The following is a 144,179-nucleotide window of genomic DNA, read 5'->3' on the forward strand; positions in this document are numbered from 1 at the left end:
ATGGATCCGATGAAGTGAGCTGTAGCTCACGAAAGCTTATGCTCAAATAAATATGTTAGTCTCTAAGGTGCCACAAGTACTCCTTTGCTTTTGATACTGTCTCGTGTGACCTTCCCATAAACAAAGTAGGGAAATACAACCCAGATGGAGCTACTATAAGATGGGTGCATAACTGGTTGGAAACCAGTTCCCAGAGAGTAGTTATCAGTGGTTCACAGTCAAGCTGGAAGGGCATATTGAGTAGGGTCCTGCAGGGATCAGTTCAGGGTCCAGTTTTGTTCAATATCTTCATCAATGATTTAGATAATGTCATAGAGAGTAGACTTATAACGTTTGTGGATGACACCAAGCTGGGAGGAATTGCAAGTGTATTGGAGGATATGATTATAATTGAAACTGATCTGGTAAAACTGGAGACATGGTTTGAAGAAAATAGGATGAAATTCAATATGGACCAATGTCAGATGCACACATACAAAATGGGTAATGACTGCCTAGGAAGGAGTACTACGGAAAGGGATTTGGTGGTCACAGTGGATTACAAGCTAAATATGAGTCAACTGTGTAACACTTGCAAAAAAAAAAAAAAAGCCAACATGATTCTGGGATGTATGAGCAAGAGTGGTGTGAGCAAGACATGAGAAGTAATTCTTCTGCTCTTCTCCGCACTGATTTGGTCTCAACTGGAGTATTGTGTTCCACGCACCACATTTCAGGAAAGATGTGGACAAATTGGATAAAGTCCAGAGAAGAGCAATAAAAATGATTAAAGGTCTAGAAAACATGACCTGTGAGGGAAGATTGAAAAAAAAAATGGGTTTGTTTAGTCTGGAAAAGAGAAGACTGAGAGGGGACATGATAACAGTTTTCAAGTACATAAAAGGTTATTTTAAGGAGGAGGGAGAAAAAATATTCTCCTTAATCACTGAGGATAGGATAAAAACCAATGGGCTTAAATTGCAGCAAGGTTGGAAATTAGAAAAAAACTTCCTACCTGTCAGGGTGGTTAAGCACTGGAATAAATTGTCCAGGGAAGTTGTAGAATCTCCATCACTGGAGATTTTTAAGAGCAGGTTACACAAACACCTGTCAGGGATGGTCTAGATAATGCTTAGTCCTGTCATGAGAGCAGGGGACTGGACTAGATGACCTTTCAAGATCTCTTCCAGTCCTACAATTCTATGATTCTATGATTTTCAAATGAAATTCATGACGTTTCAATTCTCATTTGCTCATTTACCTGGGAAGAATCGTGCCACAGATGATACCCTCCCTAGGCCGCAAATACAAGAAACACCACAACCAGAGTGTAAACAAGAGGAGTTACTCATAGAATGTTTTGTAGAATGCAATACTTATACTTTACCAATCACAGAAAAATACCTCCAAGAATTGAAAAGGAACCGAGAAGCAGATTAATTACTGAGTCTTGTCTCACTGCAAAGAAGACTGGACAAAACAAAGTCAGAAACCTCCCTGAAATCATGTTGGTCTGTTTGTGGGAACCTTACCAAGTAACATAAATGAAGATCTATTATTGAAGGAGTTTTGTCTACATCAGTGAAACAGGAAATCCTTAACAGACTGAATGAGGGACACCAAGCATTATAAAATGCAAAGAGAGAGCTAAAGAGTCTGTTTGATGGCCTGGGCTGACCAAAAAACTATAGGGGCATGTTGAGAGACATGATTCGTGTTCACATGAGAACGCACCCACTAGAACTGTTACTAACATCTACTCTACCAGACAGGCCATGGCAGAAAGGTCAGAACTGATTTTTTCTATCTGGATAATACAACATATCTTTTGATTATTTATAATTTCTCACAATTCATTGAAGTTGCCAAGTTGCTTAAACCCCATGTCAAGTATAGTTGTGAAGAGGATAAAAAACATCTTTGTCTGTTTTGGAATTCCAGAGCAAGTCATCTCTGATAACGGTCCTCAATTTTCCTCTGAGACCTTTAAGAGGTTTGTAAATACCCATGGTTTCACTCATTTCACATCCAGACCACAGTTCCCTCTGAGTAATGGTGAAATCAGAACACGCAGTAAAGACAATAAAACAACTTCTATTTAAATCCTCAGGTCCTCATCTCACCCCATTTACACCACCAGTAAACCTCTCTAGCAAATGGATTCAGACCTGCAGAACTGTTGATGGGAAAGAAGTTGATATCCCACTATCACAACCATCCCTTCCCAGCTAGACCCTTGTCATAAATATAAAGGGAAGGGTAAACCCCTTTGAAATCCCTCCTGGCCAGGGGAAAGCTCCTCTCACCTGTAAAGGGTTAAGAAGCTAAAGGTAACCTCGCTGGCACCTGACCAAAATGACCAATGAGGAGACAAGATACTTTCAAAAGCTGGGAGGAGGGAGAGAAACAAAGGGTCTGTGTGTGTCTGTCTATATGCTGGTCTTTGTCGGGGATAGACCAGGAATGGAGTCTTAGAACTTTTAGTAAGTAATCTAGCTAGGTATGTGTTAGATTATGATTTCTTTAAATGGCTGAGAAAAGAATTGTGCTGAATAGAATAACTATTTCTGTCTGTGTATCTTTTTTGTAACTTAAGGTTTTGCCTAGAGGGGTTCTCTATGTTTTTGAATCTAATTACCCTGTAAGATATCTACCATCCTGATTTTACAGGCGGGATTTCTTTATTTCTATTTACTTCTATTTTTATTAAAAGTCTTCTTGTAAGAAAACTGAATGCTTTTTCATTGTTCTCAGATCCAAGGGTTTGGGTCTGTGCTCACCTTTGCAAATTGGTGAGGGTTTTTATCCAACATTTCCCAGGAAAGGGGGGGTGCAAGTGTTGGGAGGATTGTTCATTGTTCTTAAGATCCAAGGATCTGGGTCTGTAGTCACCTAGGCAAATTGGTGAGGCTTTTTACCAAACCTTGTCCAGGAAGTGGGGTGCAAGGTTTTGGGAAGTATTTTGGGGGGAAAGACGCGTCCAAACAGCTCTTCCCCAGTAACCAGTATTAGTTTGGTGGTGGTAGCGGCCAATCCAAGGATGACGGGTGGAATATTTTGTACCTTGGGGAAGTTTTGACCTAAGCTGGTAAAGATAAGCTTAGGAGGTTTTTCATGCAGGTCCCCACATCTGTACCCTAGAGTTCAGAGTGGGGGAGGAACCTTGACAACCCTCGATGGCCTGTATATCTGAGACTACTGAAGAAGGAAGATCAACATAAAACCTGTCCAAAGAGGGACATCAATCCTACTTTGTTAGGGTGCCAGCAGGAATCATCCATCAGAACTCCTGTCATCTGGTGGTCCTTCAATATGCCCTGAGACTGAACCTGTGAACATCACATCTGCCCACACAGAACTGTCAGCACATCATCCAGATCCTCTCCCTGCTAGAAGATACCCAGCAAGAGAAAGAAGGCCTCCTGCATTTTGGAGGATTACATAAATTCTTGAGAATTCAGGAAAGAGGACTAGCAGCAGAATACCTTAAAAAGGCAGAATAAACCCCTGACACAAGACTGAAAGTTCAGGCAGTCTACTCTGTCCTTGATAGGGCTGTTTATTACAGTTTTGTTTTGATATTTTATTCCTGTTATACATTATTATTGAATGTAAAGTTTGGATAAAGGTTTTATCACCTTTCCCTTTTCAGGAAGGGGGATGTGGTGGACATTTAGGGCTACATCTACACTTGCAGATGTAGAGTGCTGTGAGTTAAACCAGCCCTTGGAGACCGCAGTTGGGAAAGTGCTTCAGTGTGTTCACACTGTCAGCTGCAAGCGCACTGGCGTGGCCACATTTGCGGCACTTGCGGAGGCATTGGGAGCGGTTCATTATGGGCAGCTATCCCACAGAGCACCTCTTCCCATTCTGGCGCTGTGGCTTGTGGGAAGGGGCCAGGGAATGCAGGGCATTCTGGGTCCTGTCCCAGTGCCCCATGATGCATCACTTCTCCTCCCAGCAATCCCTGTGCTTCCATCCACAATCTGGAAGCTAGCAACTCCAGACAGCTACCGATCAGTCGCTAACCAATTTGGAGTGGGAAAGTCGACCATTGGAATTGTGTTGATGCAAGCTTGCAGGGCCATTAATCGCATCCTGCTCAGAAGAACTGTGACTCTGGGTAACGTGCATGACATTGTGGCTGGCTTTGCACAAATGGGTTTCCCTAAGTGCGGAGGGGCAATAGATGGGACGCATATTCCAATTCTGGCACCAGCCCACCTAGCCTCTGAGTACATAAATCGGAAGGGGTATTTCTCTATGGTTCTCCAGGCACTTGTGGATCACCGTGGGAGTGTCACTGACATTAACGCAGGCTGGTCTGGAAAGGTGCATGACACACGCACCTTTCGGAACACAGGCCTGTTCAGGAAGCTGCAAGTCAGGACTTTCTTCCCAGACCAGAAGGTCACCGTAGGGAAAGTCAAAATGCCCATTGTGATCCTTGAAGACCACTTACCCTTTAATGCTATGGCTCATGAAACCCTACACAGGGAGCCTTGACAGCATCAGGCTGTCGATGCAGAATGACTGTGGAGTGTGCTTTTGGCCATTTAAAGGTCTGGTGGAACTGTCTGTATGGGAAGCTGGACATGGCCGATGATAACATCCCCACGGTTATATCTGCATGCTGTACCTTCCGTAATATTTGTGAATGGAAGGGTGAAAGATTCACTCAGGCATAGACCTTGGAGGTTCAACATCTGGAGGCTGAATCTGAACAGCCAGACAGCAGAGCTATTAGAGGGGCCCAGCGCAGGGCTGCAAGGATTAGAGATGCCTTGAGGGAACAATTTGAGGCTGAAAGCCACCTGTAATGTTTGGTGCCCTGCATGGGAGTGAAGTGCAGTGGTTCCAATGTTAGTAGGAATCTGTGTTTGCTACATATGATGCACTGACTTGCCGTGCCTGTGCTTTCCTGGGCTATGGTATCTTTTACGTTATGCAATAATAAAGAATGTTTTCAAAGCCAAAACATTCATTTATTGAAAAGAAAATTCATTTACTGAAAGGAAACACAACTGCTTGGGAAACAGAAAGGGCACGACATCTGTGCTGTGGGGGATGGGACAAATCACAGATTTGCGTATGTCCTGTTATCAGGACTCAGCCTTCTTGTCTGAAGTGCCGTGCAATGAGTGCTGCACTTCAGGCTAGTTAAAATGCACGGTGATGGGGGTTGAGTGCAGTGGGTAAGGGTCGCAGTTTGCAGGGCTGGGTGATGAAGCTACAGGTGTTGGAGGCAGCTAGTGTGATAAGAACCCGGATGTTGGGGAAAGTGGGTTGGCGGTGACATGGGGGGCACAAGGGAAAGAGTTTTGGGACAAAGGCTGAGTGGGGGGGGCGGGCACGGAAGTGCGCCGCCTGCATTGCTATGAGTGCCTGTATTGAGTTCGCTTGGCACTCCATGATGCTTAGTAATGGCTCTGTGCTTTGGTGCCAGCAATCCGCTATTGTGTATTGTGGATACACAATAGCAGATATTGCCCATCCCAAAGCAAGTGCACATAACCTACAGAAGCCCCAAAATGGTGAGTAAGCACAGGGGCAAGGGGGACTGATTGTTTCATGGCTGTACTGTCCTCTGGGTTTCTGTGCCTCGGGGAGAGCCAACAGCTTCAGGGGGCACCTATACTGAACACTGTCCCCACATTTTCCACAGGATGAGTTCGTCCTTGAAGATATCTTGCTGCTGAGGGTGACCTGGGAGGGTCTTCTACTACAATGCAGCTTCCACCCTGGCCCATATGCAGCTTGCCTGTGTGCAGCAACGGTCCCCCCGCCTGTCACGGCACACTGGCACAGCTATGTTAGTCTTACTGGGACAAGGAGCACAGTAGCTCTGCCAAGGAACGTGTGCAAGCAGATTGCCCAGCTTCTGCATGAGACCTTTGAAGAGATCACTGAAGCCGATTACCGCGATATGACAGAGCACATCAATGCCCTATTCCGCATGTAGGCATGCATGCAGCCCTAACCCTCCTCGCCCCAAGAGCCAGCACCCAACAACTTCCTTCCCAAAATAAAAGCCGCTTACCGGGCACCTCCTCTGATGTTTGTTCTTCCCCATGCACTCTCTGCTGTGACTGGCTACCTTCCTCCTGGCTGGAGAACAGCTCCTGGCTGCATGCATCTAGGGATGCCGGGCTGTCCCCCTCCTCCTCATCACTCTCGCTCCTGCTTTCCTCCTCCTGCCTTGTTGAACTGGGCTTTGAAAGGTCCATGGTGGTCTTTGGAGTGGAGGTGGGGTCTCCAAGTATTGCGTCCAGCTCTTTGTAGAAATGTCAGGTTGCGGGGGCAGCACCAGAGCGGCAATTTGCCTCCCACTCTTTGTGGTAGGCATCCCGCAGCTCCTTCACTTTAACACTGCACTGCAGTGTGTCCTGGTCATGGCCCTTTTCCATCATGTTCCTTGATATCTGCCTGAAGGTATCATAATTCCTATGGCTGGTGCGAGCTGGGACTGGACAGCTTCATCCCCCCAAACACTGATGAGGTCCAACTCCTTGCCATTGCTCCATACTGGGGATCACCTGGCACGTGGAGTCACGGTCACCTGGAAAGATGACGCCTTGCTGAGCAAACAGGAAGGGGATTTCAAAATTCCCAGAGAATTTAAAGGATGGATCTGAATGTTGGCCACCTGAGGGCAGGGCAGTAGAGTTCAAAGTGATGACCAGAGTGGCTGGCACAGGCATTGTGGGACACTTCTGGGGGCTGATCAGAGCGCATTAATAGACCAGGGCATCCACACTGGCACCGCAGCGCTCCAGCCGGGGCGCAGCAAGCGTTGTGCTTCCCAAGGAGGTGCAGGTGTAGCGGGAGCGCTCCAGCCGCAGAGTCCGGGCGCTCAACGTGCCTTGCCAGTGTGGATGCATCAGGGGTTAGGGTGCCCGGGGCTGCTTTAACGTGCTCTAACTTGCAAGTGTAGCCAAGCCCTTAGAGTGACCGCAATGGGCATTGAGCAAGGAGGTAAGAGTCAGTGCAAACAGGGAACAAAGTCAGGCCGGCATTTACCTTAACCAAGGTGTGCTGGGTCTCTGTCATCTCTGCAGGTTCTTGGAAACATATCCTTTGACCAGGAAAAAAAATGATTTCTCACTTTCTCATAACTGTTTTTCTTAGAGATGTGTTGCTCATATCTATTTCAGTTAGGTGTGTGCGCGCTATGTGCACAGTCATGGGAAAGTTTTCCCCTAGCAGCACCCATCGGGTCAGCTGTGGAGCCTCCTGGAGTGGTGCCTTTGGGGCGCTCAATATATGACCCTGCCAACCCGGTGCCTCCTCAGTTCCTTCTCGCCGGCTAAGTCGACAGAGGGGAAGGCAGGTGGATCTGGAATGGATATGAGCAACACATCCCGAAGAACAACAATTACAAGAAGGTGAGTAACCAGTTTTTCTTCTTGACTGCTTTCTCACATCAATTCCAGATAGGTGACTCCCAAGCCCCACCTCGGAGGTGGGGTCAGAGTTAAGGAACAATAGACTGGAGCACTGCTCTGTTGAAGGCTGAATCGTCTCTAGCATGCTGGGTATAGTGTACTGAGCGGCAAATGTGTCCACCGAGGACCATGTCGCTGCCCTGCAGATTTCTTGAATTGGCACCTTGGCCAGGAACGCTACCAATGAGGCCTTCACCTTTGTGGAATGGGCTGTGAGAGCTGGGGCTGGAACGTTAGCTCATTTGGAGCTGGTGCGGATGCAGGAGGTAATGCATGATGAGATCCTCCGTGACAAGACCAGTGGCATTCATTCTTTGTGAAGTTTTATTTTTGATTACATAATGTTTTCTAATTTTTTGACGTTCTAAATGTCTGACCTATATCTATTTCTTGTTCTCTGTACTTACCATACTTCCAGAAAATAAGAGAATATATTAGAAGATAGACATGCTATGAATTTTCTAATTAAAATGAACTAATAAGGGATTAGTTTAACACAATCATTGTGACAGAGAGATATTTTGACCTTGAAGATTAATGTATTTTCAGTTCCCCTACAAATAACTTTCAGCCTAAATTTTTCACTAGGATCATTCTTTCTTCTGTGTGGATTATTTTATCTGCGTGGCTGTTTGCTTGTTTTTGTTAGTAATATGTTTAACAACTTGTGAATCTCAGGCATTTATGGCTCTGTTCCTTGAAATGAACTCTAATATAAATGTCCCCACTGTACTAGGCTGCACTTCCTTTCCAATATGACTTTTATGTTTCATTCTATTACCCACACATCTATGCTTCTTCCAAGAAAATTGCCAGAATTCTCAGATGAAATGACCCAAATCTGTAGTACAAATACACTGTGGGGAAAAACCTTGAACTAAAAGTGCTGCAGTAGGTATTCTGAAGACAAGATTTCCCAGAGTCAAGTGTTTTGTGAATGCAGTATTCCCTTTTTATGCAGCTTCAATTCTTAAAGAGGAATTAGAAAGAACATTGCTAAACTGCAGCCATCTCAACCCCTCTCCCATAGCTTTCCAATATCTGTAGGTATAATCATGATTGTTATTGTCATTACTTGTTGCACTATACTTGCTTGTTTGTGAACATACAGTATGGACTCTTCAAATTATTACAGAGCTTTGTTTAATCTGAAGTCATTTACTTTCTCACTCTCTCGCCCCATTTTCTTTTCTATTTTGGTTTCAAAAGCACTTTAGAAGTCAGGCTTTCTAAAGTCTTCTAAATTCCAGCTAAGATTCCAGTAGACAGGCCTAAGTTTTTTCCATGCCCTTAGAGACTTTGCTGCCTCCTGCAATTTTCTCTTGCTTGATGAACTTTAGCTAGACCAGCTGCACTGGACTAAATGCTGTCCTGATTTCCACTCTGCAGAACCAATTTATAGTCACTAAGGCTTCAAGGGCTGTAAGTCATGGAAGAATTTGGCCCGTAGAAAACTGAGTTTAGTCAGCCGCATTGCCCCCTCTCCTTACCCCTGCAGCACAGATTTCACCTCTTTCCCGATGGTTCTTCCCAGTCAGTGATGCCATCTCTCACCAATGTTATCATGAGTCTCATGATATTTTTTTTTTTGCTCAAAGCCTCTGTTCTTAGATGTACATGATCACAACTTTCATTTTAAAAAAATTTCTAGCCCCCAGGGTTGCAGAGCTGGAAACATGACCTGAGTGCCTGGTGGAGGCTCAGAAACCAAAAGCCAAATCAGAAGAATCCAAAAAATATTTACTTTTCAAATCTCATGATTTTTGAGACTGGACCCCTGAATTTTGAGTACTTGGGGATGGAAATACTGCTCCTTCTGCTACAGAATAAAAGCTAAAAATCCCATATTAGCTCCCTATTCCTTCGCTTCCATAGCGCCTCTGAAAATGATATAATAATGACATCCCTCAGTGAACAGAGATTCTCACAATCTCTGCCCATGTTACAGAGCTGCATGCTCATTCTCCCTATGTGGAGTTGCTCTGGGATACCAATTAGTCCTTCCCCATCCCTAGCCTGGCTTCCCCATGTAAATTTCTGACCTAGAAGAGTTGTCAGAAACAGGAAGTGGTGAGAAGTGGGCAGGGTTCCTAAAGAAGGAAGGGGTGGTCTCAAGCGTACTCCAGACTTATAATTTATACTTCCTAATACTATGAGGGTAGATGACAATTTACACAAATGACATAAAAAGACAAGGTCCTTGCCCTGGAGATATTACAGACTTCCTTAAACTTAACAAAATGCAAATATTCATGATTAGAAACAGATTTAATCGAAGATGATCACACAATAAAGGATGAAAAGGAAGGGGCTTGAAGGAGGAATTCAAAGGAGTCTTGGCCGGTGACTTGGCACACAAAGACCAAAATGCTATTTCACAGTGCAATGAGCAGGGTGAAAAGGGCACCTAGATTAGCATACAAGGAGAGGAAAGGACTGGTCCTGTGGTTATCCACACACGGAGCTCCTCTGATAGCAGCGGCAGTTCCACATGTTGAGGGTTGTACAATAAGGCCCCAAAGAAGCCCTAAGGCTCCAATTCTGCAAGCCGGTTTATGTGAGTGGATTTCTGCAATCATAAGCAGCCCCACTGACTGGGCTGCAACTTCACAACGAGCTTGCAGGATCAGGACCCAATGAGGGCTGGGTAGTATGTGCAGAGGAGGAGTAAGGGTGTAAAAGCAAATGAGTGCTGAAATGTAAACTTAGGGTGGGACAACATTAGAGCAATGCAGAGAGCTTTTGAAAAATCCCTCTAAGGCCTGGTCTACATTGAAAAGTTATATCAGCATAATTACATGTAAAAAACCACACTCCTGACCGACAGAGCTATGCCAACATAATCCCCAAATAACTGATGCCATTATGTCAATAGAAGAGTGCTTCTGTTGACATAGCTAACTTTATTCCTACACTGACAGAAAAAAAACCACCTTTTTGTTGGTGTAGGCTAAGCCTGTACTATGGGGCTATAGCTACATACCTACACCAGTTTAGTCCTCACAGTGTGGACATATCCTAAGTATTCATGGTAATTCTTATTTGTTTACATGCAGCTAACCATTTAAAGAACAACTAATTTAGTGCTGACAATGTGCCTATACAAAAACACACAGTAAAGACAACTGCCGTACCAAAAGGCTTACAGTCTAAAAATAGTTAAAATTATTAAAGGAATGTAACATATTTGTTAAGTAACCGCTATATGAGGGTGTGTCTTGTTATTGTTTAATTTTGGTAGTTGTTACTCTGTTCCAGCCAATAAATATTAAGATGATACAGAAATCTTTTAAGAAAAGGTGTCTAGAGATTAATGTTGTTTGCACACAATTTAAACAATGAGCAACTTGGTATGTCTTCAAAACAATTAAGTGAAATTGTTGAGATATCTTGTTCTAATCTGACAGTCACTTAGTTGGGGGCATGGATCAGCATTCATGTCACACTCCCCGTCAGTACCCGGCCCAAGCCAGGGAAGCTAATGATCCAACCAGCAGACGAAATCCAACCAGCAGATGAATCCTGGTCATGTGCCAACTGAGGCAGGGTTGCGCATAGACTAATAATAAGAAGAATCACTTAGTATATGTCACTTGGCTCCTTCCCATGTTTGTCTTTCTCTTTCTCTCTCAAGGTTTTTATAAGGTCACCCATACACCTGGTTGGGAATTTTTCAATGATATTTGTTGTTGGAAAATGCCAATTAATGAAAACTCTCCAGTAGCCATTACCCAATTATATTTAAAGAACAAAGTGTTCTGGCCATTATTTTTATCTTAACAAAAGAATATCTGTCTATTTATCTAAGCTGGCAGAATTTGATTTTTAAAACATGATTTTGACAGATAATAGCAATGTTCATTTTTAAAGATTTTTCAATGTTTAAACTTTTACAGTTGTGGGAAATTATGGGACGGTCAAACAATAATTATTTAGTGAAAGTGGATGGTCAGATTCAAAAAGTTAAAGCTTTAGAATTATTAAAACACAAATTGTTAACATCAGATGTCAAATATATAGCTGAATACTGAGTTATTGTAACTTAATACATTTAAATGTGGTACTTGGTGCTGGACTGCTAATTGTTGCACTATGTATATTGGTATATATATATATATATATATATGTAAGTATTTAAAATATTATTTTCAGTCTCAAAACTAAGCATGTGCTAAACAGAAATACAGTCAACCATTCCTGTTACATTAGTTTGCTAAGTTGGATCAAGATGGACCAGCTACAGATCTGATATAATCTTATATTCACCTGTTCTCTGTGACTGTTGCCATATGTTAAAACCACTCAGCATCGTGGCCTCTATTTACCTAACTCAAATGAGGTCCACAATACCTACACTGACTATTAAAGAATAAAAGTCGTGCAAGATAAAATAAAATAAACTTACCTGGTAAAAAAATGGAGTTTATCTACTTAAATTGTTCACTAAACCAAAACATGTTTCATTGATAAATTGAGCCCTTTGAAACAAATACATGATACAAGATAAACTTGTTAAAATAATGCACAGTTACTTTTGCTCCAATCAGTTAAAATATAGATAGGCAACACCATATGCATGATTTCTTTTAAAAAAAAAGGATAGGTGATGTCCTGTAACACATGCATATTACAGTATTATCTCTGTCCATGAAATAGAACTGCATTCTCTGTCAGACACAGAACAATGTTTGCTCATTGTTTTTACAAAAACCTGAATACATATTCAATTTGAAAAAAAAATACATTATTTGAGGAACAATGTTTAGCATTTAATCAGTTTTTTACTTTTATTTTCAGTTGTCAGAAAAGAATGTATAAACCAAACACCCAAATGCAATAATTTTCGGTGCCTCTACTATGAATCATTCTCAGTTGCTGATGCTGTGGTATACTCAAAGCCGCCTTCCTCTGCCCCATTGTCTTTGTTCATGAGCCACTTCACTCTAAATTAAATATAGATCAAAATATGATGTTTAACTGTAACACATTAATAATGAATCACATGTCTATTTCCTGGGATCAACAGTGCTTTCTATCAGACAGAAGTTCAAGTTTTCTTACAATTTTCTTTCCTTCTATGTCACTTTTCACCAAAAATATTTCAAACAGTCCACAAAGTTCAAACATGGACACAAGATGGTAGACCTGAGATAGCTCATCTTCTTTAGAAAGAAAGATAGTATTTCCTATAAATTTGGCAGTAGTGTCCCCAAAATTGTATCCAGGGATATTATAATGCCCACAGATACTATGGTTTATTAGCTTATAGTTTCTCCTTGCTTTCTAGCTTTAGCCCAGCAATGTATTATTAACTCTTGAAACCTAAATAATAAGAAAACAAGATGTTTTATAGAGATATGCTTTCTATGCTTATCAATCTGCGACAGTAGCCTAAAAAGATATGAGAAACTCATAACCAGTCTAGAGCGTCTAAGACATTCTGGATTCATTTTCCAATTTCTTCTTTTTCTTCCATTTTTCCAGGCTTTCCTCCATGTTCAGCAGTGTCTATTTTGCTATGCTTAAGCAGTTATTTATTTAATCAGGTTATTTATTTATTCCTGATCAACAGTTTTCCCAGATCTATTGTAGAGGTCTTTCATATAAATGTTATCATTCTATTTAATTGTTCTACAAATTTCCTTTCAAGAAAAGGAATCCGAGGAAATTCTGAGGCAAACACATATCTTAAAGTGACCTCAGAACCCAGAACAATGATATATTGGAGAAGTATATATGGCTCCCCCTCTTAAGCTGGGGGGGGGGGGGAATCCACAGGACCTTTAGCAGTGGTCAGGCTTAGTCCACCCACTTCCCGGATCCCAGTAGGATCACTCTCCTGTAGCCATCTGGCCTGACCCTGTCACAGGACAAATGTTGGAATGATAACTAAAATGTGTTCAAACTTGGTATGTCAGGGGGAGTTGTTAAACAGGACTATCCTAAACAAAGGAATGTATGTTTACCTCAGTTTACATATAAGCAATAAACAGACCCATCACGCTACCAAAGGGCAGAGGCAAGGACTACTGAATTCAAACAGGCCATTGTGGAACAAAGACTTTGTTGACTGCTTCCACCACAGCCCCGAAGAGGGCACGTCCCAAACCCTCATCCCATCATACCCTGAATGCTGGGGGAAGACAATAAAAATGCCTGTTAAGGAGAACGTATTATTCCTTTGTTGCTTGAACTCTGAGAGACAAGGATTTGTAAACATAAGCAAGGAGTTTCCAGCTGTTTAGCTTGGGTTAGGCCTAAAGGATATAGAGTCTGCTTACTATAGAAGTTGCTGTTACCTTTTGAAACCTGACTGTAACTCATTTGTGTGTGTATGCTTACCTACTTTAACCTTGTTAACTCTCTTATTTCTTTTTCCTAGTTAATAAATCTTTAGTTAATTTACTATAGGATTGACTACAAGCATTGTCTTCAGCGTGAGATCGAAGGTTCAAATAGACATGGGGTTAGTAACCGGTCCTTTGGGATGGCAGTGACCTGAATATTTTGTGCTCTTTTGTGTAAAGTGACCATCAATCATAGAGTCAAGCTTGCCTGGGGGGCAAGATAGATCAGAATGCCCAAGGAGATGTCTGTGTTACCATGTTAAAACTGTGTAGCGTCCGAGGAGTTTAACTTGTTAGTTAGATAATGAAATTTAAGTATAGAACTCACAGCTGGTCTGGAATTTGTGCCCTGCTTCTTAACAGTCTGCTATAAAGTTGGTATTGTCACTCATGAGCCACTCCAGACAGCCTGACAAGTGTATTTACCCTTATTAAGTTAATAAGTTGTAATGTAGTTGTGTATCTTTACAGGAACAAACAAACCATATTATTTCTCTGAACTGTCCAAGAGGGGGCTGGATGTTGCAGAATACATAGTTTTGGGGAAAAGTGGAACTGGGGAGCGTGTCAGGGTTACTCTGCTGGTTGTAACCAAGGCTGGTGGATGCCAGAGTGGGGTTCTGGAATCAGAGCTGTTGGAATCCAGGTTTCTGGAATCAGAGCTGCTGAACCAGGGCTGTCTAGAACACAGAACTCAGGGTGTGACCTGCATGCTGGTACACTGGTTGGGAGCTACTGCAGCAAAGCATTGTGAGGCACCCAGGGTTACCTGGCAGGCAGAGAAATAACCTCTCACTGGTCTGGATTTGCGCCCTGAATCGACTGGAACGTGACAGTCTGAATCTAAAATAATGGGAAATGCAAATTTCTGGGAGTGAACAGTTTTTTCTCAGTGATAATGACTGAACAAAATATGACTGTTCTACTTTATTTAAATATTATATTATGACTAGAGATGAGACTGAACTAAAAATCAACAGATTGAAATGCCCTAGAAATTTGGACAGTTTACAAATCCCATCTTGAGCTATGACTGAAACAGGAAAATAAATATTTTCACTGCAACCTTTGGCATCAATTAAGAAAATATTGTCCCTTACTATAAAAACCTGAATGTTCTTACATTTTATAAAATTTGCAATGGACATCTGTTGTGATAATTTATTAACATGCAAAACTTTAGATACTTACCCAATGCTATCACAAATATCTACATTGTTTCTTGCTCCCTTACTGTGTGACAAACAATCATTAGTAGATAATGCCTTGCTGTCAATCTCTTAAACTCAGTTCTCTCCTGTGGTCATTTTGGGTTTCACATCCTTAGCTCAGACTGCAGTCTGACTGAGTGCACCAATGAGATGGATCTTTTATGCCGTTACCTTCTGACAGAGATTCACAATGGGGCTGGCTCCAGATTGCCTCCTTCATTACCTCTTGTAGGGCAAAGGTTCATTTTCTTTTTGTGCCATGATGGACTGCTTAAAATGTCCAATCGTAGTCCAATAATCATATTCAAACAACTTTAGGAAAAGAAGGAAAACTAATATTAAACAAACAAACAAGCACGCACTTGCTGGAGGATTCTCTGCTCCTTCAAGTCTTTAAACCATGATTTGAGGACTTCAGTAGCACAGACATAGGGGTGAGGTTTTTCGCAAGAGTGGGTGGGTGAGATTCTGTGGTCTGCGTTGTGCAGGAGGTCGGACTAGATGATCATAATGGTCCCTTCTGACCTTAGTATCTATGAATCTATGAATCTATAAGCAAACAAAAGTATACAAAAACATACCCAAGTCTAAATCTCCCTAGACTGGTCTAGGCAGCGCCCCCCCTCCCCCCAAAACAAACAAACAAACAAACAAACCACTGAAGTTACCCCCATAGAAGGATAGCATGTCAGAGTTGCCGCATAGTGTGTCAACCATCATTCCATCCTACTGGGATCCACCCATCTCTTTCTTCAAGTCTGTATGCTTATAGTCTTTGATCCCTTGTAAGTTAAGCTTGGTCTTTGTTCATTAGCATCCAACATTGTTTTATACAGTTGCCCCTCTCTGAGAGATCAGGAGTCTGACTGTCCCTGATATGATGTCCTTTGAGTGTGTTCCTATCCTCCAATATTATATTTACTGCCTTGGACAAAAAGTGTTGGGTGGCTGTGTAACCCCAGAATTTGACCAAACTAAACTGCAGCCATTTGGGGTGCATTTAGCCACTTTTGATTAAAAGCAGAACACCATATAGATAGGAATAATTGTCAGGGCTCTCATAGGCAAGGCCAAATTGCTGCAGTTGCAGCTTTGCTAATCAGAATGGGAAGAGGAGAAAAGAGTTAACAGACCATGAGAATGGAAGAGAGTAAGTCAATAGCAACCTTGGATTTGGGTGTCCCTGACATATACGTTTATTATGTCTAGAAATACTAGGAATGTTTTGTTGATAAGAGATAATGAGTAATTTGTTAAAGCTAGGAGAATTGGTGACCCATTGGGGTTACTATGAGTTATGTGTTTTGTGAGAGTTAGTTATAAAAAGATTAAGTAAAAGTAAACACCTTGGAGCAGTCTGATGGAGCTTTTGTTCAAGCAAGGGGCTGACACCTAAACTCCCTATCAACTGGATGAAGGAGGGTCTCTGGAAGCCCAGCTGGTGATCACTCAAAACCATCTCAGACTTTGGGTTTCTATATTTGGAGTGCTCCAAACCCATTGCTATAGCATATATGTTTGTGTGCTTGATAAAAAAAGGAAGTTTTAAGTAAAAGCACTCTGGTTTGTATCAATCATTTATCAGATAGAGGAGCCATGTCCCATTGATTTATTCCTGACACTGCCTGGAGGAAAACAGTTAAGTTACCACTGCTTTGGGTTCTGAAACTCCTGGGTAACAGCTGTTTTTATTTTCTGTAAGCCAAGATGCATGTATAATCACAAACTTAAGTGGCAATAATTTGTGAACACCCACCATACGATTTATCGTCTCACACAAATAGGTTTTGTGTCTTATTCCAAATTAGCATCCTCCCTCCACATTTTCAAGGAATATTATAGCAAGTCCACTATATTGACGAAGATCAAAAGTGAAAATAAGAATAGGTGACTTCAGCTAACCACATATAAACTATAATTAAGTTCAACACCTTCCTAAACTTCAGGAAGAAGTGGGGTTTTTTTGTTTGTTTGTTTTGTTTTTTTCAGGAGGAAGTTAGTAAAAATATTTCTGAAATTTAAAAGAACAGATGAGAGAAAATTAAAATCCTTGCACATCATATGGATGCTTCATAACAGAGTCACAGAAAGTAATGCAAGCTCCTGAACAAAAATCAAAAACACAAGAATTGGAAAGGCAACAAATAGTCAAACCAAAAACTGATCAATGAGAAGGTACAAGAAGTTAGTCAACTCAAACCATTATCTTTCAAAAATGGATTCAGCCCAATTGAAGCCAAATGAATCGAACTCATCTGAATACAAAAGAACATTATGTTACCTGCAGGTAACATAGATATCAAGTTATGTGGGGATTTGAAGGACAAATAATCAAAGACATAAAAATGAATAATGAAACATAGATTCATTGGTTTGAAGACTGGAAGCTATCATTATGACCATCTAGTCTGCCCTCCTGCATAAAGCAGACTATGGAACGTCACTTAATAATTTCTGCATCGAGACCATAACTTCAGTTTGAGCTGTAGCAACTATTTTAGAAAGACACCCAACCTTGATTTAAGTATCTGAGAAGCAGGAAGCCTGAGAGAAATTTGATGAGTATGATGGATGGGCAGGGGGTAAATGGAGTAACTAGGGAGGATAAAAAATATTGCAAAGAAGTTAAATTATTTCTTCACAATATCAGTCTTCACCACAGAGGATGCTGGGGGAAAAGGCTGTGAAACATGAAGTTAAAAAATGGACAAGTAATGTACAATGGAAAGAATCATTTGAACTCATATACATTGTTGGGTTCTACATTAACTATAACCACTCCAGAAAAATTGCCCTGGTGAGCCTTCTGGACAATTCAAAAAACCTGTGCACAAAACACAGTGGGGGTCAAAAAATCAAACAAAATATTAATATGTATAAAGAATGAGATGGGAAATAATACCAAAATTATAATAATGACAGTCAATAGTACCATTTCACTTGTAATAGAGTATATCCTGAGGTGGGTGAACAAAAATTGGACATTAGAGGCAAGTTTCATAAAAGAACGTAGGTGCTTAACTGCCACTTTAGCCATCAAATTTTAGAATCACGCCCCATGGGGTTCACAAGCCCCCCTCTGCTGCCTCCGACCCCTGTAGACACGTACATTTTTGCAGAAAAAAGTACCCCAGGTGACTAGGTTTCTCCCTAGGTGTATAATGCCACTCCACTCTAGGCTAGTGTAATGCACAAATCGGGGGAAATAGGTGTTGCTCCGCCTAACTTACCTGCAGGTCCCAATCCTGTAAGTGTAGTCAGAGCTCACCTACCGGATCAGGCTTCCACAGGCAAACACGCAAAACAGTGAGGAGGGGGAAGAGTTCCCTCATAACTTTAAGCCCAGTGGTTAGGGAACTCACCTAGATGTTGGAGACCCCCAGTTCAAGTTCCTCCTTCCTTCACCTGAAGAGAAAAAGAGATTTGAATAGGGATCTTCCATCTCTCAAGTGAGTGCACTAACTCCTAAGCTAGACAATATTCTGGTGCAGGGGTCCCTCAGTCTCTCCTGTTGACCCCGAACCTTGTTTATCATTTTTCTGTTGAACAGTTACTGCATTATATTAACACCTTTAGTCTGTATATTAAACCTAAATGAATAAAATAGAAACTTAACCCCAAGCTGAGAGTGAGAAGGTGTACTGCTGAAGAACTGAGGAGTACAAGTATTATCAGACACCAGGAGGAAGGTCCTATGGTGAGGATAAAGAAGGTGTTCGGAGGAGGCCATGGGGAAGTAGCCCAGGGAATTGTAGTTGTCGCACAGCTGTTCTAGGAGGCACTCTAGACAGCTGCATTCCACAGGGCCGTGGGCTGGAACCCTGGACTAGAGGGTGGACCCTCGTTCCTCCAAACCTCCGAACTCCTGATCAGACACAGGAGGAGTTGACCTGGACTGTGGGTTCACGAAAATGGCCAAACTGAGCGTTGCCGTGAATCTCCGAGGTGAGAAAATCCGCCAATAAGACCCACCAAGGTAGAGGAGGAACTTTGTCAAACTTTGCCATTATCCAAATACTTGTGAAGAACAAGCAACCTATGTACCTATGAATTACAGTACACCAAGCTTGTGTTTATCCCCAAAAATATTATTTTTATCAGTCCTAGTCATCATAGTGTTAACTCTCAGCTGATGATTTATTTATTTATTTGTTTATTTTTAAAGAAGATAATGGAAGTGATTTTCAGAAAAAATAGCATCTTTCTCTTTCTGTTTGTTGAATAAAGCTGGGTCAGTTCATAAAGCCAAGCTACATTCTTGTCTTGGACAGGTAGCTGGCAAGGAGTTAACACATTCCTCACAGTCTGTATTCTAAATTACTTTTGGAAAGTAATATCCATATTGTACCTTGAAGGAAGGCCTAAGCAGTAAACTTTAATGGCTGCCTGAGTTGGCAATCATTTCATAGAGACAAGACACTGCACTGGAAATTGGTCTATAAATAAGATCCCTTACAGAAGAATTAAAATGGAATTCATATTATTGATGTTCACTAGCAGCCATAAAAAACATCAGACAGCCAGGAAGTGGCACTTGTTTCAAATCACTGTCTGAAGCACTTGAAGGACACCCTCAAAGTCAGCTTTGCTCAATGGTGATGAATATGTTTGTCCAGTTTTCTGAGTAACAGTAATGCATTTGGAAGCCTGGAAAAAATATGCCTGGCAAAAGGAAATAGGATAGATATTAGCTACCCCCACAGCAAAGCCGTTCCTGTCAACATTAATTCATTTTGATGGAATAAAGTGATTTTAAACTCTCCCTATCTCCCACTTTGTTGTTGGGTATGTTTGTTTTTTTCCCCCTCCTCAGGGGATAAGATCTTTGAGGAGTGACCACCTTGCCTGGCTTGATGAGAAGAGATCCACAGTCATGTTGTTGGTAACATCAGAGTTAGAATCGCCGATGCTCAACCATGTATGTTGCTAGTGGTGTCAAAAAACAAAATTGTAGTGTGGTGATTGCACTACATCTCTGACTGCAATGGCTGGCTACTAATATTCTGTAAGCATTTCCACAGAGCTGTCAGAACTGGAAAAATGTGACATAAAAGTTAAACTGTAAATCAAAGGGGGAAGGAGGGAGAGAGAGCAAAGAACATATACTATTTCTTCAAAAGAGGGCTTTTCATATATCAAGGAAGAGGCAAAGTGAAATGGAAAAGAAATCAAATTACTCTAGCAGCAGCAAAAGTTGTAAGCAAAAAAGATCCAAAATAGAAAGCAAGAAATGATATAATATCATCTACATTGAATTTGATTACTGAAGCCCTTCCATGAAAGGCCCATGGTTCATTCTTCTCTGTAAGTCAAATTTTCCTACAGACAGACATGACAAAACCTGAGCAAAACGTTCCAAAACTACTATTGCATATGGTACTTGGTGTGAAGGATGATTGATGCTCAGTATTCAGTTTGACATTCATGGGGCTCTGTACATAGCAGATTCAGCAAATGTTATAATTTTGTTTAAAATAAACCTTATTTTTATTTGCAACTTTTTAAAAATGATTTTTCGTAAACTTAGTACCTGTGAAAACTGACAGATTGACAACCCTGGCAATTTAAACCTATTATTCCCTGCAGCAGGTACAACATGGGCTGTAACAATGTAAGCTGCCCTAGTGATGTACTTCTACTAATTACTAGAGAGGTGAAAAGGCAGTGTAGTCTCCAAACCCAGTCAGATCTTTCTTTACTGCTTAACTAGCGCTCTGGGAGGTGCATTAGAAATACCACTGACTGATGAGGGAGACAGAGAACTGCACTAATTTAGGTATTTTTTGTGCGATAGACACTGTCCATTTATTTTTGATGAACTTTTAATTAAGGAAATGGAAGAGGGACAAAAATGCTTTTTTCAAAACAAATTTTCATAGAAAAAAATAATTTCATTTGAGGTTTTCTGGGCTTTCAACATTTCTGAAAAACAAAGTTTTACTGGAAACCCAACTTTTTATGGTTTTCAAGGGGTTTTTGGCAAATCTGTGGGGGGTGGGGAAATCCATGTAAAATTAAGATTTTTTTTTCTTTCAAACATTTTTTGTGGACAATAATTACTGTTTTCTGACCAGTTCCAGTATTATTAGTGGACACTCATCATTTCTTAGTTTTTCAGGTTAATCTAGCCCTCATAGAAACTGTAAAGCTCTGGAAACCAAAGGTTGGCCACAGAACTGACACAACATGGACAACAACATTGCATGAATTCCCATGGTACCCTGACAATGTGCCTCAAGTCTGACTTGAAGGGTGTGTGAGGATTACATCTCAATTCAACAAAGTACTTAAATAGACACTTTAGGCCTACTGACTTATAAATTGGTTTTAATGGATCTTAAGTATGTTCTTACATGTTTTTCTGAACTGGGGCCTCAGTCTACTCAGTACGTGGGGTCTTTCGTAAGATTGCTAACAAAGGTGCCAGTTAGTGCTGCTCTACTAATGATGTTAATGTGGTCACTGAACACTACTCTAAGACTACCAATTTCAAATCACATACTAACAAGCCACCCAATAGCCATCATGCTACAATAACTTTCAGTCACTCTTGACTTGTAGCCTGATTCTATAAATAAGTATCAGAGGGGTAGCCATGTTAGTTTGTATCCACAAAAACTAGGATTGCTGCCGCAGATGTGCACAGGCTGAAATTGTGAACAAACAGCATCACTTGCCCCATGACCTCAATTGTACAGAACACAATGCCATCCACAGCCTCAGAAACGACTCAGACATTATAATCAAAGGGGCTGACAAAGGAGGTGCTGTAATCATCATGAACAGGTGAGATTACGAACAGGAGGCTGCCAGGCAACTCTCCAACACCACATTCTACAGGCCACTATCCTCCGATCCCACTGAGGAGTACCAAAAGAAACTACACCATCTGCTCAAGAAACTCCTTACTATAGCACAGGAACAAATCTACACAGACACACCCGTAGAGCCCCGACCAGGGGTATTCTATCTGCTACCCAAGATCCATAAACATCGAAATCCTGGATGCCCTATCATCTCAGGCATTGGAATTCTTATAGCAGGATCATCTGGCTATTTGGACTCTCTCCTCAGACCCTACGCTACTAGCACTCCTAGCTATCTTCAAGACACCACCGACTTCCTGAGGAAACTACAATGCACTGATGATCTTCCTGAAAACACCGTCCTGGACACCATGGATGTAGAAGGTCTTTACACCAATATTCCACACAAGGATGGACTACAAGCTGTCAGAAACAGTATCCCTGATAAGGGCACGGCACACCTGGTGGCTGAGCTTTGTGATTTTGTTCTCACCTACAACCATTTCAAATTTGGGGACAACTTATATCTTTAAGTCAGCGGCACTGCTATGGGTACCCACATGGCCCCACAGTATGCCAACATTTTTATGGATGACGTAGAACAATGCTTCCTCAGTTTTCATCCCCTAGCACCTCTCCTCTACTTGCACTACATTGATGACATCTTCAACATATGGACCCATAGGAAGGAGGCCCTTGAAGAATTCCACCTGGATTTCAACAATTTCCATCCTACCATCAACCTCAGCCTGGACCAGTCCACACAACAGATCCACTTCCTGGACATTATCATGCAAATAAGTGATGGTCACATTAACACCACCCTATACTGGAAACCTACTGACCGCTATACTTACCTACATGCCTCCAGCTTCCATCCAAGACACATCACACAATCCATTGTCTACAGCCAAGCCCTAAGAAACAACCACATTTGCTCCAATCCCTCAGACAGAGACAAACACCTACAAGATCTTTATCAAGCATTCTTAAAACTACAATACCCACCTGGGGAAGTGAGGAAACAGATTGACAGAGCAAGATGGGTACCCAGAAGTCACCTACTACAGGACATGCCCAACAAATAAATAACAGAACACCACTGTCCATCACATACAGCCCCCAGCTAAAACCTCTCCAGCACATCATCAACGATCTATAACCTATCCTGGAAAATGATCCCTCACTTTCACAGACCTTGGGAGGCAGGCCAGTCCTCGCTTACAGGCAGCCCCACAACCTGACGCAAATAATCACTAGCAACTACACACCACACCACAGAAACACTAACCCAGGAACCAATCCCTATAACAAACCCTGTTGCCTACTCTGTCCCCATATCTACTCGAGCGACACCATCATAGGACCCAACCACATCAGCCACACCATCAGGGGCTCATTCACCTGCACATCTACTAATGTGATAGATGCCATTATGTGCCAGCAATGCCCCTCTGCCATGTACATTGGCCAAACCAGACAGTCTCTGTGTAAAAAAATAAATGGACAAAAATCAGACAGCAGGAGCGATAACATACAAAAGCCAGTAGGAGAACCCTTCAATCTCCCTGGACATTCAATACAGAGTTAAAAGTAACCATCCATCAACAAAAAAAACTTCAAAAACAGACTTCAAAGAGAAACTGCAGAGCTACAATTCATCTGCAAACTTAACACCATTAATGTGGGCTTGAATAGGGACTAGGAGCGGTTGGCTCACTACAAAAGCAATTTTCCCTCTCTTGGTATTGACACCTCCTCATCAATTATTGGGAGCGGACCACGTCCACCCTGACTGAACTGGTCTTGTCATCACTGGTTCTCCACTTGTAAGGTAACTCCCTTTTCTTCACATGCCAGTATATTTACATCTGTATCTGTAATTTTCACTCCATGCATCTGAAGAAGTGGGGTTTTTACCCACAAAAGCTTATGCCCAAATAAATCTGTTAGTCTTTAAGGTGCCACCGGACTTCTCGTTGATTCTGTAACCATTTACTACTGGCATAGTGCTTACAATTGTATATTAAATGATCTCTATTGAAATCCATGGGTTTGATTTGAACCCAAGACTAAATCACCCAGTTCCCATCAGCAGTAGCTAATTTTAACAAATGAATACCTACAAGACATGGAAATAAAGCAATTTCAGCTGTGCAATTTTATGCAGCATTGCAGCAAAAACCAAAGACTTGTTATTTACCTCACACTTTCTACTGTTAGAATTAAATGTGTCATCCACAACTATATTTCCCTCAATGCTAACACACAGGGAAGTGGTGATGGTAAAGAGTGGAATAAATAATTTAATGATTAAGGGTGAGTTCAGTGATCTGCTTTGATAGAGTCAAGGCTCATTCATGTTCAGAACATTTGTACAGAGCATTTCTTTTCTTGAAGAGGGAAAGTTGGCATGAGTGACAGATTAGTTAGGATCAAGCGCAGCACTCATCATCATGCTTCATTACCTTAAGAATAGTAAGTACTATGTGCAGTTTCCAAAGTTGGTTTAATTTTGCACATTAGTTACATCCATGTTCTTTTAGATTGGACAATTAAATAGACCGTTAGTCATTTTATAGAATATTTATTCACCACTCAGGAGGAAATGGTTACTGTGCTCTGAGATGAGCTGGGTAATTCTCTACTCATAAAATCAGAATCTCTGCAGATACACATGCATATCTAGATACCCACCTTTTAATTAATTCCAGCAGCATGGTTTATTACTGCATGCTATGGAGTGCATAGCCCCTACACATTAAGTTCCTCACAGCTTAATAGTATATGTTGGATAACAGAATCTGTCTGTCAGAAAAAGGCAGTATGAAAGTAATTGTAAACCAGGTATTACCTGGCTTAAGCAAACAGAGTTCCTCCTTTAGTTCAAATAGGATAACAATAATCTGCAGAAACACAGGGTCTAGTTTCCATAGATACCTGTTTAAGAAATGCATGGTAGCCTGGTGTGGTACATGTATGCAAGGGAAAAAACATGCATTCTCAGAATTTGGTTTATAGAGTTTTCCATTGCAAGCCCAACCATCTCTTTTGCTTGTTCACTGCTGTCAGACTAGAATGTGCTATTCAGTAGCCGGAAGAATATAGCAAAGAATATCCCTTCACATGAAAAGATCATTAAGTGTACCAGACACTGTTGGCTAGTTACACAAAGGAATTTAGGTATGGTGATGCTGAGCTTAATCACGCCTAATTTTTAGGTGTACAAAGCCTGAGTTTGGCACCTGCGATCCCTGTAAAATGAATGGGGAAGAGACACATGCTTCAGAATGCGATTCACAAAAACCATCACACCAGGCAGCCCCTGGCCTAAGTTAGATGATGGGAGATGCCAAATCAAGAGGTGTGTGTTAAGCCCTCCCCACTCCTGGATATAGACACATTAAGAGGAACTGATCACAGAACTAGAAAGTAATGGTCGCTTAAGGATATGTGATTATGCCTTGATCATATATCTAATGTGCAAACAAAATGATGTCTAGACCAGTAATACATACACTTGGTGCTTTAAAGGGCCAGTTTCACAAACTTTAAAATGGGAGGAATAATGTAACAGTAAAATTCGAATGATAATTTGGAATTGTTTAAGAACACTTTATTAGATGTCCAAAACGTCAGAGTGCCACAATCAAGGAAGAAGGACGTAGTGGTTAAAAAAGCAAATTTGTGTAGAGGGGAAGTGAAGGCAGCTATACATAATAAATAAATAATAGTAATAATATACATAATGGAAGAGAGGGGAAGTTGATAGTAATAAATATAAATCAGAAGCTAAGAATTGTAGAAAATTGATCAAGGAAGCAAAGTGAGACAAGGAGAATTCTGTGGCCAGCAGAGTTAAGGACAATACATTTTAAAGTGTATTAGGAACAAAAAGCATCCTAACAGTGGCATTGGTCCATTACTATATGGAAATGGTAGAATCAATAATGATGCAGAAAAGGCAGAGTTTTCAATCAATATTTCTATTCTGTATTGGGGGGGGGGGCAAAGCATGTAATCATATCATTTGATGATAACACTCTTTCCTCTCCAGTAGTATATCAGAAGGATACTAAACAACAGCTGCTAAACTTCGACATTGTAAAATCAGCAGGCCCAGATAACTTGTACCCAAGAGTTTTTTAAAGAACTGGCTATGGAGTTCACTGGACTGTTAATCTTGATTTTCAATAAGTTTTGAAACACTGGGGAAGTTCCAGAGACTGGAAGAAAGCTAGTGTTGTGCCAATATTTTAAAAGGTGTAAACAAGATGAATTGGGTAATTATAGGCCTTTCAGTTTGAGATCAATCCCAGGCAAGATAATGGAGCAGTTATATGGGACTTGATTAATCAAAAATTAAAGGAGGGTACGAAGGAACAGAGACATCCCAAGGGGTGGAGCCTCTGGGGGGAGTTTTTCAAGATGATAGTTGGAGAGTGGATCCCAAGAGAGGGAGATTTGGGAATGGTGGCAGGACAGCCACTGGGAACAGGGAGTTGGGGGATGGCGGTGGTCTGAGGTTTGGCTAGAGTTGGAGCTGGGCTAACTGAAGAAGATTAGTAGAGCTCTGAGGAGGGAAATTGAAGAGCACTCAGCTTGGGGTCCTGAGCCCCAGAAGCTCCTCACAAAGGTAGATCATGTTGGATTTTGGCGGGGAGAGATTCTCCAGAGAAAATGAAGGACTTGCAGAGCCATCTCAGTAACCCAGCAGCAAAGGTTGCTGGGAGGTGACACAAGATACAGATATACAAACATATCATGCTGTGACCTATTTTAAAATAAATAAGATGCTCAAGATTGACTGACACAGGTGGAGTAAGATGAGCATTTTCTGTGTATAAAACTATTTTTAATGCTTCCAGTTCCATCTTAGATGATCTTTGTTCTCAGTGTAATGAATAAAATAGACTTTTTTGTAGAGCCTGATATGTGCTACTAAGTTATTTAGACACTTCGCTGTGTTCTCAAAGTGACGCTACATAATAATTACCACATACTAGGCTGTACCTCTGGGTTTTCCAGTTGCTGCGGTGAAAAGACTAAAACCTCACAGAGGGTAATATAATTAATATCAATCAACATGACTTTATAGACAATAGATCTTAAAACTATCTTGATATCTTTTTTATGAGATTATAAATTTGGCTGATAAAGGTAGTAGTCTTGATGTAATATACTTAGACTTCTGTAAGGCATTTGACTTCGCACCAGGCAACTTTTTAATTAAAAAAAACCCTAGAATATAAAATTAACATGGCACACATTAAATGGAGTAAAAACTGGTTAACTGGTAGGTCTCAAAATGTAATTGTAGATGGGGAATCGTCATCAAGTGGGTGTATTTCCAGTGGTGTCCTGCAGGGATCAGTTCTTGGCCCTACACTATTTAACATTTTTCCAATGACCTGGAAGAAAACATAAAATCATCAGGGATAAAATTTGCAGATAACACAAAAATTGGAGAAATGGTAAATAATGAAAAGGACAGATCACCGATTCAGAGAGATGTGGATCACTTCGTAAACGGAGTACAAGCAAACAATATGCAATTTAATATGGCTAAATGTACATGTATACATCTAGGAACAAAGAATGCAGGCCATATTTACTGGATGGGGAACTCTACCCTGGGATGCAGTCCTTGGATGCATAAACAAGGGAATGCTGAAGTTATTTTACTTCTATATTTTGCACTGGTGTGACTGCTGCTGGAATACTGTGTCCAGTTGTAGTATCCACAGTTCAAGAAGGATAAATTGAAGCAGCTTCAGAGAAGAGTCATGAGAATGACTAAAGGATTAGAAAATATTCCTTATAGTGATGTACTCAAGAAGCTTAATCTATTTGACTTAAAAAAAATAGAAGGTTAAGGGGTGAATTGATTACAGTCCATAAGTACCCACACGAGGAACAAATATTTAGTAAGGAGCTCTTCTGCCTAGCAGAGAAAGGCATAACACTATCAATGGCTGGAAACTGAAGCTAGACAAATTGGGCTGGAAATAAGGTGTACATTTTTAACAGTGAGAGTAATTTACCATTGGAGCAATTTAACAAGGGTTGTAGTGGATCACCATCACTGACCATTTTAAATCAAGACTGGATGTTCTTCTAACAGATACGTTCTAGGAATTATTTTGGCCTGTGTTATACAGAAGGTCAGATTAGTTTATCATAATGGTCCCTTCTGACTTTATAAACTTATGAACATGCTTCCATGCAGGCCCTGAAGGTGAGATACACAGAGGAACACCTATCTTTCCCCCGTTCCACCTCTTCCTCATCATCATCCCAGGTAAGAATCTTAAACATTGTGCTTAAAATTATGATAGAGGTCCTCCTCCCCACCACCTCTCAAGCCATTTTGTGTAAATTCCTCTGTAGGCAAACTCGAGCCCCCACCCAGTGACCTGGGAAAATCTTACACACACCCCTGGGCGCCTCAAAGAGGCAATACTTCCACTCTTGCAAGCACGAGTCTCGGTGTAGCAGAGAATCTTTAACAACATGAGGTAAATGACATCAGCATTAAATTGGGAAAACACCACAACTAGGGTTCATCAACCAAACCAAGAGCAAAGACCCACCCCAGCAAATTGGGCCATGTCCTTTCCCTTGGGTTCTTGAGTCCCACAATCCAAACGTCTTTTGAGTCCAGCAATCCAAAAATCACCCAAAGTCCAAAAAGTCCAACAACCCAAAAGTCCAGCCCCAGAGTTCAAAAATTCATCTGCAGAGTGTAACTCCCCAGTCTGGGTGAAAAATGTGCGTGTCTGGGGGGAAGAGGTAAGGGGGCACCTTACGTGATCTGAAGCTGACTGCCCCACAGCTCCACAGGGCTTCACTCCGATCCGCTCCACAAGCCGCTCTGCTCCGCTCACTGCTCCGCTCCACACAGCATCCCACAAGCAGCTCCGACTGTCCCGTGAACTGCTCCACCAGCCCGTCCACGAACGGTTCCGCTGCGCTCTAGATCTTCAGGCTCCTCACTACTTAACACAGTGCTCAGTGATTTCAGCTCTTAATAATTTTAGCTCTTTAGTGATTTCAGCTTGTAGTAGTGGGAGCCTTAGTACTGGTGGACCATAAGGCCAAAGTGAATTCAGCTCAGCACCTGTAGCTAGACTCCTAATAGACCCAAAATTAGCTCTGACATTCCACAGTGGAGAGAGACAGAGGTGCAATTGGTGTTTCAGGCCCACACCACCAAGTACTAATACCTGTCTCCAGCCTCTCTCAATTCACAGAGTTTTGGAACCCATGTCCCTTGCCTAGCGAGTGCTACTTAGTTGATGGCGAGTCCCCCCATCATAACAAAAGGCCAAGTACAGTTCCACTGTCCCTGATTCCCATAATCAGGGTAATAACAATTTATTCTTCCTACCCCAATAACAGAGACACTGGGGATCCCACAGCAGCCAAAGTGACCATTTGGGCAGCTGTGGCCTCATTCTAGGCGGGGTGGGTGTGCCTAAGCAAAGGAGATCAGCCCCTGAAGTTCTTTTCCACAACTTGCCACATCTCACCACCAGATGTCAGGATGGAGCTCATCCTGACTCTGCTTACACAAATAAAATAAATAATGATTAAACAGGTCCTTTATCTTCACTGTTCAGCCTCTGCTTGACTTTATGCAGAAAGGTCTGGTGTGTAATAACACTTATTGGTTAACAGGATGGCATGCCCAAGTTCTTCCATACCCTATTGAAAATATGCATCCAGCCGGTACTATAAGGGAACTCAAAACTGCTATGCCAATTTACACCAGTTAAGGATTTGACTCTGAGTATTTAATCAGTCAGTGATATCCTTTGGTGTGTGCATTGGAAGGCAGTGGATGGTAGTAGAAGACTATTTTGGGAGGAGATTCTGCTGTCTTTTTCCTCTTTTAGCACAGTTAGTTCTGCAAAGTACATTTTGCAAATATCAGAGGTATATATTAAAAAGATTAGAATAAATCTGAACAAGAAGTTAAAAAACTGTATTTAGCTCATTTTAAAAGCCAAGAGACAAAACACCTCCTTTGTGACAAGGGTTTAAAAATCCCTTTATATGTCACACAAACATGTTTCCTTTCAGTTAAGATTGCTCAAGAGCATTTCCAATCACCACAATTAAATTAAGGTCACCAGTTAAGCCTACAATCAAATCTACATCAATCTCAATGAATCTCTTTTTATCATCCAAACATCATCATATACAAGCACACTCAAAGGAGCTTGTAGCTTTGTAGCTCCTTTGAGTTGTAGCTTGTAGCTCCTCAACAAACACCTTTTCAGTTCCAATATAGAACCATCCACAATGCTTTTGTCTAATGAAAAACTTTCCCTCCAGCCACAATTACACTAAGATATAGAAAGTCAGAACCTATAATGCATCACTGTTTTTGTACATAAAGTAAGAGGCAAAGTTGAGCTTTTGCATTTCAATTTGATTGTGAGTATGGCTGTGAGTATTTCTAATTGGCCATTCGTTAATTTCATTAAAGCACCTGAGCCACAGCCATTCCCATGAGTACTGGGAGCAATTTCCAACGACTGCATCTGTGGGGGTCCCTGTACGGACTTGGAGAGGAATTCAACAAATGGGAAAGTTATCATCACCCTTCCCAAGAATCCTGCTGATGATAGCAACTGTAACAGAGAGACTGGGTACCATAGGAGTCCTAGCAGTGCACGAACAACATGCTGAAGTAGCTTATGTCCTGGTCATTTAGGGCACTGCAGTGATTAGTTCTGGACAGAGATTGCAGGTGGTTTATGCCACTGAACTCTCACTCCATGTGGATGTAATACTTCTGAGGACCTACAACCTGGTTTCTGTCAGTTTGTACTGGAGAACCCAGGACAATCAATCAACCCTCTGGTTCCTAGACAGTTCACTATTATTCACCTGTGTTCCCATTAAAATGAAGAAAAAAAAGACTATCTAAACATCATATTTTGAGTTACTGTAAATGGGGGTGCTAGGATCACTTAAATAAATGTATATGCTTTTATGGACCAAGCAAGCATCCCTAAAGTTAACATTTAAAAATGTATGATCACAATGAATTTGATTATCATATGCACTTTGTATTAGAGTGATAATTGATTTCTTAACATTCTGGGTCACCTTGCAATTTAATTGTGTGCCAGATAGCACTTTTCTTCCCCACTGTCCTAGCACTACTCAGCTGAACTTGTTATGTTCGTATAAATGACTAGTGATAATTCATGTACATGTTTTGAGAAAATTGTCACATAACTTCCACTACCAGTAACAGGAATTAAGCCTCCAAATTCCATCTTGCTGAGATGAATCTCTGCCCTCAAGAACCCAATGTGCTCTATACAGCATTTCATATATAATTAATCTTGCTCCTTTTTCATGACCTACTGGGTCCCACTTTATAACGCTTTCTCCCACTTTTCTCAGATTCTCCATGTCTCTGCCCCCACTGGCAGCTTCTTGTGCCATTTAATGTCTCCACACTTCAGTTTGGTTTTTATGTACACTATCCACTAGCTGGGATCAAGCTAGTGTGTGAAAAATAGAGCACACCCATGACAGTGTGAGCAACGTGAGGGGCTAGCTGCGAGAGTTCATACCTAGCATCTCAGACAGGTACGTACTTGGGGACGATTAGCCCATCCCCTCCACTCTGGTGATACTGCGCTAGCTTTCATAGAACTAAAATGCTTGAAATAAAGTATGTCTCTTCAAGCGGGAATTTGCACCTCCAGCTCAAAGAGGAGATGTATCCTTAGAGCACCAGTCAAGATGCACTGAACTTCTCTAAGTAGTATCTCTGTTGTTTCTTTTCCTCTCGCAGTGATAGTGGCAGACAGTGACACAACTCTTAGTATAGTTCCCCCAATGAAGGAAGAGGGGTTCATTATAAGAATAGCACTTTTTTACATTTTTTTCCTATGTTCTAAAACATTCTTAAAAGCAGCCACTTTTAATGAAGTGACTTCTCTGGCTAATTTGGTGAAATAGGAAGCTCTAAAATGGACGTGGGAGTGTCATTTACACAAAACAGATTCATTCCTTTGACAAATATTGGATAAAGTGTGTTCTGCTTTTCAAGAAACTTATTTGAGTTTGAAAAAAGGACCTCATTCTCAAGGTCACTGCTTAAGTTTGTTTCATATTTCCTTTGACCAATGCTAAACTGATAATCTATTAATTGGTACTTTCTAGGATGTATTATTTGTTATTTTATAATTATTTATGTTACAGTAGCTCCTGAAGGCCCCAACCAAGATTGGAGACCTAATGGTCTAGGCACAGTACAATCATGTAGTAAAAAAATATATACTTGACCCGAAGAATCATAGAATCATAGGACTGGAAAGGACCTCGGGAGGTCATCTAGTCCAGTCCCCTGCACTCATGGCAGGACTAACTATTATCTAGACCAGGGGTGGGCAAACGTTTTGTCCCGAGGGCCACATCGGGGTGCGAAACTGTATGGAGAGCTGGCTAGGGAAGGCTGCGCCTCCCCAAACAGCCTGGCCCCTGCCCCCTATCCACCCCCTCCCACTTCCCGCCCTCTGACTGCCCCCCTCAGTACCTCCGACCCATCCAACCCCCCCTGCTCCTTGTCCCCTGACCACCCCCTCCCAGGACCCCCTGCCCCAAACCTCCCCAGGACCCCACCCTCTATCCAACTCCCCCGCTCCCTGTCCCCTGACTGCCCCCCCATCCACACCCCCGCCCCCTGACAGGCTCCCCAGGACCCCATCCCCTATCCAACCCTCCTGTTCCCTGCCCCCTGACCAACGCCCCCCCCCCCCGAACCTCCACCCCATCCAACTGCTCCCTGTCCCCTAACTGCCCCCCTAGGACCCTCTACCCCTTGTCCAACCCTCTACCCCCACCCCCTTACCATGCAGCTGAGAGCAGCCGGAGCTCGCAGCCCTGCCGCCTGGCTGGAGTCAGCTGTGGTGCCCGCGTGGCAGTGTAGCTGCAGGGGAGGGGGGACAGTAAGGGAGGGGCTGGGGGCTAGCCTCCCTGCCTGGGAGCTCAAGGGCTGGGCAGGATGGTCCCACGGGCTGCATGTGGCCCGTGGGCCATAGTTTGCCCACCTCTGATCTAGACCATCCCTGACATGTGTTTGACTACAATATAAACAGGTAAGGCAGACAAAAATAAGAGGAAGTGTTCTTATCCCTATTTTAAAGATAGTGCCTGCAGGAAACATCACATTTCTTCAATTTGTTCTCTATGTCTGCACATTTCAGCTGTAAACTCCAAGAGAGATATCTTGGCTCCTCTGAAGTCAATGGCAAAACTACCTTTGACTTCAATGGGGCCAGGATTTCAGTCCAACTGCCTGGACTCTTTAGTTTTGGCACCCATGAAACCCAGAACTCGCCCTCTTCTTTGTTCCTAGAGTTAGCTACTATTTTCCCCCTTAAAGCTAGTACACATGTGTTCTCAATGGCTTAATTGTTCTCTACAGAATAACCATCTAAATCTTGCTAACTATACCTTGTACATGGTGCAGAATAAATGTCAAGTGGTCTACATTTATAAGGGATAGAGATTTGAAGTGCTGATATTCCAGTTATTGACATTTCCAAAGAATGCTGCTGATTTTCATTGGAGTACAGAAACTGCTGCTGAATACAAGAGCAAGAGGTTAAATGAATGGTAATGCTAATCAAACATGCAAGTTTGACAGCATGGGAGAATGAAGTTCTCTATTCATGAACAGAATAGGTACACAGCATGACAGTATGGTGGTGGTTCCTATGACTTCATGTAAGTCACTGAAGAATGATCATAGGATGGAAACTTTAAAATACGGCTACTCACTTTAACCGAATTATTATAATTGATTTTTAGGTCCACTCACACTTTCCCTCATATTAGTGCACACTTGAAAACAAAACAGAAAATCATGTTTTTATATGAGAATTTATTTTTTTAAATGTCCTACATTTTTGAAAATGACTAGTGATTTTGGTTGCCTCATATTTTGAGTTTCCAATTGAGATACCTCAAAGGGGTCAGATGTTCTGGAGAGTGTGAGCCAGATGCACAAAGGGACTTATGCAGTAGATCTCAGTTTTAAGCACCACTGTAATCTACAAAACTTCTGCTCAGCTGCCTCCTAACACATGAGCACCTAATTCACCCAGAGACTACATTCTGCTGTAAACATTGCATAGGTGTATACATGTATGCCTCTGGGGCATGCACACTGCCACTTCACTGTAGGTGGCCAAATGCCTATCTCATATCTAAGCCCTGGTGCATTCTTCAAATGCAGGTGAAGATAGGTGTTCCTCTGCCTGTCTTCCCTATCGGTCTTAATACCAGAGATGTGCTCAAAGCACACCTAACTCCACACAAAACTGAGCGGAAGCAGAAGGTGGGATTATAATAGTTACCCCAGTGGTTGGGGTACTCACCTGAGATGTGGGAGACCCTAATTCAATTCCCTCCTCTGCTTGACATGGAGATAGGATTTGAACAGGTGTTCCCCACCTCACAAGGGAATACCTTTGCAAGGCGATATTCTGATGTAGGTCTCTCTTGTGGATACCATTCTACCTTAATAAAATAATTTAAATATCAATTGGGCCAAAGTCATAGTAAGAAACACTCTGTAGTCCAATGATGAGAACACAGATGTGGAGTGAACCCTTGTTCAAATCCCTTCTTTTCATCAGGCAGAGGGGATAAACTAGAACTGGAGTCTCCAACATTCTAGATGATTACCCTACCATTGAACTGAAAGTTATGAGTGAGGCCTCCTCCCCCTACCTGCCAGCTGTTTTATGTTGATTTAGGTGCCTTCCGAATTCATTCTCACAAAAGGGGCTTAGGTACCTAAGCCTCCTGACTCTAGGAGAAGGGTTAACGGCAGTGGATTGCATGCAGACACAGGTACCTCTCCGCAACCCAGACTTAGGCACCAAACTCTATGAGGGCACATGGCTTAGGATATATCTTTCTTGTTAGCATCTCCCATTGGCTAACTTAGGCAGCACTCTGTCTAGCGTGCTGGCTTTTGTGGATAACATTCTTATGTGCCTATCTCTCCTCGTTCATCATATAGGGAGCCTAGACCCCTAATTCAGGCTTTGTGGATCCCTTTGTTGTTCCAGTTATGTTTTCGGTGCCTAAAAGTGAGGTGTTGCAATGTGGAGTGTTGCATTGCCTGGGTCCCTTTTTTGGATCCAGGCCTGGGTACTCAGTACTTTCTAAAAATCAGGCACCTTCAAGATATTTCAAATGGAAACCCAAATATTGAGGCACCCCAAATTATTAGTGTGTCCTGAAAATGTATGTTGTATATACTAACAATTAATTAATAAGAATTTTAAAACAGCTTATGTACATCTTACTGCTTTGATGAGTCTAGAGCTTTTGCGACCATCTCGGAAAGTTTGCTGCCATAGTAAAAAAAGAATCATATGAATCAAACCCCTTTCCTTTTTTAATGTATAATCTTTCTGTCAGGCGTCAATGGCAGCAACAAAGGCCAGATTCAATATTTCTAGAGTTCCCTCTCAGAAAATAACTAAAACAGTGGCTTGAGCCCACTCCCCACCCCCCCTGCAAAGAATCTTATTCATATTTCAGATCTGTGGGGGGGAAACACAAACAAACAAAACCAAAGCCCTCTCCCTGGCCACACTTAGCAGGGAGTTTTTCCCCACCCACAAGCACTCCTAAGTCTATTTTGGAATATAAAACAAAGCAATCTTTTGCTAAAGGGAAGGGGAAACCAGAAACAAAACATGGAAAAAATCAGTAGTTATATATTTAAAAAATAAAAACCCAAGTCAACGTATCAAGAATTTATTCAACACCCTTTATACCAGGCTCAATAAATGTCCAGCATCTGGAAGTCCCCAAAAACCAGACCATCACAACTGCAACCACCACTCACACTTGAGTAAGTTACAATCACTAACCCACAGGACCTGAGTGTGGCCCTTCTCTGCTGTCTGCCTTTGGTTCCATCAGAGCTGCTCAGCATGGTCCCACCCAGAGGTGTAATGACTTGGCTCAGCTCTGTGATTCAGCTCACCCCAACACTGAGTCGGTCAGCACTCACCTCTACTGGCCTGACCATGGTGTCTGTTCCACACCACTGATAGTTTTAATTGAGGAGACTGCACCATGCTGTCACCATTAGTCCAGCAGTTTCCTCCCTCAAACTGCAGAATCATCAGCTGGGGAACCAAAAGCACATAAGACCAACTGCACAGAGTCCTGGCTTCTTTCAGTCAGGCTTCTTATACAGGAGAGAGCCCATTCTCTATTTTCTCCTTCTGGGCCCAAGCTTCATTACTTCACCAAAATTCCATTCTGGTATAGTTAGCATGACTCCTCATTCACAGCATATATGACAATTTCTTTGCCCCTTTCCTTTTTCTTTTACCTTTTTCCTTAAAACAAAACCTTTCCTTTACCTTAAAACAAAACCTAACCCAAACCAGCAAACTTGTTAGGTGAAATGATGATTAAATAATCATGGAAATTAAATAGACCACTGCTGTTTTTTCCTCTTCTCACCAATAGAGAGGGCAGAAAGTTCTGTCTCTCTAGACCAGTGGTCACCAACAGGTTGATGGTGATTGACTGGTCGATCCTGGGCACTCTCCCAGTCGATCGCGATCTCCGGTGGTGCAGCAGGGCTGACACTAAGTCAGACTTGTTCCCTGCCTGATCCCGCCCCACACTGCTCCTAGAAGTGGCCAGCGCGGCCCATGGTGTGGCAGGGGTCTCAGAGCACTGCTCCTGCCTGCAAGCACCACCCCTGCAGCTTCCATTGGCTGGGAATGGGGAACTGTAGTCAATGGGAGCTCAGGAGGCAGTGCCAGCAGAGAGGGGCAGCGTACGGAGCTACATTCCTCCTGCCTCCCCAGGGGCCACAGGGACACGTTGACCCCTTCCGGGAGCAGCATGGGGCCGGGGCAGGCAGAAAGCCTGCTTTAGACTCACTGATCCACCAACCAGGAGCCACCCATGCTAAGTGCCACCCAGCAGGAGGCCACATCCCAAACGCCAGCCCCTTCCCAGAGACAGCATCCCAAACACCCTCCTGCACCCCAACCCCTGCCCCGACCCCCCCCCCCACAGCCAGCATCCCATATCCCTTCTTTTATCCTGAACCCTCCCCTAAGCCCCAAACCCCTCCCCCAGACCAGTGAAAGTGAGTGAGGGTGGGGGAGAGCGAGTGACGGAGAGAGGGGACAATGGAGTGAGTGGGTTGAGGCTTTGGAGAAGAGGCAGGGCCTTGGGGAAGAGGCAGGGCAGATCCTGTGTTGCCCTTAAATTCAAAAAGTGATCTTGACCATTAAAAGACTGGAGACTACTGCTCTAGATATTCGAGCAATGGGGTTTACATATGAAAAAAATACAAGTAAGTTTATTTCAAACTACTTCAATAATGTAGTGAATTAAACAGCAAGAAAGTGGTGGGAAACACATGGGAGACCAAAGAAGCAGCAGGAATGTTTTAAATGTCAGAATTAGTCAGATTTTAGTAAAGCCATGGAGAAATTACATAAGTCTCTCCTGCACTGGAAGCTAAGAGGCTGAGTATTTGAGAAGAGAGATATAACTGTGAATGAGACCAATACAAATAATTAAGAATAAAATAGGATTATGTTTGGGAGGGGAACCAGAAGGTTGGCTTCTCAAGGAGATTGCATCAAGGATCAGAATATTCAGGTGTAGGAAAGGACTTTGAATATGAATTACCTACTAATTTCTTGTAGCACATATAAAGTATCCTGATTATTACCAGTAAATATTCTTAACATTCATTTATTTACTCTCCAAACCAGAAGGAGCAGGGTCATAAGGAGGTAACAGAGAGAGTACTTAATGCTTGGAACAACTGACCTAGGGATGTGATGGGTTTCCCATCACAGTCTTTAAATCAGGTTTAGGTGTCTCTCTCAAAGAGATGCTCTAGCTCAATCAAAATGTTTGGACTTGATGCAGGAATCACTGGGTGACATTTTTGGCCTGTATTATGCAGGCGGTTAGATTACATTTTCTTAAGAGTCCCTTCTGACCTTAAAATCTATGAATCAGTACACAGCAGGGCTTTGCAAGCAAAATTATGAAGTATTTGAGGCTTTTCACTCTGTGCTCTCCCCACATCTCCAATGTTTCTCTGACACAGCGCTAGCTCTTTGGCTACCAATGGTCAAAGTTAATGAGAGTCCCTCCATTGACTTCAATGAGTTCTGGAGGAGTCTCCCTTGCCCCATAGAACATTAATGCATTCATTAGAAAACAAAATCAATAGGTTATCATGTTCATGTTACATATAAGGTCCCATATACATAGAGCTTCAAACCAAGTAAAGGGGTCTAAACCGAACTCCAGCCAAACTGGTCTGCAGCTGAGTTTAGCCTCTTAATGCAGATGGTCCTCAAAAACAAACACAACCAAAAAACACAGTCTCTAACTGATGTAGGAACTTACTAGATATCCTTATTAAATATTGTCCCAGCACACATCAGCCGCTGATCACTGTCCAGCCATATTTTATTTAAATTAGCTAATTTAAAATGCAATATTACTCAGCAAATTCATTCTGTGCTGAAAGAGTAAATGCTGTATTTTGAACGGGATACTCTTCATATATAACAAAGTAGCTTAATCGCTGCTATAAGTGAAAAACTCAACCTTAACTATGGAACTATGTTTAACACATCTATAACCGCAACGTTAATGACCTCTCTCTCTCTCTCTATATATGTATATATAAATAAATGAAAATGTAATAGAGAGTTCCTCATTTTTATAAAAATAATACTAGTTTACCTAGCACACCATACCATTGGATGTCCTAAATGTTTCATAGGCTGGGTCATATTTCCTTCTACAGTGGGTATACTTAAAGTTCATTACGGTTTCAGGTATTACCCGTACTAGATATAATCTGTATACTTAAAATGTGGAAACAATGCTAGAACCACTAATATCTCTCGAGTAAGAATGAACTTCTTAAGTGTGTCCACTGTACATTTGAAATTACCATAATTCTATTCGATGTTTAGAGGGATCTAGTTTGTGCCAGATATACCTTAAAAACAAATTTTAACCTTCTGTGAGCTTTTTGCGTTGTGTTAGTTCTTGTATGCTGGCTTAACTCTGCTTTGGTTAATTACATTCTGCTTACCTAAACTTCAAGATAAGTCTATTGGATATAATATGATTTCCTGTCCAAATCTGTTTGTTACTATGAGCTGTTAAACAACTGTGCTATTCCACCGCAGATGTGGATGTACTTCAGTCATGCATGAAGCAATTCCTATGGGATACACTATAATTTTATGAATTGCTCTGATTAAGGGGCATCATGTGGTTATTGTGCCCCAGGAAGAAGAACAAGGTCATTATTATGACTCAAAGAGATGATATTTCATGGAGGAAGTAATTTGTAGCAGCTCTTTTCCTGGTGCAAGGAAAAGCACTCCAGCATCCCAACCTACATGGGAAGTAGAAGCAAGCCAGTAGCAGCTGCTCTCCAGCACCCGCACCATTAAGTGTGACATAGGTGAGCCTGTTATTTTTCCTGTTTCAGAGTAACACCCGTGTTAGTCTGTATTCGCAAAAAGAAAAGTGAGCTGTAGCTCATGAAAGCTTATGCTCAAATAAATTGGTTAGTCTCTAAGGTGCCACAAGTCCTCCTTTTATTTTTCCTGTGTGAGTCAGCAAGCGTCATGATTCAGCCCTATATCAACAGTCTGCCAAGTCTGTAAAGTGCTTTGGGATCCTTCAACATGAAGAACACTTTACAACATAACAATTCCTTACATTTATAAAGAGGAGCTTCAAAGCACTTTTTCCTCCTCCCACCTTCAGTCACAGCAGTAGCATCTGCCAAGCGAGCAAAAGCAATTTCCAAGTTAGTGAGAAAATGGAGTCTTTCACTCAAGTTGTGTCCGGTCAGCCAAAGCCACAATCTATTGTTCCAGAGAATTTAACTCTTCATGGGAAAGGTCAATTCATAGTGTCAGCCAGGGAGTTATATTGGAATAATGAACACAAAGACAACTGTAAATGAACCCTGATTTTTTGCCTGAAACACGAGTATAGGCCCAGATCCTTCACAAGGTTAACATTCCACATAGTATGAATAGTCCCACTGAAGTAAATTAAGCACATGCATAAGTCTTAGAAGTGAAAGAGGGAACTAGGTAACTCAGATATTGTAGAGATGATCTAGAATTCAGTCCCATTTGCACTTCTCCAGAACCTGAGTTTGCTGACCTTCAGGGCAGACTGAAAAGCTCATTTTTAACCACATATTTGTTTGACCTTGGGCTAAGACTGAAGAAATATATTTATCAAGTGGGTTTGAGTGGTTAATTGTGGGGTGACTATTACTGTAGCTCACTCAGGAGAGTATTGGTTAATGCTTTGTTTTCATTGTATTGAATTCCCTTAGAGCCTACAGCAATTAATACATAATTTTGTTATTAATATTAATTTATAGTTATGTAAATTTACATAGAACTCCATATTATAAGATAGAGGATTATTTTAGTTTAAAATGTTAAAATTGATATTTTATTTAAAAGATGCAGTATAAATTATACTAACTGTTCAGCACTTCTGGTAACACTTTGCTCATACAATGAAATTAAATGTGTGGCTGAATACTTCTATTAATGCAGTACATTTCAAGAGGCAGTACTCCAGCTATGCCTGATAAAAAGAGTTTCCTGGTACTGATGACTGACAACACTTAGTGGACACTGAGAGTGGTTAATCTTTCTAACGCTTCATTTTGTTGGAGTGGTAATGAAAGTACTTTAAAGAAATTACAGATCCTGTACTAACTTTATAAACATTCAGTAGTATCAAAACCCAATACTCTCATCTTATTCATGCCACACACACTCACAAAGATTAGCATAATACTTGAATCATACTGAAATCCATTCAGGAACCATTAGTGATGAAGCAAAGCATGTTGGTTTTGTCAACGCTGTCACTTCTTCAGATGTTTCTCTTCCTGTATTAGATGGTAAAGTACTGTTTGTCCTTGTCAGTCACTTTCTTTAAATGCTCACATCAAAAACAAAGCAGAGTATTTACTTTCCCTTCCATCATTTAAAAAAACCAACAACAACGAAAACAACAACAAAACACAGAGCAAATCAGTGCCACTTTGGTAGAAAACACAATGAAACATGAATTTCCAAGTACTAATGGAAGATGCAGAACACCTTTTGCCCAGCTAACACATTGTGTATGTACAGATGAATTTATAACGGATGGATATAGATCTCACTGCATGTTGGAGAGACAACTAAGTAAATCCTTGCGGCTGATGGTAGCTGGGGTAGCCAGGTAGAACTGTTAACCAATTTGTGTGTGGATAAGAATGTGACAGATTTTTATTAGCATCCGAGGCATATTTAACTGTACAAATATTTAAAATACTGTGAACTGAACACCTGAAATGGCCAGTTATTTGAGGTCTTGTGTATAAAAAAAAAAACTAGCTCAATGCCAAGATCTGGAGTTCTACTCCCTCTCTATTTAGAGCACAAACTTTTATTAAGATTATCTGACATCCAATTTTATTCTGCACAATATATCTAGTGTATGGAAAGCTAATCTTTTACTCTGAGAGTTTGGGAACCACCACTTACCCTTATTTCTCTCTGCACTGTTGGTTGTTTGACAAATGAATTAGCAAAAGATTAATAACTAGGCTATGCTTCTCCTAACTACCATAGTTGCATGTTTGTGAAAACTTCAACAATGAAAACTAAAAATGTGTCAAAAAGCAGATTTTGACGTTGCCTTGAATTTCAACCCATGTTGGCTATGGTTTATAAGCCTTTTTGTTAATTTTTTAATTTGAGACAGGGGCACATGGATCAGCACTCACGCTGCACTTCCTGTCAGTACCTGACCTGGGCTGGGGAAGCTAATGATCCAATCAGCAGACAAAATTCAGTGATGAATCCTGGTCATGTGCTACCTAAGGTACCTTGCACATACCCCAAGCAGAATCTGAGACAAAACCCTAATTCAGTAAAGTTCTTAATGATGTACTTAACTTTAAACATTTGACTAGTCCCATTGATTTTAAAGTTAAGTGTCTAAGTGCTTTGCTAAATGTATGTATTTATGTCTTGGGGCAAAAAACTTTAACACTTAGCAGTGCTGAAGGGCTTTTTCAACCCCAAATCAGGCAACACTCAGTTGTTTTAAATAATTTCACTTTAAAAAATATTGGGTTCATTCAGAAACAAAACTCAAGAAAACTCACATATCTACCACTACATTAAAAGCTTTTGCTGAACTGCCAGAAATGAAGTTTTTGTTTCACAGATGCAATAACTACTGTACAGTTGTTGGGTATTTTAAAAATTATTTCATATGTTTTAAATGTATGGACTTATTTTTTCCTTTACATGCTTATTTAACTCTCTTCATCACTTCTGTATGTTTGGGGAGGGGGAGGGAACCTGGGGGCTGTTGCTGATTTAAAATTTTAAAAGTGTTCTATTCCAAATTTAATCACACACAAGTATTTCACTGAACCGACTAGATCAGGTTTATGTTCGAGTCCTACTAAGCAGTGATGCAATTAACATCAAGGGTCACTTGAACAGTAAAAAGGATTTTTTAAAAGTCATCAGCAGTTTGCAACAAACTAACAAATATTTATTGCATTATTCACAGTCAGCCTAAATCTGCCATTAAAATGAAGCCAGTTTATAGCAGTAAGACCACTCAGAGTATAAAGGTTTTTCTTATGTTATTCATGAATAGACTGTAATAATTCTACCATAAAACCTATAAAATCAGAGCTATCCCAGCTTGTTTTAAAGCCTCAACATAGATTAATCAAAGATAGCTATTTTTCATAGGTGTATTTCAAGGAATTCAATACCTGTCTTTAGAACAAGCATTGATCAAGTTCTAGTGATACACACAAAAGTCTATGTTCTTCTTCTAAGGATAATGATTGCAGTGGCAGGATAGAGGGGGTCCAATGTGATTTTTAGCTACCGTATGTTATGACTGCCAGGAAAGCCCATTTACCACCAACTAGAATAATTTTCACTGGTTTGTTCAGCAATCAGCCAGCTCTGAAAAAAAAAAAAAAAAACCATATAGAAACAAAACCCCAAGGACTATTATACAGAAAAGAAAAACTTAATAGCATCTCTGTAGACTCTTAAAATCATAGATGTGTGAGTAGTGATTTAGACTCATACTGTCTGACGAAAACAAAAAATGTGAGGGAAATCCAAAATACCCACTTCTCGAGGGCTAGTGATCTGATAACGATTAGAGCTATGTGGGAAGAGACTTACACTTATCTTCAGATAGTGTAATTTGAAATCCTTGTTTTGGTGCACTTTATCACATTTATGATATTATCAGTAACATTACTTTGTTATGTGATGAGACTTGAAATAATAGAAGAGGATGAGCTCCCAACAATCTAATTCAACACACTCACTAACATGGAAAGGGAAGAAAAGCAACATAAAGACACAATTCCAATTATTTTTGCAATCACAGCTTTGGTTCTGTATGTGGCTGGCTGGATGAACATGTACTCTGCATACTGTTTGGACTGTGAATTATAGATGTATGTGGTTTCATATTGGTATGGGTACTGATTGGGGTATATGAAAGCAGGATTGTACAATATAATAATGAGCATTTCCGTTTTGCTAGTAAGAGAAAGTTTCTAAAATCTCACTTCTGCCATGTTCCCTGTAAGTAGCAAACAATTTTAAAACAATAAAAACTAGTTTAATGGAAACATCAAGATGTACACATGCCTTATGGAGTAACCATGAAAACTCATAATTCTAACCCTAATCCTACCTCTGCCCTTGTCTCCCTTACTTTAGTAAGTCATATCCAAATGGGCAGACCAGGGTGCCTGGATGGAGCCTCATTTACTTCATTGAAGCTCCACTAATATGGACTTCTGTCCCCATGCACTGCCCTGGTTAACAGGGATTCATAGGGGCAGAGAGGTCCATTGTGATCATTGTGACTACAAATTTACCCTTAATTGTAAACTCAACTGTAAAAACTGGGGTTAAAGTTCATAAATGTTCACAATGGCCTGTTATATAAAATTGTTTAAGAAAAGCTGCAACAAGGAAACAGAAAGACTGAATTGATGTAAACAGACAGGGTTTTCCTAATTCCACTCAAGGACTGTGTAAGATGATGACTGGCAAACATGAAGAGTGGAGGACTGGAAATCAATGAACCAAAGTTGGTGGGTCAGAAATCAGGTTTAATTGATGGGAAACATAATGAGGGGATGGGCTATTCTGTCCCCCACTCTCTTTAGGGTTCTAAAAAAAAAATGGGGAAAAATTAGTAGAAGCAGCTCTGCTGTGAATTTCATCATCATGGCTGCCACCCCCACTATCTCCTGAGACCCTTGATCTTCTTCATCCTAATCCTGAGAGATGTCCTGAATAGAGTGGGCCAGACACCAAGATGCGGTGCTTAGTTTGTAAAGAAAGAGGTGGCAGTGCTCAAGCAACTATTTTTTTTTACTTTCATAACTGACACGCAAAGCCCAGAGATGCCAGGGCTCTGAACTGCCAAGCCTAGAAGTGCCAGGGTTCAACCCTGGCAAGCCCTGACACAAATTAAGCACTGCCCAAATGACACCTCCACTGGGTCCAGCTGAATCCCGAACATCATCTGGGATGTGAGACTTGATCTCCCCTCCTACCTGCATGTGTCATTTCCCTTCTTCACCTTGTTTCTTTTAGTTTCCATTCCTCTTCTTTTGCCTTTGTGACAAAGTCAGGCCAGATGGCTGCAAAAAGATCCTCCTATTGGGTTCTGGGGAGTGGGTGGGTGTTAGCCCGCCTACTGCTAAAAGACCCTACCTCAGCCTCTGTGGAGGATCCACATGGCCCAGGACTCAAATAAATATGGGGGACAACGAAAAAAAACAGGGCCAGGTGTGAGGGTCAAAGGGTCAAAAATAGGGAACCTGAAGAGGCACAAAGCAGAGAACCCCATAAAGTGCCCACTGCTCCTCAAAGGTGTCAAGGGAGCCAGCAGATGCTGCCCGGAGGAACTATGCCCAGATACGTGAGCCAAAACCAGCTTCTAGGTCTGGAGAGAGTTCTGGTAGAAGACCTGCAGCCCGGAGAGGTCTCGCAGAAGACCTCTCGGATGGAGATAAAGGAGCTGCCAGTCATATTGAAGCCCTCGGAAGCGGCGCAGGAAGGCATGTACCAATGTACTCCATGCCGGACAACCTGCACTATAAAGAAGTCTTTGCAGGGCCTGGAGGTAGAAGACATGAACCTGAGTGTGAAGGCAAATCAGGTCCTGTCCTCCTTTCTCCAGGGGAAGACTCAAGACCCCAGCAGAGATCCAGTTCAGTCCTGACCAAAAGAACTCCAGAGCTAATGTCTGGAAATGGGCCAGGAAACTTGGAGCTGGCATCAGGGTGTTGAGCCTGTGCTGGAGTATGGACAGGACTAGCTGATGGAGAACCAGTGCCCTACCCCACAGGGAAAGGCACCGGAGTAGTCCTGTTCACCTCTGCAACTGCTCAGCTACCCTGCCCTCCAAGCCTTGCCAGTGTTTCGGTGGAGAAGGATGCGTGGCAGAAAAGTCGACTCCGAGATAGAGCAGTGGACCCACACTCCACCAAATGACCTGAAGCACTGGTGGGAGGGAGGTTGCCTGCCCCCAATCCCCAACCACGAGGCTAGAAATCTTGACCCAGTTGACCCAGGAAGAGGAGGCTGCCAAATAAATGGCCTGCCAGGCCTCCACTTTCACCAGGTCCTGGACCACGAGGAGCATGTCGTCAGCCTTCGCTTACAGGACCAGCCGCATCTCCGGCTCATGGAGCACCAACCCTGTCAATCTCCTACAGAGAAGTTGGGGGAAGAGCTCTATGGCCAGAGTGTACATCTGACCTGACAGCAGACAGCCTTAATGCACCCCTCACCTGAAGCTGACCGGTTCAGTCAAGATCCAGTTGAGCTTGACCAAACACTCCACCGAGGCATAGAACACCTGGAGAGACCCCACAAACTGGGGCCTGAAGCTAAATGCCCACAGAGTGCCCAGGAGATACCCATGGTCCACCCTGTTGAACACCTTCTCCTGGTTCATGGACAGGAGGGCGAACAACAGACTGTCCCTACACCCGAGCTCTAGGATGTCCCGGACCAAATACAAGTAGTCAAAGATGGTACGGTTCCGGAAGGTGTATGTCTGGTCGGGGTGGGCCACGTTCGCCAGCATGGATCCCCAGTCGCAGCAAGATGGCCTTCACTATGACCTTGTAGTCCATGCTGAGGAGCAAGACAGGATCCAATTCCGAAGGTTGTGTAGGCCCCCCTTCTTCAGACAAGTGGGTCCTGAAAGGCTGACATATTAGCCCTAGAATGTTAAGGGCCCTTTTTCCTACAAGCTGAGAAGGGATTACCTCAGGTCAATTAGGGACACCTGAATCCAATTAAGGGCTGCCAGAGGCCTTTAAAAACCCCTCCTTTGCGGAGAGAAAACTGAGGAGAGAGAGAGACAAGCTACTACCAGGCTAGTGGCAGCAGGGAAGTAAGTTTCTCCAGGGTGAGGCGCTGTGATCCTTCTCATAGCGGAACTGCCAAACCTGAGCCCCTGCTAGGGGAAGGACTGACATCCTGGTGCAAGCAACAGGATGACAGCCTGCCCCAGCGAGGAGGCAGGGAAAGGTATCCCCATTTAGTTTTGTGTTTACGGGACTGTTTCCTTTTTGATTGGTGAAGGATCACCCCTTAGGCTGATTCTGGGGCATACCCTGAAAACACGGCGAAAGGAGCACAGAAGCAGGAAGGCAAACCCTGCCTAGAGTGGGGCTGATTTACCCCAGGCACGGCACCGCCAGAGGGGGATGTGTTTGGTCTGGCAAGACAAAGGAGGTGCCTTGCCACACCTTATGTTTAATAGAAGTCTGGCTTAGCTGGCCAAGACTGCATCTTTTGCAACACTGCTGTGAACCTGTGACCACAGAGGCAACAGAAAGCAATGTTCTACATCACCTTATGCCGGTATCAGTTTGCTAGGTCTCAGAGAGGCTGATCAGACCATGTGCTGGGACTGTTTTTCCAGCTTTGAGGTTGCAAGTGAAAGTCAACATCAGAGACAGAAGCTGCATTTTCTATTTTTGCTGTTCTTTTTTCTTCCCTCTTGTGTGTGTTTGTCTTGTTTTGTGTTCTAGAATACGGGATTGAACTTTAACCACCACTACAACTACCAGACAGTAGCAGCTGCTCCAGCCCATTTCAACTAACTTCTCCTCTTTGCCCAGAAAAAGACAATTATCTTTGAGATGATCTAAAATATTGTCAAACAAGTTTCTCCCTCCTCTCCCCCCCCCTTAAAGAAATCTCTCCAGCTAAAGAGAAAGGGAACCACGGATAATGTTAAAATGAAAGCCTTATTTGGTACTTAAGATTACAAATGCTTTGAACTGTTTTCCTTCTTTTTGTTATCTTTAATAAAAGGTTAAAAGGCTATTTAATGGTGTGTTTGTCATGGTACTAAGCAGGCTGAGGTCTCTGTATACCAAACCCCAAACTTTGTTTAAAACTGTTTAATGTTAGACAATTTCAGCATCATGTTAATACCTTCGATTCTTTGGGTCCCTTTATTCCATCTATATTAATAAAACAGATCCACCTGGGTGGATCCAGTGTCAGGATCAGGGCCTAAGACCGTAAGTTCTTCAGAATATGCACTGTCATTACACAAACATACATACATGTGGGTGTATAGAGCCTAGAATACCTTCAGACACTCATATAATAAATAGTGATGAAGAGATTTGCTCTCTGAGAGGTAAAGAGACACTTGACCAAGCGCATAGTGAATAATAAATTATGGGAAACCTAAGCACTGGATGCACTGAAAAAGTTCATTCCAGTTGTAGCAGTAGTCTAGAATTTTTATTATAGGAAATACTGTGCAAATCGCTAATACCTCAAGAAAACAGAATCAGCTTTGTAAGTTCTTCCACTGTATATATCATCAAGGCTGCTTTAAAAGTTGTTTTTCCATGATAGCCATGACAGAAAGAGGACTGAATCTTCTATTGTAAAACATTGTTTTTTCCATAGGCACAATCCTGTTGTCAGACCACTAAACTATATCACCTCCTGATGAAAATGAATTTGCCCATTGTCAAAAGAGACCAAACTAAAGAGTGCACATTTCAGTCTCCCTTTTTTCCCTTTTGTTTTTCAGTCTGCCAGCATTTTCTTCATTTTTCATCTGTTCACTTCTCTGCACCATTTAGTCTCTCCTAAATGAAAATGTGAGTTCAATGTGAGTTCAAATATTCAAGTGAAACTTCTGAACCCACAACATTCAAGTGGACTAAGTATTAAACAAAATAAATGTGCATGCCCCTATTTTTAAAGTATTTTGTACTGTGGATGAAAAGCACTGCTAAATATTATTGCCTCGGAGGCAGCTGTTTGAATTGGAATCTCTGTTTATGATAGATTGTGTTGCAGGAGTGAAGGTATAAAAATACCTCATATCAGGGGAGTTATAAGTATTAAGACAACAACATAAAGTATCACTGTAAATTAATTCTCCACATGGATAAAGATAAAACTATAACTTGTGCTTCATTAAATTTTCTCTTACCCACAAGAAGTTCAATGAACATATGATTGACAGATCATATTTCATGCCTTGAAGGATTAGTCCAAAACAACTGATGACTTAAGTAACTCTATGATTGTAATATTGTGAGACATTTATGGACAAGGTAAGGATCTGGACTAAAATACAATTTAGAAAAATCTCATAAGATAATAAATCATACATGAGACCTACATTTCATGCTCAAGAAGGAAGTGTTAAATAGAGCTGGGCAAATAACTGATTTTTTTCATTGGTGGTTCTGAAGAAAAAAAAAAAAAACTATTTCAGATTGGGTTGAACCAAATAAAAAATAAGTCAGCAAACTGAAAACGTTATTTTGGGGTAAATGAAACATGTTTAACCCAAAACATTTTGCTTCTGATTCTTTTCAAAAGGCTAGATTCACTGAACAGCCGGAGGTTTAGCCTAGTGGTTAGATCACTCACCTGGCATGCAGGAGACTCACCGTCAAAGCTATGGAGCAAGGATTTGAACCTCTCTCACTTCCACTCCAGGTGAATGCCCTAACCATCACGCTATAGGATTTCCTTAAATACAAACCAGCTAGAAGTAGTCCAAAAGTTCAGCTATTTAGGTTCTACAGCGACCACTGGATGAAGAACTAAAAGTTCACACTGTGGAATTGTGTAGAACCCTTCCCCCAAACAGCCTTAATTGTCCAGCAGTGTGGAGGGCACCGCCATCCTCAGTTCCTCCCATGCCAACTTCTCATCATGGGGTAGGGTGTAAGCAAGATATTAGCTAATAGACCACCTGGCTTCCATGGAGGAGAGGAGTGTCACACTAGTACAAAGACTGGTGATTGATTCCAGATAACCTCAGTTCTATTGGAGACCTTCAAAACAAATATAGAGAATTGGCTGTAGCTTACCTGAGTGATTCTGGATCAACCAGCTGGTCAGTGGCTGGGGATGTGTGTGGAAAAGAAGCTATTGCAGCTGCCTGAAATTTTACTATGTGCTGGGAGAGAAGAAGAGCAGGAGATCAGCGCTAGACACAGCTAGATGCAGTGGCAGAGGTACTGAGCCAAGCAGGCAGAGAATAGCACAATTGGGAGCAGCAGGCTGCAACCAGGAAGCAGAGACCAAAAAAACAAGGGGACCAGAGTCAGCCTGTGTAGCAGGAACAAGGACTCATCACACTGAGTTTACACCACACTCCAGATTGTACCAAAAAGGGATTGAAAAGGACCTTAGTCAGTAATGAGAGGCTGAGAGTTGGGCTGTTTGGACTCCTAGTCAGGTCAGAAAGTATGAAAATGTATATTTAGGCATTAGACATGGAGCCCTATTGCTGAGCAAGGTGTATGTGTAACTCCATTTTGTAGTCTCCTTCTGGTACACCCCGGTACTGATTGAGTGCTTACCCCTACTCAGATAAAGGTATCACTCTGTGGTTAAGCACAGTGTCTGTTCCTAAGGGATAACCCATCTTTCCAAAAGAGGAGTGGTATAACTTTAAGCAGGTGAGTACTGAATTGACTGCAGTGGGGATGTTCATGAGCTTAAAGTTATGCACACACAAATTATTTGTGGTATCAGGGCCCAATTAAAAAAAAAAATAAATGAAATATTTTCTTTTTAAATGACATCAGCAATACAGAAAAATCTTAATGAATTGGGCCCTGAAACCGCAAAGAATGTATGTGTGCACATAACTATATATAAATAAATAAACAAACAAAACTATAAATACATAATATATGAAAGCAATGATTAGTTAAAACTGATTTCTGTGATAATTCCCCTCAAAGCCTGGTTAAAGGGGCTATTCAGAGTAGAAATCTGAACTTAGATCCATTTTTATTTTTACTCTACCATTCACCTTTAATAAAATCAAGCAAAGATCAAAGCAAAAAATCAAGCAAAAATTTGCATTTCCACCAAAATATATGCCTTTCTTGCTCCTCAGAATGTATCAACATTCATTTTGGCTAATTTGACTGATTAAGCTTTAACGGATTTGAACAGAGTTAAGATTAACTCTGTTATAAAATAATTTATGAGACGGAATGCTGGATAATCAGAGTGCTGGTACCATTGTAGTCTGTTTGAAATGCATACTTGGTGACAGCATAAAATCTGACAGATTCAGAGACTATCTTTCATTGTTTTCCCTGCAAAGTCACTCCTTTGATAAACGTCTTCACTGTGCATTGTTTCCAGGAAAGAGATTGTGCAAACACAAAAGGGATAATTCCCATTGCCAGGAACACAGAACCGATGGGAGGGTTCAAGACCATCATTCCTGGGATTATTTTAAATCAAAGCTGCAGAAGCTATCAGAAGCCTGCATCCCAAGAAAGGGGAAAAAAATCATAGCAAGCATCTCAGAGAGGTGATTAAGAAAAAGCAGAAAGCATACAGGGAGTGGTAGATGGAAGGGATCAGCAAGGAAAATTACCTTATTGAGGTCAGAACATGTAGGGATAAAGTGAGACACGCTAAAAGTCAAGTAGAGTTGGACCTTGCAAAGGGAATTAAAACCAATAGTAAAAGGTTCTATAGCCATATAAATAAGAAGAAAACAAAGAAAGAAGAAGTGGGACCGCTAAACACTGAGGATGGAGTGGAGGTCAAGGATAATCTAGGCATGGCCCAATATCTAAACAAATACTTTGCCTCAGTCTTTAAGAAGGCTAAAGAGGATCTTAGGGGTAATGGTAGCATGACAAATGGGAATGAGGATATGGAGGTAGATATTACCATATCTGAGGTAGAAGTGAAACTCAAACAGTTTAATGGGACTAAATCGGGGGGCCCAGATAATCTTCATCCAAGAATATTAAAGGAATTGGCACCCAAAATTGCAAGCCCATTAGCAAGAATTTTTAATGAATCTGTAAACTCAGGGGTTGTACCGTATCACTGGAGAATTGCTGACATAGTTCCTATTTTTAAGAAAGGGAAAAAAAGTGATCTGGATAACTATAGGCCTGTTAGTTTGACATCTGTAGTATGCAAGGTCTTGGAAAAAAATTTGAAGGAGAAAGTAGTTAAGGACATTGAAGTCAATGGTAAATGGGACAAAATACAACATGGTTTTACAAAAGGTAGATCGTGCCAAACCAAACTGATCTCCTTCTTTGAGAAAGTAACAGATTTTTTAGACAAAGGAAACGCAGTGGATCTAATTTACCTAGATTTCAGTAAGGCATCTGATACCATGCCACATGGGGAATTACTAGTTAAATTGGAAAAGATGGGGATCAATATGAAAATTGAAAGGAATTGGTTAAAGGGGAGACTACAACAGATCCTAATGAAAGATGAACTGTCAGGCTGGAGGGAGGTTACCAGTGGAGTTCCTCAAGGATCGGTTTTGGGACCAATCTTATTTAATCTTTTTATTACTGACCTCGGCACAAAAAGTGGGAGTGTGCTAATAAAGTTTGCGGATGATACAAAGCTGGGAGGTATTGCCAATTTAGAGAAGGACCGGGATATCATACTGGAGGATCTGGATGACCTTGTAAACTGGAGTAATAGTAATAGGATGAAATTTAATAGTGAGAAATGTAAGGTCATGCACTTAGGGATTAATAACAAGAATTTTAGTTATAAGCTGGGGACGCATCAGTTAGAAGTAACGGAGGAGTAAAAGGACCTTGGTTGATCATAGGATGACTATGAGCTGCCAACGTGATGTGGCAGTGAAAAAAGCTAATGCCGTCTTGGGATGCTTCAGGAGAGGTATTTCCAGTAGGGATAAGGAGGTTTTAGTACCGTTATACAAGGCACTGGTGAGACCTCACCTGGAATACTGTGTGCAGTTCTGGTCTCCCATGTTTAAGAAGGATGAATTCAAACTGGAACAGGTAAAGAGAAGGGCTACTAGGATGATCCGAGAAATGGAAAACTTGTCTTATGAAAGGAGACTGAAGGAGCTTGGCTTTTTTAGTCTAACTAAAAGAAGGTTGAGGGGAGATATGATTGCTCTCTATAAATATGTCAGAGGGATAAATACCAGAGAGGGAGAGGAATTATTTAAGCTTAGTACCAATGTGGACACAAGAACAAATGGATATAAACTGGCCACCAGGAAGTTTAGACTTGAAATTAGATGAAGGTTTCTAACCATCAGAGGAGTGAAGTTTTGGAATAGCCTTCCGAGGGAAGCAGTGGGGGCAAAAGATCTATCTGGCTTTAAGATTAAACTCGATACATTTATGGAGGAGATGGTATGATGGGATAACATGGTTTTGGTAATTAAATATTCATGGTAAATAGGCCTAATGGCCTGTGATGGGATGTTAGATGGGGTGGGATCTGAGTTACCCAGGAAAGAATTTTCTGTAGTATCTGGCTGGTGAATCTTGCCCATATGCTCAGGGTTTAGCTGATTGCCATATTTGGGGTTGGGAAGGAATTTTCCTCCAGGGCAGATTGGCAGAGGCCCTGGAGGTTTTTCGCCTTCCTCTGTAGCATGGGGCACGGGTCACTTGCTGGAGAATTCTCTGCTCCTTGAAGTCTTTAAACCACGATTTGAGGACTTCAATAGCTCAGACATAGGCGAGAGGTTTTTCGCAGGAGTGGGTGGGTGAAATTCTGTGGCCTGCGTTGTGCAGGAGGTCAGACTAGATGATCATGGTCCCTTCTGACCTTAGTATCTATGAATCTATAATACAATATGGTTCCATTTGATAGTCTTTCAGAGAAAATGGGTTCCATAATGCTTCACTGAGTTAAATAATGCAGTTACAAAGAAGGTCAATCACTACCCAGGACCAAAATAAATAAGATTACTTCTTAGTCATGTGACCTCAATGTCAAAAACCATCACAGGAAAAGAAAAACCTACAAACTTTTGGATAGGTACGTTCTGCATAAACTTTTGCCACAGCTTTATCTATGCACTGCAGATCTAACGTGTAAAACTCCTGATTCTCAGTCCTGCCTGACAAGGACTTCTATTCCTGCAATATTGTGGAAACTTAACCGTGATTCAGGTAGGACAGAGTTTGATAGCAACAAATCCATTGCCCATTCTGCAGGGGTCCTTAAATCTTTTTAAATTGAGAAGAAAGATTTATGCTGAAGCTTCACTGATTTAGGATAATGCTGCAACATAACGATAAATGGCATAGGAGATGCTTGCATCTGCTGCAATTGTGAGGAGCACTTCTGAAAGGCCAGGCTTCTTCTCACACAGCTTAACCCTGCCTCCTTCTGTTCCTGGTATAGGCTTCAGTTCAAAAAAGCATTTAAGCGTTTGCATAATTTTTAGCATGTGTTTAAATCCAATTGACTGAAAGTGGCTTAGACATGAGTAAGCGCTTTGCCGAGTAGGGATGGATTTAAGAACATACTTAAGAGTTTTGCTGAATCAGGGCTTCAGAGCTTATGGTGGTGGAAATGATAAAGCCCTCTCAAGAGGGGGAGAAGCAAGGAGGCTGAAAGCAGCAAAGGGAGTAGAGGAGGGGGCTGAGAGGCAGATGACCATTTCAGTATAAAAATAACTGCAAGTGTTTCCTTTTGACTTAGTAATAGTCATGTGCTGAGTCACTTTATTTCTTGAAAATATAGTACACCTCAGGCCAGGTTGGAGGGTTTTGCCAGTTTACTCTACCAGCAAAGTGCAAAGAGTAGGGATGCGATACCAACACAGCTACACATTGTAGCAGTACAGTAAACCTCCCCTCATCTCCACCATGAGTGGAACAAGCTATACCAGTAAAAGTCCAGCTTTGCTGTTAAAACACCTGCAGTAGTGGCTTTTGGTGGCCCAGCTATGTTGGTCAGGGGCCACACTTCATGACAACCCAGATTGACATAGCTATGCCAGCAAAAGTTTGTAATGTAGACCTGGCCTCAGCCTTTGGGAGAGTAACCCAGGATGCAGTTACTACCTTGTAAACAGGAGCACCCTCGAGTTACAACGCTATGCTGAGGGAATACTTGGGTTTTACAAAACACTTTAAAAGTTTAAATTCTTGTCCAAAGGAATTTTGCTGAAACCCATAATGACCTACTAAAGCAGAGATGGGTCCAAACCAAAACCCCAGTCACATCTACAATATTTGTGGATATTCAGTCACTGAACCCAGATCTGAACTTTGCTGGCAGCACTTACCTTCATAACACCAGAGCTAAATTTCCTTAACTTTATGGGTATTTTAAATTTGCACTTGAAACCTGTCACTACTTTTAACAAGCCACCTTGTGCACTCACATTTTAAACAGGATCCCTTATTGACTTTGACAATGGAGCTCTGCTTAAAATTTACTGTCACCATGATCTGAATTCTCTAAGCAGATCTGGTTCCTTTGCCCCTCATTTAGGATGCATAAAGGAACCAGAAACTGGCTGCAACTAGCCAACAGAATATTTTTCCTTTCAGAGAGACTCTGGGCCCAATGACTGCTGTGCCTCCTCTCCCCGCCCCACACATACACATTCCTTGGCATAGGGAGCATATTGTGGAAAGGGAGTGTCTGGAGCATGCAAGAGCATTGAGTAGGTGCAGTGGGGCTCCATTTGTCTACCACTGGGCCATTACAGACATTGCGCTAGTGGCACAAGTTGGAACTGTTCAGAAGCAGCTGTTCTGAACAAGGCTGGGGCTGGCCCTGAGAACCAGGTACCTGACATCTACCTCCCCTAACACTGTGATGAGCAGCACTCAGGTGCAGAAAATTAGGCCCACTATGAGGCAAAGTATGGTTCAATTGGAAAAGTGACTGTGTAAAAATAGCTTCTTCTTCCTCAACAGATTAGTATTATTTGTATTGCAGCAATGGCTAGAGGTCAGACCCAGGGATGAGGGCCCTACTGTGCTAGGACGTACATGTACATGTGATAAAAGTACACATGCCCTGCCCAAAAGAGCTTGCAAATTAGCATCTAAGGAAAGCCAGGTGCAGGGAAAACTGTGGGAAGGGAAGGCAAAGGTAACCATGAAATGAATTGTGTTTGGTGTAGTAAGCGCACCAGTTGGAACTTCTAGGCACAGAGGGCTTACAAGGTTGGGACATATGCAAGCAGGGATAAATCTTCCTGCATACGTATCTACATGTGCATTTGTTTAATCATATTAGTTTAAACAAACACAGTAAACATACTCATGCAAGTGGCATTAAGATTCTGCAATGCAGTTTTGACGAAAATCAATGGCAGAAACTTTGCTAGTAACTATATATAACATAAATCCAGTGCATTTAACCAATGAGAGTGAAATTCACCCCATGCACAAGGCCTCATCTAAGTACCACAAATGCCTTCCTTTGAGAGTTTAAGTGGGATTTAAGAGGCACATAGGCCTTGTACTGGCCTCTGCAGAGGGTTTAATTCAATCCAGAAGAAACTGTTAGCTTTGGAACTATTTGATTTTGACTGAAGTTAGTAAAGCACGTTTGTAAACTTCACAATCTAGAATAATTTTCATTTGTGTTAAGTTTTTTTTTTTTTCTTCTTCAAGGACCTTCTGCCAAAAAATAAATTAGGACAAAGACAATTATGAGATGATCCCAGTTTTCAAACAAATTACATATGTAGTTAAAAGGTATCCTTTTTCATTCTGAAGTTTGCCATTTATGTATTGTAAAGTGTTAATAATTACGTGGAAAAACAGTAAATACCATGCCAATTTTCACTTGAAGGAATTGAGAGCTGAGCTACATGTTTAAAACTAGAACAATTTATGAATGTGTCTTTTTATATGCTGCAGAGTCTGTCTTGGAAACTTTACAAAAATTATGCCATCTGGTTATCCATTTGCTCATTATCTGCCACACAGTGAAGGAGAGGGGGAAGGAGGAAGAAATAGTTTGTTAGGCATCACTAGATTCAAACTAAATCAAAAGTGCAATTTGTTTGATCTAGTGTAGTACGGTGTCTTCTGGGATTGATTATAGTCAAAGGTACATAGTACTACATTCCCAGAGTATATTTCATATCAAAGAATTTTCATTTTGCTCTTTGAATATAATATGAAGATAACAGATAAAGCCCTTGTGTTACTCCCTAAATCCTTCAAACCAATATTTATAAAATCTGAAAGCAGGAGAGCAAACGAAGTTGCCTCTAAATTAATTTACACACATAATAAACCCTATAGTCTAGATAGACTAGCACTATTTGGAAGATTTAAGAAATGTATTTTAAATGTAGATATATAGTGTTGTTTGTAATGTAAATATATTTATTTTTTCTTAATTCACATTTCCATGAGAACTAGAGAACAATTGCACTATAATATATTATCCATTACCACACAAGACAATTGATTGGCTGATATGATAGGTCAGATCCTGAGTGAGTGTAAATCAGCATAGTTCCATTTACACTTATGTATCTATGCCAGTTTACACAAGCTGAGGATCAGGCTTGGCATCATTAATGTATGATATTGATTTTATTTTAAAATCTTCTAATGTTGAGTTCTTATTAAAGTCAATGGGATTTTCACATGAGAAGGGTTTCCAGACTTGGACTATCAGATCAAAATAGTTAAAAATGGTATTAAAGTTTGTTACAGCCACATGTTTGTCTATAATCAGTAGGTGAATGAGTTCTTGCACCATTGTGCTACCTTTCAGTCAGTCAGGGAATAGCTTGGAGAGGGCCTCATGGATTGAGTAATACTGCAACAGTTGATTGCACCATTATAGTGCTCTGCCAGGAGGAAGAAAGGGGCTCAAGCAGGCAAAAAAATATCTGCCTGCAAAGGGGGCCAGGGAACCCCACAGCAACAAGGTGATCAGGGAGCCCTCTCCACTGTGACAACTGAATGGCAAGAGTCTCACACTCCTCTCCATCCATAAACACTTCCCAAAACACACACAGCCATTTATTTTCATTCTTTATACTACCTACTTCAAAATCAGCAACAGAGAAGGTGAAACACATGACAGACGTGTAGTTACATTGCTTAATGCACTACTAGAAGGCACTCAGGTACTACAATGATGACCACAATATAAGAACCTATATAGAATAGAATAATCAGAGGTGGATTAAGATTTATTGGGTCCCTGGACATAAAGAATATTTGGGTCCCCCATGGCCCATTGGAAACATGAATGTATCAGAATGCATTAATACGAAGCCTCCATTCAATGTTTATACACTGCATTAATAATAAAGCAAATCATATCCCAGTTCATTATGCCTAAATTAACTGGTCATTTTTTCCACATATAAAATTTACATGGCTAGATATTATCCATACCATTACATAAAGGTCTTCACTGCTAATCTGGACAACACTGCTGTTACAAGACACAGTCGTGCACAGGTCAACAAGTAGTTCTTTTATTTCCCCCAATTTTCTTAAACCTGACCATTATACGTTTTTTCCACCTATTGAAGCTGTTACATTCCAGTTTTTCTCCCGTGGAAGCAAAGATATCTGAAAGACAACAGTCACGGTTCCAGAAAGTAATTTAATTAAAAGAAATAATCCTAACCTGAAGTAAAATTACCCTATTATTAAGAACTTTAAATTTCAGCCAATGGTGAGAACTGGATTAAAACAAAGTTTGGAACTGAACACATACTGAAAGTATCTGATGTGTGCCAACGTGACTCTTTTGGCTTTCCACCAAAGGCAATTCATGTCAAACCATGACAAAGTTGACATTTTAGCAATTAGGTTTTAGGACTATTTCAGCTGATCAGAAACTAGCTTTTATGTGTACATTAAATTACACTTTTAAAAATAGGCCAGAGCACACAACAGGATGTTCGGTCATTACTAAGCCAATACGAATATAGTTTTTCCAATAATACTGCAGAGAGAGAACATTCATCATACCATTATACCAATGCCTCATCATCAGTGTAATGGAGAGGGAAAGAGTCAGGGGAACTGAAGGTCCTCACAAGATAAATTTCTCCCACTTCTATAACTGTCTGGTTTGTCCTTTATGTTTTATCCCCCAATTAGGCTTGGCTTTGGCATTCACATTGCAAAAGACGACCATTAGCTCATGACAACAGTTGATTTCATTGACCATCTTTGTTAAGTAAATTTGGGTGGGCCACAATTCATTTGTGAAATTCATAGCTGAGTGAAGCTGGAAGCTGTGACCCAGGGTAAAAAGTGCCACATCAGTCCATGTTGGGTGAGGGGGGAAAATACACACAAAGATCTTAAATGTATAGGCTGGGGTAAATAGCACTACAGTCTTTCATTGAATGCTAAGGTGGGAAAACTATACTATGGAAGGCCTCGTATCAGCTGAGCAGGCAGCTACATAATGCCTTATCCAATGCACATGGCAAGAATCCACACTAAGATTCCAGGGTTGTGAACCATGTGCACAGGGAAATGGGATCCACATAGGGGTGCCGGTGAGGATAGGGGCTACATCATGACATATAAGGATGGGGTAAATAATGTTGCGTCCAAAAGCCTTGGAACTATGGCCCTGAACAAAGCCTCTCACCATATATTTTGCAATCACCAAAAAACACAGGGAAAAAAAAACTGGAAGAGGAGGGGAGAGAATAAGTCTCACTTAGGAGAGATAAGTGATTGAACATTGAGAGGCAAAGAAGAGGCGATAGGGGCTCCCACTGTGTGTGGGGAGGAGGGAAAGGGGGTTGAGGGTTTCCATGTTTTCCCCCTTGAGCAGGACAGCAGAGTCCTTCCCCCCTGGGCTCATAAGAACATAAGAACGGCCATATTGGGACAGATCTAGCCCAGTATCCTGTCTTCTGAGGTGGCCAATACCAGGTGCCCCAGAGGGAATGAACAGGTAATCATCAAGTGATCCACTCCCTGTCACTCATTCCCAGCTTCTGGCTAACAAAGGCTAGGGACACCATCCAAGCTCCCCATGTGCTTGTGGGTGTTGCATTTCCCCTGGGGCTGCACCATAGGTTGAGGTGGCATGGATTCCCTTTGCTCCCCTGGCTGCAGGGAGCTCCCCATCTCCCCCTTACCATCTATGTTCTCCCAGTTGCTCATGTGTTACAGGTTGCAGCCTGTGTCCTTGCAGCCCAGATCAGGCTCAAGACAGTAGGACTCCAGCTGGGAGTGGGCATTCCTGTATAGCTTGGGGATGGAGGAGATGCAGCAGGAAGTGGTGTTCCCCGTCTTCCTTCACTGCCTAGTTCCAGCTGCCCGGTCAGGCACAGGAGAATGCAGGGGAGCCCATCACCAGTGGTGGCGAGAAACCATGGGCAGCAGCAAAGAAAACAACAAGCAGCAGAGGAAGAGGCAGAGACTGCTGCCGCTCCCTCCAGCTGTGCTCACTGACTGATCCCTGAACTGACTCATGCAAGATGACTTGCTCCAAGCACATACAGCAGAGCAGAGGGCGCAGCAGCTAAATCATCCTGCCCTAGCACCATGCGATTTTTCTGGGAGCCCCTAAATTGGCTGAGGCCCCTGAGCATGGGCTCAGATTAATCCGCCACTGAGAATAATCCTTTACAGTGGAGAATCCGGCAACAAATCTTTTGGGAAGAGTATCTATTGCTCATGTAGTCGAATTTCAAAGAACTATACTCCCCCATGCAAAAAATGTGTTTTTTCCCCCTCCAGTTGATATCGCTAAGTTTATTCTATTTTTAGTCACTTTCTTATATTGTGCCCATCACAATAGTATCTGGTGTGACAAAGTGGCAGTGATTGCTAACTATACTGTACCCAAATTAAATCAAATAGTTAGCATATACAGCTGACCACATAAACCATCATGTGTGGACATTATTTCATACAACTACTTATAAGCGAGTACCAGTGGAGTAGAGGTGGTTGAAAATTTTCAAACAAAAAAATGAACATACCTAAATACAAAATTTTCACCATTTTTTCAGTCAAATCTACCAGTGGACTAACAAATGGATAACAATTACCAAAAGACTGACTTGCTCAAGTGAGTTTATGTCCTTTTGTGTCTGTTTCCCATCTGTAAAATGGGGATAATATTTGACTGCCTATATCAGACCGGTGTTGTGACTGTCAACTAATTAATATCTTTACAGTTCTTTGAACATATAAAAGCACTCTGAGAAGTAATTTTTAAGAACTAATATGAAAAGTAAATGGGAAGTATTTTTCATCAGTGTTCTCCCCCATTTTTTCACATTTCACAACATCTGAAGATTCAAGTTCGTTTTATTTATTTTCTAACACTGCTTGCTTCATTTCTCTCTTAACTGTGGATTAACTTTGATGAGTTGTTTACTCCATCTCTATCTCCTGTTGGATTCTAAGTGCTCTCTTTTCTTTATAACAATCTTTGCTCTTTAGGAAGCACTGATACTCCATTGGGGAAATGTTATCTCTGAGTTTGTTGGTATTGAAAGGTCAAGCCTCACACCTTGAATGCAAAACCCAGTTGATATTGATTAATGGCTGTGTGTACGGGACTGAGGAGGGGAGCACAATATCAACTTGTTGCCATTTACATTCAAAGGCAGCAGAAACAACCATTGTCCAAAGTCACCCAACACTTAGTTAGAATTAGAGCAACTTGAAAATTTTTCTATGCAACAGCTGTGTGTTGAAAAATGCAGTTTTATCTAAATCAAAACATTGTGCTGGAACATATTGATTTTGACAGTTTTCTATGGGAAAAATTGAAATAAATCATTTTTACTTTCTCATTTTGATCATGCTGAAGTATTTCATTTTGATTCCTTTAGTATACTATTATATATTATAATGTTTTAACATGATCAAAATGACATATTTCCATAGTTCCAAATTGATTGGGGGCGGGGGGATTTTCATTTTAATCTATTTGTTCTGATTTGTAACGTCAACAATTTTTGAAATGGCAGACCTTCATGTGGAATGGAAATTCAGGTTTCCATCCACTCTAGTCAGTGTATAACATATTAATAAATGCAAGTATTTTAAACCAAAACCAATGCCTTTAAAAAGAGACAGCTTCTTCTACAGCCATTTTTTTTCACCTAAAACACTACTTCCTGCATTTCTTTCCACCTTCTGAGATACATGCAGCCTTTTAATATTCCCCAGTGTGGTAATGAAGTCCTCTTCCTCTGACCGATTTAGTTAAGAGTCCCAGTTCTGCTTCCTTTCCACACCTGCTGAGATAATATGGTGCCAAGGAGATGGCAGGATGAGTTTTGGGATTCCCCCATTGGAACTGTGAAGGCCCTGTGCATGTGATTATTGTAACTCCTGCTTCTTCCCCAGACACCAACCCCAAAACACACCCACAGGACATAGACCCTCTACCTGGCATCCCCTTCTGAGAGCTATAACCCACTGTCCAACAGCTGAACCCCTCTGAATGCAGTAGTGAACCTTCAGAACACCTAGTATTTAACCACAATCCTCCTGCTTCAGTGCATGGCTTGTGGGCTGCAACATCCTGGGTTGCTTCTCCCTTGTAGATTGGAGGAAAGTGGCCATTGAGCACAACAGTTGCTGCCCTTTTAAAACCTTCAGTGCCCTTTGTCAGGTGACACCTGTGCCAGCTTCTTCATATGAGCACAACCCTCTGCCACATGACAGCTGCTCTCGCTGCTAAACCATCGCTTCTGTGCAGGGTATGTACTATTAAGTCCTTCAGGAAGTGTAGAGATATGCAGTCTTTGGATTTCCTGTGACATATTTCCTGCTGGGGGCAACCACAACAAAGCCCAGGACAGGGTATCTGAAGGCTGCAACTATACAGATTAATGGGAATGTTGTTATCTCAGTTCTGTTCATAATAAAGAGTTTATCTTGACACTGGTCTCTGCTGGTCAATAAGATATGACATGGCACCAGAAGCGGAAGAGACAGCGTGCTGGAAGACCCAGTGAGGTAACATTATGATGGCTGCTACAGAGCCTGTGAAATTGCATGCAACTCCTCACCAGCCCCGAGAATCAAAGGGAATGCTAAAAATCCTTGGAAAGGATCAAACATCGATCTGAACTGTATATGAAAGCTATAGGGGCAAATAAACTGGAGGATGAACAAAGGATTGCTCTGCTTTTAACAGGCACAAAAGCCCTAGATATATATAAAGCATTCCATAAAGATGGTGGTGTGAAAAGAGAGGAAAGCTTTGAAGAAATAATGAAAATGTTTGAGAATCACTGTATCTCTAGAAAAACATTATTTTTGAAAGATCTGTGTTCAGGATGACAGCATAGAATGAAGGGAAAACAGTAGAGGAGTTTGTCACAGACTCAAAACTAACAGAGTCAATCTCATTAAAAAACACTAATTAAAGACCAGATTATCCTGGGATGTAACAATAAAAAGTTCATGACTGGTTACTAAGAGAGATGGATCTGACTCTAGAAAGAGCAATACACATATTCCAAGAAGCAGAAAAACAAACAGACAAATAAAAAGCCTACAGCGAGGCACAGACCATATGACTGAGAACCATAGCTAAATCAGCAAGGGAAACGTTCACAGAAGTTAAATTAGCAAAGGGCAGAAAAATAGAAAGCGTGAAACAATGCCTGTGATGTGGCAACCAGCATGAGTATTGGAAATGCCTAGCATTCAGGAAAATATGTAGAAACTGTAATAAGCCCAACCATTATGCTAAAATATGCCAAGAAAGCAGGAAAGTGCATGTATTATGTGCAAAAAATGAATTCCTCAAGGGAAGAGGAAGAGCTGTTCTTAAGCACAAAAATGAAGGAGGCCAAAAACTCAAAAAAAAGGCTAATTAAAAATGTGCACAATGGCACTTTTGTAACACACAAGATAGACAGTGGGGCACAAGTAAATGCATTCACAGAAACTGAGGTGTAAGGAGCACATACAAATGGGCAACTTAAAAATATTTGTGAAAGACTATAAAGCAGGAATAATTCCAGAGTGGGGTGAGTGCACACTGACACTAAAAAACACAGGGAAAATAATAAAACATGAATTTTTGGTGGTAAACAGGGGCAAGCAACCAGTCTTGGCAAACACCTAGTGTGAGAAGCCTGGTCTTGTTAAGAGGACGTATAGCATAGAGAAACAGAAGGACACCCTTTAACTAGATATGAAAGTTCCAATAGCATCATATGAAGATGTATTCACAGGAAATGGGTGCCTCCCAGTAACATATAAAGTAGAGATAAGAGAAGATGCAGAATCTGTGGTACATTCTACATGAAAAGTTCTACAAGCCTTAAGAAAGAGGCTAGGAAAAGAGCTTCAAAACTTCACAGGAAATGGATGTATCATTTGGAGACTAGAAGAACAGATTGGCTTCCACCTCCACTTGCCCACAAGTATGAACTGTGATCTGAGCTATCAGATTCCACAAATTAGGTGCATCTGCAGGAAGTTGGCAGATCCCCCTGTATACAGAATCCAAGATCTATATTTACAACACATCATTTGACTGATATTGATTCCTATGACTACCTTTTGGAATATGTTCAGCTCAAGCAGTATTTCACCCTACAGTGAGCTGGATGCTAAGGGTCTAGCAGGCATGAAAGCATACATTGATGACATAATAATTTGTCAGCAGTGCCATTAAATATCAAGAACTGAGGAGAGTAATGGAAATTATGAGAGCTGATAACCTTAAATCGAATAAGGTCAATGTCAATTTCAGACAGTGGAAGTAACATACTTGGAGAGAGACTGACCAAAAGAACCTTGTCTGATGAATCAAAGATTCAGGCAATACTGAACATGTTAAGAAAAGTGAAGAATGAGCTGATGTACAAGGTGAAAACAATTCACAAACGGATCCTGTTACTGACCATGAAATTGAACAGTCTGTTGCAAAGAATTGCCTAATGAGGGTGTGGAATGCAGCAGGTTGCGAAGAGTGCTGAAATGCCCTAAGGAGCCTGATCAATTCATGTCCAGACTGCTTTAAAACAACTTAAGTGTTGCTAAGTCAATGGTAGTATTTATTAAATTAAACTAACAAACTGCAACAATGTTTCAGTTCAGCAAAGAGATCTACAAAAAAGGGAAGATGTGCTATAGAGTAAGTCCTTCAGGAAGTGTAGAAATGCCACACTTCCTTACATGCTGTAGGCAGTCTTTGGTTTCCCTGATATATTCTGCTGTGGGTGACACAAAACAGCCCAGTACAGGGAAGTCACATGTTGCAGTTACACTGAGCCATAGAAAGTTTGTTACCTCCATAGTTTTATTCATAATAAAGGGTTTATCTTGACACCCATCTGCTCATAAGATACTACAGAGCAAATATTTTGGTTAGAGTGAACAATTTCCAGTGATCGGACACTTAAAGTCTGAGACCCTCATTGTCAGTTCTGAATCTAAGTGCCTTCATTCCAACATGGAGGCAAACAAGCAACAGAGAAATCAAAAAGCTGCAGATTCAAAATGGAGTTTGCAACCCGACAGATACATAAAATTCACAATTCATATATTGTATAGACAGATTCCCACATCATCACAATGTGTATTTTGCTTTTGCTGTTCCTTTTTTTAATCCCTTGTCCTGTGTACCAGCTGGGAACGGATCCTGTTTTCATTAGGGTGGCTTGCCTTAAGATACTGACAAAGTAGGTAAGGTAATATCTTTCATTGGACCAGCTCAAAAGCTTGTCTCTCTCACTAACAGAAGCTGGTCCAATAAAAGATATTACCTCACCCACCTTGTCTCTCTAATATATTTGGACTGATACAACTACAGCAATACATGCCCTAAGAAGTTCCAGGCTTTATCCTGAACACTGTCTGGATTCCACCTGGCTGCATGTTTGGGCTAGTTGCTTCTTTTCTGTCCAGTTGTAACATTTTCTGTTTTAGTTTTCATTACCTTGCTAACATACCTTTAGATAAACATCCTAGAAAAGGATTAAACAAACAAACATGCTAAATTCTTCTGTAGGTCAGTGTACTAAGTATTTGCTAATACTGCACAATAAGACAACGTTAAAACACAAAATCTATAGAGGTCTTAATTAGACAAACAAAGTGATGCATTATGCTGGAGACAGGCTGATAAAGGATTGAAACACAACCTACCTTTAGCAGGCTGAATTTAAACTAGCTGTTTTGACCTGTGCCCTGATACATTTGGATGGAATAACCTGAGGGATTTGCCCTCAGGCAAATGTCCCCTGATGAGAAATCTAGCTGGAGAACTGGGAGGTATTGCTCCTAAGGTATCAGTTGTTGGAGACTCTTGTTGCCTCTGACTCTCTAGGTATCTTGTAATCTTGCTCTTATAGTAGAAGGGGGCAAACTAAGGCCCGTGGGACCATCCTGCCCAGCCCCTGAGCTCCTGGCTGGGGGGGCTCGCCCCGGCCCCTCCCCAGCAGCCTCAGCGCACTGCACCACCAGCGCTCTGGCCCACTGCTCCTGCCGCACAGCGCAGCAGGCTCCAGTATGGTAAGGGGGTGGGGAGCAGGAGATCCCAGGGGCAGTCAGGGGACCGGGAGCGGGTGGTCAGGGATCAAGGAGCCGGGGGGGGGGGAGGGTTGGGGATTCTGAGGGGGGTGGGAAGTGGGAAGGCTTGGAACAGGGCAGGGCCCAGGCTGTTTGGGGGGCACAGCCTTCCCTACCCGGCCCTCCATACAGTTGGACAACTCTGATGTGGCCCTCAGGCCAAAAAGTTTGCCCACCCGTCTTATAGTATCAGCAACTACTTAACAGCTACAGCTGGGCACATATTTTTGTATCAAAACTTTTTTTGGCAAAATATGCCGAGTTAGTGACACTGAAACATTTAATCAATCTGTGTTGATTTTGCTGAATTGTTTTGGTTGAAATAAACTTGAAAAAAATCTGAAAAACAGTCAAAAACTGTGGTTTTGTTTTCAGAATGAAATGTATGATTTTTTTTTTATTTTAAATGACTTTTCATTGTGAAATTCCTTTTAAATATATTTTAAAATGGTTACAATTAAACTTTTTTGAAAAAAGATTTCCATGCACCAAAATTTTTGAAAAACTTCATTTTTGGTTCAACCCCAATTTAAAAATAAAAGATGAAGAACGGCCAGAGAACTAAAATTCCATTATTCACTCAGCTCTGTTGACAACCATGTTACCAGTTCTCAGGGAAGGAACATGTAAGGCAGGTACCGTGTATCTAAAAATACAACATATTAGAATGTTTGACATTCTCTGTAATTTTGGTGGTGTTTGACTATTCTGTATTTTCCTCTTTACCCTAATAATGATGCTGTACCAGCAGTGCAGTACTTTTTTATTATTATTATTTTAAGGTGCAGGGATGTGACAATAAAATATAGATAAGTAAATAAAGCAATGGTCTGTCTGAACTTATTTGGTCTAAACTTTGGGGCATTTATACATTGTAATGAGAAACAATTGGGTGGATGTTTTGCTGGGTAATTCCACTTTTCGGTTCATTGAAGGGACAAGGTGAAAACACAGGAGGTGTTCTGAACAACGTGATGGATGCCTTCTCATTCCATCCTGATAAAAACCACTATCTGCCATTTACCCAGGTAGAGTCTCAGGAAGAACATTTTACACATGGAAAACTTTAATCACACCTAAAGCACTATAAATGGCAATATCATAAATGCAAAAAAAAAACCACCTTTACAAATGGCTCTTAATAATCCTTTGAAGTAACAAAGTTGTATTTTATTTCAGTACTCGCCTTCCTCCTAATGTATTTCCATCCCAGCTCTTGATCACCGCAGAAACTATCCAAAAAGGAAAATGATACAGAATCATAGAAATGTAGGGCTGGAAGATAACTCAAAAGGTCATCTAGTCCCATCTATCGTGCTGTGGAAGGACCATGTAAATCTAGACCATCCCTGACTATAAATGGTTTTCAACAACATGAGAATATTCTTAGGGAACTGGACTGGGGGTTTATGTTTAAAGTTACATTTTTGTCTATATTGTGGGAATTTTGTTAATGTGGACCAGATTTGTGCACAAATTCCTCACATGGAGCAGCTGGTATAATACATAGAATGAAATCCTGCCCCTTGAAATCAGTGCCTTCAGGGGCATTAGTATTGACTACAATGAGGCTAGGATTTCATCCATAGACTTGCTGGGCTAAATTCTGTTTGGAACACTTTCAGAAGCAAAATTCCCACTGAAATCAGTGTGTATTTTGTCTGAGGAAGAACTGGGAGTCAGATAGTTCTCCTCCATTTGTATTTGTGAAGGGGAGGAAAAGCCATTGGTAATGGGTGAGAAGTGTGGAAGGAAGAAATGTGTAGCATACTGCCCCTCACTCAAGCCCTTGGAAGACTCTTCAGGACTACTACATACTTAGGTGTCTCTGGTGGAAATGTCAGGGCAGGAGTGTGTTCACCCATTCTACATGGCATGGTCTCTTCTTAAAGTTGCAGAAATACAATCAAAGGGGCTAGTGGAATGATATTAGGTGCAGCTTGATGTGCTATCTCATGCCAATAAGGGATGCAGGATTACATCCAGACTGTCAGGTTACAGAAATGATGATAGGCTAGGTCTATCTACAGATCCTCCATAATCATAGTATGTGAGCACCTCGCAAAGACAAATTTCAAGACCAGAGGACTGGGAAACAAACAAGAAAAATAATGTAAAAATTACAGACAATGCCTCAGTTAAATACAACCAATGAGAGTAAAACACTTGAAAACACACCTGACAGCAAAAAATTGGGGCTGTTAACAGTTTTGATGTTGGCTGCTTAAAAAGACACAAATCCTAAGCAATATATTATACAGATTAAACAAAGAAAATAGTCAGTGACAGTAAAAGCAAAGATTGCCATGAATATATAATAGAAAGTTGCATTTCATTAAGTGTTAGAATATACAGACGTTTGAACAATTCACTAGTCATCACATAAATACTTGACTCTCAAAATTCCTTCACTAACAATGCCTCGGCATCCATAATTAAAGAGCTGAAAAGAATGTGCAGCATCAAGTGCACCACCATTCAGCAATTTCAGTATCAGATTTGATAAACCCCTCTTAAATGACTTTCTAATAGAGAAAAAGCTTATAAGAGAAAGCTGTCAAAGGAATAATTCTGCCTATCACAAGTCTATACATACCTCAAATTCATACTGAAGAAAATTTAACTAAAGGCTTGGAAAAAATATGCTTTTAACTACCTGTATTTTTCAGTGTAGAGTTTGATTTCTTAAGCATATTTGATTTAATATTAATACAGTATGTTTTACTAGGAGATTTATTTAACATTGTAAGAAATTGATTGGTCCACTATCTACCAGATAGTACACGAAGTACCTGATATAAAAGACAATGTATCTAATTCAATAAGGCATAGTTTAATTCCACAAATTTTTGCTCTTTTCTAATAAAGATGTACTTTATTTCATCATACAACATAACAATTTCAGTTTAAACTTTATTAGGTCCACTGCAGTGTGCATTAACTATCAAGTAAATCTGGTTGAATAAGGAAAGAAAACTGGTTTTCAAATGTATTAGTGAATATACCAGTTGACTTCAATGCACTGTTCTTCATGGGCCATACCTGTAATTATTCATGAAAGTTTGAACAGCTGGAATGAACTCCAATTAGCAATGGAAAGAACTCCAATTAGTTGTGCTCCAAACCTGGTGGGATGCATGATTAACTAATTACCCCCTGGTCAGAGGAGGTAGAGTTAGGCTGTATAAGCAGACTAAGGGGGCTCAGCTGGGGAGATATTACAGAAGAGATAGGTCTCACTGGCAAAGAGAAGCTCTGAGACCAGATAGGTAACAATAACAATATAGAAAAAGGTGTGAGTTCCTTGGGAGAAGCCCTGAAGTAGAGGCAACAAGGAACTATACTGAAGCCTGAGAGGAAAATCCTGAAAGCCAGAAGGGCTATTAGTTTGAAGGTTTATTTGGACTTTTTATTTCATCTTGTTGATGCTCCTCAGAAGGGGTGTAGAATTTATATAACTTAGCTGGAAGGCTAAGTCATTGAACACTGAGATGGAGAGTCAAGAGAAGATGCAGGCTGAGAAAGGCCCATTGCATTGTGGGAGATCCTGATAGTGGGTTTCCAGAGTTGAGAACCCCTTGCAATGCCAGATCCAGGAACAAGGGGGCATGCTAAGAGTGAGGATGCATGCTCACAGGAGACTTTTGCTAAAGAAACATTTTCTTAAACAACGAGGATGCTGTTTGTAAGGCAGGGGGCTAACATAGACCCATACACCAAAGAATATTGACCAGCCACAGGATTTCATTCCCTTTTCTTCAGGGCTATGGTTTAAGTTCCTCAGGAGAAATAAACTGTTTAAGGTAAGTTTAACATGCTAATTATGTCCTTTCTCCCTGACTCAGGGTCATCTTTGGGAGCCTACCTACTCCTTCAAGCTCTTAAACTCCTTCCTAGCCTGCTCCCTACAGCATTGCACACTACAGACCACATACCTGGGAACTGCATATGAACTTCCCTTGATCCAGGAACTCCTGCAGGAGTCTGCGTACTCCCCACATAGCTTCCTTTGCAGCCAACCTTCTGTTTTTTTGTGAGAACCTGGTGATCTTCCAGATACCACCTGGCATCACAGCATAAGCTGGAGGACAACTGATTAGTCACGTTTGGAGACTAAGCCCAACTCCCTTAAAGGCCACAACTACCCTCTAACTGTTCCTCTAGTTAGAGGAATTTCATATAAGCTAGAATTTTTTTTTTTTTAAATTACTGTTGAATGGGAATTTCCCATCAGAATGATTTTCTGACAGAAAATGCAGTTGTTTTGAAATTTTCCTGAAGGAAACTTGAAATTGTGCATTTCCTGAAAATTTGATTTTCCATTGGAAAAATCAAAATGGACATTTCATTTCTAGTCACTACAGCCTTGAATTAGAATATTTTCTTTTGTTGTACTTTTAAGTCATTTTAAGAGAACGCTATATTGCATTTCCCTATTGATATACTCTCTTATGGGAATTGTAATTTGGGCTCCCATTGCCAGACTCCCTCGAGAACTATGTCTCCAATAATGCAATGTGGATTTTCCTCTGACCAAGTGGTGGCGTGCTCATCTGAGTCACATGACTCTGGGTGCATCATGGGAGCTGTTGTTCAGCCCGAGGAGCTTGGTGTATAGGAGATAAAGGGGGCATCAGGCTGCTGAATTACAGCTCCTATGAGATAATGTGACACATTGGGGAAAAATACAACTGAATGGGAACTGACACGAAGTAAAGCATTCTGAGCCAATTCAGCAAACCAAAATGAAACCTATGGATTAGGGAAATGATCACAATTTTTGAAAAAAAATATTTTGATACTTCCAAATTAAAACCTCTTGGAATTTCCCTCCCACAAAAAAAAAAAAAAACACCTCTTAAATTTCTTGTTGACTTCTACAGATGAAGTATGAGAATTTCCCATGGGATGGAAACTCTGAATTTTCCTCATCTCTATTTTTAATTATTTCTGAGGTATACCCTTGTTTGTATTAGTCAGCAAAGTTTATATTGATTTAGTGATAGTCTGTGGATTCATTCTGAATGTTATTTCTCATTGCTTCAATAAGTATTCCGTCTTGCTAACTTTTATATAGAAACGTTTTGCTTCACGTATGGTGTAATTTAAAGAATCTTATTGTAAAATACAAATCACTTTTCATTGTGGTAAAGATCTAACTTTGGTTTTATTTGGGAGACTCTCTGTATTCTGAATCTTAATTTGATTATATTCATTTGGTATTCCTTTAATGCTCATTCTAGGAGAAGATGTTGATGTGACAATTATCTTTTAAAATGTTGTTTCAGGATATCATGTATTTAAGACTTTGGGAATCAAAGGGAGTTGCATTAGTACTATTATATATATATTTTTTTAAATCTGTGTATTCTTGTATGAGAATTTTAAATTACTGGGTTTTGAACAGATATCTGGGAATCCTTCATTTATGCGTGTGTTATGGTTATATATAAGTAGTGAAGGGGTTATTTCACCGGTCCAGAAATACGTTGATATATGATGTGATAATATAGGTCTCGTAAGTGAGTTGTGCATTCATCCATAAATAACATGGAAATTAAAAACTATGTAATTTACAATGAGACTAGTGAATATGCAGGCTCTCCTCCAGCAAAGTAGTTAAGCACACACTTAAAGTTAAGCATAAGCTTAACAGCTTTCCTGCTCTGGGGCTTTAAGCATCACCAACCATCAATAATCTGGGAACAGACAAGAAAGAAGAGAACTGTCAGAGAACTGTTCCTTGAGAACAGGAACGCTATCTCTGTTGGTGTGCAGAGGCACTTTAATTAGGGATTCAAATTTGTATTAAAGTGCCCACAATAAATCAGGCCTGTTGGATGTGAGTTTAAATGAGATTGGATTAACATGACACGTTTAAGGTGCTGTTCTGGGGGGTAAATATCAATTGATTATATTTATCCTGGTTTTGTATACATATGGAGCCCCAAACACCTTCCAAATGCTTCTAACCGCTTAGAGAAACCATATGCCAAATTCTTCTCTCACGTATATAGGTACAAATTCTATCGTAGTCTCAGAAAAATGACACAAAAAATGGCCCTCATTCTATACTGCAAAAAAGAATTACCTCTCATCACTGAAAAGCACAAATGAATACAATTTCACTGTGGTGAAATGTCAGAAACAGTTCAGAGCAGGTTAAAAAAAAAGGAAATAAATGATATATAAATAGATATAGGATGAATTTAGGGTTAGCAGAAAGTAATTATCCAAGTTAGATTTTTGACTATGTAAATAAACCTATTTTTACAAAAACTGCTATGAGATTTTAGATGCCGATGAGTGGTCTGAATCCTGATGTTACATGTAATGTGAAAGATGACAACTCTGGCAGGCCAGTGTCTTCCTATAACTGTTGGTGTATGTTGTGACTTAAGCCCTGCACACTAGAACAGAATGTCACTTACTGAATCACAAACACCAGCTGGTTCCCATGATCCAATCATGATTATCATGTGAGACCTGATAGCAGTTTGAGATAATATAGCTTCCAGCTGTTAAGAATATTTGATTTTTCTAGCTTCTGGCATTTACTGAGTTTCTTCCAGTCTGTCTTCCGTTTGGCCCCTCTAACTGGCTTTTTCAAGAAATTATTTAAATGTAAACATTTTTCAGTTCACATAGTGCAAGAAATCACCATTCTGGATATCATGATGTTCTAAAGCCCTTAGATAAGCAGGTTAATATTGCTCCCCATAAAAATCCATTTTTATTCCCAAAATGTGACACAGGAAAAAGTACATATAATGGCAGAACATATTTTATCTTTCCCTGGAAGAACTGAATAAGTGACCCCACATCCCAGTGTTCAGGGTGTCCCAGCACTCATGACCAATGGCTCTGATGTGTCCAGCGATATTTTGGTTGGCTGGTCCTTCGAAGGACAGGCTGGTACTGCTGAAGAGTCAGATCCCAAACTCTTAGATGGAGCTGGCAGATGCCTGTCTTTATGTTTAGGAGATGGAGTTGCAAACAGAATGATGGATCCTTTTTATTTTGTGCTTTACCTTCCTGTTTGGGAGTCTTAAATGGTCTTGAGTCCTTAGGATCTTCATTGGAAAGGCTCTCCTGACCTGCATGGGGGCGTCTTATTTTAGGAACAAACCTAGGTTTCCTTGTAACCATGAGCATGTCCTTTGCTTTCATGAAAAGCTCTGGATAACGAGTCCTTAGACTTAGAAGCTGTAGGCTCCTCTCCCAAGATCATGCTCAGAGGGGTGCTCTCTGACCTAGAACAGAGTAAGGTCTAACAGCCTTCTCCACAAGTCTATCTCATTATTTTTATTGTCTGGTGCTCAGTTTCAGAATGCTTGGGTTTGGCAATACTGGGTTGACTAAGCTTCTAAACCTGCCATTGAATAAGAAATCTAAAAAAACGAAAGGACTTTGCCTTATGTATTTGGATGATATGCGATAAAACACACAACTGTTTGGAACATGAAGAAATCAATGTGCACAAAACAGCCACTAGTTTTCCTCCTCTTAAACCAAATGCTCCACATTCAAAATTATTTTCACTAATTACTTGTTAACTGGATGAATCATCGAAATGTAGGGCTAGAAAGGATCTTGAGAGATCATCAAGTCCAGGCCCCCCTCCCTTGCTGAGGCAGGTGTTTGTCTAACCTGTTCTTAAAAACCTCCAATAAGAGAATTCCAAAACCCCCCAGGGAAACCTATTCCAGAGCTGAACTACTCTTCAAAGTTTTTTTTCTCCCCCCTAATATCTAACCAAAATCTGTGAATAATGTCCATGTGATAGTTCGTTTTACTGTGCACAAGTTTTGTCACTCCTTGAGCAGGTTCTTATTACCTGAGTAGTGTCACTGAAATTAATGGATCTACTTAGCATGAATAAAGTTTGCAAAAGCTGGCCCACAATGATGAATATATTTGTTATTTCTTTCTAATATTGATTAGAAATGTTACATTGGTCTGTCTAGCATTGCTTAGTAATGTGACCTTATTTTTTTTCTCTTTAATATGTTTGGTTATTGAATAGAACTCATCGGGAATTTTCTGACAAAACTGGAACTGTTCAGGGGAAAAGGTCAATTCTGACTAATCTCCAGATTCTTTTTTTTTTTAAGTCCCATTTTGATATTTTTGCAACACATTTCAACTTTTTGTTCTGAAATTTTAGTTGATTTATTTTAAAGAGTTAGAAACACGGATCAGCAACCTTTAGCATGCGGCCCACCAGGATAAGCCCCCGGCGGGCCGTGGGCCAAAGGTTGCCGATCCCTGACTTAGAACAATTAAGAAGGTCAAAAGTGAAAAAAAAATCAGTTATAAAACAAAACATTGCAATTAACTTTGGGGGAGGGTATAACTGCTTCATTAAAATTATTCAGATTTTTACATGTTGTACCAATATGAGATGGGTAAACTGTCTCAAATCTTGAAAATTCTCACAAGTTTCTCACTTAGCTGCATTATTTATGATACTTTTTTTATTTTAAAAACATAACAGAAACAGACAGGGAAAAAAAATCCACTGCACTACCAGAAGTAAAATCATACTGAGCATTTCATAGGGGTGTGACAACAGCAGGGTGCTAGTAATGCAATGGTATTGTTGAGAAATCACAGAAGAGTTGGGGTACTTTAAATAAGCATGTGGAATATATATATTCTGAATTCATTGCTCCAACAAGAAGTCTCTCCTTCCTCGGTGTAAAGGAGCGTACTCACCCCTGCGGCACCTCCTGCTGGTCATTGGGAATTAGCTCTTTTCCAGCCTGGAGCACCCTCTGCAGGCCAATGATCCATACAGCTCTGGCCCCCCATGTCCCTCAGACCCCATGCCCCTTTCTCTGGGGTTCTGCCTCCTTGCAGTACCCCCATACTCTGCCTCTGGGTCTCCCCTTCCTGGGGAACCCCAACCCACTATCCACACTTTGCCTCAGTCTGGGTTACTGCCAGTCATCACCAAGCCCCCGCTCCCTGGGGCAGATTGCAGTGTAAAGAGCACTCATCATAGGCAAGGGGGTTTGGAGCTGTTGCCTTCCTCTGCCTCCCAGTACCTCTATGGGCCTTGGACCAGGCCCTACAGCCTGAGGAGTTGCCAGCCTGAAGCACCCCAGCTCAGCCTGCTCCTTCCCCAGCACTGCACCACACTCAATACCCTGGCAGGCAAGCCCTGCTCTCTCCCACCCTGGAGAAAGACTCCTTGGGCCGCTGGCTACAGCCTTTTTATACAGGCCAGCTGGGGCCTGATTGGGGAAGCAGCCGCAGCTGGGCCACACCCCAATCAGCCATCCCCAGCCACAGCCCTCTCCAGGGCTGCTTTTAACCCCTTCTAGTTTAGGAGCAGGGTAGCCACTCCGCTACACTCGGTATCTTTTAATTTTAAATGGCTACAGCCATTTCTGACACGGCCTACAAATTATTTTTTCACCATCACCAGATGCAATCCTGAGCCTCCAGCTACAATATTTCTATATCAATGGTGTTAATATTCTGCTACCAATGCAACTAAGAGAGGATATGCTTTTATTGATATTTCCCTTTGAAGTGATATCCTAAAGCTTTCATTTTATTAATGTAAGTCCCTGCTAAAACCTCTCCTATCCCTGGTCACATATGAGGCAATATAAACTATAAAGGCATTGTTACTCACAGACATCAATAGAAAACCGCCATTGCCTGCAGCCATACCTCCTCAGCTCTTATAACGTAAACGGAATGAGAATAGTTGGTAATTGGAAAGGAGACCTCCAAGAAAAAGCCAGGAGCTGCAGGTGGGTGGCTGATGGTCAATAAAGTACTTAAACTTAATCTGAACTTGCAGAGTATTTGAAAAACCTAGGAAATCTTATGTAAGGGGACTGTTGCCCCCTTACTAACATTCAGTGTGGTGTTTTGGCTGGCTAGCTCCCAGTACTAAAAGGGGAAGGGTCTATGGGAAATTAGGACCCTGAGACTGACAGCCCCCAGGAACAATGGGGAGAGGCCAATGCTCCAGGCCAGCCTGAATGACAGAGTGGGTAGGCTAATCAAGGAGTCAGGAGGTCTCATCCTCTATGTGAGCTGGATTTGCCTGGGTCAGAGTGGGGCTGAGCTAAGGAGAAAGCAGGGGCCCAAGCTGAGCTGTGCCAGACCCAGTGAGAGCAGACCCTGTCCTGGGAGCAGAGCTGCAGCCCCAAAGCCAGAGGCACAGCCCAGAGAGAGCAGACTTGCAGCAACCAGAGCCAGAGGGGCCAGAAAAACAGCCCAGGAAGCAGGTTAGTGCTGGGAGCAGAGTCACAGAAGCAGCCTGCAGAGCAGAGCTGTCCTGGGAGCAGAGCTGCAGCAACCAGAGCCAGAGCGGCCAAAGAAGCAGCCCAGGAAGCTGGAGGCAGAGCAGCAGTGCAGAGACAGAGTGGTGCAGCTGTGGCTGGAGCTGTTGTGGTAAGCAGCTGGGAAGACCGAGGGGGACCCTGGGCAGGAGGCCCAGCACAGGGAGACACCTCAGCCAGGGGGCTCTGCAGGCCAGGCTTGCATCATAACCCCGACAGGGTGGGGCGATACTCGGAAGAAGGGTCCTACCACTTAGAGCCTGAGAATGTGTGTACACCACCAGAGCAAGTGTCCAACCCACAGCATCCCTGTAGTACAGCCAGGGCCTGAGAAGGAGGCCTGGGACTTACAAGGAACAGACTGAACTGCCCGGACATTCCAGAGACACTGTTTGTGGTGTTCCCTGCCATGGAGCGCGTTGATGTGTTTCCTTGAACCTTTCTCATTTTTCCTTATTCTTTTTAAATGTAATTGTTGATTAAATAACTTGCATTTGCTTTAACTTGTATGTAATGGTCAGTGGGTCAGAGAAGTGCCCAGTGCAGACAGAGTACCCCAGAGTGGGGACACCCTAGCCCCTGTCCTAGGTGACCACAGCAGGGTTGGGGGTCGAACCCCCAGGAATCCTGGGCCCAGCCTTGTTGGGGTTATGATAATGATTCTGCCAAACAGGAGAGTGGAAGGGGAGCTCTCAAGGGCAGGGAGACCATTGGGTAAAGGAAGTGGGAGCCAGGACTCAGATCCTTTCGCTAGCCCATTTCACCGGGGTAGTGCAGAAGCCAGGAAAGTTTCCCACAAGAGCGGGACTATTCCCCCGCTTACACTTACAAGATTTTAAGGAGGCTGGGATACTACATATGCCGCAGTAGAGAAGGAAATGGTGGTTTCCCAGTAGATACATGGCCTAGAATGGAGGTTCACAGACAGGTGACAGAGGACTGTGACCCCTATGCCTCTCCCATATTGCTAAATGGCAGGTTGGGTCACAGGGAGAGTGTGATCCTATTATTGTGATCCTAAGGTATGAGAAACAGTAGGACCATTGGCTGTGTGGAGCAGTTGCTGTTGTTATGTAAGGATGTGGGAGTGTCTATAGAGACAAAGGTAGGGCTGAACTATAGGGGCGGAGGTTGTACTCAGCACCAGGTGCTGTTTGCTGTCGTATTAGAGCAATATAGGATTGAAATAAAGATACTTTAGTTGTTAACTACAAGATAACTGTGCCTTTAGAAGCCCCTCCCCCACCACAGTGGCTTAGCTAAATGTGTGCATGCAGGATTGAGAGCCCGCAATTGCTACGCTATTTTTCCACATCCAATACTCTGACTTCTAAAACATCAATGTATAAGTCTTAGCAATTCAGAAAGACTTAATGCACCATATAATACAAATGTAAAAATGAAAGAGGACAACATTTAGCCCTTTAAGAAACTCTTACTTATGGTACAGAACACTTACCCATGTGAATACTCCTGTTGGAGCCAATGGAATCAATATGACTACTCATGTGAGCAAGTACTTACCAATAGATGAAACTAAGAGTGATGCACCAGGATTGTCCATCACTTGCGGCCTATTTTGAGAACTTACATGGTGCACAGACTATGTGCAGGCCCTCTAATAGGAGTAAATTTCACCCTTGCAGGCACAGTATATTGTCAACAGTTGTGTGAGTGCTTAGTGTTCATCTGAGCTAAATTGCAATTCCACAGGAAACAGCATGATGTGGTTGTTAGTCTATCTTCTATGCCTATAAGAATATTAGCTATGTTCCCCTTGTAGTTCATAGCTTTTCCACAGATGTTGCATCATTTAATTCCTTTCCAGTATAACTGTATACAGAGTTTCACAAACAAATAAGGATTTAGGTTTTAAAATCACTGACAGCAATAAGCTATTTTGAGGTATTAAAGCAAGATGTAGGAGGTGGAAATACACCTTTCAGTATTTCTTTTGAAGGACATATTGTAGAGTAAACTAAAATAATCCCCTAGGAGATGGTAGTATATTAAAAAGTTTGATAATAGCGTATTTTTTTCAAGAGGAGATTAATGCATACCTACGTTGTTGAAGCATGTGCTCATTTAATATATTCATATTTTCACATTTGGCATAATGTTCAAACATGACTTTTAAACATCATGGGCCTGACTCCATGCCAATTAAATTCTAAGGGAGTCTTTCCACTGATTCCATGGGGTGTTGGATCTGGCCCAATGGGCCAAATACTGAAATTCTGTCTAAAAGAAAGACTGAGTAAAAAGCATGCATCGGCTTTATTTACCTTACTGGAAGACATCTGTGAAGTTCAACAACAGGAAAGAGGACAGGGCAGAGATCCAACAAGGCTGCAGTTAGTATCAGCACAGTGCAAAGGAGTGCAGATTTTTTTTTATTGTAGTTTATTTTTTAAATTTTCCTGTAAGAGAGAAAGTAGCAGTAGATCAGGTATAAGAACAAGGTACTGAAAACACTAAGGGTCCCATCCATCCAAACACTTTGCTCCCATCCATGTCTGCATGATCAGGGGAGCAGGGAGTCCTGCCTTTGAAGAATGTTTCCCCATCCCATTGTGGGAGGGACCATCTTCATGGTCTGCAGCACCATTTAAAACTGGATGTTAAGGGGTGAAGCAGAACTTGTGCAGGACCACTAATGCACAGACTGAGACCTTGACTTCTGATTTTAACAGCTATTTTATGCTCTTGTGTTCCATTTGCCACTTGTGTTCCTCTCCTAGCACATGCAACCCAGCTCCAAGTGTACACATTTATAGTTGCACTTTAAAGACCCAGTGCATCATATAAAAACAATTTTAAATATAGCCTTGAGAGACATTTGACCTTAACACATTTTGCCAGTGTGCAGTGGATGAAACCAAAAATTAGTTAACCTGCTTGTAATACATCTTGCTACTTGAGATGGGTAATCATTCAGGCCTGTGCTATCATAAATTTGGAAAGCAAGTCATATTGAACATCAAGATATATTTGTAATGTTATTGGTACCTTCTCCAACTGATACTTTAATGATTGAAACACCTATTCTAGCATCTTTAGTTAGTGGTAAACAAAAACTAACAGTGCAAATATTCCTCAGCGGTATTACAAAATCTTTCTGTCTCTTTTGCTAAAATGACTTTGAAACTCCAATCTTTAATCCTGAGCCTTAAATTTCTTTGCTTATGTCTATGTCAAGAGTTCTAAACCAAGATCATACTGAATCAAATGTATTTTGCAATATCTAAGCAGAGTGAATGTATCTTGTTTTGTAAGTGGATCACAACAGCAATATACATTGAAAAGGCTTCAATGGAGCCACAATTTCACTCATGATATTCAAATTTCAAGTCACTTGAAAAAAGAGAACACTATCTATTATGCTCATACCAGAATGCTCAAATTCCAGAAGTTTCCAAGTGCCAAATCAGTTGTTGTATGAATTCTTCAGTTCATTCATTTGGGTGAAATTAATATCTGTGAAGAGGGCCAGCACAATGTTCATGTAACATTGAATTTCCATTAAAGTTTTCCAGTCAAATCTTATTTTCTGGACCTAGACCTCCAAAGGATTTGGGGCAGATTTTCAAAGTTAGTTAGGTGCTTAAAGATGCAGCTTGGTAATTTACAAAAGTGCCTGAACAGGGTAGGCACATAACTCCATTTGACAGTCAACTGGAATGAGACACTTGGCCTGCTTAGTTGCTTTGGTAATCCCCACTTGACACCTATCGGCATCTTTAGGCACCTAAATGTCTTTGGAAATCTAGCTCTGGGTCCTCAAGTGTGGCATAGCCTATATGTAATCTGCATAAGAGATTTTCTCCATTAGGGGGCAATTTTATCTTTTGAAATGTGGTCAGAAGAAGCTAGGTACAATTTTCATGTATATGCAAGAAAGACATGATGAAATAACCATTTGCACCACCAGCCAATTTTAAAAAATTACACCTTTAACAACTTGACATTTCTGAATTTAAAAAAATGATTTTTGTCCTATTATAGATAATTTTGTGACACACTAAGCTAAATGTTTGTACCTTTTATTTTATCTATTTCTTCCCATTTTCAAAAATATGCATATGAACATATTCATTAATAAATCAATGAAATTTATTTTAACCGCTGTCAACAGTCAAAGCCCACACCAGATAATGACTGCACACAATCACTGTGCTCTGCTGAATACTGATCAAAACAGCATATCAGCACCATGTGAAAGACAGTAAAAGATGGAATATTATCTAGGCTTGTTGTTGTTAGGCTGAAGCTAATTTGCCATGGTTAGAAAGCAGAGGGGTGTGTGGGTGAGCATTTGAGAAACATAAGGCTTAGAGTTGACATTTTTCAAGCCCTTTTTATTATTCAGTGCTTGACGGTATAATACAAATGTGGACTAAAGAAGCAGCAAAGACCTTGTTAAGACTGCACTTTTCAACGCTAAACATTAGATTAGCCAATAAATAATGATAGTCCTTATGAAAATTACATAAGAGAATAGTTTCTTTTTCTTTGAAGGATTACACCATCCTCATTCACAGGTCATTGTCTCCTGGATCATATGTCAGATATTATTTGTGACTAGAAAATCTGTTCTGACCTTTTCTCCATATTAAAATCCTTAGTAAATATTTTGGTTGTTTGTTTGTTCTAACTTAGCTGCCAGAGAGCTTGCATTAATTTAAATAATGAGACATTCACTTACCTTTCATTCAGAGTAGAGTCTCTTAGGAAACAAAGCCAGTATCATGACAGCTTGAATTCATGAGTGCAAAAATGTAATGTTTTCATCTATGGCTCAATCTTTGTATTTGTTTCTTATATGAATATGCATCCTGGCCATTTTTTGCCACTTTAATTTCATGTTTATTTTTAAGGCAGAAAATACATTTTTCAGATAGAATATTCAGTGTCAAATCAGAACTTAATGTGCAATTAACATTTGTTTACAGTTTGTTTGTTCTAAGTCATAGGACCGGAGATGAAAAGATTTTTACCACCACCACTGAATGCTAGAAATAAAGAATTGAACAGTGACGAGGAGGTGGTTTTGAAATCATCAACATCAAGTTCAGAATGCTAACACGTGGTCACAAATTTTTGTAGTTTTGCTGGTAGATAGGTTAGATTCTCCCAAAATAGGTAAGGGTAGATCATAACTTGGACTCCACACCCACCCAGGGAAGTAAAAGGCAGTTTGTGTGTGGGTTACTTAGGCCTTGGGTCTGGGCACGTGGGGTTAGGTGAGAGCTGGATAGGGGTTTACTCTCTGCCTGGAGCAGGTGGGGGGTGAGTGGAAGGGGACTGGATGGAGGTTCAGTTCTGTCCCCCAAACATGCCAGAATGAAGAGTGTTCTAATTTATTGCTTATATAGCTAAGCAACATGTTACTAAACCACCACCACACAAACTGCCTGCAGTGGAAAAGGGAGGGAACTTTCCCTTTCACGTGTATCTCTATGTCACAACATTTCCCTCTGCTATTCTTGGGGTGGTGCAATTTATTAATCTGGTTGGAAATTTTCCCATGGAACATTTTTCCATCAGAAAACATCAATTTCACAAAATCAATTTTTACAGTGGGATTTTAGAATCATAGAACAATAGAGTTAGAAGGGACTGCCAGGGTCATCTAGTCTAACTCCCTGCCAACGCGAGATGTCAAAGCTTCTGACAAACTGGGCAGGTTTCACAATTTCACAAGTGAAATTGACAAAGACTTAACGGCAGGTGGCCAAGAAACCAAAAAAGACAGTTTCAGTCTTTCTGAAACATTTTTTTCCCTGAAAACCCTTTTGTAGTGGGATCTCTATTCATCCCGGGCACATCCTTGTGTTCCTATGTGGGTATTGGATCCATTCAGGTTTAACATCCCCTCCCCCCCTTCCACCGTGGCCCCTCATCACTATCCAGGACTCACAGTACTCCCTCTTCATGACTCAGCCCTCCAGCCAGGTCGCTGTAGAGTCCTCCCCTTTCAGGATATCAAAGTACCACTGGATCACCTGTCCTCATGCCACTCCAAACAGTCTTCCAGTTCAGGTCCTCTGCCACTTTTCCAGCAGCAGGTAGGGGAACCCGAACTTACCTACTACTTCAGGTTCCAGTTCAGGGACCTTATGTCCAGTAACTACCATATATTTGCTCCCAGATCCTGTTGCCATTTCCCAGGACTTCTTCCTACTTCTATCCTCCACCCTACCTCTCTGAGTTTACCAGCCCAAACTCCTTCCTCCTAGGGATTAACTATAGGCTACTTCCCTCTTTGACTTCTTGTCAGACTCTGAATCACCAACACACTTCCCTTCTCCCAGGGAGTGATGGCAGACTACTTCCCTGCAGTCCTCTTTTGCTCTCATCTCACTGGCTTTAGCTTCATTATCCATTAGCTTTTACATTCCTGGATCACCCCCAGATGCAGCCTATCAGGTTAATTGCCAACTTGCTCTGCTTTGTGTGGGTTGGACACCCCATTATATGGTTCCACCAAAACAAAAAAAATGTGGTTTTGACATTTTGTCACTATTCAGGACATGTTTTTCCAAAATGCAAAAATTTTTCACAGAAAAGGATTTTCATTTTCTGGCCAGTTCGGTTAAGAAACTCTATTTAGTTTAACAAAGGTACAGTTAAGAGGGGCCTTCGTGACAATGTATGAGTAGATATAGGGGAGGAGATTTCTGATGGTAGAAAACTATTTAATGTAGTGAACAAAGACATAATGAGAGCCAATGGTTGGAAGCTGAAATTAGAAAAATTCAGACTAGACAGTCAGATGCACATTTTTAAGCAGTAAGGATAATTAACCACTGGAACAACTTACCTATGGATGTGGAAGGTTCTCTGTCAGTTGAAGTCTTTAAATCAAGATTGGGTGTCTTTCTAAAAGTCTAGCTCAGTCCACAGTTATGGGCTTGATGCAGGAACCACTGGGTGAAATTATGTGTCCTATGTTGTGCAAGAAGTCTCATTAGGTGATCATAAGGACCACTTTCTGGGCATAAAAATCTGTGAATCTATTAAACTAAAGTATATTTTATAATTTGCAAATAGAGCAGTTAAAAAACCAGATTAGGATTCATGAATTAAAGCAAAATTCATACTGAATTTTCATAGCCACTGGTCCACCTGTCACAAAGTGTATGAGTCATTCATCTCTTCTTAAAGACACCTTCCAGCATTTTTAGCTTGACTACTCTGCTCCCTTAGTAGCCACTTGTTATCATCAACATTTCTTTCTCAATTTGTGTCTGGCATTCTTGGCACAACATCAGATAGAAAGACATGATATATAATTTGAAGTTCTTGCCTTACGTGGTGCAAGTATCTGGAACATTTTTTTTCTCCTTACGCTATTCAAAATATAGTAGATCTCTCCTTTTCCCTATTTTTCTGTTTGTTTCAATATTTGTGTCTAAGTATCTGGCCAGATTTTACATTTTATACTTCTAAATAATTTTCAAATAAACTGCAGTTCCTACTTTGTTCTTTATGGGCTCTGTTGTGCAAGGTGCTGAGAACTGTGGCTCTGAGCCACCAAAGCACTTAAGTATTTGCTTAATTTAAAGCCAATGGGATTACTCATGTGCTTGAAGTGACGCAGACACATAAGTGCTTTGCTGAAAAGGATCACAGTGCTCAACAGCTTGTAGGATTGAGCTCTAATGGACATAACTGTGTTTTTTTTTCAAAGTTTGTATGGAACCTGGGTTATTGTAGGACTCAGACAACTCTGTGGGAACTACAAACTCTATGAACACTCAACAAAAACCACAGATTTCCACTGAGGTTCTGCATCCACATCAAGAACAAAATAACTCTATTTGGTCCTAAATTTGAAAACAATAGAGAATTTCACTCTGGTACTTTTCTAGTATGATTATGGATACATTGGAAATATAGATAGGATAGATGCACACTCATGAAATCTCCCTTGGAATCTATTCCCAGAATCCCTAGTTACACAATGATATGAGCTGCCAAAAGATCCCATAAACATCTTCTCCTGCACTATGCAGACTTTAGAATGAACTGCTTAATATATTCTACTCTTCTGTGTTACACAGAGACTAAACCAAACTACTAGAATTCAAATCTCCCCTCCCTCCTATGGTGTTGACATGTTCAGATTCAGGCTTTTGGCTAGGCTCATTATACGATCAGGTACCATCCATAACATCCAGCTCTATATGTGCATTCCAGTATCCACCCCATTATTTCCAAAGGATTGTGGTTTTCAGGCTTTATTTGTTCTCATCTCTAATCTTAAAGTACTAACTTTGAGTGAGGGAAACTTATACTATTGCAATTGGGAAAAAAGAGGCAGCTAAGATAATAATGTTGGTAGGAATGATGATGAGGAATAGTTGAAGGGAGTATTTTAAGACACAACCGTCCACTTACTCTGCCAACCTGCTCACTACTCAACGGCTGGCTGGCTGCCCTCCCCCATTCATGAATTCTTTTCCTTCTCATGGGCAGCAGCAAGACCGTGATGCTTAAAAGCAGAATAAAACTGTTCTGCCTCCACCTGGGTGGCCCCTGTCCACACTCAATGGTGTGCCTTGGGAACTTCCAGGAACAAACCCATTGTAATAATGCGAATAATAATACCAATTATAAATAATATACATCCAATAGACTTAAATCAGAGTTAAGCCCACCTTTACTTAACAATTTAAAGAAACAGGGTATAACAAACTAAGATTAAACATCACTATAATTAGGGTTGCCAACTTTCTAATTGCACAAAACTGAACACATTTGCCCCACCCCTTCTCCAAGGCCTGGTCCCTGCCCTGCCCCTTCTGAGGCCCCACCCTCACTCACTTTCACTGGGCTGGGGCAGGGAGTTGGGATGCAGGTGGGGCCGTGGGCTCTGGGGTAGGGCCAGAAATGAGGGGTTCAGGGTGCAGGAGGGGGCTCCGGGCTGGGGCAGAGGTTGGTGTGCAGGAGGGGATGCATGGTGTGGGCTCTTGGAGGCTGTTTGGGTATGGAAGGGGATTCCAAACTGGGGCAGGGGGTTGGGGTGCAGGTGAGGGTGCTGGGTCTGGGAGGGACTTAGAGTGTAGGAGGGGCTACAGCTTACTACAGCCTTCAGTGGAAAATACAGTGGGGAGATTTATATACACAGAGACCATGAAACAATGGGTGTTACCCTACACACTGTAACCAGAGTGATCAGGTAAGGTGAGCTATTACCAGCAGGAGAGCGGGGGTTGGGAGGGAAACCTTTTATAGTGATAATCAAGGTGGGCCATTTCCAGCAGTTGACCAGAACGTCTGAGGAACAGTGTTTGTGTGTGTGTGGGGGGGGCGTGTTCTGCTTTTTTTGGGGAGGGGGGTTGCTTGGAATTGTGGCATCCCTTCCCATGTATGATGATTTAGTTCTATTGTTGTATTGTTGTAGCACCTAGGGGTTCTAATATGGATCAGGACCCCATCATGCTAGTTACTGTACAAACTATCATAAAAAGACAGCCCTTAGACCCCAAAGACCTTACAATCTAAGTGTAAAACAAGAAATATCAGGTAGATACACAAATAGAAGGGGACTATAGGGTACCAATGAGATGATATTGGAAGATACTGGCACAAAGTTGAAGCAGCACTGATTGAACTAAGCTTCAGGTGTCCCCTCAAACATAGTAGCCTTCCTGTCTACATATTCGGGTTGTGCCTAAAGCTGCCAGTGGTTATAGTGACCTTTTACATTATCTACTTCAAATCCTCTCTATCATACCACCTTCCTAGGTAACCCATTCCACTGCTTCACCACCCTCCTAGTGAAAAAGTTTTTCCTAATATCCAACCTAAACCTCGCCCACTGCAACTTGAGACCATTACTCCTCTTTCTGTCATCTGGTACCACTGAGAACAGTCCAGATCCATCCTCTTTGGAACCCCCTTTCAGGTAGTTGAAAGCAGCTATTAAATCCCCCCTCATTCTTCTCTTCTGCACACTAAATAATCCCAGTTCCCTCAGCCTCTCCTCATAAATCATGTGCTCCAGCCCCCTAATCATTTTTGTTGTCCTCTGCTGGACTCGTTCCAATTTTTCCACATCCTTCTTGTAGTGTGGGGCCCAAAACTGGACACAGTACTCCAGATGAGGCCTCACCAATGTCGAATAGAGGGGAATGATCACATCCCTCGATCTGCTGGCGATGCTCTTACTTATACAGCCCTTCTTGGCAACAACGGCACACTGTTGACTCATATCCAGCTTCCCATACACTGTAACCCCTAGGTCCTTTTCTGCAGAACTGCTGCCTAGCCATTCGGTCCCTAGTCTGTAGCGGTGCATTGGATTCTTCCGTCCTAAGTGCAGGACTCTGCACTTGTCCTTGTTGAACCTCATCAGATTTCTTTTGGCCCAGTCCTCTAATTTGCCTAGGGCCTCTGTATCCTATCCCTACCTTCCAGCGTATCTACTCCTCCTCCCAGTTTAGTGTCATCTGCAAACTTGCTGAGGGTACAATCCACACCATCCTCCAGATCATTAATGAAGATACTGAACAAAACCGGCCCCAGGACCGACCCTTGGGGCACTCCGCTTGATATCAGCTGCCAACTAGACATGGAGCCATTGAACTCTATTTGTTGAGCCCGATGATCTAGCCAGCTTTCTATCCACCTTATAGTCCATTCACCCAGCCCATACTTCTTTAATTTTCTGGCAAGAATACTGTGGGAGACTGTGACAAAACTTTGCTAAAGTCAAGGAATAACACATCCACTGCTTTCCCCTCATCCACAGAGCCAGTTATCTCATCATAGAAGGCAATTAGGTTAGTCAGGCATGACTTGCCCTTGGTGAATCCATGCTGACTGTTCTTGATCACTTTTCTCTCCCCTAAGTGCTTCAGAATTGATTCCTTGAGGACCTGCTCCATGATTTTTCCAGGGACTGAGGTGAGGCTGACTGGCCTGTAGTTCCCCGGATCCGCCTTCTTCCCTTTTTAAAAGATGGGCACTACATTAGCCTCTTTCCAGTCATCTGGGACCTCCCCCGATCATCATGAGTTTTCAAAGATAAGGGCCAATGGCTCTGCAATCACATCAGCCAACTCCTCAGATGCAGCAAATCAGGCCCCATAAACTTGTGCTTGTCCAGCTTTTCTAAATAGTTCTGAACCACTTCTTGGTTCCTGAACATGTGAATGGCAGTCAGGAGACCTGAATTCTCAACCATGCTCTGCTTCTGACTTTTAGTGTGATGGGCAAATCACACAGGGCCTGACCCAATTACCAGTGAATTCTTCAATGAGAGTTGGATTGGGCCCTTTCTCTGAGTTTCTGACTCTGTTTCCTATCTGTAATGTAATTACAATCAGGAGTGGCCTTAACTGTTGTTGTGATTCCCTCCAAGACCTTTTTCTACTCAGTTTCCCAAGAACTTAGTTCAACTCCAGATTTCTTCCCTTCAGATACTTTAATTTGGCATACAGCACAACTATGCTGAGTTGATCAGACTCAAGCATGGGGGTGGATATAGGGTGTACCACACATCCAAAGTTACACAGCAAACCTCTTCCTTTATATACATTTATACTGCATTCACAATACATTGCATCACAAGGTTTGGGGTTGGCTTTGGTTACTTTGTAGGAACCAATCCCTGTACAGCATGCTCTGTACATGTGTTGTTCATGCATAATCTGACCTCTAGTTTATTTTACATGTACCCCCTCCCCAGTTTTTTTTTTTTTAAACACACTAATACCAGGATGTTCCTCCTGATTTTAGCTAGCCATCCTGACTCTAGCATGCTGCTTGTTATGACAACTTAATCTTCCATTCACCTTCCCAATAACGCCCACTAAGAAATGAGGCAAGTTACTTATGTCAAGTTAGGCCTACTGCTGTTTGCCAGCCCAAGGCAGACATTTTTTTCAATGTCCCTTGACCAAGAAAAAACAAAAACAGCCAACTAATTAGGACTGCTCTGAACACTCGCCCCTAGAACTGGCCCACCCTGGATATAATACTCATTACCCATCTTTGCAAAGTGTTTTTTGATGCTCTGAGAAAAGAAGATTTAAAATTGTATAATATTATTAGTAATACAAGATTGAAACATAAATGGAAGCTTTATGACTATATATAAGGACTGCGGTTGTTTAATCATGTTGGCATAGGACTAGGTAATTCACATAAAATAAGAAATGCATCCAGATCTTCTTCCATATCTCAAATCCAAAACTTTGTGGTTTGAAAATGTTGGGTTAACTTCTGTTATTGCAGTGTTGTCCTAGGAAATTAGAGAGACAGGGTGGGTGAGGCAATGTCTTTTATTGGACCAACTTCTGTCGGTGAGAGAGACAAGCTTTTGAGCTATACAGAGCTCTTCTTCAGTCTGGGAAAAGTACTCAGAGCTTGTCTTAAAATGCTGCAATGGTGCAGCTGCACCGCTGTAACGGTGCTGTTGTAGTGCTTCATTGAAGACTACGTTGATGAGAGGGCTGTTTCCATCAGTATAGACACTCCACTCAGGGGCAATAGTAGGTCCGCGGGAGCACTGTCTACACCTGGGGTTAGGCCAGTTTAACTGTCGCTCAGGGGGGTGGATTTTTCACACCCCTGAGCGACATAGTTATATAGACCTAATTTCCTAATATAGACCAGGCGTCACAATGTCATGACTAAATACAAAGTAGAACAGATTGTTTAACATAAGTAGTTAAACACATACTCTATGACGATTCAGTCCTTTGACTGCAAAGGTATTAACTGTCAACTTCACCTTGAATGGTCCCTTAGAATGTGTGTTAACTAGTTATGCTAAACAATCTGTTCCACCCTGTATATAGTTGTGACACTCTGGATATGTTCAACACTGCAATAAAACACCTGTCGCTGGCCTGGGTCATACCCTGAGATCTGGTCTATTACAGACTTATAGAGGTATAACTACATCATTCACAGGTGTGAAAAATCCACACTGCTAAGCAACTTAGTTATACTGACCTAACCCCACTGTGTAGACAGTGCTATGCAAGCCACAGAGTGTCTCCTGCTGACATAGCTACCACCTCTTGGGGAGGGGGATTAACTACACCAGTGGGAGAACTCTTACTCATTGCCTTAGAGCAACTTCATTAAAATGCTGTGGCTACATCCGTGCAGAAATAAGAACTTTTGAGTCCAAAACAATTACAAACATGAAAGGGTCCAAAATGTTTAAAGATTTCTATGTAAAATGTGCACATCTTACAGTATGCCACATGTGGGCACCCTACATGCTCATTTCTTCGATTTTCTGTGTCTAGCTGTTGAATTACCTATTCAAGGAAATATGATAGAATAATGAAGCCCCAAGAAAATGGAGACATTCACGACATTTCTAATGAATTTCAACTTTTTCCTTTCTTCTGTCAAAAGAATTTTTTTTTTTTGGCTAGTCAAGTTTGAGGATGTAAGTATGTGTTTTGGTTTTTCATTTAGGAAAGAATCATATAGAAAATTACATCCATGCTATAGAACGGTTCAAAAGAGTTTGAGAGGATCTCAGTTTTTAACAATTTCCATTCTATATTTTTAGAATAATTTCTGTAAAACTGTATTTTCATTTCTGTTAAATTCTACAGGACTTTACCCTAAGGAATCTTATAGGGTCAGTCAAAACCTCATGAATGTCAATGACAACATTTCCGTTGCCTTCAAAGGGAGCAATATTGGGCCCATATAAAAGAAACAAAGCTGGTGAAAGAAGGAAACAAAAATGCTTTTGTAACACCTAAAAAAGTATTAGTTTTGAAACTACCTTAATCCTGTGCTTTCTATAATCTTATTCTGCTCTCTATGCCACACACTCTGTAGTCAAAGGGAGTAATTCTAACTGCTTGTCTTCATGTACAGTGAAGATGCTACTATGCCAACAGGAGAGCTTCTGCCATCGACATAGTTAATCCATGTACCACCGCTAGAGATGGTCACTGTGTCAACAGGAGAAGCTCCCCTGTTCACATAGCACTGTCTACATGGGTTCTTAGGTTGGTATAACTACCTTGTTCAGAGGTATGTATTTTTCACACTCCTGAGAGACCGAGTTATACTGATATAAGTCTGTAGTGTGGACCTGGTCTTACATTTAAAGGTTTACTTTGTCCTGACTCCTCCCTACGCTATTAGGGGATATTGTAGCTGCAAGATTTCCAGTAGTTTTGCTGCCTAGATGTTTGCATAATTTTTTTTTGGGGGGGCGGGGAGGGGAGTAGTTGGGGAGACATTATTTACCATCTCTAAATTTCAATTTTACTTTTAGCAAAACTCACTTGCAACTGTTACATTATGCTCAGTTTCTAGTCAAAAATCAGGTTTTTCCATGTTTCTGAACATCTTTGACCCCATGAAACCATCTATGAGCAAAGATTCACTTGAAACTCAGCCCAGGCTTTCTTACTTTGTTTAAGAAATTTGTTACTGACTTTTTCAATAAGAGCAAAGTTATGGTGATGCAGTTTAATGCACCAAACGAAAAATCAGCAGCAGGACAAGAGTACAGGATATCTGATGTTAAACCATTAGATGAAAGACCTTAAGTAAAGTTTTCAAGGATGCTTCAGGATAGGTCTACCATGCAATGTACCCCCAAACTCAGACTCAAGCCCAGCCCCTCCCTTCCCTCTACATACAAATCAATCTGTCTCAGGCCAGTAAGCCCTCTGGTCCCAGACCCTAGGACCTGGCATGGGGGCTGGGATTCATGTCCACTGTGCATAATTTTGCAGTGTGAACACACCTCATGTCCTGAGAGTCCACCAGCACTATTCCACAGTCCCATGGGCAAGTGTTCCTATTCTTTCTAGCCTAAGACTAGCCAATCAACTCCCAAGAAATGGAAGCAACCTGCTGGTTTAAGTACAGCTGGTCAAAATTTAATCCTTCCATTTCATTCTAATGGCTGATTAGCCAATAGAATGAATGAACTCCTGTCCTAGCTATGGCCACCAAGAAGGCCTTTACCAAGTGTGCTGCTATCTGGTTAGGGGACCACAGTCAGATTCTGGTAAATCTGTGGTGTAAGGCAAGACAGACATAAGAGCACCAGAAATGACCATGTGTACCAAAAAATTAGACAAGCTGACAGTACCGGGATTCAATGGACTGGTGCAGGAATGGATTAAGCAGCTCAAGAGTGACTAACAAAAAGTCAGGGGTAAGAACTGCACCGCAAGGAGCTCCCCATCATCCTGCCTCTCTCATATGAGGACTTTGACTGGTGCTATGCTGAGCACTGAACCTCCAACAGTTTATTATAGCCTGGTGTGACATTCTCCAGGGTAAAATCTGGACAGTTAACAGCTGTGCCCCCTCAATTATTCACTTGGGGGTGATTTTTATACTGCTTTGCTGTGAGAACCACCACTCCCAGTCCTGCTCTCACACAGTCTCTAGCATGCAGAACCACTCCCAGCTGAATTACATGAATACTCTGGCCACTCACTCAAATTATATACAGGGTGACACTAGCAAATTCCCAATCCCAGATCTTCCCCAGAAATATGTGTCTTGTACTGCCCAGCTCTCCATTAGAAAATGCAAGCTCATATAAGGTCAGTCATTTAATCAGTGGAAAAGTATATACATAAAACTTTTTATCTCAAGTGAAGGTTTCCAACTCTTCAATCAAAACACACAATAGTTTAGATAAAATAAAACAAGTTTATTAACTACACAAAGATAGATTTTTAGTGATTACAAGTAATGAGGCATAAAAGTCAGAATTGGTTACAAAGAAAATAAAAGATAATATGCTAACTAATACCTAACTTAACAAGCTAACTGAACTTAAAAGCAAAAGGTTTCTCTCATCATAAGCTTTTTACAGCCATGAGCAGAAAGAAGTGGAGGAGAGAAGTAATTTGTGTTGTCTGTATTCTCAATTCTTATACCTTTCTCCTCTCTTTGAGGATTATCTCCAGCTGGGATTCAAGTGGCAGTCAGTCTGTCTACTGGGAACCCCCAGTTGTTCTACTGTCAAGATGTAGAACTCTTGCTTACATCCTTTTTCCTGTCAAAGAATGGTTGTTTAACTAGGTGATTGTACAATTCACTATGCTGACACCTGACTGAAGAGCTGACTAGCTTTTTGTCCCAGAGGAACTGGTTTGGGCTGTTTTTTTTAACCTTGGAACATGTCACAGCAATGTTATACAGTAGAATCTTATAACTTATACAATGTTGCCAAACATATTTTACCAGGTCAATAATGTTCAGCAGAGTATGAGTTTTCAAATGATACTTCATAAGGCATACTTGTACAAAATGTATCATGGTCTAGACAAAAAGATTAATGTAGGGATACAGTCTGTCACACCTGGTCAGCCAGAATGATGACTTTCTGACCTCCAAAGTATAAGATGGGCGGGAAGCCCACAGGCACCCACTTCTCACACCAGTCCTTGAGGAAGATTTGCTGCTGGAGCAGCTGCAGCATTTCCTGACCCCCTACTTGGAGGAGTTGTTGGATGACCCCATCTCTGTCCCACCGAGGATCAGCCCACTGCAGAACCGGGAATAGAAACAGAAGAGGCAGAAGTAGTCCTATGGCCTGACAAGTGTTGGGCTCTATGTATTTTACTAACATATGTATGGGAGGGATTTCCTGTTTACAATCCAATGGAATTTTTATCACAAGCTGTGGGCAGTAGTGAATAACCACCAATGGCACATACACTCTAGTGCTTTGATGTCATGCCCACCACCACGTGGAATTCAAAATGGAGACCAGGAAACAAACAACAATAAAACAAGCATTTAACATTAAATTTTTACGAGATACTTCTATATTTTTACAAAGATGTGTTGATTTGTTAAGAGTAAGACCCATATATTGTTTGGGCTTAAATAGTACTGTGAACATACCCTAAGTAGCACATGAACCAAAGTTTCATTCAAAGGCTCCTTAATGTCTAAATTAGTTTTGAAAAGGGGCTGGAATTAATATTTGTGAAAAAATACATAATTGCTTGTGCCCAAGAAATGAATCATAGAAATTACAGATGGAAGACAAATAGGTCATAGACTATTCTCTGAGAAGGCCAGATAGTTCCTTTATCCAGTCTAGGTTTAAAAAGCCTGAAGCATGGGTTTTCCACCACTTTCTTCAGAAAGACTTTCCCAGTCTCATAGATCTATCTCGCCATCAGGAAGTTTTGCCTGGACATTTAGTCTAATTTTATTTCCTTCTTAATCCCATCATATTACTACTAATTACACATCCTTGCATATTCCCTAAAACAAATCCATCCCCTCATTTGACATTTTCACCTTTCAAATACTTAGGCAGTTACCATTTCCCAACCTTAGCCATCATTTAGCAATGCTTTATACTTAGCTTTTTCTTCATGAGTTTGCCCCTCCAGCCCCTTAATCTTTTTGTGTTCCTCCTCTTTAATTTCCCACTAATTTGCATTAATAATATTGAATTGAACATCTTTACTCCATTGTTTTTGCAGGCCACTCACCTTCAGTCCTTTAATCTTAGAATAGTAATTAAGAATGAAGGGTGCATAGGAACGTTTAGAAGCAAAATAAACTTTTAATATGAAGTACTGTAAGTGGGCATTTTCTTCAAACACATGTTATCAGACTGCTTGTATTCCCCCACTAAGCTCTCTCCTGATGTATATAGTCTATGAGATATCTAGTAGATGTCCAAGTCCTTCCCTATTCAGGACTTGAGTACTTCATTAAGATGCAGCTGATGTAGTTTTCCTTGCAATGAATGCAAAAATAAAGGGAAGTTTAGGACAGGGGGTCTGAATCCTCCTCTCTAGTACTGCATAGCTGGGTGAAATATTTTTATGCTCTACCTGAACTGTATTTTGGAGCATTTTTCTATTTACACCCCTGCAATACCTCATAGTAAAATTGTGTTTGCCTTTTATTTTTAGTATCTGCTGTCAGAGATTATGTTCATAGGGACCTCAAGTAGAGCTTCTTAAATTAATTCTCTGCACAGCATAAGCATGATTACACAAGGATACAATGCTTTTACCCTTTGCACTGACAGGATCTGTTTCTCTGCTATTGTAAAGAAATGCTATCTTATATTTATTTTTTAAAAAATCTTAAATATGCTCTACTAAAGTTGTCAAAATGTCAGTTGTACCTATGAAGCAAGCAGAATTTATGCACTGTTTGCTTTTAATCAATATCCTGAGGTGAAAGTTGTTTTTTTTTTTAAAACCCTTTTTAAAAAATTAACAGCAATCATAAATCCATCCCTCCTGCTAAATCTTGGAACTGATAGGGGTTAATGGATTTGTTCAGTTTCTCACTAAATAAAACGCATCCCCTTGGATGATGGTTACCATTTCTTAATTAAGAATCCACAGAAGTTCCATGCAAATGTACATAATTTATTTCCATCATATTGTTGGACTGGGAATTTTGCCAGTGAATGAAACGTCTTATTATTGAGGAAAAAGGAAACTAATACTTCTATGTCTGATGAGAGGGATTCATTCCTTAAACTGGCATACTCATAAATCTAAATTAGAGCAAATGGCAAAATCAGGCTAATGTCTAATCACTCTTTCAGTGCAGGGCTATTCAGATGTCTAAAATGGTGATCCCTTACTAGGGCAAAGCATATCGGAACCTTTGAAAGTAAATATGAATATGCTTTGTAGTCAACCTACTTTTCCTCTTTTAGACAAAAAATGGTGATGGTGCTGCTGCTAATCTCTGTTTTGTGTGTACACACAGAGAGACACACACCAGAAGGTAAATGTGAGGCTTTGATGACTTAAGAGGTTTTATTTGTCAAGTTAAGGATGCCAGCAGCAGTGTTGGTATACAACTAATGAATAAGGCAGACATGGTACCAGATGGAAGCACTTTCTCAGGAGGTTTGACCTTACAAAAATAAAGTGACTCAATATCTCTTTGGTGTCTGGCAATATGACCACAGTGTTACATGCAGACACCCTTCCAAAACACAGTGAGGTCTTTAGATAATCCTTAATTGTATGAAATGTCCACAATAGTGCAGGGGGGCTGGAACAATTTGTAAAGTGGGGGTGTTGAGACCATTGAACGAAACTGTAAACCCTGTATATAATGGAAACTATTTCAAGTCAGGAGGTGTGACAGCACTCCCAGTTCCAGCACCTATGCAATACTGACGATTCCAGTATCTGTCATGGACAGGGCTCACTGCTACATGGAGAATGAGAGCATTTTCTGCATCTTTGTTTAAACAATACCATAAAAGGTGGCCAAGGCATAATGAGCTAAATAGAAGGCATTCTGGAGTTTTAAATCTTTACCTGTACTCTAATCCCTTCCTTTTTTGTTAACAAACTGGCTTTCTGTGTTTGAAGCAGTACTGGAGTGAATGAGAAGCATCCTATGAACTTTGAACAGATACACTTTGCACAGATAAACGGCCCAACGTAGAACCCCAAGTATTTGGGGAGCTGAAAATAGAGTTTTAAGCGGAAGTTCTGACCACAGGTACATGAATCAACCACAGAAGTGCCTTGGCAATGAACTGATACACATAACAGATACATGAGAAACATCTAAGACTAGCCTGCTGTCTGCCTATATATATCTTTTCTTATTTTCTGATGGGTTTGATTGTTTTATTATAGTAGTTGTATAGATTAATATATATAATTAATATGAGAGTATATTTTGGCTGTAACAAAAGGGACCTACAGGCCACATCCTGTATGTTGAGCTAGGGCAAAGTTAGCATATATATGTTTGGGACCTTTCACATGGATAGATGGTGATGAGCTAAAGCATAAGGTCCATATATGGCTGTGACCTTTAACATAGAGCATGCATTGAAACAGGTTGGCATAGGGGGCTTCCTAAGGTCATACCATTTTAAACTTAACAGGTACACCACAACTTGGAAGAATCGAAATAACCGGTCAGGTCAGGACAGAAATAACAAATGTGATACCTAACCACAGAAGTGCCATGGTAACAAATTGATGTATATGATAATAAATTGACATGATTGATGTACTAACCTATAGGAAAAAAGACACTCCAACATTAGTAAGGTAAGGGAATACAAATAAGGAAAAAGGGAAAAATTCCCTGCTGAATTTGCATCCAACACAACAGCGTTAGCGTAAATATTATAAAAGTGGCATCCCAGCCAAGGGGCAGTGAGAGAGAGAGATGTAGTCCTTGGGAGATGCCAGAATGATGGCCACTGGTGATGATGGGGAAGGTGATGGTGATGAGGAAGATGATGGCTAACACTTCAGGTTGTTCTACAGGAGATGGTGTGAGTATATGGATGTGCAGATGTATGTTCTGTAGTATCTATATCTACCTACTGAGTTGGGGTGTTTGTGACTGTGAAATGTATTAATAAACTATATTTATAAATATAAAGGAGTTCCTATAGTGAGTGTTGCAACTGTACACATCGGGGTTCCTAACTATGTAATAATTGAAATAATACTGGGCCTGATCTTGGGGCAAGAACCTGTCAACCCTTAAAGTGATAACTGGGGATTTTTAAGTAATCAATATAATTAATACATAATCTAAAGATCGAGCTACAGGGAAAATGGAGGAAAGCTGGTAAAAGGGCTTAGAGAAAAATACATTGTCCCTTCGAAACCTACTGAGAATCTGTACAGAAGTTAATATAGCTTGATCCTGTTCTAGCTTTCCACTAGTGTCCTTCCTATGCATGGTATTATTTCCCCTTAAAGGAGAGAGAGAGAGATTAATCATGTAACTCTTTTCACTGTATCTTCTGCACACAGCATTCTGAGTACCGCCACAGACTGGTCTCTTGTCACTATTACTGTTTGGCAAAGATTTGAGCAACAGCAGAAGCACTATAGTTGTCTTTCTGCAAAAGCAGGAAGACTGCAATACATTAGTTCATGTTTGTAAAGTGATAGCGTATCCATATATCAGTGGAGTAATTCTAGAGAGAGGATAAACAAGCATACAATCTTTCCTATATTTCTTCCCACTCAAAATCATCAGGGATACTACTATCCTTAGGCCTTTTGCCTTCATAAGATTCTCCATTGGTTCTAGCCTTCAGTGTTGTGAAGGCTAGCTCCTACTAGATGCGGGGAAAGAGGAGTTCCAGGAGTAGCTTGGCATTTCTCAGTAGAGCTGTACTATGTGGGAGCAAGTGGTGAGATAGGGAGGCCGTGAACTCATCTGGCCTCCTGTGGATGATGCATGAATTCTGGGGAGTAGAGATCTGTGCTCATCTCAATGTGAGGGAAGTGGGCCAGAAGCACCTTCTTTTCCATACTGAAAAACATTGTGGAATACTCTTCACAAGGTCTCTCCTGATGGCTCTTTTTCCCCCTGGGAGGAAGAAACTGTCTCAATAGTTAGATTTCTTTTACCACTGGTTATACTAAACCTCATTTAATTAGGTGGTGATTATTCTGGTCAGGGATTCAGAGCTGTACACTGGTTCAAATCTGGTCCTTGTCAATAAAAGCAAAAAAAAAAAAAACACACTACCATGTCCTGGATTTTAATAGTTTACAAGAAATTAGACTCAGACTTTAAGGCCAGAAAGGACCATCATAGTCTGACCTCCTGCACATCACAGGGCACAGAACCTGACCCACCCACCCTGACAATATGCCCATAAGCTCTGGCTGAGTTACTGAAGTCCTCAAATCTTGATTTAAAGACTTCAGATTATAGAACATCTATGTTTACTCTTGTTCAAACCAGCAAGTGATCCATGTTACAGAGGAAGATGAAAACTGCCCAGGGTCTCTGCCAATCTGACCTGGGGGAAAATTCCTTCCTGACCCCAAATACGGTGCTCAGTTAGACCCTGAGCATGTGGATGAGACTCATCAGCCATCAAACTGGGAAAGAATTCTCTGTAATAACTTAGAGCCCTCCCAAACTAGTGCTAGTGTCCTGTCTCCATCCATTCCACCCATTTTAATAGAAGTCATGGATGGATCGTATGCCAATGCTGGCAACCTTATCATACCATCATCTTCATAATTACCTTCACTATCCATCTCAGTCTTGAAACAAGCTGGGTTTTTTACCCCTCTACTCTCCATGGAAGGCTGTTCCAAAACTTCATTCCTTTTGTGGTTAGAAACCTTCATCAAATTTCAAGACTAGACTTACTGATGACCAGTTTGTATCCATTTGTTCTTGTGTCCACATTGGCCCTTAACTTAAATAACTCATCTCCCTCTCTGGTATTTATTTCTCTAATGTATTTATAGAGATAAATCATTCTTCCCCTCAGCCTTCATTTTGTTAGGCTTGACAAGCCAAGATCCTTAAGTCTCCCCTCAGACAAGTTCTCCATTTCTCTGGTCATCCTAGTAGCCCTTCTCTGCACCTGTTCTAGTTTAAATTAATCTTTCTTAAACATGGGAGACCAGAATTGCATACCCTATTCCAGATGAGATCTTTCCAGTGCCTTGAAGAAGGGTAATAATACTTCCCTATCTCTACTGGAAATCTCTCCTAATGTGTACTAGGATTGGATTCGCTTTTTTTCAGGGCCACATCACATGTGTGACTCACAGTCATCCTGTGATCAGCCAATATATCCAGGTCTTTCTCTTCCTCTGTTGCTTCTAACTGATAAGTCACCAGCTTATTGCAAAAAATCTTCATTTTAGTCCCTAAGTGCATGACTTTTCACTTTGCACTATTACATTTCATCCAGTTCCTATTACTCCAGTATTCAAGGCCATCCAAATCTGCTTGTATGATATTCTGGTCCTCCTCTATATTGGCAATACCTTCCAACTTTGCATTATCTGCAAATTTTATTAGCACACTCCAACATTTTGTGCTAAGGTCATTAATGAAAATGTTAAATATGATTGGTCACAAGAGTGATCCACTAGTATCCTCCCTCCAGCCTTACAGTTCACCTTTCAGCATGACCCATTGCCATCTGCCCTTGAGCCAGTTCCTTATCCACCTTTTTATTCTTGTATTAATTCCCATCTTCTCCAATTTAAGTAATGATGTGCATGTGGAACTGTGTAAAATCCTTTACTGAAATCCAGGTAGATTACAACTACTGGATTACCTTTTTCCATAAAATTGGTTATCTTCTCAAAGAAAGAGATCATGCTGGTCTGCCATGAGATCTACCTTCCGTAAAACCATGTTGTATTTTATCCCAATTAATTGTTACACCTCTATGTCCTTAACAACTCTCTCTTTCAAAATTTGTTCTAAGATCTTGCATACAACTGAGCTTAACCTAACAGGCCTGTAGTTTCCCAGATCACTTGTATTCCTTTTCTTAAATATAGGTATCATATTTGCAATTCTCCAGTCTTGTGTATGAACCCAGATTCATTAAAAATACTTGTTATTGGGCTGGCAATTTCATGTGCCCATTGCTTAAATATTATTTTACAGAGATTATCTGTGCCTTCCAATTTGGTCACATTAAACTGTTTGAGTCTGGCTTCCACCTCAGATGTGGTAATTTCTACTTCCATATCTTTGTTCCATTAGCCATCCCACCATTGCCTCCCCAAGCTCTTTGCTACCCTTATTAAAAACTGAGGCAAAATAATCATGTAGTTGTTGAGCCATACCTAGATTATTTTTAATCTTCATCCCATTCAGCAGTCCTACTTCTTTCCTTGTTTTCTTTTTATTTATATGGCTAAAGAACCTTTTACTATTGGTTTTTATTCCCTTTGCAAGGTGAAATTCTGCTTGGCTTTTGGCAATTCACATTTTCCCTACACTTTATGATCTCCAAGAGATAGCTTTCCTTGTTGATCCATCCCTTTTTCCATTCCTTGCAAGCTTTCTGCTTGTTTTAGATGCTTGTTCACCCAGTTTGATCTGCAACTATTCTCTGTACGTTTTTCCCATGGCAGGGATGCAGGCCTCAGATGGTTTCTGCAACTTTGACATACACTAATTCCAAGATGTCTTCATTGAAATTACCACTGAGATCCCTGGGTTCTTCAGTCCAGTCCACTTCCCTAAATAATTCTCTTAAAGTTTGCCCTTTTGAAATACTAATTGCAGATTTATTTTTTTCTGTTCTTCCATTTTGTTTAAATTGAATTAATTAATGATCAACTGGAACGAAGGTGGAGCTCTACAACTAGTTTTTCTAAGAGGTCATCACTACTTTCCAACAGTAAATCTAAAATGGAGCCTCCTTTTGTTGGTTTGGTTACTATTTGATCAATAAATGTGTCAGCTACTACATCCAGGAATATCTGGACCCTACCATTATTAGTTGCACTTGTCCTCCAATTTATATCTGGGAAATTAAAATCACCCAAAATCACACAATCCCCAGAAATATTTAACAAGATCATTATCCATATCCAAATTGGGTCCTGGGGGTCTGTATCAGACACCAACCACTATCCCAGTGGAGCCTCTATTACCTTTCTTCCCCAAAGAGATTTTGACCTAAACAGATTCTGTTTTATTCACTCCATCACTTTTAATTTCTTTAAGGTGTACCTCATTATTAATGTACAATGCTCCTCCACCACCTTTACCTTTATTTCTGTCTTTCCTGACCATACCCTTCAATATTCTGTATTCCAGTCATGACTACTATTCCACCATGTTTCCATTATCTCTATAATATCTGGTTTCACTTTCTTCATCAGTTATTCTAGTTCCTCCATTTAATAAACCCGCACACAGACTTGTTGCATCAGTGTGCAAACATCTTAGTTGCTTCTGCTCGGCTTCATCTGGATTCCTCATTGGATTGGTACAGCCATTTTACTGCCAGTATCTGTTACTCTCAGTGGCACCAACACTATCTTTCCTCTTGTTGTCCATTCTCCTACCCTCTGTTATTCCTTTCTCCATTGTTGTATCCTCTTTTATTTGATTTTCCTCCCAATCAATACTAGAATCAGGCATGGAGAGTACCTGAGCATCTCCCAAAAGTCTTCCCTGAATTCCCAGGTTAGAGCTCTTTTAATCAGTTGTGCCAATCTCCATTTCCCTATTCAAACAGAACAGGTGGATGAGACAAATGAGCTGGAAGGGGGTGAGAGAGAGGGAAACTGAAGTAACAAATACATAAGATGTCAAAGTCTTGTTTGTCAGCAATAGTGGTCACAGTTCTCCACTTGCCTCACCATTATCAGGCTGCTTCCCTTCAAATCTACAACCAGAGATTACATTTCTTCAAATGTAGAAAGATGAGACAACAGAACACCACTCAAGAGACTAATAAAATAAACTAAACATGTTCATAAATAAATGTAATTGTTTATACTCTTCATTCTTACACCACTAGATGACTTGGTGTCAATGCAGTGAAACAAACATGAAGTGACCTAAGGTGGTGTATGAATGAGAAATTCCAGAGGCATAGAGGTGCTGTGATATAAATGCAATCTTTCTGTTCTTGAAGATTCTGGATGCTGCAATATTATGTTTCTCAAAGAAAAAAATATCATCCAAATGTGTACTTCCGTCTAGTGAAAATCCAATAAAAGGTTGTTTATTTCTTTCAATTTAATTGCTTGTAAAACTGAATCAATATTAATCATACTAGCTGGCAAACAGGTAAGTGGCATCAAGGAAGTCTACTGTAGAAATAGCAGTACAGCATTAAATTCATACAGCTGCAAGCTTGACAGCAGTCATTGCGTATCTGAAAATCCATTTTACTTCCTCTCATATGCATATGGTTACAGCTTGCTTTTCAAATAAATCTGATCAACATTTCGTGGTATGTGAACATTTTCCCATCTGGTGGATTGTTCATAAAACTCATTTTCTCTGATTTAGTGAGGCTAGGAACACACCAGCATGAATGGTTTTAGATTCATATTTGGAACTTGTGTGGATTTTTGCAATCCCTCATATGCCCCATAATATGTTCCTAATTTTACAATTGATTAATTTATGTTTTAAAGCTAATAAAGCAGGTGTCATGGTGTTTGGTTATTCTTTGCTGCATTAAGCTATTTCATTTTAAAGTGTCATGCTAGCCAAGTCTCTGCATGTCTCAAATCAAAAGATTAAACTGTTTGAATTTTTCAAGCCATTTTATGTCCTTACTATTAAGTTCACCTCTGCAGAATGAGTCTGAATATCCTCTTAGGAAATCTCTAGCAGCTCTTACTGGTACATCATAAAGTATTGCAGACAACCAATAACTCAAATGGACCAAAACAAGTATTTTTAAAATTAAATTAGGACTCTTTTCCTTCCTGTTGTAATTTCTGAATCTGCTCCAGCACATTCTCTCCCAGCTTAGGGATCAGTTCAACAAATACCACATCCTGAAGATGGAGGAGTCATAGAAAAAGTTTCAAATCAACACCTCAGAAGCCCACATAAGGATAGTCACTCCCTAGCCTCAGAAAAACTGCCTTGAGTGGAGTTACCTACCAGACAAACCAAGCACATTTAATATTAAATCCAAGCCTTGAGAAAAAAATACTTTCTGTGCCCACCAATGGGTGGCCAGATACTAAAACAGACTTAACTAATAAATGAAGTCTCCCATCTGGTGACTTAGACTTATGTTTGTATCCCACACATTACTGGATTTGACACTGGAACCTAGACCTTCATGGTCATCCTGTAGCAGTTCAACCAGGGAAGCCAAAATGGAGCTTGTCTCACCTGATACAACAGGAGCTGCACTCCACTTATCTGAGCTTCAACCCACTCTGCATAGCGAAGGTTTTGCTTCTGTTTTGACATTGCACATGGGGCCTATCAACACTGCCCTCCTTACTAACTGGTGCACCCACCAAATGATGAGCAGACATTAGAGCAGATTTAACCAGATACTAAACTATCCTATTGGATAGCCTGCTCTATGTCCCGCCTTTACATTATTGAAGACACCAATCAAGGTAAGGCTCTTGTGATCAATAGGCAGCAGGTGAACCTAAAATGAACCTCTCAATGTCCAATCCAATACGCTATGTTTGTCTCATTTAGAAGTGTCCTTTTGCTGCTCATACATTACTCAATACCTTAGCATATTTTAAAGTCAGTTATACTTTGAAATGTGCTGCTTAACATTTAGAAGGCTGAGTGAAAGCCTTCAGTCAACTGAGTTAGCTCCCCAGCTAATTAAGACACCAATTCTAAAAGAAGGTTGTTACGGTTTCAAAGTCAAGTATTGCAAAGTTATGTAAGCAGGGTCTGAATGAGCTCTCCCCTGACATCTAGTAATTAGCTTGGGGAAAAGATTGCAAGAACAGACTATATTTCCACAGATACTGCCTGGGTTCACAGCATGGTGGAACTGTTTTGCCAAAATGATCACTTTTGGCCGGTATTGGGTTATAAATCACTTTACTAGCAAGTGAAGGGGTAATGAAATGTTATCCTTATTGTATGAGTAAAGGGCAACCCGGCTGACTGAGGGGGTCACTCTAAACTGTTCCTCACTTGCAAACCTGGGGATGGGGATGCCAAATCCCACTGAATGAGAGAGATGGTGGGGGAGAGCTCTCCCTAAGGAATCCTTGACAGAATTTGATCCTCTCCTTTCTGCTGTTTAAAGATAGAGCTGATTAGATTCAATTGAGAGTCCATTTTTGTTCAGTGATCATTAGAGCTGAAATCTCTAATCACCATGTGCTGAGCTTTAGACCTGATATGGGACAGTGTTGCAGAGGCAGACACTGCACTACAAGTGAGATTCCCCACTACCTGCTGAGATCACTGAGAGATAGTTTAAGTTGTGAAAAGAAAAGGAGTACTTGTGGCACCTTAGAGACTAACCAATTTATTTGAGCATAAGCTTTTGTGAGCTACAGCTCACTTCTTCGGATGTATCATGTATTCATGCATCCGATGAAGTGAGCTGTAGCTCACGAAAGCTTATGCTCAAATAAATTGGTTAGTCTCTAAGGTGCCACAAGTACTCCTTTTCTTTTTGCGAATACAGACTAACACGGCTGTTACTCTGAAACCTGTCATTAGTTTAAGTTGTGGAACCTCAGCACATGACTCACTGCAGGGGACAGCAGCAGTGGGCAAAGGCAGCAGAATGAATGGTGGCAACTGTGAGCCAGTTGCAGCGCAGCAGCTGAGGTATTGCTCAATGCTTCCCCCTCACCCAGGTGAATGCACCTCTGAACTCTGGGTCTTCACTGACCAAGGACAGCAACTGTGAATGGGATGCTGTGGTGAGAAAAGTCAGTGGCATGTTAAAGGAACATTTTTTTGTTGGACTTTCACAATGGAAGGTTAGAAACTGAGGCAAAGGACACCGCCCACCATACTTTGCGTGGGTGTTTGCTCATGGTCATATGCTTTCAGATCATGGTTGTGGTGTTTTCCCTAATTAATGCTTGGTTCTTTCCCCCTTTTTATTAAGTTTTCTTTGCTATACACAGACTCAGTGCTTGTGAGAAGGGAATTACTGCCTCTCAGAGGCACCCAGGGGTGGTGTTAATTTTCCCAGATTATTGGGAGGGGCCCCAAGCCAGTTCTGTTTTGATTTGTTATTAGGAACCCCCTAGATATCGAACCTAGCCCTTGTTGCTGCCAAGTCCACCTTGCAGAAGGGTTACAGTTAGGAAATGCTAGAATTAAGGTTGCTCTTAATGCATGACACAGTGTTTAATTCCATGATCCCACCTTAGCTTGTTAGTATTTGCTTTAAGTAAAATATATTCTGTCCTCTTCAGACATTTTCAGCTAATAAGTTATTATATTAAAAGTTGTTGTACTTAATTATGAATTTTACTCACATCCTGAGGCCTAAATATGTTTAATTTAAGACAAAATTTAAACATTTCAAGAAAGAAATGTAACATTTCCAGGAGAACAAAATAGATTTGGTTCTGTTTAAAGTCCACAGGTTGTGTGATATAAGTATGTTTACAGTAACTTCAGTTTATTTGTCCATGACAACAAGAGAGAATAGCATACTATTACATGCAAAGTCTCTTGGTAATAACACTCCATATTACAGTAATGCTTTTCAACTGAACATTCAAAATGCTTTAAGAACATTAAGTCAAGCCTCAGGTCATCCCTGTGAAACAGGTAAACATTATCATCTCTTTTTCACACTTTAGGTATACTACACTGGAGCTGGAAGTGTAATTTCTGGTATATATAGCCATGATAGGTCTGATCAAACTAGTGCACTAGGAATAGCTGTGTAGCTGAAGCAGCATGAGTGACAGGATAGGCCACCTAAGTACATACCTAGGGCAGCTGCCCCTTTGGTAGCTCACACCACTGCAGCTACACTTCTATTTTTAGCACAGTAGCTCAACTAGAGTTAACACAAGTAGGTCTATTCAATCTAGAAATGGTATCTCTAGCTCCAGTGTAGACATAGCTGTTAGAGGCACAGCAATTCAAATTACTTGCCCCAAATCCTTTAGCCATAAACAATACTTAATTCTTATATAGGACTTTTCAAAGTATATTTCAAAGCCCTTTACAAAGGAAGTCAGTACCAGTATCCCAAATAGGAATACTGAGGCATAGGGAGGGAACTGATGTTCACAACAGACCAGTGGAGGAACTGGGACTAGAACCGGTCTCTCCTGAGTCCTAGTCCAGTACTCTAAGGGTCTGATCCTGCACCAGTGAAGTACACAAGAACATTGCACTCTTTATTCCAATGGACTCAGGATCAAGCACCTAACACTAAGGCCCAGATTCACAAAGATACTTACGCACCTTAAACCCAGATTTTGGCTCCACTGTGGTTCACGAAACTCCATCCTAGCCCTGTAGGTCCCTAAACTCATTTGCCCCCTAAATTTTTCAGAATAAAATTTCCCTAGGCAGCTAAGTCTCTGCCTTTGAGCATGTGCTGCACCCTCACTCTACAAGTACAGTTGCCTATCTTCTTCCTAAGCTCCAAAGTGATTCACAAACCAGGGAATATAGGCATATGTAGACCTGACTTGCACTGTGTGTGGGCTTCAGAGCACACCTACTAGATATCTGGGCAGAGGAGGAGGAAGGGGTGGTGGTGATAGTGTTCACTTTATAACTCTTAGCTCAGGAATTAGAATACTCACCTGGGATATGGGACACACAGGTTAAATCCCCCTCTCTACCTGAGATGCTATGAGATACTTTGATACTCCCTCAGTCTCTCTTTTTGAAGCTGTTCCTCTTTGGATTAGATAATTAGAACCACTGGGCTAGCGATGGAGGGAGAATGACACTGTAGCCTGATGATTAGGGCACCCCTTGTGTGGCAGGAGACCCAGAGCACAGTCTCCTTGCTCCAGTGACTCTTACTATTTATCAACAGTGGTACAACATCAACAGGAGTAGCCAAGGGAGTCCCACATCAGAATATCCTATTGCCCAGTGGTAAGAACACTCTCCTCAAAGCTGGGAGGCCACAGTTCAAATCCTCTTCCTCCCCTCAGGTGTGGGGGGGGGAGGGCGGACGGGGATTGAACCAGAGTCTCCCACATCTCAGGTGAGCTGGGCTAAAAGTTATAAGGTGGGCACCTCCTCCTCTGGCCATTCTGTGTGAAGTTAGGCACCTGCCTAACTCATTCTCAGAAAACTCGCAACATCTCAGGCACCTAAGCCACTGACTCCAGGAGATCATGAATCACTAGCAGATATCAGTGCCTCTTTGAAGCCTGGATTTAGGCTCCTATCTTTGTGACAGTGCCTAGGATATACCCCCTTCATCGGCATCTACCATCAGCTAGTTCAGGGGCAGGCAAACTTTTTGGCCTGAGGGCCACATCGGGTTTCCGAAATTGTATGGAGAGCCGGTTAGGGGAGGCTGTGCCTCCCCAAACAGCCAGGCGTGGCCCCGCCCCCGCCCCCTGTCCAACCCCGCCTGCTTCTCACCCCTGAAGGCCCCCCTAGGACTCCTGCCCCATCCACCCCTCCCTGTCCCCTGACCGCCCCTGGACCCCCAGCCGTGCTGCCTGGCTGGAGCCAGCCACACCACCGCGCAGCACAGAGCACTGGGTCAGGCCAGGCTGTGCAGCTGCGCTGCCCGGCAAGAGCTCGCAGCCCCGCCACCCAGAGCATTGCGCTGGTGGCGCAGTGAGCTGAGGCTGCGGGGGAAGGGGTACAGTAGGAGAGGGGCCAGGGGCTAGGCCCCTGGGCCAGGAGCTGAGGGGCTGGGCAGGAGGGTCCCGCGGGCTGGATGTGGCCCATGGGCCATAGTATGCCCCTCTCTAAGCCAGCTTAAGAAGGGAGCCACCTAGTGTACTGACTTCTGGGGCTCCCAGTCTAAGGCACCTCTCTCTCCAGATTTATCGTATAGCAGCCTAGGCACCTAACGTAGACATTGCAAATCATAATGTTGTTCCTGTGATTTTCTAGGCACCTAAAAGTTAGGTGTTACCATGCTGAGTGTCAAGTGCCTAAGTCCATTGTCAATCCAAGCCTAAGTGATTTGGGAATCTCACTGATTTTCACTTACATCCTTTTGAAATGTTTATCCTTTATCATTAACACTAGGGCCACTAAAATAAGGATTTATAGAATCTCAATATGAAAATTAAAAAGTTACATTTTATTTTTTCCAAATTCAGGAACAGCAATGGAGGAAGTGTTAACTGGAGAACAACTGATGGCAGCTACACTGAGATATTTGCTTAAATCCTTAGAAGCTTTGCTTATAAAGGCAAGCAAAAACATTAGAGAAATAAATCCAAAAAAAGGCAATAAAGGTCATTTAGTTAGCAGTCTGGCAACAAAGTTATGTTTTCTTTAGCATCATTTGCAAAAGAGTCTTTCACCTTTTTCTTCAGGGGAGGGTGCCAGTTTTACATCTAAGAATTTCTTGGCATCACTGCACAAAAGTCACACATTTAGTCCATATCAAGGCCAAAGGCACTTTAGCAAGATTAAGAATTAGAGCATTGTTGGGCTGCCACTCTGAGTACATTTCTTCCTTTTGAGTCGCAAACTAGAGGAAGTAGTTATTAGAGAAACTGCTATTAAGGTCAGACATCAAATATGAGACTTTACTGCAAATCTTGGGGAACCAACTTTTAAAACAACCTATTGCATGATCTTCGACTCCTCTTATTGCAGAAGGAATTTGTATCAGAACATTCATGCTGAATTAGCAAACTACATCACAGAATATGTGCCAGTGAACTGGAGTGATCCAAATCATTACCAAACACATGTGGACATCTTTTTAAGTAAGAGATCCATTGTCCTTTAAGAGTAGCACTTCATAGTTACATGGCACTTTACATTTCCAAAGTGATCCCATTTCCACCTGTTTACAGAGGTGCCTCCCAGCGCCTTTGGTGGCATGGTAAGTATTTGCTTCCCCTCTTCTCATGTGAGGACAGGCAGCCTCCAATTCCCAGGGCAGTGTCTTTACCCTCCCTCTGTCCCAAGAGGGAATCCGGACTAGATTTGGGCAAAAATGTTCATAGAAAAAAAATTTCTAGAGGAAAATGTAGATTCAGGTCAACCAAAAGTTTAAATTAATTTGTATTGATTCCATCTAACTGTTTTGGTAGACCAAAGCTAAAAACAAAATCTCCTCCAAAATAAAAATATTTAATTTTTTTACATGTTCAAAATAAAGCTGTCAGCAAACTGAAAAATCAGTTATTTACATAGCTCGAAATTAGGACAGGAAAACTCTGAAACGCTGCAGTCATCTTTGAACAGGTTTTATCCTATCTAGGCTAGAAGAGTAAATAAAGAACATTAGAAATTTCTTACTAGAAGTTTCTGGGGCTTTTGTTCTATTAAAGCTAGTTAGATAATGGAAAACCAAAAGTCACAAATCCACCCCTTTTAAATCAAAAACAAAAACCATGTAGATTAAAATACTATGACCAGATGTTACAGCCCTAGCTAAATTCCCCCTTGTGGGCATTCACCTAAACTCTTGTACTGGACCCAGTTATTTGGATCCCACAGGCTTTTAAACGTATTGACTCTGAGCAGTGTTCAGACACTCTCTCTATATCTGTCCTTTCAGGCAGGTACAGTTCCTTTCTTGGTTGTGGGACTCTGCAGTCTAGCTGCCCCTGTTCCCAAGATCACTGCTGACCCCCTATGTGTCCCCTGCAGCTTATGCAGAATTCCACTGTAGCTGAGGATCTTCTGCATATTTGTTTCTCCCTCCTTCTCTTAGTAGTTAAAGCAAGTAATACACAGACTTTGCAACGGAGTTCTAGAACCAGACACTTTCTTCATAGACACAGCATAAAAGATATACAGCTCCATGGAAACATTAACACCTGCACAAAAAACCCTACCTGAGTTTCCCTCAGCCCTCCTGAAAGTCCCTTGGGTCTTAGTGTCTTCCAGGCATCTCGGAATTCTTCTGCACTCTCTCCCCTCCTGCCCAGTCTTGTCCCCAGGTTCTAGTCTGCTCCCTTTTGTTCATGAAAGTCTCCCTTTTAACAGATTCTAACACCATTGTCTTTTCCTGTCTTTCCTTTGGGATTTTTCAAATCTCCAGTCCTCTGTAGTTGTTATAGGTCAATACACCTGTTGGCAAGTCAATACACTTTTGCTTGGTTGTGCCTCCTTGGACTTGGATAATATGGGTACATGTCTTGATACCTTTTTGGTTAAATACCAGTGACTGGGCCATCTACACCCATTGTCTGCCTTCAAGGATTAAATACATTCTTTGTAATCACGTGTTAGGCTAGTAAACCAAACAGGCAAAGGTACATAAAATATTCATAACAATAATACAGATATATCCCACAATCTTTACACCACCATACCTAATGGTTCATAATTGCTAAGGAAGTTTGAGAGTTTCATAGTGGCTGTTGGAGTACTAAGTGAGAGCTACAGGTGCCATTGAGGTTTAGGACTCAAACCTACAAAGTAGTGAGCAAACTTACATTGATCCAGCAAAGCCGTTAAGTACATTCTTTGTTTTAAGCACATATATAGTCCCATTTAAGTCAATGGAACTAGGCATGCTCTCTAAGTTAAGTAACCATGGGGGCCAGAATGCTTGGCACCTTGTATCAATCCCCTAGTGCAGATCTGAACTTGGTTTCCCTCTCCTTCTGCCTTTTTAGGAAAATCATGGCAGACCATGCCCCCAGCTTCCTCCCTAAAGACCCTATTATTAAGGAAGTGGTTATACCTGGTAGCCTTCTGGAGATTCAGAATGGGGGTACAGACATCTAGTAACATTTTCAAGACTCCTGCAAAGACAACCATCACTAAGCAAAAGCAGAAGATGGCATTGCTCTCCTTCCCTTCCTTGATTATAGCAACAGTAAGTATGGTCTTGTTAGCGACAGAGAAAGCAGTTATAATGGCATATGGAGGATGATTATAGGAATAGAATGAGGCCAGCTGGTCGAAGGAGAACAAAGTCGGTAGTTCACAAATCTCCCGCACTTTGTAAACTTTGCTCCCCACTCTAACTTCAGAAAATATATCAAGCCTTGGATCCATATTCAGCTTCTGAGGATTCAGGGCTTAATACAAATATTTCATACTTTTCCAATACTACCTTCTGGAGTTAAACGAGTTTCTCTCAAAGAGCAACAGAATAGTTAAACAGGCCAAGTATTCCACCACCTTGTATGTGAAGAAGTCTATAACTTCTTCCCCCACCTCCATCCTGCTCCCCCCATACATGTCTTGCATACTCAAGAGTAACTACTGTGGCTCCATCAGAAAAATTATATTTTAGCCTCAGAGTTTTTTGTTTAGGCAATTCAGCAAGTCATCATTTTGTTTCCTAAAGGATTCATAAACTTGTCTACTACTTGCATCATACTAGTGTTGCACCCATTGTGCTGTATATTTGACTGTTTTAATTCATTTCAAGGGATTGATGCATTGTCTGCTTTTGAATCCATTTTCTGAAATGACACAAACATATTTTTGCATCTAAGGAACAAATTGCCTCTCAAAAATTTATTATTGTTGTCATCCATTTAGCAAAGGATAAAAGATCTATCTTAATAGCAAACAGTAGGCTAATGTAGTTCAACAGTCATTTAATTACAAAGCTTTGAAAGCAAAAGAGAGCAAAACAGACTAATAAAAAGGAATATAGCAGAATCCCAAAGAACCAAAGTCATTCACAAAAGACTGATAATTCCAAAATGGGGAGGAATTACCAGATATAGATCATTATACTGTGCCAGTGGGGTGGGAGGAGGTATTTTTTCATATTCTCTGTGTATAAATAAAGTCTGCTGCAGTTTCCACTGAATGCATCCGATGAAGTGAGCTGTAGCTCACGAAAGCTCATGCTCAAATAAATTGGTTAGTCTCTAAGGTGCCACAAGTACTCCTTTTCTTTTTTTAAAGAAATCATTAAAAGTCAAGTGAATCTCAAACTGAAAGAGACGGCAGGACATCAAGCTAAATTCTGGTCCTTGTGAATCATTATGCAATAGATTTCTCTGATATGTTTAAGGACACACAAATATTTTAATGCCTACAACAAAAGTACTGCTCTGTTTATTTGATGAAGGCTTTAGTTTTGATCAATAAGGACTATAAAGTTTTGAGAAATAATTGTACATGAAAACATCTGAGTGAAAGATTCTCTCTTTAGAACAAACACTACGTCTCTATATTGCAAGAGGTAAAATGTATATCTGTGTCAAGTACAGGGTAAGAAGAAGACATCATTAGTTACTTCTGAACAGCAGTGGAAGTACTTCAAGGTTGTCTGTTGCCTGCAGACTTGTTAGTTCCTTCATGGAATATGTCACAAGGGAAGGATTTTTGAAGCAATACCAGCACTCTACGAAAAAAATATCAATATGATGCATGACTGTAATCTCTGCTTTGCAGATGTTAATGCTGTGCTTGCTGCAGTTAGAAAAAAAAAAGATGCCAAAATGTCTGGAAAAGCCAAAGCTGGTCAGTTCACAGTACTAAAGTGGGGATATCAGCATTAAAGCTGAGAGCTATTAAAGCTATTATACAGCTGAGAGGGGAGGACTTTGCTTTAAAAAGTTCAAAGCTTGTGGATTTAAAACATTTGCACACATAGTCAAACCTTTTGAGGGTTGTTCATGCTCTCTGAACAGGCTATAGTGTAAGAAAGGCAGTTAGAATTGCACAGAACCCCACAGTTGTGGAGGGTGGAATACATGCAAAAAATGTAATGCTGGAAAAACAACTCTCATAAATTGCTAGAAGCAGTGCCATGCATTAAGGTTATGATCATCCAGTGAGAGTTTGTACTGATCTTGTAATGGTTTGAAACTTTGTTTTCCTTGCTTGAGTCTATTTTCAGATTCCAATTAAGTCTTAGAAAAAAATGATCATAAGCTTTTATCTTTGGCACCTCTCCTTTCCTTCTTTCTTAATAATTTTTGTTTTATTAAATTAAAGCAAAGCACTGTGGTTCAGGGACTAAGCATTGGCTAGAAGTCAAGACCTTCTGAGTTCTCATCTCAGCTCTGGAATGAACTCATTGTGTGCTCCTGGGCAAGTCACTTTGCCTCACTCTCTCCATGTGCAATATGGGGATAATCACACTGTCAATTAAATTCAGTACAGTTTAGCTATATATGTGTAGTATATATACAGGTTTTACTGAGAAGAAAAACAAGGAGAAAACGCCTTTTGCTGCAGATGAAATTCACAGGGATCTTTTGGCATAATTTTATAGTCAAGCTTTAACACATTTGCTCTTATAAGTGAATTTAACCCCCCTCCCCCATTTTGGCAACACTCTAGTGCAAAAGGTGAACTAATATACAATAATTTACAAAGGTTATACTCCACATTGAAGAGGTTCCTCAGTTCATAACTTTTAAAATGCTGTGAAATGGCATGTCAAAGATTGATCCTCTGTGTTAAACTGGGTCAAGGACTTTACTGTTAACAAAGAAAACAAAATGTTAGGGGTTATAATAAAAACAAAGAATGACGAATTGCTGATATACTCACGTGAAATGGAAAATGACAAACAACTAACATTCTCACTGAAAGAAAACATTAAAGGGGAAATACACACCACGCGTCCTGTGAGAAGACAGTATGATGGGAACTGTCTGTCCCTCATTAGACAGGTCTAGAATTAGGGATGTATGGGATACAAAGAAAGAAAGAAAAAGCTAACTTTAACGACTACCTAAGGGATTTCCTCCCCCTCCCACTCCATCCCATTACCAGTGAATGAGTTGAATGGGGACAGAAATGTCATTTACAGAAGAGCTAACTTTTGGGAAGAGTTCAATTTCTTTTTCAGACTTCATCTGAATCTTCATCATCTGACAATATTAGTAATTAATCAGCACAAAATGAGGAGCACTGCATTGTCAAGACAAACGATCATGACCTGAGTTCATGACACTGTTTCTAGGAGTTTATGCTTTTTCTGTGCTGTCTTTCCCAAAAATCATATATGTCACATTCTTGGGGCTTAGTGCAGTTCAGGAGGTGAATTGGAAAACAAACCACTTTACTGCTGAGACTGTGGTTAAAAGCTACATCTTCACTGAAAAATTATTTACAAATACAAGCTTTAGCTAGAAGATGATGATGAAGACAACGTTGTTGTTGTTTTGTAGACTGTTTTGTACTGAGACATAGGCCAGATTCCCTAGTCTGCAATGGCATGAACCTACCACTGCAGAAGATCTACAGGATCAGAACTCATGAGCTTGAGTCACCATATTGGCTGCTTGACTTCTATGGAAATTCATACCCAGCAAAGACAAGCATATTTAAGATTCTGACATAATTTGCAGACAAAGCTTCATAAGACCTGGACCTGCATCCAGGCCATGCTTTCCACTTTGGGAGTGTATGCCTTTGAGTACACAGGCACCTTGTGCTACTGCAAGTTTCCTACAAGCGGACTCTTTCTTGATGTGAGCCCTGAACCCCTGCTTACTCCAGCAGAAGTCTGCACAACTTATTGGTGAGTAGTGGTACACAAGTACAGTACACAAGCTATCCGTTGTGCAGAAGCCCTAACATTTGTGGATTCCCATACCACCTTGCCCTGTGATCTCATCAATTCACAGAGGCTAAACTGAGTCAAACACTCATTAATACTTTGATGGGAGACCACCTCCATGCATCACAAGTTCTGGTAAAAAAAAAGTTACAGTTCAGTATTGAATCCATGTCTATACAGTGATAAGGAACAAGTTGGTCTTGGAGGAGGCATCTGTGAAATGATACAAAACCAAAGTGCCGAGCATTGTTGTTATTTATTTAAAATGCATTAATTACATCTATCTCACATTATTGCTTCATTGCAGGTATTATAAAAAAAATAGAAGACCCATAGTGTTTTTAGTAAGAATAGCTAGTGATGATAACCCTGGTATCTTGGCCAAGCTCCAATGCAGGAATACCTAAAATTTCCCCTGTGGCTTTAACTAATTACAGTTATATTGGCTAAGCTGTTATGTACTGTAATTGTTGACTGTCCAGCAGCTGCTGTGTTGCATTCCAGAAATGGCTACCATTGATAAGTAAGTGAAGTGATATAGCAATTATCTACTTCAGAAGCTTGTCTTAACTACTTAATTAAAATTATTAAATAGGTAAATATGGAAAATTATAAGGCAAGGCATATCACTTCAGAGTTTTCCTCTTATTTAAAAAAAATCACTTATGTTGATGTATACTCTATGCCACAAATGAATTCAGATTATTGCACTATAACTTTGGCTTTGATTTTTTTCCCACTGCTGAACAATCACTGAGTAAATATCCTGTTAAAATTATTTTTTTTGTATTCTCCTTGAAAACACTACAGAACTGTTATACAACAAAATGAACTTGTCAATGTTTATCAGAGTTTGAGAGAGGATGCTTGCTAAAGTTTTTATCCTCCTAATTGAGAGAGGGTGTGTAATCCACAGTAATTAGAAATGCACTATTTTACATCATGTCACAGGAGCCTAGAATACGAGTCATGCAGAATTTAGTGCAGAGATTCTTTTTATATTATCTGCTCTTCTTTATTGTGCTGTATTTCTTTGTTTCTATATTTAGCAACATCAAATAAAGAGGCAAATAGAATTTAGACAGATTGTGAATAGTTGCAAGAAAACACTTGTGCAGGAAAAAACTTCACTAAACTCATATGAATTCAGAAACCTAGCTACGCTAGTGGGAGACTCTCACAATGGAACAAAGTACAATGCCTACAAGTGGCAGATGGACACCACAGGTACAGATGAAAGCTTGACAGTAAGGAGTGTGATCACATTTCTGTGTCTATCATTTCTAATATACGCAATCCCAAGGTGTGCTTGTGCATCTGTTAATACTATTCTCTCTCATTTTCTGAGGCTCTATGAGAATCACCTAGAACATGCCAGTTGGCTGTCAAGGCACCCATAGATTAGAGTGGAAGGATGGTCTTGTATTAAGCTGATGGAAAATTTCCCACAGAGTTTTCTGTTGGGAAATGCTGTTTTGTGAAACTCAAAAATTTCCACAGGAATGTGTCAATTTTGGTGAAATTTAGTTTAGACAAAAATTGAAGTGAAGCATTAGGATGTCAAAACAGAATGGTTCACCTCATATTGGAACATTTAAACTTTTTGTTTCTCGAGTACTTTTAAAAATGACTATTTCTGTATTTATATTTTATATTATACTATAAATTGAAAACAAAATTTAAAAAGTCAAAATCAGAAAAAAATATCAATTTTATCAAAATTGAATGTTTTGACTGATCCAAAATACTTTTCTTCACGCTTCATTTTGTGGGAAATTTCAAAGTTTTTGGGTCTTGTTCCAATTTGCAATGAAAACAAATTTCATAATTGCATCATTTCCTATGAAAAGGACATTGTGGTTCCCACACAGCTCCAGTCTTGTGGGTAAGGCACTCAACTGGGACCCAGGAGATCTGGATTCTGCGCTAGTTCTTCCTGTGTAACCTTGATCTCTATGCCTCCCATCTGTAAAATGGAGATAATAATTATTTTCTTTCTCCTGCTCTTTTTCGGTCTTGTCTAATAAGCTGTAGGTTGACCTAAGATACACTACTTCAGTTACGTAAGTTATGTAACTGAAGTCGACATTAACTTAGGTCGACTTACAGTGGTGTCTACACTGTGCTGTGTCGATGGGAGATGCTCTTCTGCCGATTTACCTTATGCTTCCCAGGGAGCTGAAGCACAGACATTGATGGGAGAGTGCTCTCCCATTGACTTAGAGGGTCTTCACCAGACCTGCTAAATCAACACCGCTGCATCTATCGCAGCAGTGCTGATTTAGCTGTAAGTATAGACAAGCCCTAAGTTCTTCAGGGAAGAGACACCTTGGGATTGCGTATATTAGAAATGATAGACACAGAAATGTGATCACACTCCTTACTGTCAAGCTTTCATCTGTACCTGTGGTGTCCATCTGCCACTTGTAGGCATTGTACTTTGTTCCATTGTGAGAGTCTCCCACTAGTGTAGCTAGGTTTCTGAATTCATATGAGTTTAGTGTTCAATAGAGCCCCAGTCATTTAATGGGACTACTCACGTGTTTGAAGTCAGGCACATGTTTAATTACTTTTCTGAATACAGCCTCTAACACTGCTGAATATCTGAGTCTCTGCTCCGCATTTTAAGGGATTCAGTGAGATACAGGGGTGGTAATATCAATAAGCGATGTAATCAGAATTCCCATAATGGTCATTTGTGAGAGAACATTTTGGCTTTCAGGAAATAAATAATTGATTTGACTGTGAATATTGGTTAATGAACAATACCTCCTCTTACACCGCTTGTAAAATAAGATATTTTTTTCAGACACAGAGCAACAGAACACAACATTTCTTTCTGGTGTTTGTGCTTCTCGAGCCCACAGCACCAAAGAGGAGAAAGTCGATGGACATTCCAACAAAAATCACAAGGACAGTAGGACCTTCTATTAGGGAGGGGGGAGAGGATTAATCAGTCAAAGTGAAACATCTGGTCATCTTTGCCTGCATTTCCTACAGTAGGATTCATAACATTCACGTTTTTAACAAGCATATATTTTTGAAATGTAATGCAAATAGTTGTTAAAAGTATTCTACGCCTCTTACTCAAGGCACCAAATCAGTTTTTCTATACAAAGCTGCTGTTTTTACTGATACTGTGTTGGTGTACCAAACTTTGCTTCATCAAGGTCCCATTATCCTACAGAAAGCAGCAGGGGGGTAGTTATCTTCTGCTCTAGCACTTCAATTTTCTCATTACAAAAATTGGCTTCATCTTCCTGGCTTGGGAGAACCCTGATCACTGTCACTGAGACCTTGGGGGCCATTGAACAGGAGTAGCAACAGTGGAAGAAGTGCCAACAGCAACAGCAGATATTTTAGCAACAGCTGTCTGGCTTTGCATCCTCCGCCTGGACATCAGTTTGAATGCTGCAGTTTAGCCAGCTTGTGGTGTTTGTCCCCAACATGTATCACAGAGCCAAGAAAGAGTAAGATGTCCTTTAAATGAAGCAACAAGGGCTGTTGTTTCATAATGCCTCAACAGCTTGTTTGCATCTTTCTACATTCCAAATGGTTCTGAAAGAGTAATCGGAGATGTACACGATATGGGTATGAAGTGATATGAACCTGAATTATCTTAAAATCATGCTTTACCTTTGTGCAGTCTTTTAACTGAAGTGTTTACAGTAATTAACTCTCACAGCATACCTGAGAAGTAGTTAAGCATTATCATCCCCATTTTACCAATGGGGAAACTGAGTCTGAGAGCAATTAACTCTATCATTTGTTCCCTGTCCCAAAGCCAGTGAATGGCAAAGCTGGACATGGAAGCCAGGTCTCTCAACAACAAGTCTCATGCCTTGACCACTGGACCATTCAAGTTGGCTGATGGATCATTTATTTATCAAGTCCAGCTTCCACTTCAGTAATCATAGGCATTTGTTATATATTTGAAGGAAATTAGAAAATAAAAGAATGCTTATGGACCCCCTTAGTTCATGCATCTTTAGAAAGTTAGTTGTTTTATTCAGCTGTGTGTAATTATGCATAACAATAGCATCACTTCAGATAATCATCAATCCTTCTTTGCATCTCTGGGGTCTGCAGTTCTCATGAATTATCAGTATTTCTGCTTCAAGAATGAAAAAGGTTAGAGGTGTGCAAAAATACATACATAAAATCATTAATACATAAGGATAAACAGAACAAGAATAACAGCTAACACTTTTTTTCTATCTTCAGACAAGATTTGTTTCTTGGTTTAATTGGAATTGGTTTGACCTGTTCCTTTTTATTTTTGTAAAAAGTCCAATCTTGCTCCCATTGAAGTCAAAAGGAGTTCCTGCAGGTTCCTAGCAGGCAATTATGGTTTTGTACTACTTCTTTAAATACCCTGCATTTTCACATGGTACCAACCCAAAACGGGATAATTTAGGCTGAGTCTGACTGATTTTTTAGGTTTCTTATCACCAAAATTTATAAAGTGATGTTCAGAAGAGGCATATTCATGTGATCCAAACTTTTCTCCTTCCCCCCAAAATGACTCAACCACTAAGTTTCACATAGCTCTAAAATGACAGGTCTTATATTACACAGCAATGCTGTACAATAACAGATGACTGAAACATAGGATACTTTATCTAATAAAATTCCCCATAATTTCTAGGTAAGCAAAATGTAATTACCAATTTTGGAATTTAGCCAGGACACTGACATTAACATTATACACACTGCTCGCTTGAAAGTGCCATAAAGTGGCCATTCGGGATCTCAGTTTTATATCTTATTTGAAATAGGTATTTCACAGCAAATAAATTATAAAAATATGAATCCTGGATATCTTAAGTTTTTGACATTTGAGAATTAACTTCAAAATATTGTGAATTATTGAATATCATATATGACGCTTGCAAATTTTTTAAAGGGGTTGCCTGAAGATTTGTTTTACTCTCTTAAGAATATTTTCCAGGCTCACTTGCTTGAGAACTCACTTCCAAGGGCCCTCAAGCATGAAGCAAACAGTGGCATCTCAACAGCAGAGATGATGCACTGACTGAGGATCTTTGCTCTGCTGTAAAATATAAAGGCTTTCCAGCCAGGCCTTCTACCTTTTCTACCTTATTGCTACCTCCTTATCATAATTACCCATAAACAATAACATTGTGAGAAAGAAAAGGAGTACTTGTGGCACCGTAGAGACTAACCAATTTATTTGAGCATAAGCTTTCGTGAGCTACAACTCATTTCATCGGATGCATCAGAGCATAAGCTCATGAAAGCTTATGCTCAAATAAATTGGTTAGTCTCTACGGTGCCACAAGTACTCCTTTTCTTTTTGTGAATACAGACTAACACGGCTGCTACTCTGAAACCTGTCATTGTGAGAAAGGACACTAAAGAGGCATTGGCAAGGAAATATGTATGTGCTTTGTGATGGAGAACTAAGGCAGCTGGGGAGTTGTACTCCCTCATATAATTTTAGGCTTTGAATGTTTGGTATGACAAGGGATCATTCATACAATCCTCATGGACACAACTTTCCTGAAGGTTGTGGAAGGTAAGGTCAAAGCCACCAATTGCACAAATGGAAATGACCAGAGGACCCTTGCAGAAGAAAAGCAGCCTTTTCCCTTCTCATCCCCTCTGTTATGTTTTCAAGGACAAAAGAAAATAAAAATACCCTCTTAATCCTCTGGGGAAAGAGAACAAAGTGATTCATTGTCCCTCCCTGACCAAAAATGAGTAAAGAGCAAGACATTACCTCCTCTAGCACATAGACAAGGGAAGAAGAATTCAGCACAAAAACTATAGTTTGGATGAATGCTGAACCTAAATTGTCATGCATGTTACAGGTCCAGAGTCCTCCAGAATAGACTTATGTGAAGATCACAAAAATGTATTCACAAACATTTCTTCAAATAAAAACATATTTGCTTCCAAAAGTACTTATACAGCTCCTTTTAATTTAGTTTCCTGAACATATGTATAAGTGAATTGTTCCTTGAAGAACGTTTGTGGAAAAACAAAGTCTTTGAATACTCACAAAAATGTGTGTTCACAAAGACTCATACCAGAAGCATTAATGTGGCAATGTTGAAATCTTTAATTTCCCTCTATTCGTTTCAAGCATCCAATCAGGGCACAGAAGCAGTACCATGTTGATGTAACACATCATTCACACAATGAACAGCAAGCAGAGTTGGGTGGGAAATGCCTTTCCTAGTCCATAAATATTTGCAAGAGTTCTATTTTTTTCCTCCCCGTCTCAAACTGGGACAAAAAAATAATTTCCAAAAGTATTCACAAACCAAAACTGACTTTTGTTTGCTTGTTTGTTTTTGTTTTGGGTTCAGATAAAACTTTTCATTTAGATTTTGACCTTTAACCTTTTCTCAGTCAAATTAACTTAAATTTCAAAATGAAAAGTAGTTTCAAACTGGAAAAAAATATATGCTTTTTTTCATTTTGAAAATGTTGAAACAAAGTGTTTTGACAATTTTGAAAAAAAAGCTTCCGTACTATTTTTTTGACACAGGACATTTGTTGAACCTGTTCCTGTTTCATGTACTGTTTCAATTTCAACAAAGCAGCATTTTTTGACAAAAAGTTATATTGAAAAATTTCCAACCCACTCTAATGGGAAATCACGGAAGACATAGTCACAGGGTGAATAGCTCACAACAGTTTATAGGTTGAAGTACATTCACATTGAGTGTTTGTTGAAATATACTGAACAGCAATCAATTTTGTTTTTGTTTTTTTAAAGAAGGCTGTTCAGATAACTCATTAATGGGTGGGGGGAAGGGGAATCCAACTCAGCAGCTGAATATTCTTGGGATCTGTACACAAGAATACCAGCAACAAGAGTTCCTGTCATCACGCAGGGGCCTTGATTCAGGATAAGCCATGTTCTGCCTAATGAATCACCAATGCCATCTCATATAACAGCCTCGAATTTATTTAGAGGCCTCCCTTCCAAGCACTATGCAGGCCCAACCCTATTTAGTATGTGGGATCATGGTTTGAAATAGTACACATGCATAAAAAGACTGAAGACAGAAGCAGAAATTGACGTCTCCGTTTTTCTGAATGTAATTTATTTGCACCCATAGGCTTATCAGAAATTTGTCTCTCTCCTCCCTTATCTACTTACAAACTTCTTTTCTGCCACTTTAGGGGAGGAAAAAAGAAAAGTTGATGGGCTGGTGTTGTGATATAATTTCTATGCTGCTATATGTTACAGAACTGTGTGCAAAAATCTCTCTTCCCTTACCCCCATTTTATTTTATGCTCTGATGCTGTGGCTGTTGTGCAACTTAATATGAGAATCAACTCTTCCAGAGGCAGTCAAAGTCTTGTCAGTGACTGCCATGTTATAACAAAAGAGGGAAAGCAAGCACAGGACTTGAAACGTGACACAGTCTTGATACAGGAATCAAGTTTAAAGAAAGAAAAGGATCCATAGACTCTAAAGATGTTGGAGGGAGGAATTGACAGAGAAGTGGCAGTATTAGAGAAAGGCTATGTTCAGGTCAGCATCTGTATTTGTGACCATTCCAGAACAAGGTACATGCAGGCAACCCAAGTTTCCACAGGACAGAGCCAAGCTCAAAATTTGTTTGGGTTAGCATTTGGGTTCATAATCTGAATTGACATAACTTTCAGGTCTGCCAAATGTTAAGAACATATGCCTAAAAAATAAATAATATTCTAGTCATTCTAATATATTCTTTTCAGGCAGCCAGTAGAACTACGGGTGAAAAATCTCTACTGAGCAGTTTTCATACCATTCTCTAACTGCTGGTGCCTACTAAAACAGGCTGAAAATTTAAATTATTAGGCTTACATATGTTTAAGTGCACTTAAAGAAACAGAGGACAACTAAATTATGAATGCTAATATTTAGAACTCATAACTGTTACCTGACAAGCAAAATGTATCTAGATTTGCTGGAATGCCAATGGGCTTTTATTAGCTCAGCCCATCAATCTGTTGTGGAATGGAAAAGAAAATAGGAAAATATGTTGTCTTTCTCCAGGGATCACTTCAGCTCTTTTTTCTTTTTATTTTATCAGACTTCTTGTTGCTGTAAGGGTCTTGGAGGCCTATTATTAAAACACCCTGCAGTCCTAAGGGAAGAAAAGCAAGCTGGTGATGCAGATGGGAACACTGTGAATGGAATAAGCTATAAGCAACAAAAAAAATACCAGTGAAACCTTATCACAGTAAAACTTATGCAGTGCTCTGTTTCCCTTTCTGAATCCAAAGAGATATTTCTGGAAATCCTCATTTTCATTCCCCACCATTTATTCTCCATGCATTGCGGCTTACTTGCACAACCACTCACATATGTAGAAAATCACTGAAAGAAAACACTATTTCAGGGTTGGTTTTTTTAAAGAATTCTTTGGCATAAAACAAATTAAATCCAAATGGGCTTATTCAGTTATTAACATCACATCTGCAGCAGGGCTGTGCCTAATATAAAATATTTATGTGAACAAGGATACATTCTTAGTTGCTTTAGAAATGATATAAAAGTACTAAATACCTTCAGTAGCTTAGGGGTCAGAACAATAAAAAAAACATAGCTTTTTCTATGTGAAAATTCATCATCGGATTCAAGTAAATACTGTACAAAAATATGTTACCCTTTAGAATGTTATTTACAGCATGGCCCTGGAAGTTTCAGCTCTTGATGTAGGTTAAACACCATACATTTTGTTTTGAATTTGATTAAAATGAATAATATTATAGTTTCTATTAATACTGCAATCCATTTCTTGTCATTTGCAGCATGCACTAGCTGCATACTCCTACAAGCTGTTGAGCAACCTCGACTCTCATTGAATTCAGAACATGTTGTAAACCATCAGGAGTGCTTTTGCCTTAGCTATTGTGCCTTTCCAAAGAGGACCAAAGGACATCAAGTCAGGTGAGTTAACTTTCTGCATTCAAGTGCCTAGCAAAATTTTCAGAGGCTATTTTGGAACACAGACACTTCGTTCATCTCAGGAAAAGCATCTCCATCCACAAAAAGTCAGAAAAGATTTCTCTGCAGTAGCTGAATGATTCCCATTGTCATTGATGGTACTCATGCCAATGATAGTTACTGGAGATAATGAAACAATCTATAGAAATAAATTACATTCAATGAGAATGGAGGGTGCACAATATCTTCCAGGAGAAGTGCAGCAGCTTGCAGATGGGTTGAGGTTGCTCTTCACCTTGAGGAAGGACTTGGGGCTTGAACAATTATTCCACTCATTGGTTTTCTTGTAAAAATGAATTAGTTCTCATTGATGTGACATATTGCTTTGTTTTCAACCTCAGCATTAGAGTTTCTTCTTAACATTAATTTTACTTAATGACTGGAACCCCTATATTTTCTCCTTCCAAACACTGGACCTGTTCCTTGTTGAACTCATTTGGTACTATCTGCTTCCGTTGCTGAGTTTGGCAGTTTGTTTCTTATTCCAGCTAGCTGTCCTGCCAAGAAACTCTACCTGAATCATATTCAGTGCCATCAGCTAAAATATGCTGGATCCCTTTGGTGTAGCTGGAAGAGTTTGTAGGACTTTCCAGGGAATTATACAAAAAGGGGACACACGCACAAGAATGAGATTAGGATTTTGGAAGGTAGCATATTCTGCAGCTGTAGATTCTCATAAAACTGTTTTTTTTTTCCCTTAAGGAAAACATTTCAACAGCACCTCCTTGTAAAAAATTGATTGCTGTTATTTTTGCTACTGCTTTATTCTGAAAGGGATTGATTCCAAGTTGATGGGCAGAATGCCTTCCAGTCAACTAAAGAGATTCAATTGGAAAGAATGCTTGGCTTACAGAAATGTACAGTTGAATGAACCCATAACATATGTTTAAATATGCTTATGTGTGGGGGTTTTTTTCCATCCTAAATGTCTCTATTGAGCCTATTAAGAGGGGCCTGATGGACATCAACTTAGAAGGTCTGTTATAGCAAGATTCTCCAGCGGATTATCTACAAGATAGGTCTATGGCATACTTTTAAAGTGATGATGATACAGCAATTCTGAAGAGTCCTCACTGCAACTTGCGGGTGAAATTCACCGTGAGGCAGAAAGCCCAATTTTGAAGGTTCATGTGAAATTTAAGTGCTGCACAGGAGTGAATTTTGTCCTGTGAGTTGAGAGATTTTTCAGCATACAGCACTAGATACAATCCTCCCTACCTCATCACCAACCCGTTCGTAACAAAACATCTTGTTATGTAAATGTGGGTTTTTAAGTGTATTAGATGGTGTCACTCTGTTGCTTACACAGGTGCCTAAATCCTGACCTTAATAGTGCTATTTTATTTATTTAAGCAAATAAGGAGCCTGCAGAATGCTGGCACCAACATATTGTTCAGTTCTTCCCTGCTACAAATGTGGAGACTTGACGCCCCTGTAGTAGAAAGAGAGAGCCTGAAGCATGGGGCCTAGTACAAGGCCTAAGGCCTGAATTAAAGTCAGCAGAAGTCAGGCACTGCTGCTATCAAACAAAGTTAGCGGAAGTCAGGGCCTTCTACAAAGCAAATGCCTGCTTACAAGTTCACTGTCCAGTACATGGCAAGAACATGACTAGCACTGCAAAAACAGACACTCCTGTCAAGGTTCCTCCCCCACTCTGAACTCTAGGGTACAGATGTGGGGACCTGCATGAAAAAAACCCCTAAGCTTATCTTTACCAGCTTAGGTCAAAACTTCCCCAAGGTACAAAATATTACACCCGTTATCCTTGGAATGGCCGCTACCACCACCAAACAATTACTGGTTACTGGGGAAGAGCTGTTTGGACGCGTCTGTCCCCCCAAAATACTTCCCAAAACCTTGCACCCCACTTCCTGGACAAGGTTTGGTAAAAAGCCTCACCAATTTGCCTAGGTGACTACAGACCCAGACCCTTGGATCTTAAGAACAATGAACAATCCTCCCAACACTTGCACCCCCCCTTTCCTGGGAAATGTTGGATAAAAAGCCTCACCAATTTGCATAGGTGACCACAGACCCAAACCCTTGGATCTAAGAACAATGAAAAAGCAGTCAGTTTTTTACAAGAAGACTTTTAATAAAAAATAGAAGTAAATAGAAATAAAGAAATCCCCCCTGTAAAATCAGGATGGTAGATATCTTACAGGGTAATTAGATTCAAAAACATAGAGAACCCCTCTAGGCAAAAGCCTAAGTTACAAAAAAGATACACAGACAGAAATAGTTATTCTATTCAGCACAATTCTTTTCTCAGCCATTTAAAGAAATCATAATCTAACACATACCTAGCTAGATTACTTACTAAAAGTTCTAAGACTCCATTCCTGTTCTGTCCCTGGCAAGAGCAGCATACAGAGAGAGACAGACTCTTTGTTCCTCTCCCTCGTCCCAGCTTTTGAAAGTATCTTGTCTCCTCATTGGTCATTTTGGTCAGGTGCCAGCGAGGTTATCTTTAGCTTCTTAACCCTTTACAGGTGAGAGGAGCTTTCCCCTGGCCAGGAGGGATTTCAAAGGGGTTTACCCTTCCCTTTATATTTATGACACGCCCCCCAAATCTCAGCTAGGGTGAAACACTGGCTGGGATTTCTTCCTGGAGCTCTAGGAAAAACAGAGTTAATAAGACACATGCATCTCTAAATATACTACCAAGTACATAAAGACTAACAATATTTTCCACATCTCAAGGACGATTTTAACCAGCTGATTCTGGGAAACTTTCACGGGAGAGTGCATCAGCCACTTTGTTAGAGGCTCCTGAGATGTGTTGGACGTCGAAATCAAAATCTTGGAGAGCTAAACTCCACCGAAGAAGTTTTTTGTTAGTTTCCTTGACTGTGTGAAGCCACTTCAGTGCAGCATGGTCGGTTTGCAGGTGGAAACGCCGTCCCCAAACATAGGGGCGTAGCTTTTCCAGAGCGTAGACAATGGCATAACATTCTTTTTCAGTGACTGACCAGTTGCTTTCCCTCTCAGACAGTTTTTTGCTGAGAAACACTACAGGGTGGAATTCTTGATCAGGGCCTTTCTGCATTAAAACTGCTCCCACACCACGCTCGGATGCATCTGTGGTTACTAGGAACGGTTTGTCAAAGTCTGGGGCCCTTAGTACAGGGTCAGACATGAGTGTCGCTTTAAGCTTGTTAAAGGCCTTCTGACACTTTCCGGTCCACTGAACAGCATTTGGCTGTTTCTTTTTGGTTAGGTCTGTCAGTGGGGCAGCGATTTGGCTGTAGTGCGGTACAAATCGTCTGTAATAACCGGCCAAGCCTAAGAAGGATTGAACCTGTTTCTTTGACTTTGGGACAGGCCACTTTTGGATAGCATCCACTTTGGCCTGTAGGGGGCTGATAGTTCCTTGACCCACCTGGTGTCCAAGGTAAGTCACTCTGTTTAGGCCTATTTGACACTTCTTAGCCTTAACAGTTAGTCCTGCCTCCCTTATGCGCTCAAGGACTTTTTGTAGATGTTCCAGGTGGTCTGCCCAGGAATCCGAAAATATGGCCACGTCGTCAAGGTAGGCGACTGCATATTCTCCTAATCCCGCTAGGAGACCATCTACAAGTCTTTGGAAAGTGGCGGGTGCATTTCGCAGCCCGAAAGGGAGTACATTAAATTCATACAGCCCGAGATGTGTGATGAAGGCTGACCTTTCCTTGGCAGATTCATCTAGCGGTACCTGCCAGTACCCCTTGGTTAAGTCCAAGGTAGAGATGAACTGGGCCCGTCCCAGTTTCTCTAATAGTTCATCTGTGCGTGGCATTGGATAGTTGTCTGGGCGAGTTACAGCATTTAGCTTATGGTAGTCCACACAAAAACGTATTTCCCCATCTGGTTTGGGAACTAGAACCACTGGAGATGCCCATGCACTTTCAGAGGGGCGGATTACACCCATCTGTAACATATCCTGGATCTCCCATTCTATAGCAGTTTTAGCTTGAGGAGACACCCGGTAAGGTTGGACCCTAATTGGGTGAGCATTACCTGTGTCAATGGAGTGGTATGCCCGTTCAGTCAGTCCTGGGGTGGCTGAGAACGTTGGCGCGTAGCTAGTGCACAGCTCCTGGATCTGCTGTCGCTGCATACGCCCAAGGGTCATGGAGAGGTTCACCTCTTCCACACCACCAGCACATTTCCCTTCGTAGTAAACACCTTCAGGCCACTCAGCGTCGTCTCCTCCCTGGGCTGTAAACTGACAAACCTTTAATTCTCTGGAATAAAAGGGCTTTAGAGAATTAATATGGTACACCTTAGGCTTTCGGTTGGAGGTGGGGAATGCTATGAGATAATTAACAGCTCCCAGGCGCTCCTGGACCATGAATGGCCCTTCCCACGATGCTTCCATTTTATGGGCCTGGAGTGCCTTTAAGACCATGACCTGGTCTCCTACTTTGAAGGAACGCTCTCTGGCATGTTTATCATACCAGGCTTTTTGCTCTTTTTGAGCATCCTGTAAGTTTTCTCTAGCAAGGGCTAAAGAGGTTCGGAGGGTGTTTTGTAGGTTGGTTACGAAGTCCAGAATGTTAGTTCCTGGAGACGGTGTAAATCCCTCCCATTGCTGCTTTACCAACTGCAATGGCCCCTTAACCTCACGGCCATATACAAGTTCAAATGGGGAAAACCCTAAACTGGGATGTGGTACAGCTCTGTAGGCAAAGAGCAACTGCTGCAACACTAGGTCCCAATCATTGGAGTGCTCATTTACGAATTTACGTATCATGGCCCCCAAAGTTCCATTAAACTTCTCCACCATGCCATTTGTTTGATGGTGGTAAGGAGTGGCAACCAAGTGATTTACCCCATGAGCTTCCCAAAGGTTTTTCATAGTTCCTGCCAGGAAATTAGTCCCTGCATCTGTGAGGATGTTGGAGGGCCAACCTACCCTGGCAAAAATGTCTGCTAGTGCCTGACACACACTTTTAGCCCTGGTGTTGCTTAGAGCTACTGCTTCCGGCCATCGGGTGGCAAAATCCATGAAAGTCAGTATGTACTGCTTCCCTCTGGGTGTCTTTTTCGGAAAAGGACCCAGAATATCCACAGCTACTCGCTGAAATGGAACTTCAATGATGGGGAGGGGTTGTAGAGGGGCTTTGACCTGGTCTTGGGGTTTTCCCACTCTTTGGCACACCTCACAAGACTGGACATAGGTAGAAACATCCTTGCCCATTCCCTCCCAGTGGAATGACACCCCCAAACGGTCTTTGGTCCTGTTCACCCCAGCATGGCCACTAGGGTGATCATGGGCTAAGCTCAAGAGCTTGGCCCGGTATTTAGTTGGAACTACCAACTGTCTCTGAGGATGCCAGTCTTCCTGGTGTCCACCAGAAAGAGTTTCCTTGTATAAAAGTCCTCTTTCTATAACAAACCTGGATCGATTAGAAGAGCTGAGAGGCGGTGGGTTGCTCCGTGCCGCCGTCCAAGCTCTCTGGAGGCTTTCATCTGCTTCCTGTTCGGTCTGGAACTGTTCCCTTGATGCTGGAGACATCAGTTCCTCATGGGATTGTGGACCTAGGCTTGGTCCCTCTGGAAGCGATATAGGGGATGGAGCTGTTTCTGTTGACTGTGAACCGCTCTCCGCTGGTGCACTATGTTGGGATTCAGGCTCCGGCTGAGCCTCTTGTGTAGGGTTATCGGCTGCTGCCAGTTCAGGTTCGGTGGGGCCCTCTGTTGTTGAGGTTGCAAGTACTGGATTCAGTGCTGACACGGGGTCTGGTGTTGGTTGTTCGGCTGGTTCCGGTTCTGGGACTGGTTCCGTCTGGGTCTCTGGGACTGGATCCACTACTGCTGTTGCAGACATTGGCCTGGGGTCCAGGTTCATCACCTCTGACTGGGTCCTGATAGAAGTTTCCGGAACAGAGTTAGGCCTCACGGCTTGTTTAGCCTGGCTGCGGGTGACCATTCCCACCCTCTTGGCCTGCTTCACATGATTGGCCAAGTCTTCCCCCAACAGCATGGGGATGGGATAATCATCATAGACTGCAAAAGTCCACATTCCTGACCAGCCCTTGTACTGGACAGGCAACTTGGCTGTAGGCAAATTGAAAGAGTTGGACTTGAAGGGTTGAATCGTCACTTGGATCTCTGGGTTGATTAAATTGGGGTCCACTAAGGAAGCATGGATAGCTGACACTTGTGCTCCGGTGTCCCTCCACGCGGTGACCTTCTTCCCGCCCACACTCACAGTTTCCCTCCGCTCCAAGGGTATCTGGGAGGTATCTGGGCCTGTGGACCTCTGGTGTGATTCCGGTTCAATGAACTGTAATCTGTTGGGGTTCTTGGGGCAGTTGGCCTTTACATGCCCCAGCTCGTTACACTTAAAACATCGTCCAGCTGACGGGTCACTGGGGCGAGGAGGGTTGCTGGAGAACGGGGTGGTGGGACGATAAGGGGTCTGGAGGGTTCTTTGGGAGGTAGGTGGGGCTTTGGGCGGCCCCCGGTAATAGGGTGTGGTCTGGGGTGGTCCCTTCTGGTCTCCGCTCCAACTGCGACCAGTTTTCTTCTTCTCTGCCACCTCCACCCATCTGGCTCCAATCTCTCCTGCCTCGATTACAGTTTTGGGCTTCCCGTCTAGGATGTATCTTTCTATTTCCTCAGGAACACCCTCTAAGAATTGTTCCATTTGCATTAGGAAGGGCAAATTTACTGGAGATTCAACACTTGCTCCTGATATCCAGGCATCCCAATGTTTCACAATGTGGTAGGCATGTCGGGTAAATGACATGTCTGGTTTCCACCTTAGGGCTCTGAACCTCCGACGAGACTGCTCGGGTGTTATCCCCATTCTGACTCTCGCCTTGGATTTAAACAGTTCATACTTGTTCATGTGTTCTTTAGGCATTTCAGCTGCCACCTCAGCTAAGGGTCCACTGAGCTGCGGCCTCAGCTCTACCATGTATTGGTCAGTAGAGATGTTGTACCCAAGGCAGGCCCTTTCAAAGTTTTCTAAGAAGGCCTCAGTATCATCACCTGCCTTGTAGGTGGGGAACTTTCTGGGATGGGAAGTGGTACCTGGAGAAGGATTGCTAGGGTTTGTTGGTATATTCTGCTGGGCCTTTATCCTCTCCACCTCCTCCACATGCTTCCTCTCTTTTTCCTTCTCCTTCTCCACATGCTTCCTCTCTTTTTCCTTCTCCTCCTCCACATGCTTCCTCTCTTTTTCCTTCTCCTCCTCCACATGCTTCCTTGCCTCCATTTCCCTCTTGTGGGCAGCCTCCTGTACCTCCTTCTCCAGCCGCATGAGTTCTATCTGTCTTTCATGTTCCCTTTGTCTTTCCTCAGCCTGAAATTTGGCTAATTCCAGCTGTAGTTGAGCTGAGGATTTGGTCATTCTAACCTCTCTGTTTTTAACTAACTTTACACCTGAGGTTTAGAAATAAACAAACAAAACTTGGCTGTAAAATTTTGCTGTGCTGCAATAGAATACCTATTCTCTGATAGTGATTGTCAGCCTACAGAAAAAGACAATTCCCTTGTCTCTGCTCTGGGCCCAAATTAAAGCAAAAAACCTCCAACTACTTGGAAACCTGCTTACCCAGCCCAAAGAAAAAGCAAATGGGTAGAACACACACCCCCTATTTACTTTTAGGAAGAAAAGAAAAAAAAAACCTCTGGATTGGAAGATTTCCCTGCAGGAGTTAAGTACCCTGCCTCCAGGCAAAGAAAACCTGCAATTCACAAGATAATCCCCTTTTGTCTCTGCTTGGCCACAAAGCAGAGAGAAACCAAGCTGCTTTCAGTTTCAAAGCTGCTTTCTGGACTTTCTTTCCAAAGAAAAAAAAATTTTCCTTTTTAAAATCTGTATTTCTAGTTCAAAAAATCTCAACTGGATCTCAAATGATTTCAGGTTAATCCCACCACTGTGCCACCATGTCAAGGTTCCTCTCCCACTCTGAACTCTAGGGTACAGATGTGGGGACCTGCATGAAAAACCCCCCTAAGCTTATCTTTACCAGCTTAGGTCAAAACTTCCCCAAGGTACAAAATATTACACCCGTTATCCTTGGAATGGCCGCTACCACCACCAAACAATTACTGGTTACTGGGGAAGAGCTGTTTGGACGCGTCTGTCCCCCCAAAATACTTCCCAAAACCTTGCACCCCACTTCCTGGACAAGGTTTGGTAAAAAGCCTCACCAATTTGCCTAGGTGACTACAGACCCAGACCCTTGGATCTTAAGAACAATGAACAATCCTCCCAACACTTGCACCCCCCCTTTCCTGGGAAATGTTGGATAAAAAGCCTCACCAATTTGCATAGGTGACCACAGACCCAAACCCTTGGATCTAAGAACAATGAAAAAGCAGTCAGTTTTTTACAAGAAGACTTTTAATAAAAAATAGAAGTAAATAGAAATAAAGAAATCCCCCCTGTAAAATCAGGATGGTAGATATCTTACAGGGTAATTAGATTCAAAAACATAGAGAACCCCTCTAGGCAAAAGCCTAAGTTACAAAAAAGATACACAGACAGAAATAGTTATTCTATTCAGCACAATTCTTTTCTCAGCCATTTAAAGAAATCATAATCTAACACATACCTAGCTAGATTACTTACTAAAAGTTCTAAGACTCCATTCCTGTTCTGTCCCTGGCAAGAGCAGCATACAGAGAGAGACAGACTCTTTGTTCCTCTCCCTCGTCCCAGCTTTTGAAAGTATCTTGTCTCCTCATTGGTCATTTTGGTCAGGTGCCAGCGAGGTTACCTTTAGCTTCTTAACCCTTTACAGGTGAGAGGAGCTTTCCCCTGGCCAGGAGGGATTTCAAAGGGGTTTACCCTTCCCTTTATATTTATGACAACTCCTAAGAGTTACTGGACACTATGTATTCACATAAACCCACTTCAGAAGGGTAGTACCAGAAAACCTTGATACAAAGTTATGGTGTAAACACACTCCCCGAAGATGATACAGGGACACAGTGACCCTTTCCTGCAAAGATACGGTTAGGATGACAGGGTGATAATATAAATGTTTTGATCGAACCAACAGGTACATGGTAAAGGGTGGTACCTAACCACATTAGAGGGGCAACATACAACTTGTATCAGTGTATAAAAGAGGGGGTCGCATGAGGAGTTTCTTTGTCTGGCATAGGGGGGAGCAGAAAGTCCAGCCACTCACTGAGCTGGTCCATTATAATGGGAATACATGTCTGAGTATCCCTGTAGACTCTATGGGGTGCTATTACCATGCGTTGTTGACAATAAACTTGGCAGAGCGCCTTCACCACTGAACCGAGTCTGTGATCTTCTTGGGGCAGTTTTTTCTGTTGTACAGGCTATCTAACCAGAGCCAGTATAGCACACAGAGAGTACACACTGACAACAGCCCCATATGGAGGACAGTTCTTTTCTGGCTGACTGAGAAACACTCTGTCTGAAATAGTTTCATGAGAGTCATAAATGCTGTAATCTGGCCCGAGAGTCATATAGATTAAGTTCATGGTACATATCTATCATTATGCAGCACTAAATGTGTCAGAATAGACTGATTTTATTAGCTTTCTTGGAATCTAAACTGAAATAGATAAAATGCTGAGAAACCTTTATCAGAGAAACTTTTTTGAAGCCATCCTAGAACATCCTGAATCAATTGAAGGTTTATCATTCATTTGCACTAGTGTGGGATTAATTCTTGTTGGGAACTAATCTAATGCTAGTTCAAATGATAGGAAAAAAACAGGATCTGAAGCTACTTATATGCTTTAACAAAAAGACAGCAGCACAAAAAAATGTGCTGGCAATTTTTACACATACATATTCTAAGACTGAAGAAAGTGAACGTAATCTAGCTAGTTGTGTACGTATGGTATCAGAAATGTATTCTGAATATAATTTATAGAAGTCTCAGAGGCTGTTTCATAATATTACACCCTTCCTTGACCGGTTACCATCACAGGCACCTGAACTCCACGCCAGATGTTGGAAGAGCCATAAAGACCAAAATATTTGGTCTCAAAAAAAAAAAAATCTTGGCTGAGGATAAAAATATTAAATTGGATAAGGCAGACCCCACCACAGTAATAGAAGGTTAATAATATTTTAGCAGAATAAGAAACAATTCCAATAGTTCCTCCAAGAATATCTCTACCTTTGCTGCTGTATGATAACTCCTTTTCCAAGCATATTCTACCTGTGGGCATACATGGAGGGTGAGAATTGGAGTTTCAGTTAAAATAGTATGTAATCCTTCATGCCTAGAGCTATGGATATGAACATGAGGGTAAAAAATGTAAATGCTTCAGTCAATCTCAGACCTCTGAGATGAAGAGATTGACAGCCCTTTGAGCCAATTGTACAACTTCACCAGGCTTATAGAGAACGTTGCATATTTCAGATGAACTGAGTACTAAATTATAGACACACATTAGTCCTTTGTTAGTATTTTTTTTATGATTGATGAGATACTAAAAAGTCAGTCTTAAAAAAGGGAGACGGTGGGAGGGAGAAGGACCTAAAACAGGCTGGTGACATCTGAAAGTAGGTGGGAAAACCTGATACAAGGGAATGCTCTGAGCCAGTTTGCAGCAGCAAGAAAAGAACATATAGTACTTGACACAGAACAAGATAAGCAAAGCTTACCCTGTTTTTTTTTATTTTGCTGGAATCTGACATTTCAAAATTTGTTTTTATTCTGAATCAAAACTAAAAGCTGAAATTTCAAATTTTCTAAGAAACGAAAACTGAGAAAAAATATTTGGAACTATCGAAACATAATATAATGTAAAATAATTTATATTACCTCTATAATATTTAGTATTTTAAATGTAGATAGAAATGTAATAAAATTGATATTTTCATATACCATAAAAGTTGAAAAAATAAATCAAAATGAGAAAGCCAAAATGAAATGTTTCAGCCTTATTGAATCAAGAAAATAAAACTAACTGGCCTTTTACCTTTGAAAAACTCATCAAAATCAATATGTTCCCACAAAATGTTTCATTTTCGTCGAAACTGCAATTTCCAATGGAAAAGTATTCGTCCAAAAAATTGACAGTTTTATTAGTTACTATAATTTTTTGTCAAGGCAAAAAACATGTGCAAGCATCTCACAAACTATGAGCAGACACTATCCCTACTCAAAGAGCAAGCAGTATATTTCCAGTATGACACATCAAGAGAGGGAAAGGCTGGAGGACAAAAGGACAGTATTAAGATCATAGAGGCACTCAGCAATGCTTCCATAAGTCATGATTTAATTAGGATATTTAATTTTTTTAAGTTAGGTTTTTTTATTATAGTGGTGCCAGGAATGCTACTATAGTTAAGTTTCAGAGGAACAGCCGTGTTAGTCTGTATTCACAAAAAGAAAAGGAGTACTTGTGGCACCTTAGAGACTAACCAATTTATTTGAGCATGAGCTTTCGTGGCTGTAGCTCACGAAAGCTCATGCTCAAATAAATTGGTTAGTCTCTAAGGTGCCACAAGTACTCCTTTTCTTTTTATAGTTAAGTTGTGACATCATGACATCTGTTTAAAGGTTGACCTTTATAATTCCTCTAAAATTGATGTGCTTATTCCGATTTCTTTGAAATTTGGTGTACCTCAGTAGGGTGCAGTAGCATAGGCTTAGTGACCAAAATTTGAAGAAATTTGAGCCAGGGTCTCTGGATATATAAGCCCAGAAAAAAATAGCCATTTTAAAATTCTATTTTTTTGTTTTGTTTTATTGTTTTTTTGCCTAGAGATCAAACTATTCATAATTTGTGGGTCGAAATGGTCTCAAACCAAGGCAGTGGAATTGCACTCACACATTTTCGGAGGACCCAAACTGAGACTGTTATTTAAGAATACAGGGAAAAAATGGGAAAATGGTTTCTGTTCCCACAATCTTCCATGCTTTAAATCTCTGTTCTTTAAATGCTCTAAAATCCTAACAGTTAATCAGTTGCTTTGAAATTTGCTGTGCCTCATTCAGGTGCCGCATACGTAGAGTTAATAATCCAAGTTTGGGATCATTTGACCAAGAGGTTCCTGAATTATAGTCCTCCCTCCTCCTCAAAATTGTTCCTTTCTGATGCCTGGTACTGTTAAACCGAGAGTTACTAATGACTGGATGAATCACAGAACTCATTGATTTTGATGGCTGTGAACTCACCCTTCAATGAATATGACTAAGGATAAATTAATCGCCACTCCACCACACACATACCCCTAAAACAAAAAGTTTTGAACTAAGAGGCTGGAGGTAGCTACAATTTGTGAGTCATGGATGGCAATTTTACTTTGGTGTAATCAAAGTATTTGGGTGAAAAAAATAGATGTGGGGGAGAGGGGTTTTAGGCTGCAGGGAGGGGTTATGGGGAAAAATGGTAGGGGAGGTGAAAGAAGTTGGGGACCCACTGATTATGGTATGAGCAGATATATGCTTTGCTTCTTCTGGTGTGGGTGAACAAAGGGAAGAGGTACATGTGTACCTTCAGGATCCCAATGCAGAAGTGTTCACGTCATATAATTAGCAGGGTACTGGGGTGGAGGTATTACAAAGGATATTGTCAGCCATGAGCTGGGGTATGAGAGCATTCTCAGCATTTATTATATGCATGCACTCCAGGGAAAGTGAGTGTGATCTGTGTCTGGTGTAATTGTACTGAATGGTGGAGACAGTAGTTACCTGTAGTTGATAGAGCTGTGTCTGTGAGATCTGTGGATTACTTTGAGGTGTGTGACAGAGCTGAGACTGTGATATGAGCTGATCTATGTTTTCTGTGCTCTCATGTATGTGAGGAAAGGCAAGAGGTACACATGTACCTACAGGATGCAACCTGAACCATACCTATGCACAATTGTGTAGGTTATGCCAATAGCAGGGCATAGGGCTGTTAAAGGATAATGTCAGCAGCGAGGTGAAATATGAGAAGATTCTAATGCTTTAGTGAGGGTTAAGTGAAAGTGAGATGGTATCCTATAAGTGTAAGGGTGCTGTCAAAGGTTGTGAAGTGATTCTTAAACTGTATATGTATGGTATTCCTACTGCATAGTTGGCTGAGTGTATGCCAGGATGTGGAACCACAAGAATGTTGTTATGTAAAGGGCCAGTGCATGTGAATATTGAGGCATTGCTCAAAGAGCATAGAAGGAAGATGGTGTGAGCTTCCCCTCCTCCTCCCCCCCCCTTTTTTTTTTTTTTTGCTTTATGACAGTGAATGGGCTGTAAAACGAGGTGAAGAAGCTGTACATTTCAGCAGCTGTGGGGATGATGAGTAAAGGTATATGTGTTAATTGGGGCATTGATGAAAGATGGCAGAGTTTAGGTTGTCTAGGCATGGGTACTGTTAACTCTGCAGTTTCTCTTTTTCAGATGTTTGGGTTGTGCTCAATTAAATGTTCTTCAAGGGGATGACCTACGGCAATGGAACCTTAACTCTATGTAAATGTAGGTTTTTTTGCCATTTATTGTATATATTTGCACAGCCTCCCCCCACACACTTTGTATACATGACATAGAAGTAGTGAATCTTTTGAAGGCAATGATAGCAGCTTGTTGAATAGATTTGTGGATATAATAAATGGAGACATGGAAAGGGTAAGAAGGCACATTGAGTCTCGCATCACTGGCTTAGCAAAGCGGGCAAATGGGATGTGAAAGGAGACTGGGTCAGAGATTTTGCATGATGCAGGGGCCAGAAGGTAAAGACAAGACATGCAAATTTGCTCTGCTCTGCAATTGGGATTAAGAGAAGTAAACAACAGATAATGTGGCATGATCATAGCAATGGGTGAAAAAGATGACTAAAAATTACTTAAGGGTTTATTGTTTGTTTTTTCCTTGTTTTGCGAGTGCTTGTGTGTGTGTTGTTTGTGGGTGGGCGGGGGGAAGGTTTCTTGTTTAAGAAAAACCAGCATGCCCTGATGTCAAGATAAAGCCCTTTAGTATCTTACCCTTCTCCTCCTCAGCCTGTTAGGAAATATAGCTCCATCTTTAGGCCGTTAATTTTATCTTTCTTTGTGGATAGCGAGGGGAAGAAATCTTTTAGGCCCTTGATACAAAACTCATCTATCACTAATTTCTGCACCTGTGCCTCAGTTGTCTCCTTGCCTCACCGTCTGCATCTTAAAACATCTGCTTCTAAGAACTGCACAAAGATCCCTGAAGAGGAATAAAGTTCTACATGTTCAAATTTTGAAATCAACACTGAGGAGGTTTCAGGCTGTTGGCGCTCTTTATAAATGTTCTTAGTATCAATTTGAATGAATTTATGGCTATCTGAATCATTACCCATCTCAGTGGTACTGTATTTATGAACAAGATACAACCTCTGTCTAGTAAAAACATAGCACTGACTAAGACAGATATGTGCAAGAAATAAACAGTTTCTTGTTGTATCTTCGGTTCAGAATAGGGGAAACTATCTTGCCTCTTTGCAGTTGAGTACTTTATTGTGACAGCTGTTAGCTTCACACAGCCATTGCAAATATATATTTTGTTTTTTTCCTAATGTATGGTTGTAACTTTGCGATAACTAAATTTCATTAACACTTTAAGAAATGTGAACATTTCCCCCATCTGGTAGATGGCTTTTAAAACTAATTTACTTTGATTCAGCAAATCTGAAAACAGCTGGCAAAAATATATTTTTATTAAGTCCTTCAGATTCATATTTGCAAGATCTCTGGTTTAGCAATTTTTCTAAAAGCCTAATACTTTCTATTTCTCAACTGTACAATTTCTTTCCAAATGGTAATAAAACCAGGTGGTGTGATGCTTAGTTATTCTGTACATTAACCTCTTGCAGTTTAAATGGCTATAGCTGATGATTCAAATTATCTGCTTAGACATTACAGAAATGGTTATTTCAGTTTTTAATCTGCTACCTTTTCTCTTCTTTTACTTCTGAAGTTTGCATGGCTTATGAAGAGGCCTGAACATCAGGGGAAAACTAGATCACATGCCCTAGATACCTGTCCTCAGATTTGCCAAAGGGCACCCTCCTAGTGAAAAAGTTTTTCCTAATATCTAACCTAAACCTCCCCCACTGCAACTTGAGACCATTATTCCTTGTTCTGTCATCTGCTACCACTGAGAATAGTCTAGATCCATCCTCTTTGGACCCCACCCCCCCTTTCAGGTAGTTGAAAGCAGCTATCAAATCCCCCCTCATTCTTCTCTTCTGCAGACTAAACAATCCCAGTTCCCTCAGCCTCTCCTCATAAGTCATGTGTTCCAGTCCCCTAATCATTTTTGTTGCTCTCCGCTGGATGCTTTCCAATTTTTCCACATCCTTCTTGTAGAGTGGGGCCCAAAACTGGACACAGTACTCCAGATGAGGCCTCATCAATGTTGAATAGAGGGGAACAATCACATCCCTCGATCTGCTAGCAATGCCCCTATTTATACATCCCAAAATGCCGTTAGCCTTCTTGGCAACAAGGGCACACTGTTGACTCATATCCAGCTTCTTTTCCACTGTAACCCCTAGGTCCTTTTCTGCAGAACTGCTGCCTAGCCATTCGATCCCTAGTCTGTAGCAGTTCATGGGATTCTTCTGTCCTAAGTGCAGGACTCTGCACTTGTCCTTGTTGAACCTCATTAGATTTCTTTTGGCCCAATCCTCTAATTTGTCTAGGGCCCTCTGTATCCTATCCCTACCCTCCAGCATATCTACCACTCCTCCCAGTTTAGTGTCATCTGCAAACTTGCTAAGGGTGCAGTCCACACTATCCTCCAGATCATTAATGAAGATATTGAACAAAACCAGCCCCAGGACTGACCCTTGGGGCACTCCGCTTGATACCAACTGCCAACTAGACATGGAGCCATTGATCACTACCTGTTAAGCTACCCAGAAGAAGAAAGGGGAGCGTCCATGTACCAGCAGCGCAGATACAGGTAAACAACCATTTTCATGTTCTCTCCACAGGTACAAATGCGGAGAGTGGACTGGATGATATATCTGAGGGAAGGGAACAGAAGGAGACTCTGCCAATTGGAAGGCATCAGATGCACTGTCCTAGAGATGGGGGTTCCACGACCACTGTTTCCAAGAGAAGGAGACGGGTGGTGGTGGTCGGGGACTCTCTCCTCAGGGGGACTGAGTCATCTACCTGCCGCCATGACTGGGAAAACTGAGAAGTCTGCTGCTTGCCAGGAGCTAGGATTCACGATGTGACGGAGAGACTGCCAAGACTCATCAAGCCCTCGGATCGCTACCCCTTCCTGCTTCTCCACATGGGCAACAATGATACTGCCAAGAATAACCTTGAGCGGATCACTGCAGACTACATGGCTCTGAGAAGAAGGATAAAGGAGTTTGAGGCACAAGTGGTGTTTTCGTCTATCCTCCCCATGGAAGGAAAAGGCCTGGGTAAAGACCGTCGAATCGTGGAAGTCAATGAATGGCTACGCAGGTGGTGTCGGAGAGAAGGCTTTGGATTCTTTGACCCTGGGATGTTCCAAGAAGGAGGAGTGCTAGGCAGAGACGGGCTCCACCTAACAAAGAAAGGGAAGAGCATCTTCGCAAGCAGGCTGGCGAACCTAGTGAGGAGGGCTTTAAACTAGGTTCATTGGGGGAAGGAGACCAAAGCCCTGAGTTAAGTGGGGAAGTGGGATACCGGGAGGAAGCACGAGCAGGAGAACGCGAAATGGGAGGGCTCCTGCCTCATACTAAGAAAGCAGGAGAAAGAGCAAGTTATCTCAAGTGCCTATACACAAATGCACGAAACCTGGGAAACAAGCAGGGAGAACTGGAAGTCCTGGCACAGTCAAGGAATTATGGTGTGAAGGGAATAACAGAGACTTGGTGGGAAAACTCACATGCCTGGAGTACTGTCAGGGATGGATATAAACTGTTCAGGAAGGACAGGCAGGGCAAAAAAGATGGGGGAGTTGCATTGTATGTAAGAGAGCAGTACTGCTCAGAGCTCTGGTATGAAACTGCAGAAAAACGTGAATGTCTCTGGATTAAGTTTAGAAGCGTGAGCAACAAGGGTGATGTCGTGGTGGGAGTCTGCTATAGACCACGGGACCAGGGGAATGAGGTGGATGAGGCTTTCTTCCGGCAACTAATGGAAGTTACTAGACCACAGGCCCTGGTTCTCATAGGAGACTTCAAATCACCCTGATATCTGCTGGGAGAGCAATACAGCCATGCGCAGACAATCCAGGATGTTTTTGGAAAGTGTAGGGGACAATATCCTGGTGCAATTGCTGGAGGAACCGACTAGGAGCAGAGCTCTTCTTGACCTGCTGCTCACAAACTGGGAAGAATTAGTAGGGGAAGCAAAAGTGGATGGGAACCTGGGAGACAGTGACCATGAGATGGTCGAGTTCAGGATCCTGACATAGGGAAGAAAGGAGAGCAGCAGAATACGGACCCTGGACTTCAGAAAAGCAGACTTTGACAACCTCAGGGAACTGATGGGCAGGATCTCCTGGGAGAATAACATGAGGGGAAAGGAGTTCAGGAGAGCTGGCTGTATTTTAAAGAATCCTTATTGAGGTTACAGGGACAAACCATCACGATGTATAGAAAGAATAGTAAATATAGCAGGGGGCTTCGCTTAACAGTGAAATCCTTGCTGATCTTAAACACAAAGAAGAAACTTACAAGAAATGGAAGATTGGACAAATGACCAGGGAAGAGTATTAAAATATTGCTCGGGGAGGCAGGAGTGAAATCAGGAAGGCCAAATCACACTTGGAGTTGCAGCTAGCAAGAGATGTTAAGAGTTGTCAAGGTTCCTCCCCCACTCTGAACTCTAGGGTACAGATGTGGGGACCTGCATGAAAAACCTCCTAAGCTTATCTTTACCAGCTTAGGTCAAAACTTCCCCAAGGTACAAAATATTACACCCGTTATCCTTGGAATGGCCGCTACCACCACCAAACAATTACTGGTTACTGGGGAAGAGCTGTTTGGACGCGTCTGTCCCCCCAAAATACTTCCCAAAACCTTGCACCCCACTTCCTGGACAAGGTTTAGTAAAAAGCCTCACCAATTTGCCTAGGTGACTACAGACCCAGACCCTTGGATCTTAAGAACAATGAACAATCCTCCCAACACTTGCACCCCCCCTTTCCTGGGAAATGTTGGATAAAAAGCCTCACCAATTTGCATAGGTGACCACAGACCCAAACCCTTGGATCTGAGAACAATGAAAAAGCATTCAGTTTTTACAAGAAGACTTTTAATAAAAAATAGAAGTAAATAGAAATAAAGAAATCCCCCCTGTAAAATCAGGATGTAGATATCTTACAGGGTAATTAGATTCAAAAACATAGAGAACCCCTCTAGGCAAAACCTTAAGTTACAAAAAAGATATACAGACAGAAATAGTTATTCTATTCAGCACAATTCTTTTCTCAGCCATTTAAAGAAATCATAACCTAACACATACCTAGCTAGATTACTTACTAAAAGTTCTAAGACTCCATTCCTGTTCTGTCTCTGGCAAGAGCAGCACACAGACAGACCCTTTGTCCCTCACCCTCGTCCCAGCTTTTGAAAGTATCTTGTCTCCTCATTGGTCATTTTGGTCAGGTGCCAGCGAGGTTACCTTTAGCTTCTTAACCCTTTACAGGTGAGAGGAGCTTTCCCCTGGCCAGGAGGGATTTCAAAGGGGTTTACCCTTCCCTTTATATTTATGACACGCCCCCCAAATCTCAGCTAGGGTGAAACACTGGCTGGGATTTCTTCCTGGAGCTCTAGGAACAACAGAGTTAATGAGACACATGCATCTCTAAATATACTACCAAGTACATAAAGACTAACAATATTTTCCACATCTCAAGGACGATTTTAACCAGTTGATTCTGGGAAACTTTCACGGGAGAGTGCATCAGCCACTTTGTTAGAAGCTCCTGAGATGTGTTGGATGTCGAAATCAAAATCTTGGAGAGCTAAACTCCACCGAAGAAGTTTTTTGTTAGTTTCTTTGACGGTGTGAAGCCACTTTAGTGCAGCATGGTCAGTTTGCAGGTGGAAACGCCGTCCCCAAACATATGGGCGTAGCTTTTCCAGAGCGTAGACAATGGCATAACATTCTTTTTCAGTGACTGACCAGTTGCTTTCCCTCTCAGACAGTTTTTTGCTGAGAAACACTACAGGGTGGAATTCTTGATCAGGTCCTTTCTGCATTAAAACTGCTCCCACACCACGCTCGGATGCATCTGTGGTTACTAGGAACGGTTTGTCAAAGTCTGGGGCCCTTAGTACAGGGTCAGACATGAGTGTCGCTTTAAGCTTGTTAAAGGCCTTCTGACACTTTCCGGTCCACTGAACAGCATTTGGCTGTTTCTTTTTGGTTAGGTCTGTCAGTGGGGCAGCGATTTGGCTGTAGTGCGGTACAAATCGTCTGTAATAACCGGCCAAGCCTAAGAAGGATTGAACCTGTTTCTTTGACTTTGGGACAGGCCACTTTTGGATAGCATCCACTTTGGCCTGTAGGGGGCTGATAGTTCCTTGACCCACCTGGTGTCCAAGGTAAGTCACTCTGTTTAGGCCTATTTGACACTTCTTAGCCTTAACAGTTAGTCCTGCCTCCCTTATGCGCTCAAGGACTTTTTGTAGATGTTCCAGGTGGTCTGCCCAGGAATCCGAAAATATGGCCACGTCGTCAAGGTAGGCGACTGCATATTCTCCTAATCCCGCTAGGAGACCATCTACAAGTCTTTGGAAAGTGGCGGGTGCATTTCGCAGCCCGAAAGGGAGTACATTAAATTCATACAGCCCGAGATGTGTGATGAAGGCTGACCTTTCCTTGGCAGATTCATCTAGCGGTACCTGCCAGTACCCCTTGGTTAAGTCCAAGGTAGAGATGAACTGGGCCCGTCCCAGTTTCTCTAATAGTTCATCTGTGCGTGGCATGGGATAGTTGTCTGGGCGAGTTACAGCATTTAGCTTACGGTAGTCCACGCAAAAACGTATTTCCCCATCTGGTTTGGGAACTAGAACCACTGGAGATGCCCATGCACTTTCAGAGGGGCGGATTACACCCATCTGTAACATATCCTGGATCTCCCGTTCTATAGCAGTTTTAGCTTGAGGAGACACCCGGTAAGGTTGAACCCTAATTGGGTGAGCATTACCTGTGTCAATGGAGTGGTATGCCCGTTCAGTCAGTCCTGGGGTGGCTGAGAACGTTGGCGCGTAGCTAGTGCACAGCTCCTGGATCTGCTGTCGCTGCATACGCCCAAGGGTCATGGAGAGGTTCACCTCTTCCACACCACCACCACATTTCCCTTCGTAGTAGACACCTTTGGGCCACTCAGCGTCGTCTCCTCCCTGGGCTGTAAACTGACAAACCTTTAATTCTCTGGAATAAAAGGGCTTTAGAGAATTAATATGGTACACCTTAGGCTTTCGGTTGGAGGTGGGGAATGCTATGAGATAATTAACAGCTCCCAGGCGCTCCTGGACCGTGAATGGCCCTTCCCACGATGCTTCCATTTTATGGGCCTGGAGCGCCTTTAAGACCATGACCTGGTCTCCTACTTTGAAGGAACGCTCTCTGGCATGTTTATCATACCAGGCTTTTTGTTCTTTTTGAGCATCCTGTAAGTTTTCCCTAGCAAGGGCTAAAGAGGTTCGGAGGGTGTTTTGTAGGTTGGTTACAAAGTCCAGAATGTTAGTTCCTGGAGAAGGTGTAAATCCCTCCCATTGCTGCTTCACCAACTGCAATGGCCCCTTAACCTCACGGCCATATACAAGTTCAAATGGGGAAAACCCTAAACTGGGATGTGGTACAGCTCTGTAGGCAAAGAGCAACTGCTGCAGCACTAGGTCCCAATCATTGGAGTGCTCATTTACGAATTTACGTATCATGGCCCCCAAAGTTCCATTAAACTTCTCCACCATGCCATTTGTTTGATGATGGTAAGGAGTGGCAACCAAGTGATTTACCCCATGAGCTTCCCAAAGGTTTTTCATAGTTCCTGACAGGAAATTAGTCCCTGCATCGGTGAGGATGTCGGAGGGCCAACCACCCTGGCAAAAATGTCTGCTAGTGCCTGGCACACACCTTTAGCCCTGGTGTTGCTTAGAGCTACTGCTTCCGGCCATCGGGTGGCAAAATCCATGAAAGTCAGTATGTACTGCTTTCCTCTGGGTGTCTTTTTCGGAAAAGGACCCAGAATATCCACAGCTACTCGCTGAAATGGAACTTCAATGATGGGGAGTGGCTGGAGAGGGGCTTTGACCTGGTCTTGGGGTTTTCCCACTCTTTGGCACACCTCACAAGACTGGACATAGGTAGAAACATCCTTGCCCATTCCCTCCCAGTGGAATGACCCCCCCAAACGGTCTTTGGTCCTGTTCACCCCAGCATGGCCCTAGGGTGATCATGGGCAAAGCTCAAGAGCTTGGCCCGGTATTT

At 41.2% G+C, this 144,179-nt stretch overlaps 1 long non-coding RNA gene across 1 annotated transcript; it reads right to left on the reverse strand.

The window, feature by feature from the left end:
* Positions 1 to 12,162: 12,162 nt before the first annotated feature.
* LOC125630956 (uncharacterized) lies at positions 12,163 to 78,452 on the reverse strand. The gene is made up of 4 exons (XR_007354833.2): positions 78,347 to 78,452; positions 18,345 to 18,387; positions 15,154 to 15,294; positions 12,163 to 12,367 (listed from the first exon to the last, which is right to left on the reverse strand). It is a non-coding gene; the product is annotated as an uncharacterized LOC125630956 (long non-coding RNA).
* Positions 78,453 to 144,179: the final 65,727 nt, after the last annotated feature.

Source organism: Caretta caretta, chromosome 2 (genome assembly GCF_965140235.1).
Source record: "Caretta caretta isolate rCarCar2 chromosome 2, rCarCar1.hap1, whole genome shotgun sequence".
Classification (NCBI taxonomy): domain Eukaryota; kingdom Metazoa; phylum Chordata; order Testudines; family Cheloniidae; genus Caretta; species Caretta caretta.